The sequence below is a fragment of the Glandiceps talaboti genome, chromosome 10, assembly GCF_964340395.1.
Source record: "Glandiceps talaboti chromosome 10, keGlaTala1.1, whole genome shotgun sequence".
NCBI lineage: Eukaryota > Metazoa > Hemichordata > Enteropneusta > Spengelidae > Glandiceps > Glandiceps talaboti.
Window position 1 is genome coordinate 9,913,428 of NC_135558.1, and position 121,896 is coordinate 10,035,323.

The following is a 121,896-nucleotide window of genomic DNA, read 5'->3' on the forward strand; positions in this document are numbered from 1 at the left end:
AAAATGCTGGCTGTGATACAACAAGCAAAAAATACGGCTGTTGAATAAAAATACGCCTGTATATCTGCAGGGCTCTCGACCGCACCAATCAGAATGCTAGATTCATGACACGTGACCATAACATGCATGTATATCGTGCACTCATATAGAATGTAGCAAAATGTAAAGAACGTATTTCGTGCAGGTTCCCCAAGACGATAGCCAACAATGGGCCTAACTTGGAATGAATTTCCTGTAATGGCAGTTTATACCCGTTCAGAACAATGTCTAAGTAAAACGCACGCATTTGCCCCTGCAATTTTCCCGACTTCAATTGCTGCGCGAAGCCTGCCAACCGTCCTTTAAAAAACTATTGCGTTCCTGTTGACACGTGACACTGAAGAGACAACTGCTGGCTCTGCACTTTCCTGAAAGGCGCAAAGTTCGAAAATGCTGGCAGTACCGGAGTGTCGCAAAGTATGGGTGCTAACACGGTCTACGTGCTTAGTTTGGTGGCCCGTGTTGGCACCCCTCCCCCAACGCCGGGGACCGCCCCGAACTTTGGTGCCAACTTTACCACGCGACACCTGTGGATTCATAGCAAATTTGATCGGAATTTGACACTAAATTCCCAGCACATACCAAGTCCAGGTTTTTTTTTTCTTCAAAATATACATGCAAATTACTGTTGATTTTGGCGCAATTATAATATGTACTTATCTTATTTGCTGCCAGTGTCGCCGGGCATTCCATCTGCCAATGTAACGTTTTTTCCACAGGCAAAACCTGAACCTGGTCTTCTCCCTACGTTGTCAGGTTTTGAAGACGTACTTCTTGACCCTGCTCCTCTCTGCATTTCTTCGATTCTTCTCTTCGCTTTGCCTTGGCTCTCGAAACTGCTTTGTATATTCTTTTATCGTCGTCGGAATCTGATGCAAGTTCATGCGTAAATGTATTCAGCTTTTGGCGATGACTAATTAGTTGTTATACCTTCGACGATGTTTGATTTGGTTGCAGTAAATTAATGTTAGGACGGGTTCCCTTGGATTTCATCCAATTGTCGTGTGGCCTCAGTTAACTTCTCCTATATTTGTATTGCTCCCCGCAGTTCTTCTTTCGGAACGATGGCACGTCCTTCGATTGTTAGTTCTTTCACAGGTGCTAGTTGATTGTTGGACTGTGACGTCATTTTTAAACGAATCGATTCCGTGTACATTCTCATGCCTTAGCCTTGTTTGTGGTCACTTTAAAAAAAATCGTATTCCAGAGAGAAACCAGGTCTTCATAACCATACAATTGTTCATACATCTCCAGAATATATGTGTATGTATGTATGTATGTATGTATGTATGTATGTATGTATGTATGTATGTATGTATGTATATGTGTGTATGTATGTATGTATGTATGTATGTATGTATGTATGTATGTATGTATGTATGTATGTGTGTGTGTTTGGGGGGGGGGGGGTCCGTATAACTACTCATATAAAATTCTGTGTAGCCGTTGGGGAGGGGGCTATGAAAAGTATTAGGCTCATTTCGAGGGGAATGTATTTGTTTCAGAATGCGAAGGAGGGGGACTGCGAAAATAATGTTGACCCAAATACTTTCTCCTCAACTCCCCCCCCCCCCCCGTAAATTCTGCTCGGTCCCTAAGGAAATAATTCGCATCTGTTACGACTCCATTGATTTATAAGAATGAATAAAATAAAAGAAATTTACAAACAGATAATGCTACACGTCGATAAATGCCATCACACAAGCTCATCAATTCAATAATATATGATATCGTTAGTTATGCTTTGTAATATTGATTGCCAAGGATTACAGAAAATCCTATTTAGGTCAGAAAAAAAAAGCTGTTCAACGGCCAACATAATCCGACATATTGGGTAGGTAGGTCGTTTTTTTTTTTACAAAGGATGTAAAAACAAACCACATGTAATGATGGCAAAACATTTGAAGTTGAGTTTACATTGTACTTATTCATTCATTTTGATTTTATCTCTTGCAATTTGTCTGTATGGCAATTGATTTCCATCAGCTCTAGTTAGGAAATGTGCACAATTTACGCTTAAACAAATTTTGTAGCTCCTCTCAAAATATGTTAAGACCCGCTAAATGAAACTCCAGAATTATTTTAGCCACTCCTTCTGTCACCTACACTATAGAGGAGATGTAAAATTATATATGGTAGCGCAGGTACAATGATGCATTAAAAATAAGTGATAATCAACTACAATAACAGTCCAAATGATATTACTTGACAAAGGATGTGCATTTCACATGGATACTTGTAAGTAAGGAGATGTCTCATAATTAGCTCTGACCTATGAAGGGAGGTACTTAGTCAGCCACCTTCCATCTTGTTTTGGGAGAAAGACAATTATTACCGTGATTGCTACTGATTGGAAGGATACATCCTCAAAAATGCAAACTTTTTTGAAAATAAGGCAATATAGGAGGCCATTTAGAGGCATAAAATATCAAACAAAAAACATAATTTAAAGTCTTACAAAGCTTGAATGTGGTTTTAAAATACCAGAATTGAGAGAAAATTATGACATGCAGTACATTTTATCTGGCTATGAAGTGTATTTTGTTGTGGCAAAGCTGAAAGATATTTTGCAGATGTGGTAAATGACTTCTCCTGAACTTTAATTTGATTCCAAAAAAAAACATGAATAAAGAAAGAGTAAAACATTTGAAGACTTTCAGACTATCAGACTTTTGATGGCCCAATGACTGCCCTTCCCATGGTCATAAAGTTTTGCTCATTTCGTTTAGTGAATATTGGATATGCAACAGTTTAATTTTATCTCAATTCATGCTTGTATGCATCATCAGAGCCAAGTAAACCACTGATAGTACATAATTTGGAATTGACTCAAATGTATATTGTTACATGTACTATTCAGAAAATATAAAGAAATTCCCTTAATTTTGAAACAAAGTGTGCATTTCACTGACATGCAAAGCCAGCATGAGGATATTTTGCCCATCACCAAAAAAAAAAAAAAAATTGAAATGCCAAAAATATGGGTAGGTAGGGCCCGTTGAACAGCTTTTTTTTTTTGCCTTACAGTCTGTTATGCAGATTTCGTACAGAAGTAATCGTTTGACGTATTTGGTGAAAGCTTGCCATTAATGTCGAGCCCATTTTCTATGATCAAACGTGGGTCGTATATTAGATTTGATGGCTAGCTGTATCTTCGGACTGTATCACTCAGTCATGCGTATGTTATCTGTAGTTTTGATTTAGTCATGAAGTCGTAGTCTCTAGTCATAGTCTCCGCAGGTACACCATGATCACGAACAATGTCGAATCTCTGCCAGATATTCTAGGGCACCATACTTTGTTTTGTTCTGTAAATGTCCTGACATTTTAGCATTTACTAATATAAATAAGCTGATGGTTATTAGTAAGGCAACAGTATACTGAAACAGTTGACTTGCGATTGTGAAGATAGCATGTGATGCATTTGGTGTCGACTCAAGTCTCCCTAACTTTCTCAGAAAACATTTTTTATACGAGGAACATGTGAAATTAAAATATCAATCCACACCAGGTGACGACGAGTTGCTGTGTACTAAAAATCCAGACATACGGACAAATACAACTACAGTTATACTGAAATTTCTACTCACAGAATCGAAACATGAGATGAGCATTTACTCTCGCGCAAATACAGTCGTAGACCTAAATTATGAGATAGTCTAAATGATGAGATAGTCACCTCATTCTGAATTATACAATTCCTCATTTGTACAGACAATGAGTTGTGTAAGTACCCATTTATGCATGTTGTTATCAGACTTGCAAATTTAATAGTGGCAACAAAAATCCTATGGACAAATAAACCAACATTCACATCTGTCAAGATTTTACTCGTTTGTTTAGTGTTATATGGAATCATCAGCAACTTAACATAATTCTTACGTCACAATAACGGCAATATGACACATTTAATATCAACAATATGATGTATAGACAGTTTGAACATTCGGGATGAGATAATATGTGAGAATAAAGAAAAATCAAAATTCTATTTTTTAAAAATGCTGCACGTATCCCAATTATAAATTTTGGATCGTTGACTGAAATGTTGTGACAATTAGTCAGGCAGATCATCTCAACCTTCAAACCTATAACAGAAACAGATAAATAAATTATGTGCTTGGGAAACTGCAACACAAATTTTAGCAACATTGTATCTATACCCTGGTCGAAACACGGGCTTTTTTTCTAGTGTCCTATGAAGCTTATTATTGATGTCGCGGTCGCTCTTGGTTTGGATGTGTCGTTTGTATAATTAAATAATTTTGTAATTATGCTGTATCTCAAGAATGCAATCTTTATATTTTATATAATTTGGTACACCCATTGATGATGATGATAAAGCAAACGTGTTTGATATGGTTTGGTGATGTAATTTCTAATTGTAACCGTTTGCACGATCTTTATTAATATAATTATACAATATCTAAAGAATGCAAGCTAGCACTTTCATGAAATTGATCGATACATTGACAATAACAAGTGTATGTGTCATATAAAGCTTGCTCATATTTGCATAATGAATGATTTTCGGTAATTAGGCAATATCTTAAGAATGCAAACTTCAAATTTTGATATAGTTTGATATCATTTGCCAATTAAGCTAAGGGGGACATCGTGTCTGATAACTATATCTCAGAATTTTGCAAAAAATTAACTCTAAAAGCTTGCCCTTCAACCGATGGCATTCGGTTTACATCTGGTATATGTTGTCGTCATTCTAGCAAACTGTACTGTGGTATTTCCGAAGTGGACAAGACAATCTCGTCCCCTTGTAGCTCTGGCAAGTTTCCCTGGATCTGGTAACACATGGGTATTGCATCTACTGGAAATGGCGTCAGGGTTATATACGGGAGCTGTTTACAATGATAGATCCCTCTACAATGCAGGTAGGTAATATCGCATAATAGCTATATCGGGAAGCTAACACGGACACAAACTGAACAATGTCGATATAGGCTACCAAAGTACTACATGGGTGGCATCTCTGATAGCAAGTATTTTTCTAAAGTGGCAGCAAATTAATTAAGCCTCGTGTAGTATTTACAACTATAGAAAACAGAGTGATCATGTCTATATAAATAAAGTCATCACTACCAATTGTACAATTTACCATATACAACAAGAGTAATTTTAATCCAGCCTTAGTTTGCCGATTGACCATTTTCCATGGTAGTAAATCATAGCCTCCGAGCTTAGTAAAAATGTGGTTCTGGATGGATTTTTTAAAATTAGTCATTTATTAAAAAACAGTGCTAAATGTACCTATTTACTGGTGCTATTCTTTGGTGTAATATTTGGTACTTGTTAGAGTTACAAATATGGTGTGTGAAGTCATGATGGTCGAATGGTTGACCGGCTGTGACCGGCTTTCAATGTTTAACTCGACCAGTTTAACCCCCCCCCCCTCTTCCCCATAGAATTAATATTTTTAAAAGGAAAGAATGCGAGGCTGATTTCGTCCTAGCTGTTTTAGTTGATGTCCAGTAAGTCACTTTCAACACCTCTGAATTACGTGACTTCTCTAAAAACAAAAAGATACGTAGGTAAGCTTACAGTTTTCCTTCTCACTGGTTTGCAATTCAGTGAGTGGTTGTATAATGTAACAAAATTCAAAAATAAGGACCCTAAATACGCTATGAATCAACTTGTCATTAGTGGTGACAGGTGGAATAATCCCCCTAATTCTAGAAATAACGCACTTAGTATAACACTGCACTACCTGCAGCTGGAACGATTTTAAAACAATTTTCAATAATTTATCGTTATTTGTCTAGGTTTTGATAAACTCGTTATGCATATTAATGATGCATTTGCATAATCAACAATTTCAGATGTTAGGTAATATCTTTTAAATGCATTTGTCGAATTTCATATAATTTGGTGCATACATTTACAATTTCAAGCGTACGCGTCTTCTAAAGGTTGTTGGGTGCGTAGGTTTGGATATTAATGAGTAATTTACATAATTAATGATTTTTGGTAAATAGGCAATATCTCGGGAATGCACACTTCAAATCTCACGTAACATGGTGTATACATTGATGATAACAAAGCATGCGTTCCCTGCATAATTGTTGATGTAGTTTTAATTTCAATGAATAATTTAGTGTGCCCCTTCCAACAATACTCGTGTAACTGTGAATGTTTAGAATTTCGCGTTCTGATAATGTGCGTTGGGAGTATAATAATAATAATAATAATAATAATAATAATAATAATAATTTATTTCGTACTTTGGCCACCGGCCTATGGTACAAATCACTCAATGAAATGAAATCATACAATGACACAGAGGGTGGGTTAAAATGAATCACTATAACAGATGCCTTTCTCTACGTTTACTTTCATAGGAAATATATTTAGCTAGTTGTATAACATTTGAGTTCTCTAGCTGCATAAGGAGAACAAATTTTTGATATGTACAGTTCGTATAAAAGTATGTTGGTAGGTACATTTCACGCAAATCTTTATAAAGTGGGCAAACTAAGCAAAAATGATATTCATCCTCAACTTCCCCAGTCTTACACAGGAGGCAAATTCTGTGTTGTCTAGGTATACCTAATTTACGATCGGATTCTATTCTGAGTTGGTGTCCTGAAGCTCTAAATCTACACAAAGCGAATATCATGGTACTGTCTTCGATATTTGAAAGATAAAACTCACACTTAAAATTGATCTTGAAATCACGATATTTATCCAGTTTAGAATAATTCAACAAGCCAGAACTCCATGACTGGATATAAATATCGCGAGATCTCTGCTTTAAGGCCTCAATAAAACCACCTTCGTCTTCAACACCTTGATTTAGCCAAGCAAAACACACATAAACAAAACGGTTTTCTTTCATTTTCAAATTTTTTAGCCAGTATTTTATAATACGGACGAATCTTTGACAAAAAAGCGGTGTTCTGCCAAGTTCACCATAAATGACTGGGTTTGGTGTGCGTTGGGAGTCATCAAAGACCTTCTTTCTTTACATTCATTTTACAACCCGGTTAATGTTCTTTGTTCAATTTAAATATAGTTTGGAAAATATATAGTATAGGTAGAAAGATTTTAATCAGATAAAATATACTGTTTGTTTGCTGTGTGTATCATAAGCTTATTAAAGTTTTTAATGTATTTAAGTCGATAATAGTGTGCGACGGGTGTCAGCTGACACATCGTGGTTTGTCCCTTTCAACAATACTGGTGTAATTGTGGCAGCCATGTTTTTAGCAAATCCAATTCCGTCTTTCTGTAGACCAACAACGGAAGATTGGACAGTCGCCCAACTTGTGTTGAACTTGAGCAGCCCTAACCTGAAAAAGAATTTTTAGTTTGTTTTTTATATAAGTCAACAATTTGTTAAAGTCTCAGAAATACAGAAATATATGATGACAGACTAATACAAATAAAGTAACATCACTTTCTGTAGCATGATATAAGATTTATGTTCACATTTACCAAAATCTAGTTTGTGTCCTATAAATCAAACAAATAAATCCCAATTTAAATTTTGGTCCGTGTCCATATTGACGTAGCCTAGCCAAAAACAGACCATTAACACGGTTGGCTGATTCAAAGGCAACTCGGGACAGTCTCATCATAGAATGGACACGTTTTCCGCCCCCAACACTTGCCCGATGTTCGTTGTATCGCTTGAAATATTTTAAAATGGGACAACTTTTATCTTGTGTTTTTTTGTTTCCGTTGTGTATCAAGGGATGTGTTTTTGATAATTGACTGAAATGGCCACAATTTCGTATACAGGAAAACATATAGTAATTCTTGTAGTTGGTAATGATTTGTAATTACTCTCTTGTTGATGCTTGTCAGTATTTATTTATTTACTGTTTGCTGTTTTGTTTCTTTATTTATTTTGTATGTTTGTTTATACATAACTAACTAACTAAGCCTGAGTGCCCTGTGGTTGTACTTTGGGTCACCATGGAGGGCGTCATCTGGGACCAGGCCCGGACGAAACGTATTCATACTAGTAACTTTGGTCCGAGACTGTCTTTGGTCCGACTCTAAACCACATCTTTGCTCTGCGACGAAACATTGTCCGAGGCAGGCCCAGATCAAACTTTGACACTTGATTTAATCCTTCACTCAGGCCTGGCCATGGCCTGGTCCTAGCTGAAATTCCCGAGGTGCCCCCCCCCCCCCCACGAAACAAAATACTATAGGGTTTCACACTGCAAAATATAGTCCACTCCTGGGTTTTAGTCCGACCTAAAAGTACTGTGTGAAAGTGTTAGGGCGGTCTAAGAAGTCTGACTTATAATAGTCCGCACCAAAAAGGCTGACTAAGCCCGCACTATAATATAGTCTGGACTAGATTTGTCAATGTGAAGACATTTAGAGTGGACTAGGTCCTAAATCATGCCTAAGTCACTTGCAATTGTGATCTCGCGGGTGACCGCCACAAGCATTGGTCACTGTCAGCTGTAGTAATGGCAGGTTGTGGCATGCGCAGTAAAACAAGGAGATGAAATGCCCGATTTCTGTCATCCGATGTACAGTCATTATCAAAGGTGCACTGGCCACCAATGACAACAGAAATATTTTATTATCACTTTCATCTCGATTATTTTGATCATCAAATAATCCGATTTCTCTAGAAAACATAAACGGCGATTTTACAACCAATAGTTTAACTGTCATGCATTTGGGGACAAATTACCACCGTTGTCAAGCCTATGATAGGCCAACCAACGATAAGCTCTGATAGTTAAAGAAAGAATGTTGGATTTGAATCATAGAAGTAGATACATAAAAATATCGCCGTGTGTCCTTTTTGGTGCTATATATCGGCGCAAAACTTCCTGGCATGCAGGATTACGATCATACTTTAATATCGACAATTTATATGCAAATGCTGTTCTTTAAAAAACGAGGAAGGGTCACAATTTGGAAGGATCACTTTCCCATCTGTTGCTTGGACCATTAACATTGGTTTGACCTAAATTTGTTCACTTTCCTATTATAGGTTTTAAACATGGCATAAACCATAACTCGATCATATACTCAATTATGAGTCAAATCGATTCATATCAGTGGCGACGAATCTGACAAATTCATGTAAAACTGTCACACGAACATAATGCCAATATTTTCTAATACATTCTGTCGAATTGGTAACTATCCTCGGACAAAGCTCCCATTTAGAATTCTAGATAAATAATGGGTAAATTCATTCATTCATTCATTTATTCATTCGTTTGTTTGTTTGTTCGTTCGTTTGTTCATTCATTCTTGCACTTTCTCATTACACATACATACATACATACATACATACATACATACATACATACATACATACATACATACATACATACATGCATTCATACATACATACATACATACATACATACATACATACATACATACATACATACATACATACATACATACATACATACATATATACATACATACATACATATATACATACATACATATGCTGATTGATTTAAAAGTTAATAACTTGGTTAACTATTCAATCAATTGGAAATGCTGTCATTCCACTTATTTTATAGAGTGGCGGCTGTCAGTCCACTTGTTTTACAGTGAAGAGGGTGTCATTCAACTAACTGAATGTAGAAAGGGGTGTTCCACTGTTTACATACTGGAAATGCTGTCATTCGTTTTCCGTCATTCGGGTTGTCATTCGTTTTAGGGTCACCTGTTTTTAGTGATTTAGAGCGGACTATATTTTGCAGTATGAAGCCCTATTATAAAATGTCGGAGTAACAGGTTGTATGTACAAAATGGAGTTTAAACAATATTAAATTGAAATAAGGCAATTGTACTCGAAAAGGATTAATCCTATTACCTCTACCGTTATGGTATTATTTTGTGACAGTTTGTGTGATGTAAAAATGAATGTATGTGTTCAGTAACAACCTTTCCCAGTGTTTTAGTTCACCCGTCTCCCTTTCTACAAATTCAAACTAAAGAGGTGCGCTACTGTGGGAAATAAAGGTATTTCATAGACTACTTAGTGCTGGAGAATCATTTTATGATTTCACTTCACATAAACCGCGCTTGGTTGGTTGGTTGCACAGAAACGCCAAATTGAATTCTTTAAGCTTCACTTGTTCTTTCACTAATACGCCAATTTGAAAGCAAAAATGGGTACTAGATAGAATGCACGACATTAGGTAGACAAATCAAATGGTACATCGATTTGATTTCGTCCTCAGATGTTTAGCGGTACATAAACTGGCCATCTAAAATCAGAATTTGGGTAAGGGATCCAATATAGTAATTACAAGGGGGAGAAATCAGGACCGGGCTGTAACGTAAAATATGACTCTCCCCTGATTCTGTTGTGCTAAAAAGTGTCCATCCCTCACTCTCCTTTATCTAAAATATGACCCTCCTGCTCTGAAAATATTTTTAAAATAGCACCAGTGGCATTATAGCACAACTGTATTTGGCTGTTGCTCCGGGCATGGTCTTGTTGCTCGGCATATTTGCTTACATTTTTGGAATTGTTATTCACTTACATACCCATGCCCCATTTCAACAATAGAGGTGAATTTGGTGTTTCTTGGCACCTGAGAGAAATTTGGGTGATGTGAAATCATGAGATGAAGAAGTGTATGCCTCTATTTTCTGGAGTGGAGTTCCTCATTAATTAATTAATTGAACAGACCACGATGGTCCTCTGTAAACTATATCACCCGCTGCAACCTGACTGAACTTATTATGCAAGTGTGTGAAAATAAGTGATCGTACGGTGCCATTGGGTGATTTTTGAATTTCAAGCATGTTCACTTTTTGATTTTCTCAGTTGATTTTCAAATTCCAGAATTGAACATGTGTAAAATACAAAATCAACCTCGAAATTCAAAATTATTTAAAATCGTATAACATCTATAATCTATTGAAATTCGGTATCACTCATATTTCGCCGTTTTCTCTTTCTTGAACTCAGGTTTTCTTGGAACTTTGGAAGATTATAAAGAGGGTAGAAATCTAGTTATAAAAACACATCGAAATGACACCGATCAATTTGCGTCAGTCATATTGTTAATAAGGAACCCATTTGATGCGATACTCTCCGAGTTTAACAGGCGGCAAAGCCAAAAAAATCACACAGGAGTAGCACCAATAGAGAAATTTCAAAGTGTGGGTAAGTTCACATTATATTGTATTAATACTTAATACTGAACAGCACGTGTCGTCAATAGGCCATTCCAGACTGCAGACAGGAAGCTGATACAGCACCCTCGCTCAAATTGGGGGTAACATCACCTAAGCTTATAGTAGCGTTTCTGAGCTTTGTTCCTTGGTATTTGTAGAAGTGTAATTCAGTGGTGTTTTTCGTATTGTTCAGACATACATCACAAAAAGCAGCAGTGCTCTATGATTAACCAAGTAACATATACCATGTATACCCCCAAGATACACACAGACACACCCACAGGAAGTAGAGCGCCACCATGGCAAATTTTGGAAAGGCCTATTGCTTGCGCAAGATTTCAGAGAGAAACCAGGTCATTTTAGATCATAACAGTACAGTCTGCATAACGTGTTCGTTTACTTAACTTTTAATTGTCTTCATTTACACCTCATCAAACTCTTACGAAAGTATTAGGACTGAAGAGTATCTTATCTTCAAGGGGGTTGAAGAAAAAATTTAAAAAATAAAAATAATATTCCGACCTACCTACCCCAGTTTTCTGAAGTCGTGTTATCGGAAACAACATTTTTTTTGTATTTTGCCTGAACACAAAAATCGTCTCAAATAATAGAGAAAATATTTGGTGCTTGAACATATATGTATCAATATTGGCTCAGAAGTGAACGTTACTCCAGCATAAGAAGACGACACATAAGGTCAACTGTAGATGGTAGTATACATTAACTAAATTTTTTCACGAGAGTTGAAAAATGTCAGTTTCCTTTTGTTAGGTAGTAATAAAACGTGTCCATGGCCGAGGTATATCATATTTTAGATGATTTATAATAGATAACATGAAGGTTTTGAGTAGATTCTAGGGTATATATAGATATGAAAAATTCATAGGAATATAAACGAAAAATCACAGTTTCATCATAATTTCTTTCGACTCCGAACGTGTATACAATAGTTTTCGTAATCTGGTTCATGTTGAATACATAAAAATGCAAAAATCGTCTAAAATAACAGAAAATATTTGTTGCTTGAATGTACATGTATCAGTATTGACTCGGAAGTGAACGTTACTCGAGGATAAACAAGGTCAACTGTAGATGGCAGTATACATCATCGAAGTCAATTTTTTCACAAAGGTGAAAAAAAAACATGAAATTAAAAAAATGTGTGTTTCCAATAACCCTACTTTAAGCCTCTTGACCCTAAACATGAATTTCTTACCCTATTTTCTGAAGTCATGTTACCAGAAACAAATTTTTTTTTTTTAATTTTTGCCTTATTGCATATATATTTTTTTCAGACTGGGTTATAAATTGTAGACGACTTTCTCATCATTGGGCAAATTTCACTAACACCTGGCTGCAAAGTAAACGCCGTACTTTGGTTGTCCACTACGAAGAGCTGAAGGAAAATACATTATTTCAGGTACAGCGTATGATGACATTTCTCAATCTGACACAGACGCGAGAAAGACTCGAGTGTCTTGAAAATAACATAGAAGGGGATTTCCACCGCCCTTCACTCCACAATATATCATTTTTCAATCCATACAATGAAGACATGCGCAAAGATATACTGGGTCATATTGATGAAGTTAACATCATCCTTAAAAGCATGGGCCAAAATACTGTACATGGATCTTCTCAATACTAGGACTGGAGTGTTATGATAGGGTGAGTCTGTAAGGTAGAAAGTGACCGCTTTAGAAACATGAACATATGTCAATCAAGTACATACATACATACATACATACATACATACATACATACATACATACATACATACGTACGTATGTAGGCGTGTTCTATTGGGTTCTATTTGATGCGTGCGAATATACAACTTTTCACACGTATAACCGTTTATCACGCGTGGTTGTCATTCTGTTCCATTACATTCAGATATGTTCAGGTGTTAACCAAACATGTCTGTATCTTGCCGATAATACCTTGAAAAAGAATATTTATTTGAAACGTCGGATTTTACATCTATTTATATGGACTGACTTACAAGTTCCATATGCATTTCTTTCTACATACATACATACATACAAGTGCATAAGGAACGAGCGAAACAGTCCCGATCAATAAATGCAATCTAACATTTCGAATCAATAACCTTTATCATAAGATATCAATTAAAAGAAGTTGCAGTATGTCGTTCTATTCCCTAACATTTAGATATAAAGTCAGGTGATGATCTACTATATATCTTGCCTTGATATCCTATGATATAACTTTGGATTGCATTTATCGATTGAGACTGTTTCATTCGTTCCTTATGCACTTCTTTGTACTAGTCCTAGCACAATTATCTGTTTATTATATATGCATACATGCTTGAACACACATAAACATAAACAAATTAAAAGTCTGACCAACATATTCAATCCTAAATGCATGTAACCAACCACTTACAGTTAGACACAGGAAGTTAAAATCACAAACACACATGTAGTTTCATTTGCAAAATGTTTTACTTTTTCAAAAAAGAAAGAAAACTGTTTTTCCATTGCATGTGGACACACATGTAGGTTGAAGTCTAGAAAAGTAGGAAGGAAATACTGGTTAGGTAAATACAATACAATAAATGAATCACAAATTACCATATTACTCAAACAATGCACACCAACAACACCTGGTAGGCAAAAAGTCAAGCTCTTATTGGCTAACAAACTTGAACCAGGTGTAGTGTTTAAAAATATTACTCTGACGTATTGTGTTGTGCTGAGGTCTTTAGACAGACTAGGATATGGCTAGTTGTACTAGAAGTGACAGGTGGGAAAATACACCTGGTTATTTACTAATATGTATGCTAATGCAGCCTATAAAGGTAATATTTACATACTAATGGTAACCAGGTGCATTCATTGCTGTAAATGTTTTAATAAATTACTATTTGAAGTTCTTTCACTTGTCTGTTGCCTCTGATTGGCCCTTTCCAAAGAAAAGATTTTGGTGAGCCAATCAGCAACCTTTATATTGACAAATATGTGCCAGAGTCCTGTAATTAGTTTTCTCTCCACTGAAAAAAAAAGTGTAAGGGTAAATTGACATTAGCACATATAAAAGGCAACATGTATGGGGTGGCGTTCATAGGGGTTGCTTTTAATTGAAGAGGTTCCACTTGCAACATATCTGTAAACCTATGATTTGAATAATTATGAAAGACACCAATTTGAATAAGTAATTACTGCATGAACTGAAGTTGTCATTTCTGTGAAACACTCAATGGTTTAGTTGTGCAACGGCCATTATATTTTTAAAAAAAAACCTTTTGTGTTGTTTTTTGTTGAAATGACATCGAAAATTAAAACCAAGTTCACATTGCTTAGTCAAATAAATATTTAGAAATGTAATGCCTTAAATTTGTCAAAATGAAAAGATGGTGGTACTTTCAACAGCACACTCTGACCCTTGGTGGTGCCACTAAGAGTTACGATTGCCACCTAGAGTCACAATATATAGATGTCTTTCTCAAATGTTATACTTTCTTGAAACTAATATTTTATCAGTAAATTTAACCTCATGAGGTACACCAAGTGAAAGTCACTACATTTTATCAGTAAATCTAACATCACGAGGTACATCTTAAGTGAAAGTCACTACATTTTATCAGTAAATCTAACCTCGTGAGGTACACCAAGTAAGAGTTTCAAGAGTTGATTTGACCTACAATAGAGAGGTTTAGATGCGTGTGTTTACGTGCGTTCCATAGCATAGCGTCATAGTCACATGAGTCAAAGTAACCCAGGTGTTCGATATCAGGCGATGATACGTCAAAATGGTGGTCTACACGTAACTGTAAATATATCAAAGTTCAGAAGCAGAACTGTAAACTAATAGTTTGGGTTTTTTTCGTCGGAAAAATGGCAAAAATACTGACAAGTTTAGAAAACAAAGTCATGTGTTTGACCTTCTGGACACAAGATGTCCACGTGCGTGTGCACGTTCCAATGTCTTTCTCGTTTGTGTTCTGAACACAACTTTGTGCACGTCATCACGTGTACGCCTGGACGATAATGCTTCCGTACGTGTTCTAACGTGCATCTAAACCTCTCTATTAGTATTAAGGCATCATTCTTATCAAAAATAGGTGACCAAAAAAATGTTTCATCCTAATAGTAAGAAAGTGTTTTCAAACACTTGAATGAAATCATGCAGTATAAATGTATACTATGTAACAAAATTGTGGCTATAATGAATGGTACATTCTGGGTAAATTATGCAAATTATTCAGATATTTGAATGTCAAAATAGTAAACTGGTCATACTGAATGGTGCATGCTGGGTATCAAGTCTGACATTCCTAGACATTTGAATGTCCAAGTAACAACCTCTGCCATATTCAATGGAGCATTCTGGGTAAATCATGCAAATTATTCATAAATATTCAAATACAGTGTAAATGTTAGAATTGAACTATAGCTGTGTGTTGCCTTACATAAAGAGAAAAGAAACACATTTTGTCAAATAAGAAATTTAAGTACAATACAAAAAAGAAAATACATACAAGTGTTGCCACTAGCGTCATAGGCCTGGAATTTATGCGGATTGTGGATTGGAAATTTTCCTTTCCAATCACTGGAAAGCAAAATTTTAAAATCCACAATCTGCATGGATTCCAGGCTACTAGCGTCAACAGCTAACTACAGTACTTTAGCACCAGTTTGAGGGTAAAACTTGGTGATTTGTTTAGAAAAAAGGGTAAGTCAATGTGCCTCAGTGGATTATTTCATTATAAAAATAACAACTGTTTGTTGCAATGGAAAGATCAAATATGGTCATATGTACAGATCATTTCATTTGTTTTCATAGGAGGGGGTTATGTACAATATACATACATATATATATATATTTATAAAAACACTTTTTTTGATATCACATATACATGGAACCATCACAAACAGATTCATCAGATGATCTTTTTTTTCTCTCTCGCAAGGCATTGGGAAGACAGTTTGTTGACTATCTAGTAATAAGTATCTATGGTTACCAAAGTCAACAATCTTGTATCTATGACAACATTGAGAGTTTAAAGGTCAGGATTTGAATCATAATAATGCTGATTACACCACACACAAGTTTGTACGTGTTTACACAAATAATATGGGATTTATAGTATACCATGGGTGTTTTATGTAACAATGTACACTTGTGTCACTCTCTCTGCACTGCATGAAATATTAGTCAAGATGTTCGTTCTCGAGACCGAACATCTTTGACTATAGTGACAAGGAGAATGAAGCAAAGTATGGGGAACAATATCTCATTGTATACTCAACCTGATGTAGCTTTCCCATTGTCTTTTGAGAATGTAGTCAAATTAATGCTTGAGTGAGTAACTTTTTTGTTTGGGAAATCTTGAAAAAAGTACAAAACTTTAGCAAAAGATTACTACTATCTCTCTCTCTCAAAACAATTTATACAATTTTTACCAAACCTGATAATTGATGAATGTGGCAAGGCGATGCTCTACTGGCTTCTAATGTAGCTTATATAAGATACAACACTTGTGATGCATTGGAGGGTAAACCACTATCTAAAAAAATATTGAACTGTTTGGTATTTGAAATTCTCTTACATTGGCAATATACGGCAACAATCAGTACACAGGTATAACAATGGGAAGTCTTCAAATCACACCACGAACAGAAACTTCTCAACATATGTACACAAAAAAGCCATACTTTTTTTTACTTGTTGGCTGTGTTTACATCTTGTACGCCTATAAAACACACAAACCAAACATGCACGCTTTCACTACAATTTTTACACCATCACTGTATAAAAAAAAAACGACGACAAAAAAAGTGAGTCGGTTTCAGAACATTAAAAAATGACAAAAAAAACAAAACATCTGTAAATAGGTTTAAATATTTCCTAAAATTTCTTGACTTCATTACATTGTACATAACCAGTTTAGTATCTAATCAGTATTACATAATTTGTACAAATTTTTTAGGGGAATCTCGTTACAAAAATTGAAATCCCTTTATTACAAATCTAAAGTGTAGGAGTGATTACACTTGTACGCATAATCTAAATATTACAAGGATACAACCTTTGGAGTTTGCGTTTTCTTCTCTCTATGATATGATGAGCTCAATTCTTCCTGTACAAAAATTATTCACAAATATATCATTTGTTGAGTTGATAAAACTACATCCAAGATGAAACAACTGAGTATGTTGCCAGGGTTACGTGACGTCGTCTTCTTTCACAGTAGCTTCTGCTCCCTAGATAAAAAAACAGCGCAAAGTATTTTTATTTTAGTTGTGTTTCTCCTTCGATAAGCTACATTCCACATCATAGATTCAGGATTAACAGAACCGACCTACCCTTTCCTATCCTAAAGATATGATTTGTATGAATGGGTACAAAAGAGAACAGTGTTTTTACTAAGGCTGGGGAACCCCGGTTATGAAAAGGAGAATAGGATAAATGTTGCATAGTTTCCTCTATAATCTATCATAATTTTGTTTAGAAACCCCAGTAGATTTTACCTGCTTACTGCCCTTTATAACAAAACACTGGAGTATATAAACACAATATGCTTCTTATCATAAAGACAAAAGATTGCATAGTTTGAACTCTAGGGGTGCTGTTGACACAAGGATGATAGTTAACCACCATGTGCCTGTCATCACAAAAACAAAAGATTGTATAATTTGAACCAACCCTAATCATTTATAAGTTTCTCGAGTTAACAACTTATAAATGATAGTTTGGTTGGTCGTCTGGTTAAAAAAAAGGTTGCCAGGTTTGATTAAATTTGGATATTACATGTTAGAGAAATGATGTATGACAGAGGGACATACTGACAGACAGAGCCTACTGTAGTAGTTTTTCTTAACAAACCGAGACCTATATTGCCAGAGTAGTAATACATATACATTTCAATTCAACTTACTCTTTCTATCTTCTCATCAAGCATCTTAAAAAATTCGGTTTGGCTCTGTGAAATTTGCCTGAAATCCAAAATGAAAGAAAACATTGGAGTTAAAATAAGTTGTTATCAGGTTTGCTAAACCACAAATTCCTGATTTGTTCTGTATGCTTTCAATATATCATGTTTTCCAGAAATTCTCTACGAGGTACACAGATTTGTTATTTTTCATGAAATTTTTCTTCTATTTTTTAAGATTGAAAACCAAATGTATCACCATGATATAAAATCACATTTACATGTAAGTGTATAAAAATGGCACAGAATGGTAAAAATAAAGTGTATGCCAGGTGACCTATAGGAGTCATTTTTTTTGACAATCAAAGTGTTTGTATGGATGAGGAGTGGGTATTTAGTTTGAATATTTCATTTATACAACAATTTTATCATTGCTTCCTACTTGGAAAAATCAATGTCAAACAACATTGACAAATTGTGTATTTGAAACTACATAAAATCTGTAAAAAAGTTTGTTATTGTACGTACAATAACAAACACTTTACACATTTATTCAACTTTTGCAATTTATTGAGTTACAAACAAGGACTTAGCATCTGCTGGTTTCACATTGATTTTTCAAGTAGGAAACCAATGGTAAAATTGATTTAATTTTATAGATTATAACTCTAAAATAATTACCCAATCCTCATCACTATGGTGACTTGAAGTGAAAGTTGTAGTTTGATGAATTAGTCCTACACAGTACAAGAATTCATTTGTTTAAAGTGCAATGTAGTATAATACAACAAACACACAAGTCAATCACCATAATAAACCATGAAATGGATTTCCAGAACCAAAACTGCCTTATATTTTGTGTGTGTGTGTGTGTGTATGTATGTATGTATGTATGTATGTATGTACGTACGTACGTACGTATGCATGTATGCATGCATGTGTGTGTGTGTCTGTATGTATGTATGTGTGTGTGTGTATGTACGTACGTACGTACGTACGTACGTACGTATGTCTGTCTGTCTGTGTGTATGTATGTATGTATGTATGTATGTACAAGTGGCATTCCCCTTTATGCTGCAAAAGTACAAAATTGAAACACTCCTATTTAACATGTTTATATCCTCACACTAATAATCTGTATACAGTAAAGTATTTTAAGATTTCATAAAGTTAATTCCCTTGGAGTCCAGAGAGGGCCTACCATTCTGGATTCAGTATAGTGCATGATGAACCAGAGTAGCCCAGTAGAGTCAAACTGAATGACACTTTCTTACTTACAGTGTGGCAAATTTAACCAAACGCTGATCACGACTTGACCCTTGACCACAGTGGTAAGCGGCCAGTGGTTTAACCACCTTGGCCATCGATAACACAATGTTAACTAATTTATATCTATCTATACATGGTACGAGTCAATTTTAGTTTTGTGGTGGTCTATTCATAGATGTTAACATGTAAAGTAAAACAATCATTTCATCCTTGTCTATATTACAGCCTACATTTGTTAGACTCTAAGCTCAGATTTCTTCATTTTTTAAACAAACCATTGGCACTAATCATGCAAATAAATTCATGCATTTTTAAACGATCATATATAATGTTTATTTCTATGAAATTTACTACATGCCACGCTAACTATCTACTTTAAAAAGTTTAAACAACATAAAAGGAGAAAAGGAGCAATGAATATTAAGAAGATTTAAGTATGGAAATTGGGGGAGCATTGGTTAGATGAAATGACAGAGTCTTGTGATAATGACCTGAAATGTGCATGTACCTGTGAGTTCCTGTTTTAGTGTTTCTGCAGCAAAGGAAGATGTAATTGAAGGAGAAAAGACATAAGTAAGTAGGACATGACGCAGTGTTACTATTTGATTTCTGTGTGTCTTGATTTTGATTTTTAATATTGGTGTGGTTTAGTTTCATGTATCGTTTTCACAGTGAATGCAACAGAGAGATTGAACAGATCGCGAGATATTGGCAGACAACACACAAATGATTGATTGATTGATCGATTGATTGACAGACAGATACCGATAGACAGACAGGCAGATTGGGTTAATGCTGGGAGACATTCATTCATTCATTCATAGACAGACTGATGGACAAACAAACATATGACGACAGATAGAGAGACAGACAGAGAGATATCGATGGATGTATAGACAGATAGACACTGATGTAAATGGACACAGGTGATCCCAATAGCATAAAGACAGACACTGATGGATAGAGAGACAGAGAGAGATATATCGATGGATGTATAGACAGACAGACAGACAGACAGACAGACAGACAGACACTGATGGATGTATAGACAGATACTGAGATAGACAGACAGAGAGGCACTGATGGATGTATAGACAGACATCCAGGCAGACAGACAGAGACACTGATGAGCATACATACAAAAAATACATTGTATGCTTTCCTGTACTTCTGCAAACAAAACACAGCCAATATCATTATGGCATTACTATTGAGACACTACATTCAGGCAGGTGAGTATATATTTAAGTTTGCAGCCTTACACCCTGCGTGCCCTGTGATTGCATTATAATTAGATCCTAAAGTACAAAGGACAGTGGTTTCACATCCCTTCTAACCTTATTTTGTAATCAAGCATATGCATACTAATAGAGAGAGAAACCTTTCCCTTGGTTTTCAAACATAGAGAATTTTAGCCCTATCACCTACCTATCACATGATAATGATTACACACTGTCACAGGGATAATTACATTCAAGAAAAATCCCTACAGACCCTGGACCACATACACAAGTATTTCAAGTCCCTCCAAATGTCTTCACATTCAAGTCACAAATCAGGATGTGATAAGCTTGATGGTTTGGGAGTTATGTCATCATACTCATTAATATGTTTACATGACCAATCTATAATATGATCTACTATTATCCATATACATGAACTAATATTCTTAGTAACTGCTCGATTACAGTGTGGAAATCCACATCATAGAATACGCACAACACTTGTACGGTATGTGAAAAGTTCATGTCACGTTGAACAGCGCCCTCAGCAGAACTACTGCCACATTATTATCTCTTTTGTTTTTATGAGTTGTACTTCAGGGTGATTCTGGGAGTCTATGGTCTGACTAGATTCAAAGTATTCATACTTACGGAGATGTCACTAGTACTCCTGATGAAGGAGGCTGTGTTTTCATTCTATTGTTGATAGAATTAAATTTTTCCTGCAAATTGAAATAAAAGATAGTGTTAGAATACACTTATCAAAACAAGTCAAACTAACATGAGTAGGTAGTTCATTTTATGCACACATACAAATGATTAAAAGGGGAACAGGCTACAACCTTCTCATCTTCTGATCTTTGGTAGTTACTATTATTCTATATTGAATACTGTTATATTAGTTTACCTCAAAGTTTAACTACATGCAACTTTATGTTTGCAATGTTCTTTTTTTTGTTTAAAATCTATTTTAATCTATGTTCTTTTATTGGTGAGTAGTTTTTCTTTGTAGTAGTATAGATTAACTCAGTTAATGTTTGTTCTTTGTTTCATGTTATTGTACCTTTAATAATCCCCAGGATATATGTGTACTAAATAAATAAATAAACTTATTGTATTAAATCTTGCAAGATTGGCGTAGATTGTGTCTGGCTGAATTTTTTCCATTTTCTCCTGTGAAATATTAGTCAGGATAAGTGTTACCTTTGTGAAGGAATCTAATGGTATAGCTGAATGGTTTTGTTCTCATATGTTGTACAGAAGTGGGGGCGATTATACACACACAATGCTAGTGGTATATCTAGTGACCCACGGGGCACTATTATGTTCTATTTACCCTAGGGCACTATTCATATAGCATGTGAGTTCTACCAGAGATGTGCTTTGACTATGGAGAGAATCAGTGCCTGAGAATGCCATGTGTTATAAAACACTTATTGCCTGGTCTTATTCGGGTACTAGTAGACATCGTATTACCCCTCGTGCTGTTTGTGTTGCGACTATTTCCTTCAGCTTTCTGCATAACAACCCCTGGGGTAATATATATCGACTAGTGCCTCCATAGCCAGGCAATAAGTGTATGATAAAGCCTACGCTATTTTAAACGTCAATAATTTTGATAAAATTCTTGAAAAAGTGTAAAATCTTGACTTACTGTGTCAGAATCACTCCTAAATCTATTATTTTTGGAGTCTTTATTGCTATCTGAGTTGAAATCATTCTGTGATAATTTCTGACTTGTATCGTCGTCCGTTGATAAGTTGTCACTTTCTTGATACTTTCCTCCGCTGTTTTTCTCAATTTCTTGGACTGCTGAAAGATATAAGAAAATGTACATGTCGATTATATATCATACACGACAATCCTTTGTCCAGCCACACAATATGAGTCACCTAAGGAGCCTTGTCACTACGAGTCACTAGAAGAGTAAAGACACAACCTTAAGGTCATGAGTATTTTCTACAAGACTGAAGGAAATATTGAGGAATAATACAATTATAACAACCCCCCCCACCCCCCCCACCCCCCAAGGATAAGTGCAGAATTTTGGAAAAATTGGGGAAAATAAATGATTTGGAGTACCACATAACCAGCAACATATGATATACACCAATCAGGGTATGTAACCCATATTTTCAAGTTCTAAGATGATAACTTGGCTTGTGCATGGTATAATAAGATAATATTCCCCAATATATTTCTTCATTTAGCCAGAGAACAAGATTGACTTAAGGAGCCTTGTCTCTTCAAGTCAAGTCACAAGTATTTTCAGATAAATGAAGAAAAATCTCATGTTTTATTAAATTGGATGCCTACAACTCAGCTTAAGTGTAGCATGAAAGCATTGGTATTTTTTAAATAAAACCGTTTGCTATAATTGAGTAAAAAAGTCCATTAAAATGTTTAATAAAATAAAACATTCTCTCAACTATTGCGAGGTACTCAAACATTGCCAGGTTATGGAGCGGCAAGATCAGAACACGCTGCATAAGAGGTGATAACATGTGACATACCATTTGTTTTGTTAGGTCTGAAGATTGACGGAGGTACAAAAATGTATTAAGGTTAGATTATCACCCTGGAGGTTAGATTATCACCCTGGAGGTTAGATTATCACCCTGGAGTTAAGTTATCAAACTGTAGCTTAAATTATCACCCTGGAGGTTAGGTTATAACCCTGGAGTTAAGTTATCAAAATGTAGCTTAGATTATCACCCTGGAGGTTAGGTTATAACCCTGAGAAGAACTCAGCGTAGGCAGAGGCAGCATGCAAAGTTCTTCAGACAGCCCTTTTGTTACTTTAATCATTCATTCACGCTCTATATTTTTAATGATCAGTTTTACGACTCCTGTAGGTGTCTATGCCAAAGGAATGATGACAAGTTATTAATTCACACTGGGAGGAAAGTGACCTTTAGACTCATCAAATATACTTTTTGTCCATTGTCAAAAATTCACAGATCACAGTCACGTTTCAAAACAACTTGATAATGTCACGTTAAAATATGTTATTTTTTTGGTTCATACCATGTGTTTTTTATTTAAGGTCCATTACTGTTATACATCAGTCCTCTTGGAGATATATCTAATGAGATTGAGCCTTGCTTCTCACACTTTAAAAGCTGTTATTAGAAGCTGATTTATAGACTGATATATTTACAATTTGATTTTGTATCTATGATTTACAATTAAAAAATACAGACAGTTAAAAATTTGATACTGCAAAAATACAGTCAGGTGACAACTACCTGCAGGATGTATATAGAAGACACCCCCCCCCCCCCCCATCGCATACTACATATTAAATTTATAATGTGTGCTAAAACAAAATGAAATATTGAACATGAAATATGGAAATATGGTTATAGGCATAAATGGTTAAATCCCAAGATACAGCAGTACATATCATATGTATTAAGATTGAGATCAAAGCTCTTTCCTGAAGCACCGAGGTGGAATTTTGAATCAGTTTCAAATCAAATCAAAGTCAGTTCTCTTGTTCCCACATGTACTAAAACCAATTTGAACCAATTTTGAATCCGTTTCCAACCACTATAAGAGGATGGTTTCAAAGCGATTCACAGTAAATGTAAATCAGGTCAAAACTCATGCAAAAGCAAAAGCGAAATTGATGGAACTCAAAACTGAGCATCTTTAATTTATTTGGCATGCTAAATTTCATTTCTGACTTTGTTTTCAAACCCCTGAAGACACTGAGGTGAGGTTCATGTACGTAGCACTCGGCTCATCAGAATAGGTGAAATTTGTACATTCATTTATTCATTACAGTTATTCATTACATAGGCTTCCATTTCAAAATGGCTGTCTCCCTTCATAGCAACATATGTAAATCTACGACGTCTCAAAAAATGGTGCTAGTATGAAAGACACATTCTGATCGGTCAAGAAGTTGGACAACAATGTCAGTTTATGGCCATGTGAGGGCGTACTTCATACATGAAAATCACCTCAATGTTTTCAAGGTTTGAAATGAAGCTGGAAATGGAATTCAAGCCAAAAATAACACACAGGTGACTCCTTGACACGTTAGATCAAATTTTCTGTTTGTGAAATTTTGGTTTAATGTTAACTTTGAGATAGAGTAACGGCTACTCAGACTGTGATAACTATTTCATTTAAATCAATCAATGATTGCACTTCAAAGCAAAAAGCTGATAAAATTCAAATCGCACTTTGTTAAAAATAGAAACTTTTCAACCATTGCCATGGATACAAAGTACATAAATGAAGAAAGAGGGACATTCTCCATGGTAACAATATCCCCTGCTGTTCGTACTGATTAATATACTATGTCTGTATATTCCACTGAGCATACCAGCAGAGCAACACTTTCACCTATCGTATGATTATTCACAGTTGCCTTATCTTCACCGGATGCAATCTTATCCCCCACTGTTAGCATTCAAAGCTCCAACAGAAAATGGCAAGGGTGGGTTTCGATTGTGTAAAATGAATCAATCACCTTATACACTCTTACGTTTCACATCTACATCTACATGTATCTGTTACCGTGCTCTGTTAAAACCATCGTAACTGTATCTTCAAACTTTTTTTGGTCAATGGCCAGTGAAATAATCACCCAGCTATATACATTGTACTCTGTTACTCAGCTCAGTTTAGATTAGGATTAAAATGGAGGAGGAAAAACAGTTGTCTGGCAGAATTTTAAAAAAAAAGTCAGTCACAACAAAAACCCCTAATCGTATGTAATCCACTTCACTGATAAGATTACATTAATGAGATAATCTGGGATGTCAATAGCCCTGTTCAGATAAGGATTAAAATGACATGCAAACAGTTGTTTGGTAGAGTTATAGAAAAAGTTATTCCTTAAAACAAAAGAGTGATCCTGTCAGCTTACAGTGACATAGCACTCATATGAAACCCTGGGACTGAAACTCAGGCCTTTAATGTACAAGCTAGCATTCCCCTCCACTGTCTATGATGTCATATATAGTGACATTCATCTGTATTAATTTGACAGGTTGAATTTTAAAGGAGCTTCAATCACAAACGTGTGTGGAATTGACACTAAGACTGATTTGTGAAAAATCAGGTTTACGTTAAGCCCAAATTGGCAGAAAATTAGAAATAAGTCTCCCTCACCATAAAGCTAGATATTCTGGGGGTGTTTCACAAGGATATCCTCAAGGGCAAACATTTCCAATTTTAGCAAAATAAGTAAAGAAATAAGCTTTCTATACTATGACATAAACCATGACTAGTTGTTTCAAAAGGCAATTCACCATTGCAACTTCTTACACATCTGGTGAAATAAGTGTTGAAATACAATTCTCTATTAACAACCCATGAGACTTAATTCGTGCTGTCTGAAAAGGGAATTTTCTCTACGTGACAACAGACAATTAGAAAAATAGACTCAGAAAATAGGTCTTCATAAATGAGTAATGCAATAGGAACTTTTCAAGTTTCAAACAGGGAATTATTGAGTGACAATGTAACTACTTTGTTAAGATAAACTCAGAATAGAAATGGGTCTTCATTCATAAGTGACATATGAGTCAGGACTCGAGTAATAATGATATACAATTTCAACAACATAAGCTCACAAACAGGTCTTCATAAATGACAAACCATAGAAAGTAGATACTTTTATTCACCATCAAAGGGGTAATTTTCTATGAGTAGTACCAACGTTTAATGTGCTACCATGATATTAAGGAAAATGACCTCAAACTGTGAACTTGGGAAGAAACATAATCAAGACTACAATATTATGGTATCTTGAGAAACAGCTTGAATATAATTTTGACCTCAAAGATATAAAGGCGAGATTTAGACTACATTAATTAATTTTAAGTCAGTATCTTTTCAGATAAATTCCAGCTAAGACTGGGGTCATAAACTTCATACAAGAAAGTAAATTCCTGGGTATATTAGGGGAAATGCCAAAATTAATAAGTAACTTATAAAATCAAGTAATGAAAATGTTCATGAAAAGGTAATGATTCTACACAAAAACATGTTCAAGTACATGTATAAATACAGTATATGTTCCATTTCAAATCAAGGTAGATGTTTATCAACAAAGGGAGAAATGACAAAATCCTTTAATATGCAATTTTTCCATTAATATACAGATTGTCATAAACAGCTGAAATGACATCGAGTGAGTGTAAAGTATCTTTGCATGTATTACAAGTTCGATAACAACTAATTAGAAATCCTTTGATATGCAAATTGGGTTCATTAATATGCACAGATTGTCATAAACAGCTAAAATGACATTGAGTGAGTGTATAGTATCTTTGCATGTATTCCAAGTTCGATGACAACTGATTAGAAATCCTTTGATATGCAAATTGGGTTCATTAATATGCACAGATTGTCATAAACAGCTAAAATGACATCGAGTGAGTGTAAAGTATCTTTGCATGTATTCCAAGTTCGATGACAACTGATTAGAAATCCTTAGATATGCAAATTGGGTTCATTAATATGCACATATTGTCATAAACAGCTAAAATGACATTGAGTGAGTGTATAGTATCTTTGTATGTATTACAAGTTCAATGACAACTGATTAGAAATCCTTTGATATGCAAATCACTCAATTAATATGCACAGATTGTCATAAACAGCTAAAATGACATTGAGTGAGTGTATAGTATCTTTGTATGTATTACAAGTTCAATGACAACTGATTAGAAACCCTTTGATATGCAAATTGCTCAATTAATATGCACAGATTGTCATAAACAACTAAAATGACATTGAGTGAGTGTATAGTATCTTTGTATTACAAGTTCAATGACAACTGATTAGAAACCCTTTGATATGCAAATTGCTCAATTAATATGCACATATTGTCATAAACAACTAAAATGACATTGAGTGACTGTATAGTATATTTGTATGCAGTCAAAGTTCAACGACAACTGATTAGAAATTTCATTACTGCTACAATAGTGGCAGTTGTTTAATTAAGGAAAATTTACATACTGGTACATGTCTACTGACATTGGCAGTCTCAAACCTGAAATAATCATCTCAATAAAGATGACTACAGATAAGAGTTCGATACAAGAGTGTCCACAGATGCAATTTTTCCTTTCAAATTAAGAGTCAACATTAGGATTGACATATTGCATGCTTGATGATGTTATATAGTCTGAAATATCCATAGCAGTGGTGTTTGTTGATGGTAGCATTAGGTTTAATAAACATAATATCTACTTTAAAATTCCTCCTTAAACATTTACCACATCTCTCTATCTAAATGACAACTTAATGTACAAGCAACAATGTGAATTTTATCAGAAGTGTTTGAACATTTTTAATGATAATAATCTTTATTGGTTCAAATAAATTCAGAAATGAGCAGCACCTTGGTGAACTAGTGTTAGAGCAGGAGGAAACCGGAGGGAGTACATGTATAGAGAAAAGCTGTGTGCGGTTTGGAAGTGTCAAACTGGACACCACCCTTCTTTTACATACACATACAGACCTGGTTAATGTTTATCAAAGTGTTGGATGGGTTCACACCAAGACTCGAGTAGTAAGAAGCATTCAAGCTAACTGCTGGCTACTGACAACCTTCAGATTAGTATAGACACTATACAATACAAAACTTATGAAGTAAGAAGCTTTGATACATAAATTATAAGGCATTGGATTTGCTGGTTAAATTGGGATTTCCAATTTTCATTGCCTAGTATGAGTTGCTAAGCAATTGAGTCTTACCAGGGACAATTACCTTCAATGTTAGAGAAAATGAGATAATAGCCTTCATGACATTGTAACAGGATAATGAAGGCACCAATAAATGCTGAGAATCTGCCCTTCATTGCATCTATATCTCATTGATGTCAATAACACTATTTCATTTCCTGTCAAAACGCCGAAAATATTCTCTATCAATGAAAAAGTAAATTGTCTCAATACTGAACAGGATGACCAATTATGGTCAAATAGAAAATAAGTGATGAGAATGACACATATAGAAAGAAGATAGAAAACACTTATACATGTAAGTGCTCTCTATCTCTCTTTCTCTCTCACCCCCCCCCCCTCTCTCTCTCTCTCTCTCTCTCTCTCTCTCTCTCTCTCTCTCTCTCTCTCTCTCTCTCTCTCTCTCTCTCTCTCTCTCTCTCTCTCTCTCTCTCTCTCTCTCTCTCTCTCTCTCTCTCTCTCTCTCTCTCTCTCTCTCTCTCTCTCTCTCTCTCTCTCTCTCTCTCTCTCTCTTTTGAATACCAAAATTAAAAGAACTTAGATGTTCAATCAATTTATTTCTCATTATCATGTTTTATCATACAATTTACAACAACCGGATTTATACCTTCCTGCCGCCCCCACAGTTCTTCATTCAACTTAAATATTCCTCTCATCACATTTCATATACATGTACCCATTTTCATACCTTGCTGCCTAAATATTGAGTGCCAAAATGAAAAGATGTTTCATCTCTACCTTATTCCACATTTCTCCCCACACTATTTCAATAAAATGTACTTTTCTATAAATCTGGAACACACCTTAACTTTCTTTTAAACTCTTACGGATATCATGAACTAAACATTTATTACCAAAGTGGTTTCAAATTTGGTTGAAAGGCTGTTGTTACATATACAAATATTTGACTTGGTGTAAAAATGCAACTTTCATATTTTTTTGTCAACATCAAAAGTTGTTCTATAATGACAGATCAAGGAAGAACATTCAACTAAAAATATCCTATATGTATAGAAATCTGAGAGATAACATATTTATGGCCATGTGTCCAGATGATGGAGATTCCTTACCAAATATTGAACCAATCTGCTGGACAATTTTTGAGCAAGCATCATTTGGAGCAAAAATGTCTTAGACTATAAAATGCCCCAATTTTTGACCAATTTTATGAGTAAAGCTGTAAGCAATTTTTGATGAAGACGCCCTATAAGCATCAATTACAGATCGTCTTGTTATATTGATAAAAGTTAACCCAGCAGCTGATCTTAGTTTTCCCTAAAGTGTTGTTTTCCATCTATTTTTACTTGGTGAATTATAGCACTCTGTTTGAAATATACGACATTTCACCTGTACTGACGTACATGTATCTATTTTTACTATCACTTTAAAAGGATTATGACACCTCATTCTGTCCAAATGTGGACCACTACCTGTTATGCCCACTTTAGGAATATATCAGAGATTGATGGGTACTCAGCGTTTCCCGAAAAATGGAGAAACTTGTAACAAACAACTGCAGGGAAAATAGGAATAGGGTGAAATGAATATGTCAATGAGTTCTGAAACTTAGGGATAGCTTTGATACATGTACATGTAGTAAGAATGAATGCAATCCTTTTTTTACGTCACCTGTCAATCATTCATATTTTAAACCTATTTAATATCCCACTCGCTATCTTATTTACATAAAACTGGAAGGCAGTACTGTACATCAATGACATCTAAAATCAGGCCACTTTGATGAAAACAAACATCAAACATCAATCTGATTAAATCCGAAACATATTTATCTTATGTATGATAAGTTGAAATCTTAAATTGAAATTTCGAAGTACATTTATGAGAGATATATTTTATAAGCATTCATTCAACCCTTTCCAAATGCTTTGCAATGTTCAATTTCGCTAGATTCAAAGCGTTTTTGTACTCATTTTGTATTGCAATTCACCTTGAATGGAATTCAAGTGTTTTGAACCACAGATGGCAAAACTGTACTCATTAATTTTTTTTTAAGTGATCACATCAGAGTAAGATTATATAACTAATCAATGCTACATGTACACCATACTGGAAGTATAGCCGTTCTAAAATGGACACCCTGACAACAATCAACAATTTTTTACTTAAGTAGAGCTGGATAAAAAACTCAAAGTGACCTTTATATTTGATGAATTCTGACCACATACATGATTGAATTTAAAAACCTGCATATTAAATCTGCGATGCAATAAAGATGGTTGGCTTACTATAATTCAAGTCATATTACGAATTCGAGATAGAATTGAAATGATCAAATGACTGATTGTCAACCACTTTGTGTATAGCAGTTCCTATGCATTTCTCTGATAAGTTGATAAGATCGTACATACTCAACGATAATCAATCATGCTTGCACCTATATGTGTCATTCAGAAGATGACATTTCAATAAAACCCGTACTTGAAGTAAGGCTGACGTAAAGGTTATTGACCAGACAAAAGCTTTCTTTAAAAGGCAATATGCCAGGAAGTCATCCTTGAGAATCATAATGTTAGACAGTTTACATCTGTCAATGTCATTTACTTGACCTTCTGCAAATTATGCTCCTTGTATTCCTTCAACCGCCCACCCTTTTTTAAAATATAATAATATAATAATGTGATAAGCAATTTCTCATAAATTCATAACAGAGGAAATTCAATCAAAATTGCCTCATTAACTAAAAATGAAGGAAAGATGCACACTGTTTAAGAGTAATGATAATTATTTGTTAACATTGGCCTTCTCCTGCCCACATCATAATTATTAGACATTGAAGTAACCATCTTGATTTGACAGAAATTCTGATAACACACTCACGTTTTTTTTTGTGTGTGTGATGCTGTGTTCTTTCACTATTATCGTACTCATTTCTAGATCAGTCAGTGACATAGATCTGTGTATCAATATTAGCAGAAATGCATCGTACATTTAAGCTCCATCTAAACAATGGATTGTAAAGTCTATTCCATGTGTCCTGAAGTAACTTATCTCATGTTTTCTGGGTTGCTGTGACTGCTTTCACTCTTATCATATTGATTTCTATTTTATATTGATCAGTCAGTTTAAACCAGAAGACATCTGAATCAATTTGTGTACAAAGTATCAATACCGACACAACATGTCTATTTAGCTTCACGTACAGGAAGAGTCATTAAATCTATTCTATTTGTATACCTGCCACCAATTTGTCACATTCTCATTATTTTCTATATTTGACTGTACCTGTGGTTTGTGCCTGTCTGTCTCTATCTGATAAATGTGGATCTGAGACTGACTTGCTTGGTGTACATCCCATCATGCATCTCACCAGATCAACTGGGAACGAGGTAACTGCTGCCCACTTCACTCTCTTGTGTTCTTGTTATTCACTGAAAGAAGAAGAAAAACACAATTTACTGATAATTCAAATGCAAATAATAAACATACTTTACAATAAACTTTTTATGTACTCTTATCAGTAGCGTTCCAGAGAACTGCTGCAGATGTGTACATTTGAAAATTTAAACCTTAATTTTACTTGCTTGATATTTCACTGGTAGTTTCAATTTAGGTGAAGGAAATAAAACTTCCCTTTTGAATAAGAACACAAAAAATAGCAAATTGCTTTGCTCATGTAGTGCAAATGCAAAGGTAGTCATAGCAGAGAAAACAGTGCAGGCAATCATGGTTTTACACTATTGTTGTATTATAGCATTTGATTCTCTCAAATTTTTAAAATTTACTTTTTCATATTACATTTTTTGTGTACACTGTGCAATGCATATCTATGGTGAACATATCCTCTTTTTTTTTTAGAATTCATTCTATGCCCATTTCATGAGAAAATCTCAAGCTTCTGTCTCAGGTGAGGTAAACAAGGTTCCTTGGCACTGATATGTACATGGTGTATGTTACTATACCATGCCAAAGCCAAGTTGAACAAAAACTATAGAATTTATACCGTGGTCATTCTACATCACGACAATGCATGACTACATGTACGTCACTGGTAAGGCTGTGTTTGAAATATGAGTCAAAATATTCAAGATTGCCAAAATTTCATGATTTTTCTTTCATACTACTGGCACTGGTATAATTATGTTATTCTCCAAAATTTTCCTTTTATATTCAGCCGGAAAATACTCGTGACATAAGGGTTTCGCTAGAAGAGTGGTAAGTCCCTTAGGTCACGAGTATTTCCTTTGGCTGAACGACGAAAGAAATTGAGGAATTGGGGAATAACATCTAATTACATTTGTATTTGTTTGCCAAGCTAAATTTAGAATTCACTCAAAGCTAATATGTGCAGACCTAATACTGAAGACAATGACAGTATTTGATTAAGCAGACCTCTTTCAAAATCATGAAGAAAACACGAAATACGTTCACACATTTTGCATTTGTAGCTCTCAGGTTTATATTACTGAATTATATATCTCTGGTTTATATGGTAATTGTGTAACTGTTACTGTACATGTATAGTTAAAGATTTGAACAGCACTGAATTAATGAAAGTGTCACTTTCCATACTAGCCATTAATAGCATAGTTGAGTAATAATAGCACTATTATAACCTCACAAACTATATACTATCAAATGTTATATACATGTATACTTGACACCTAATCAGTCAGCAATGAAATCTGGTGTAAATGGATACTTTACCCAGTCTCTTTTTTATTGTATATTGATTCCTTTAATGTGATATTTATAATCAGAGTTGAAGTGATATATTTTATATATTTATATACAAACGTGTACATGTACTCCTGCATGTCTGATTTGAAAAAAGAACTTAATTTTCTTTTCTCTCTTAATACCCTAGTCTGTAAGATACAACATGTCGTGCAATGGCTATTAGCCAGTACCCACAGAAGACTGATTAGGACTGAATGACACACGATGTATCTTACAGTCAATCTGCATCCTAGTAGAGTTCATCTCAACTGTCATCATATGACTCAACTAATATAAAAACAAGCTGACAAAAGTCTTGTATTTCACGGCAGTAATACCAACAGAGAACACAAATTAATCCTTTTACAAGATGTATATTTATATCAAACTCTACAAATAGCCATGCAAAACTGAAATGTAGTTTGATCTGCAAGCATGCTTTCAATTTCTCATTACAATGACATCCTTTATATCTGGACATCAGTGTGCCATCTAATGATAGCTAAATTTTGTTGTTGTGAGTCAAAATGGGATTTTTTGTATTAAAGTCACCATGTAGTAAGAGATACAGAACACTAAATTTTGGTGCATCACTAGAAATTTTATGCGTCAGTGATGCATCAAATTGGCTTAGAGGGCACACTGCTGGACATATTATGTATATGGTACAGATACAAAGATAACATAATTTCCTTTGCTGAATTTTCATACAAGAAATAATGGCTACATATTTTGAACATGGTTACCCTTTTTAGTTTCTAAGTGTTAACCCCAAAACTCAAATCATCATTGAATTATATCACACTGTCTGCATTTTATAATATTACTCTTTTTAGTTTTTAAGTGTTAACCCCAAACCTCAAATCATCTCTGAATTATATCACATAGTATACACATTTGATAACATCCTTCTCAAATTCTTGTGAAATTGAGTTGTGTTTTTCTCAGAAAATTTGCCGGCACTCACCATATCATACATGTGGGTGTCCATACCCTGTTGTTATTACTTAGATAGATAGAAAACAACCCCCAGTGTTGTTAATTTCTATAGCTTCTAGCAGTACTCTATATTTCAATCAAGTCCTTCTTGGTTAATTGATTTTCCCATTTAACTCACAACTATGTGAAGTCTGCATGTGATTTTCAATTGATCAAACATATACTGTTTTGACATGTTTATGGAAGCCATCCCAAGGTCGTTATCAAAACCACAATGCAGAAGTTATGTTGTTGTTTTTGTAATTCAAGTGTTACCTATACTGTTTACAAATGTGTATCATAACTACACATCTTTCCATTTACAGAAGCTGTCCCAAGGTCATAAACCTAAATGCAGAAGTCATCCTGTTTTTGCAAAATGTAAGGTACTATCGTGTGAGTTTATATCAATCAGAACTATGCATCCCTCCTTTTGTTTCTTTAATCAAAGCATTTGTGCAATGAAGCAATAAACTTTCATTTTTACACTATCATAAAATCTGTTGGCACGCAGGTCATATCAAAATCATATTATGTTCATTTTTGCCATGGGTAATGTATGTATTAAAGCAATATAATTTCAATCAGAAAATTACAACTCTGCAAAGCTGTGGTCGAATGCAGCAAATTTGTTTACGTAGATTTTTGCAGTATCAATAATTGTTATTAAAGGAAGCTGTCAGCAAGTTATTATCATTACTACATACTATGGACCACATCTTTTTACCACTTCCACTGTACACATGTATGTTACAGCAATTTTCAGTTCAATTCTCAATAGCTTTCTACCTCATGCTAAGGGTCAAAATAGAACAAGAAGATCGATTTATTCTCATCCGCGCCTCTAGTAATGTATGTGAAGCATGTGGAGCGGAAATTATGGTTTTAACCAAGAAATCAAATGTACGGTACATTATTATGTGACGTGCCTAAGAAGTATTATTCTATTTCAGCTACTGAGAATTAACTGTGCATTTTTCCTTTGTTTTCTCTCATTAAACCTGTAGTGCAATTTTACCTGCAATTTTTAACATTTTCACAATATCATTTATTTTGTTGCAACTGTCATTTGTTATTATCACCAATAATTGAGCTAAAAATACTCACTCCATATACACTTAAAGTGGGTTTTATAATTTGGTTATTTTTTGTGTCTATAATCTTCACCGATAATTATACAGTGATTTCGAAAACTCAAACCAAATTCTAATGAACAATATCACAAAGGATTGCAGGTGCTCAAAAAATGTATCAATTTCAAGAACTATCAGTAATGGTGTCAATAGCTTTGTTATGACAACTGTGCATCATGTCTTCCATATAAATGCTATCTTCACATCATACATACATGTATATACCAACTATGGTCTACAGTAGTGTGTGCACTGCTGCATATCATCATCTTCAAGCTAATATTACTATTAACTGAATATTTTATCTGGCAAACTAAATGTCCATGTTTTCCTAACAGTAAATTGGTTTTCATTGCTTCATGAAAAGGTTAAGGAGTAGAATAAGCAAACACAGTGTACAAGATGGATGGATAGACAAGAATACTATTTTCATTCATCACTGCCAACAACCGCGGCTTTGGTACTTAGAACAGTTCACAAACACTTGTATGAGACACATCTAGCACTTCACCAGAGATTGATTGGATAAATGGTACATTACTTGGATAATGGGTTTTAATAATAGACAGGATTACAATGATCTTAGTGATGGATTGGATAAATGGTACATTACTTGGATAATGGGTTTACTAGACAGGATTAAAATGATCTTAGTGATGCCTTGGATAAATGGTACATTACTTGGATAATGGGTTTACTAGACAGGATTACAATGATCTTAGTGATGGATTGGATAAATGGTACATTACTTGGATAATGGGTTTACTAGACAGGATTAAAATGATCTTAGTAATGGTTTGGATTACTGGTATATTACTTGGATAATGTGTTTATGAGACAGGATTAATATGATCTTAGTAATGGTTTGGATTACTGGTACAGTACCTAGAATATGTAGATAATGGGATTAACATGCAGGATTAAAACAAACTTCATGGTAAAACCTGCTATGATCATATTACTAAATGTACAAGATAGTCAGTTATGTGTTAATTCATTACAAGAGACTTGCTAAGAAAACCATTTTTTGCAGTTTGACAACCTGCTGGTCTTTATTCAAACAAGGGAACCAGGGGTTGGTTCTTGAGATATTGTCGATACAGACAGATGAAAGACATCAAACAGACAGATGCTTGGTAACTCTAAAGCTCCTTCAGAAGCTAAAAAAAAAAGTTGGAGAATAATATACATTTGTTATGTATATTATATTTTCACCACATACATATTACAATTTCTATAACACAGCTCTGTTGCGAATCAAAGTGTCGTTTGTAGTGTTTTTATGATCTCTAGTTTTATGAATTCTAGGCATGCATAACATGTGGTTCCTACAACTTTCAAGTCATGTACAGGTAAAATCCATCAACCTCACTTACTAGTTTATGCGCATTGACAGACATGAAAGGTATATATAGCCAACAAAGCAACACGCTGAGCGACTTCCTGTTTCATACAGAACCTTAATCCCTTTTGCCCAACTACATTATTTACTGGATTAATAATATTAATCTACATGTCTGGAAAATTACAGTGACCTTGTTACAGCTTTCGCATTTAACAAAATTAGCCCCTGGGATAGTTAGTTTCAATACTATCATATAATCAATCAGTTGACACAAAACACTAAGGACATATCTTTCCAATATGATATAGCTGTAATTGGCTTCAACTGACCCGGAGAAATTTATGTCGCTATGTGGGAGAAAATTCAATCATCACCAAAATACACTAATCAGCAATATTTGACTTTAAGCTAATAGATATGGTTGTTTTTTTATCAGCAATATTCATTTTTGTACAATGACTGTCAGATTTTACATTTGTCAGATTTTACATTTTGTATTCAAAAAAAATATTGAATCTAGGTAAATTTTTAAATTTCATCATAAAAATTTATATAAAGATTTTTGAAATGTATGAATCAAATACTTTCAATTTTACAAATTAAGAGGAATCAACCTACTGAGGCAGTTTACGTCAGTGAAATTTCTCACCAATGTTGACCGCACATAATGTCACGTTCAGCTTGTCAGTTTAACTTACATATACATGTAAGTTAGTAGTCACACTAATAACCTGAAGCTATGTGGTTCAAAAGGTTCAAGTAATACAATGTAAAAACAGGAAAACAGTGTCATTCACGAGGGTAAAAATGTAGGTTATATATAGAATGAGTTTCAAGTCCTCCTTGACACAGCTTCAGTACCGTTGTCATGTCTTACAATGTACATCTACATATACATGTCATTTCAGTCTTAACATTTTGAAATATTCCTTTAATTTATACATGATATATATATTATATAGTTGTTTTTTTCTTTTAATTTGTAATATCTAGGTCTGTAGCACCTTTCTATGTAAAGTATGATAGAAAAGAATTTTAACGATAAGCCCTTGGTTTTTCAAATGTCACGATTATTCTACCCCTAAACTAATGGAATTAGGTAAAAGGGTTCAATGAGCTATTTCTGGGGCAAAATAGACAAAATTTATGATATGTTACTTCTGTGGTGATGTGGAAACCACCATAAATGTGAAATATGTTTGCTGTAAGTGTCCAGCAATTTTTGGGATGCCTATTTTTCAAAACAACAGAACAACACATGTACATTGTATAATGACTGGAGTGCCATCCTTCTACACAGCTTTGAAACAGCCATACCTATTCAAAGTAATTTGAGAGGCAAACCTATCATTTGTCAAAAGTCTAGTAATTGTCAATACTATAAAATAATGTTTTACGATTCACTCAATGTACAAAAGCAATGTAAGTGATAAGTCGTAACATAGTCCTTAAAGTATATTAGTTAAAAGTGATGTTTCAAGCAAGAGCTCCTTGTAGATGTTAACATGGCTGTTATATGTCAGCGATCCAAAATTAGGAACCAAACCTGGAACTATAAATGATCAAAGCAGTGCAGAATATATCAAACTCTTCTTATCAAATATATCAAAAGTGTGTCCTGTCAAGCATGCATGATATTCAGGTGGACTACACTGTAAGATACATGTACATGTACATCATGCTGTTTAGCACTACCAGTGGTGACAGTTGATAGTGTGGTACGAATGTCATATCTTACAGAGTAAGGTGAGATGATGAAAATTGTCTATAGATTCCAAATATGGCTCCAATGTGTAAAAAAAAAAAAAAAAAAAAAAACTCAACAAACTACATTTGTATAAGTGGGGGCATCAAGTCCACAAATTGCTTCATAAAGCAATAAATTAAGACTAGAAACCAATTTGGTTTTAGCAAAGAATCTAATTTTATACACAAAGGGGTAATTTTTAGTCAAGAAGATATGGGGACAATATGGTCTTTGTAGCTGTTGATTGCCTACTAATGTATTAGGTTACATCTACCTGTAAGTCTCACGTTAAAATCAACAGAAATCTTAAAATATGTAGTTAGATTCTTTGAGATCAAGTCACTTTATATTTTCACTAATTATGATGGGATTGCTATAGAAACTCATTAGTAAGAATTACATGTTATGTCACGCATAGCCATTAAACTACACCCAATACACATATCGGCAAACTAATATAGACTTTATCATGTTACTGACTAAATCCTTCAAGCTACTGTCTGGAAAAGACTTGACATTTACAGATTTATCAAAGTAATGAACATTTCTACTCACAGAGTCAAAACATTTCGTGCAAGCGAATCTCAAATTTAATAGCATGAACCAAGAGTCAATGAATATTCATTCTCTTGTAAAGATATATCGGTTGTCTGACATTTATTTTTTGTTTGTCAATATTGATGCTTGTCATTCATTATTACCTAAATAACCTACATTTTTCAAATGGTGAATATGGTACAATTCTATAATTAATACATACATGCAATTATTGATTTGTATTCTGATGGAATAAATATCTGTACATGAACTGTCAAAGTTCAAATGTAAGTTTTATAATACCGACACTGTACATGTACACACAATGTGAATGAAATGACAAAAATACTACCGGGTACTCATCTACATGATATGAACAAGATAAAAAAAAATACATACCTTTGACTTTAGAGATAAGAATGTTATTCATATATACAATGTACTAATTACAAAATACTGGAAAATAGTGGTATCATAATCTAGATACGATGTATGTAACTGATATCAAGTCACGAAGCAGTACATATACATAAACGTCTCCCTTCCTTGTGATCTGGACAGCACTGTACATGTATACTATAATAGACCTCTTCAAAGGATGACTCAAACGTGTAATGAACTCTGACATAAACATGCTGGGGGTAAAATTACACTAATATTCAGTATAAACACTTAATCACCCATGGCAACCCACTATGACCCCAGCTGCGGGACAATACATGAACACCCGGTGATGATAATGATGATGACGAAAATGAACATACATGGATAAGCATTAATTAAATCACTTCATATAATTTCATATATGCTGATGTCATCAACCTATGCTTTGACTCTGTACAGTGGGTCTTATCACAACAAAATGTGTAATCTTCACAGCTGCCAGACTTCTTTGCAATCTGTTGACCCCTGTGAAGAGAAACGCAATTACACACCTGAAGGAGAACTCACTTATATTATAAAGTGTAGACGTAAAATAATACTGCGTGGTATGATTATTTTCTCCCTGTGGTCCCCTTGGTCTGTTTCATTGTACTCTCATCAGGCACCGTTTGAAGTGATAAGAACCCCCACTAGTTTCAATCTATTGCTGACAAATTACTTCAAGGGGTATTTTTCAAATGAAGAAAAGTCCTTATATGGAATTGATGTTCTTTCCTGGTTCTTAGAAATTATAAATAATAGAACGCCAATAAATAAATCAACAGCACAGTATATGTGCATGTATATGTACATGTACAATGTAGCTTAGAATTCAGTCGTGTAGGCATTTTTTCTCACTTTTCCCCTACCCCACCTGGCATTTTTTCTCACTTTTTCCCTACCATGCCTGGCATTTTGTCCTCACTTTTTCCCTACCATGCCTGGCATTTTGTCCTCACTTTTTCCCTACCATGCCTGGCATTTTGTCCTCACTTTTCCCCTACCATGCCTGGCATTTTGTCCTCACTTTTCCCCTACCAATAGTACCACGCCTGGCATTTTGTCCTCACTTTTCCCCTACCACGCCTGGCATTTTGTCCTCACTTTTCCCCTACCCCACCTTGCATTTTGTCCTCACTTTTCCCCTACCATGCCTGGCATTTTGTCCTCACTTTTCCCCTACCACACCTGGCATTTTTTCTCACTTTTTCCCTACCATGCCTGGCATTTTTTCTCACTTTTCCCCTACCACGCCTGGCATTTTGCTATCAACCAATTGGTTCAATGAAGCTATGGCCAGAAAACAGGATGAAATCCCTATTGGGCTTTAAATTCTTCCTGTCCGGTAATGTCAATAGTGCCACCATGTGATTACAACCAACTTGGAAGGTTGAGCTCTGTACGATATGTAAACATGATTACCATATTCTACATCATTGCAGAAAATCATAGTCTTACTATAGGTTTGAATTTATAACTGTTACAGCAAAATGCCAGGCATGGTAGGGGAAATATGCCAGGCATGGTAGGGGAAAAGCGAGAACAAACTCCGCACACATCAAGTTTCTAGGCTAATGTACATGTAGCTGATTGTTATTCACAAATATTATACTTTAAATATCAAAATGATAACAATTTAACAACATATCATGTAAGTTTCGTAAAAAAACAAATATTCCTCTCAGAATTGTGATGGCTTTCAAAAGTCACTCACACATCTGAATGGCAAAATATTTTGCACAGAACTGGTGCACAAAAACCTTTCTTTTTTAATCTTTATTACTATCAAAATGTGATTATTAGTAGATCAAAAAATCACATCTTGTATTGAATACGGTAATGGTCATATATACATATATATATAATTATTATTCTTGAAATTTACAAATTGTATCTATGCCAGACAATCACTGTCATAGATAAAACAGACTAGACACAAAGATGATGTGATTATGACAAAGATCATATACGATGTGACATCCGATATGATTGATGACGGTCATGCACAAATGATGTCAACTGATATGAATCTGGTCTACATCTAAGTATGCCACTATCATTTTGAGCATAAAATGATCATGACCTGTTTGTCATGCAGCTATATGTTCATGACCTGAGGGCTCCGACAGCAAGACATGTATATACAATGTATGTAATGGCTGTTTTGATGCACTGCTGTAAATTTACGCTATCTGACTGGCTGATTATGATAGAAAGTAACATAGTTCAACTATAATAAGACAAACATTTTTTTATAAATATACTATTGTGAAACTCACTGTAGACGCACATGAAGCCAAAGAAATAACATTAACCGGAGGTTTGATTTTGCACTTTTATCGCACCTCCGGTTCACATTATTCCTATGGGAATTCACGCCTATACAATGTACACATGAAGCAATAGAAACAAGCCATTGAGAATGACATAGTCCCCGCTATGATTGGGTTTTAAGGAATTAGCACTACTCTGATCACGCAACAACACTTGTGAACCTAAATCAAACAGACTTAGATATGTCGGACATGGAACATGCCTACAACAAGAAAGGATTGTTCGGGTATGGGGGATCATATCAATATGAAAATGGATATGCAAATGTATGTCATAGAACACTGTCCTAATACCAACTCTGAATGAGATCTGTTCAAGCATGTCTGAGTTATGGCTTTGGACATGGAAAATTCACAAAAACAAAATGGCTGCCAGGCAGCCATATTGGATCGTATCATGACGAAAATGGATATGCACATGTATGTCATAGAACACTGTCCTAATACCAACTTCGAATGAGATCTGTTCAAGCATGTCTGAGTTATGGCTTTGGACATGGAAAATTTGCAAACAAAATGGCTGCCAGGCAGCCATATTGGATCGTATCACAATGAAAATGGATATGCACATGTATGTCATAGAACACTGTCCTAATACCAACTTTGAATGAGATCTGTTCAAGCATGTCTGAGTTATGGCTTTGGACATGGAAAATTTGCAAACAAAATGGCTGCCAGGCAGCCATATTGGATTGTATCACAATGAAAATGGATATGCACATGTATGTCATAGAACACTGTCCTAATACCAACTTTAAATGAGATCTGTTCAAGCATGTCTAAGTTATGGCTTTGGACATGAAAATTCACAAACAAAATGGCTGCCAGGCGGCCATATTGGATCATATCATGACAACAATGAATATGCACATATATGCCATAGAACACTGTCCTAATACCAACTCTGAATGAGATCTGTGTGAGCATGTCTGAGTTATGGCTTTAGACAGGGAAAATTCGCAAACAAAATGGCTGCTAGGCGGCCATATTGGATCGTATCATAAAACAAATTGACGTGCATATGTATGCCATAGCATGTTGCCCCTGTACCAAGTTTGAAAAAAATCGGTACAGGCATCTCCAAGAAACGGCTGCGGACGGACGGACGGACGGACGGACGGACGGACGGACGGACGGACGCACGGACGGAACCCAATCCATAAGTCCCGTTCCGGACTTCGTCCGCGGGGACTAATAACATTAACCAGAAGTTCGATACTACACTTTTACCGCACCTCTGGTTAATTTTATTCCTATGGGAATTCATGCAATATAGCATATACACACATCATGCATGAAACGATAAAATAACATAAGCCAGAAGTTTGATGTGGCTCTTTTACCACTCCGCCATTAAATGTTATTCCTAGGGAATTCATGCATATACACACATGAAGCGATAAAAATGACATTAGCTAGAAGTTCGATAATACACTTTTTAGAGCACCTCTGATTAATATAATTCGTATAGGTATTCAAACATGTACTAAATGCACTAAATGGTATATATAAAACGAAACTTATCGTAGACGAGTATTGTACTCCTGTTACCTTATGTCTTGAAATAAGACTCTTGCAATAATACAAGGACAAAATCACACTCTAGCATTGACAGGTTTATGTGTGCATACAGTTTCCTAATGGTGTACTAATAAATCAGCGACACTATTGGAATACATCTGAAACCCCGTCAGTCAACGAATAGTTCATTAGTTTCCTATACAATGCACGAGCTAGGTTCAACAAAAACTATGGAATATATACTCTGGTCGTTTTACATCATGACAACTTATGTCTATAGTATGACAGTGCATATGCATGTCTATGTCACTGCTTCTGCTGTATTTGAAATATGAGTCAAAATGTTCAAAATTGACATTACTTTCTCCGATTTTTCTTTGATATTACTGTCACTGGTATGATTATGTTATTCTCCAATATTTTCTTCATTTTATAATAGCCAGAAATACTGGTGACTTAAGGATTGTCACTACTTGTCTAGCGACTTGTAGTCCCAAGGCCCCTCATGTCACTCATATTTTCCTTGGTTGAAAGAAGAAAAATATTGGGGGATAACATTTAAATACCTAGTGATGCACAAATATATTTCAGCAAGTTACATGAAGCTGAATAACATATCTAGTTGTAAATATATCGTTCATGATTCCAAGATCAACAGCTAAGTAAACAGTAACATACATGTATAGTTACTTTGCTTTAGAACAGTACATTAGAAATGAATGTCACATCTATTACATGTAGAAAGACCTTAGTTGTTATGTTATGTAATGTAATGTAATGTAATGTAATGTAATGTAATGTAATGTAATGTAATGTTATGTTATGTTATGTTATGTTATGTTATGTTATGTTATGTTATGTTATGTTATTATTTATTGAGGTGTCCTATGTGGACTTATCAAATTATACTAGTAGACAGATCGAAATGTCACATTCATTTCTAATTAACTATTCCAAAGCAAAGCAACTACATTTTTCTGTCAAACATATGAAGTAATTTTTCATTTGAAAAATAACACAGGACAACATTCAGATCTGGAATTTCCCTTTTAACAAACACACAGCTGTTATCAAGTAATGTCCGTGTTCTAGTATCCTGTTAAATAATTCACTATGTTCACCTCCATCACTTGTACTAAAGTTACTGTGTACTATCCTTTTTTGGCATGTCTGAAAACGCTGTGCGCTTGACTGAACCAAGTATCCTGTCCAAGTAGACTGTTTTAAATATTTAACAACTGTCACAATAAATAGTTTACGCATGTATACTGTATACAGTTTGTTGCTTGTACTTGTACATGTAAGTTACAGTGTATTTTTACGTACTGTCCTTTTTTGTGATGTGTTTGGAAATGTGAGTATTTGAAACTTGCATTTTTGACGTGTGTAACTTCGTAAGGTATCACAGTATATAAATGTCATTGAGAATTTTGACAAGCCACATTTGTTCAACCATGTCTGTTTTAATGAATACACATTTCAACTACAGGAGCTGGTATTGTTGCTATGCGACCCTTCCGGTCGCCCTCTAGTGATGAACTGAGCAACAGCGCCAGCTCCTGTGGTTTCACAAAGACATTTACGCATACTGGTATCAAAGTCATTTAGATCCCATTCAGTGCTCTAAACTTAGAGAAAAATATGTGTCTAAAATTGGACTGAAGTCAACAAGCTAACCGTGTAACATAATGATGTCTGACATTTTCCTCTTTGTGACGTCAACAAGTTCATCGTGATGTGCTAAAAGTTATATGTTCAGCTCAAGTCAATCATTTTCACATATTATAATGTGAAACAAAGGTATCATAGAGCAGATTTTGCTTGCCAATTGTGTCCATACCATTGCCTTCAACATGTGAAAGGAGGAAACACTACATGTGCCTGTCAAATGTATAATGCATGTTGTGGATGGCAAGTTAAACTTAAAAGTGGACGACAAGATTGTTAGGTGGGCAGCTCAAATATGGAGAACTCTGTGGTGTTACAATGTATATATGTACATTCATTTTTTGACTCTGAGTTGGTTTAAAGTGTGCAGTGAAACCCCCATCCCCACTCCCAATGTGTTACTTTTTCACCATGTTTTGAAAGCCCGTCATAAAACATTGACGTTTAAAATGCATTGCAAATTGTCAAATGCTGAATGTTTGCAGGACTTCTACAACTCATGCATGCCTCAACATAAATTTGTTTTCATGAACAACTTTTACACATATACATGTATGTGTTTGCTAATCCCTTTTTAAGGTGTTTTCACTTCTGTATCGTATCAAGAAAGTAGGATGTCTACCTCAACAACAAAACTTTCATGCATGATTCTTACAATGTTCTTTGCTAAGCCGTGACAGCATTCACCATTTTTTATTGTTAAGTCATACAAATAACACCTTTTAATAAGTGAAAATCGTCACGCACTGTCACCAAAGTGACAAGTGTTTGCGATAGTTTCCATGCCTGCTTCAATATATAGCTTGTTCTGACTTTTTGTCATGATTTTTACACGTATATAATTGCTGATTTATTACTTTTCCACATTTTTATTGTGTCAAGTATGTTAAACAATATAAATAAGCTTTAGTTCAAAATTATCATAAGTCGTTGGAACAATTTGCAATAGTTTAACTCCACGATGCCAGGAGTGCCTCAAATAATAGCTAGCGGCTCATACGCATGACAATACATACGTGTATAATGATGTATTTGTTTGTTCAAGCTATATATAGTATTTCATGCTCTAATTGTGTCAGGTAACTTTTTGTTACAAAAAGTCACGTTTTGATGTCATATATAGTGTAAAAAATCATGCTATATCTATGCAAGGTATATGTGACCTACAACTTTAGTATCAGTAGAACGCCTCAATGAGTAACCCTGCTCACTATGACTTGTACGTCATACTTTACCTCAACGAACTCAAAACACGACTCCTTCCTGGGGGCTATAAATAAGTAAAGAATGAATCTTTTGGATTACCTTTGGGAACACATGAATACTGTAACGATTTTCAAGAACTCATTTAAAGTAATCAAATTTTGTGATGAATTTTTGGATGGAAACTGATTTCAAAAGGAAAAACAAAATACTGTTACAATGATGATTTCCTGGACCAATAATTCACTTGAAGAGTCAGCAAATTAGTGGTGAATTTTTTTATTCCAGTGGAAAGGTTATTATATATTTCAATAATTCATTTTAAACAGTCAGCAAAGTAGTGATGGATTTTTTGGATGAAATGAATACACAATGGAATATTGTAATGATTTTCAATAATTTAATAGCAGTCAGCATCTTTTAGGTATATTATTTATCTTTATTATTGTGATATATTATACTTCTATACATCTAGGATCTTCGTGAACTTTTATTGTTTCAATATCTACCTTTGGGATTAGTGCATGTAATTCAATAAACCCAGCAGCATTAACCCTACCCTGAGAGTTCTAGTTGAACAAATCAAATTTGAGACTGATGTGAGTACCTTTTTACCAATTTGTTTTCAGGGAGACATGACGTATATCACATCCTGTATATGTTATTTCATTTAACATCATCCTCTTTTATCTTGCTCTTATCATCCATTGACTTTGTTGCCTAGCAACATGTCAAGACAGTTTCATCTTATATGCTGTTTTCATATCTTCATGTCAGTTGTGCTAGAATGAACGAACTGGACTGTAGTGTTAAACTGATCAGGTTCTGGTTGGAAAAATCCACTGAATTTTGTTTCCCTTTTGGAGTTGATGCAAACAGATAAAATATTGCTCATTCATACCAGCTGCCTAGTTAATCTTCACTTATAAAATCCTTCATGAATTTGTTCCCCTTTTCTCTTCTGTTTCCTCTTCCTCAATAATATATGATAAGAAAATTTTATTTTCCCATCCACTGTAATAAGGAACATACATCATTTAAACAGATGTATACAAGTTTGTCTTTTTCTTTTCTGACAAGAGTTCTTTATTTTGCTCAAATATGGCGTGGCTGAAATTGTTAGTTTTTAGTTGCTTGCAAATACATTCGTAACTTTGTTCCCTATTCATCTCTTGTTCCCTTTTCCTCGAGACTTGAACAAAGAAGAACTTTCTGGAAACTATTTTCCCTGTATATAAATTTCCATTTCCTCTTTTTGTTGGTTTACAAGCTCACACATAATTACTAAGTGGATGTTTTCATGTACAACATACATTTTGTCTCGGTAATAAAGTAATGGTCTTCAGACTATATTTAGATACAGTATCCATCTACCTGCACATACAAGCAAGTTCAGTTTGTGACAAGGGTATCAAATAATTAAAGCAACCATCTGATATATGCAAAGTACATTCGACAAGAATCCATTTACTCATTGTAATACATTCCAGACAGAAATCGTGTATTTTAGAATCATGATATTCTTACTCTCCTTTCATTTTACCTTAAATATTTTTGAACGGACTTCTAGATTTGTGAGATTTTTATAACATTTAGCAAAACACAGTTCCCATATCTATTAATGATACATGTTCAGACTCTTCTTCTGGTCTTATAAAATAAGGAGCACTATCTGACACTAGAAATTAGAATGATGGTTACAATAGAACCTAAATATTTCTAAAAGTTAATTTTTAATATTTCATATCCATATCAAATACTGATACTTCATTCTGGACAATGCGATCCTTTCTTTAATACTGGCATTCAGGTATCTTTGTCTACAACAAAGAAGTTATAAGCTCATGTGTAGACACCAGTGTGCCCTCTAAGCCAATTTGACACGCAACTGATGCACACAATTTCTAGTGACGCACCAGCATTTGATGTTCCCCTATCTCTTACTATGTGGTGACTCATAAGAAATGCCAGTTTTCATCATTTTGACTTAGAACAACAAAATTTGGCTATCATTATAGAGGCACACTGGAGACAAAAGTATACAAAATATACCATGCAAACATTTCCCTGGTTGATACGAATGTACATACAATGTAAAGTAGATGTACATCTACAGTCAAATCCCACTATATGTACACTTAATATAAATTTGAAATGTCATACATGTATGTACACTTGTATATCGTAATCGCTTTTTTTCTGCAACTGACATGCCTGTCAATACGGACTAACCATACAAACAAACTATATGTATAGTTGTTCAATGAATGTTTCCAGAACATGAAAATAGATCTTGGCAGGACTCTTTATTAAATTCTAATACCTTTTATCTCTTCTTCTTTTCTGCCTGTCATGTGAATGTCAGTATAGTGGTTCTATACACAGTGCATTTCATTGTTTAATACAATGAATGTTTCCAGAACATGAAACTAGAGCTTGGCAGGATTCTTTATTGAATTCTTAAACTTTTCACTATCTTACTTTAATACAGCCTTGTTTGCCAGTTAATTAAATTATGGGATGGATATAATCCCTTGCACACTTTTACTCCTACACAGTTGATAGATTTCAGTAAAATCTGATACAAAACTGAACTAGACTATGAAGACGGTTGCATTTGTATAGCTTTGAAGCATCATTTGTTTACAAAAGTGGTACTTCAATGATTCATATTCATCTAACCCATCACATTTACATGATGGATAGACTGTTTTACACACTTCTACTCCTACACAGTGGATAGATTTCAATTAACCTATTACCTGATACAAAACTGAACTACATGTAGGGGTTGCCTTTTTTAAAAACTGTTTTTTGGTGGTTTTTTTAACTTTAAAGCATTACTTGCATATATATAAAATGTTCCTTCAATGATTCATATTCATCTAAGCCATCACATTTCCATGATGAATAGACTACTTAACACAGTTTTACTCCTACAGTTAACAGATTCCGGTAAAGTCTGATACAAAACTGAATTACTTTACAATGTCTGTACATAGTTGCATTTTTGTACCTTTGAATGTAACTTGTTTATATAGATGTTTCTTCAAAGATTCATGTTCATCTAACCCATCAAATTTACAGGATTGATAGAATCCTTTACACATTTTTACTCCTACAGTGGATAGATTTTACTAAAAAGACTGATAGAAAACTAAACTACTTTATGGTTTTTTGCTTTGAATGTCACTTATTTGCAATGGTGTTTCTTTAAATGTTCATATTCATCTAACCCATCACATTCATTCTATGATTATGGAATACTCAACATAGCTGAATGACAGTTTATCTTACCATTCACAACTGGTATTATTAACACAAAAATACTTGAAAAATTAGGACAATAGGCAAAACATCATTTTTGAGAAATATCATATCAACATTTATGAGTATGTTACATATCTGAATTCAATACTTATTATAACATTCACTATCAGATCTACTTTGACTAATTTGCAGTAATCTAAGAAAACCTTCCAGATCACTGCCAACGCATGTTTCATGGTTGAATACACAAAATTCAATTCAAGTCATATCAAATCCCTTCAAAAGCTATCTCGCATGTCAACAGCAATCTGTTGTAATTTAACACTTGCAACTATACCCCAACACAGCTATATCTATCAACACACTCAATTTTTCACAAACTGTATAGGAGAACAACCTTCCCCTTTCAACATTACATCAATGAGGACAAACGTAACTTAATCTTGTCCAGTTCTAGTACCACAGTAGCTAGATGGAAATATATGTTTAGGAGACTGTGAGAGATTTTCATCCCACTCCATTATAGTTCTTCCGATAGAGAAACAGCAAAACTATGGAGATGTTTCCTACGCACAGTTTTTGAATGAAAAAACAGCCTAGGTCATTGCTAATGTCTATGATAAAAGTAATTACTTTCTAACAGCAATTCAACCTAAATCTTTGTCTCGTCTGTTGTTTCTTATAATACATGTATGCTGGAGATGGTTAGGATTAACAAATCATCCCTCACACATTTAGATTTAGACTCCAGGATACATGCATACAAGGATTATACATTTGTATATACTTCAAATTACCACAATATATTACTATAGAAATTCCTTTTACACATACGTACCACACATCACGTTTTGTTTCAAAAAGAAGAGTGAATATTCTATTTTCAACATAACAACGATATAACTTACCAGTATTAGCAATAAAAACACAAGATATATGCAATATATCGCCCTTATAACATGTATACTACCACAGGTCTTCAATTATCTAATATTACTATATAAAATTCTTAATATATGTTGCTATTTGAATACATATTTCCTTCTTTTAATATGCTAAATATAGATCACTGGCAAGGGCCTTACCATATGCTTGTACATAACCAATACAACTGATGTAAAAGATGATAACAACCATATACTGTGTATTAAAATCAGTTACTCACTGGTAGAACTGCTATTGAAAAATATCTCCATGCATTATGAAAATCAATATCGAGCATCATTAATACTTTACAAGTCAATTTTCGTTAGAATCTGGGAAATCGACATATGTTTATAGTCCACTTTATATTTGTACAGTTTTGTATAGTATCAACATTGACATATTAATATATATGATATATCACTCTGTATAAGTAATAGTATAATATATTCATATCAAATAAAATCCTGGTACACTATGAACTGTTAATATCGTTAAATTTATCAAATAAGTCTGGCTTTGAATGTCATTTGCTTACTAAAGTGTTTCTTAAACGATTCACATTCATCTAACCCATCAGATACTGAAAAGCATAATTTTTTCAATCTCAAAATAGAATAAATGAAAGGAACTGGAAAGATCGAGTTCTCTTTGCTTCTCATCTGTTTACATCTAGGAGGTAAAGCAAAGACAGCAGGTCCCTGGTTTTATGGTTCACTGCATCTATAACATTACGCTTATATTAACCTGATTATTCAATACATTGTATTTAGCTCTCTTTATTTTGGTCTCAAAAGAGAATGAATGAAAACAAAAGTACCTGAAAAGATGAAGTTTTCTCCAAATCTCTCCTTCAAAATATAAAACCAGGGGCCTGATTTACTGCATCTATATGTTACTACAACTATAATATTATTATTATACATTTGTGTATTAACATGAATATCTAGCATCGACTTTATATTCTCTATGAACAGAAACAAGTCTCTGAAAAGATATCATTCTCTTTGCTTCAAATCTGTTGATGATGCAGTAAATCTGGGAAAACAGGTCCCCGGTTTTATAGATCACACCTACATGTACACATGTATTGTAATATAAACTTAAATATTCAGATTATACATGTACATGTAGAGAACATAACCTTTGTTCCTTGAATATTCACCTGGTTTCCTGACTGCTGATGGCGATTATATAAATTCACAATGCAGAGGATCGATAACACTGCAACCTAAATTGCCCTTTGGAATAAATGGCATTTTACAGTAATAATCAGCATCAAAGTGTCTCATTCCTGGAAGATTTTACGAGATCAAGATCTCATTTCGGCACAAACAAAGGAGAACGGACACTTAATCTACATGTACATACTGATAAGATCATAGGATGGATGAGGATAGGAAAAGCACATTTGGTCTACATTGTATGTTTGGATTGTTCCATTACTACAGTAAGAGGGTTACTTTTATATGTACATACATGTACATGTACATGCAATAAAGATAAAACCATATGGAAGGGGAGGGGAGAAGAAATTTACCTTTAGTCAACATTTGGATTATTACATTACTATGTCAGTGGGTTACTTTATCCAATATTTCTACTATAAAAAGTATAAATACATGCACGCAATTACGGAAAACAATGGATGGGGAAATAAAATTTACATGTACCTTTAGTCTATGTCCATTTAATTTTTATGGTCAGTGAGTGCACCACTGGCTCTGTTATAATGGATACTACATGTTTTTGTTTTGTACTGTTTACATCTATATTCATGATGTACTTCTTCTGCACCATACTAAACTCTCTGATCATGTGTGTGAAGTAAAACAGATGATGGAATGATTGAATGATTGTGTTACTTTATCCAAGCCAAGTACTTTAATACATAAACATACATGCAAATAAATTTGAAAACAATGGATGATAGCTTGTAAATACAGTGTTTATCTGTTTTTAGATTGTTCGATGTTCCATTATTATGACGTGTGGGCGACTTTAACATCTGAGCACATATACATGTAATGGAAAATGACAGGAAATGCACCCTTTGTCTACGTTTGTATCATATAATTGGTACAATGAGTAGGTTACTTAGCCTATACTTTCATAAGTACATGTATGCACTTGTAATAAATTGAAAATAAAACTTATGCCTGATATTAGAGTCAGATAAAAGCATCCTGCATAGATCACTTCTTTAGATACACAATGAAAATGCTACTGTTGCCATGTCGATTGTCAGAAGATAAAAAACTATCAAAACCTTCTGGTTTTGTCTTATCTTTCTGACTTCTAAATTATACAAGTAACATCACATGACATCCCTTGCAATGATAATGTGATAATTTATTACATGCAATGTACGTACCAGAGATTACTTGCACTGGGGCACACACATACTAACGGTATTTTCACTTAATGAATAATACCGAAAACATTATTGCATACCTGAATGGAAATGATATGCAAATGCAGATGTTGTCGTTCACTATACGCGAAATTGCATGATCAAGCTGTATAACTTTTATGATTTTTATGGAAATATCAGATAAACATATGTAGAAATAACAAAACCCCATGCCACATGAGTGCCAGTGTGGGTACTCAGAGGTATTTGCATTCATGTTTGCAGTGTTTTCTGCTGCATGACCACAGAGAACACTGCAGGCACTTGTGCAAAAACCCCAAGTACGCCACATTTGCACTGCGTCATAGCGTTCTGTTATGATTACTGCATTAATTCTCTGTTCAAATCTATAAATACATTATAGTTAGAGTAATCATCTGATGATTATGTATTCATCTATATTTTATGATCAAATTTCAAAAAACATTTGTATAGGCATTCATCTTATCGCCCAAAATAGAGTTAGTAAAAACAAGAAGTTTGTGATCTAGTGATATTAGAAGAACTTCAATTCATGAAAATCGTATATATCAATCTTTTGCCCGAGGTGCATATTACAATATGCAGTTTGATATTTATATATATAGCGTGCAGATGATTTTTTTTCTTCCTTTTAATAGTCAAAGTAAAGAAGATTCTTGTTGAGCACTGTACAAATAACAGAGTGACAGCCTTAGCAAAATAAGCATTGTGTGACAGTGATGTATAACGTTGAGGAACTACCTGCCGTGCAATTTATGAGTGATTGCTACACAAATGTTTTCATAATATGATATCATGCAATATTTATCATCTATCAATCTGTAGTAAATGGTGATAATCATGCTTATTAGCAGTCTTTTTAGCTGATACATGATATTAGACAATAGTTAACTAACAATTCCTTGCAGTAAATATATATCTACACAAGGTATCTTTCCTCATTTAGAACTACACATGCACTGTATGTGGCTGTTTTCTAAGATCTCTCTTCAAAAGGACAAATTCTATCAAAAATCTAACTAAATCTCCTGCTGGGGAAAAGGTGAACAATGCATGTCAGTAGTATATCCATCATACACTGACAGGTGCTTGTAATTGGTTACTTTGTTCAGTTTACTGCAAACTCAACCTCCCACCTTGAAGAAAGTCGCGTGAGAATGCAAGAACATCATCACGTTTCTATAAATGCTCCAATAGCATTAAGTGAACTACCACTGTCAGTAGTAAGAATTAAATGTCATGGTAGAGAAAAACATTTGACTATACAGTGGAGAGAGATCGTAGAAAGTGAGCCCACATATATACATTTACTTGCAAGACTACATCTTTCTGTGATACACATATTACTATCTATTCCTTGTACTACACCATACATGTAACTAGCATTCATACACATATTCTTTTTCTGATAAATGGTATTAATCATCCATTCCTAGTGATAATTAAATATCTATTCTTTTCTGATAAATGGTATTAATCATGCCTTCCTAGTGATAATTAAATATATTCTTTTCTAATACATGGTATTAATCTTCTATTACCTTACTACACAACTACATAGCAATTCTTTTCTATCATACATACAGTAAATCTAGCAAGTGTATATAGAAATATAAATCTACATCTCATACATTTGTAAATGTAGTTTGGAAACTCAATATGTTTGATTTCAAGAATTACTATTTTCCTTGAAGGTACATGTAATAATCAAAGGTAATAAAGTACTCCCTAAGAAAACTAAAATTCCTGACCAACCACTTCTATTTTCTTTCATAGCTGAGAAATACATTTAAACAGTGATAAATGTTTTGATCAATCAACGTTACATGTAAAGCTGCAGTACATGTTAGCTGCAACTGGAATTTTTTTTTTTAAACTTTTGTTAAATATAGTGACATGCCCACCCTGAACAGTATTGAATCATCTATGCATAATTGTATTCGTGTAGCTGTACACATACATGTAGTATGGTGCAATAAAGTCAATAAAAATCAAATTTCTTTTGGTGTCTACACCCCCAAAAGCAGCATCTCAATGCAATCATGATTTCAACCTGTTATTGTAAATACTAATGGATAAAATTGACACCTTATTAACATGTACAATGCCAAACTATTGGTATTTTAATAAATTTTTCTGCAAATATTATTACCATGTTATTTGAAATAAACGTACTGAAAACAGATCTACAATTGGTTTTTACAAAGCATGGGTGACCTGCTGGCAGTTGAAATTGTGATGATCGTATTTGGTCATGTGTTACACAATACACTTGCATGTACAGACAACCTTGTTTGAAATCACAGGTGAAATTGTCACTGCATATATGATGATTTAATGTTACACACATGGATGACCTGTCACGGCTGAAATTAGGATGTCTAGTGATTGGTCTTATAAATGTGACACACATACATGTATAGAAAGAACCTAGTCTGAAATCAAGGGTGGAAATATAATAATCTACGATTAGTTTTACGCTGCATGGGTGATCTGCTGAAAATAACACATAAAATTGATTGGTCTATATTCCATATAATGTACACATGACCTTGTTGGGAATTATGGGCAAAATTACAACCACATTTGTGCATGTATCTGTGATCAGTCTTATGTTACACATAAGGAAGAACAGCCTGTAATCATTATATCTAACCATCCGCTCAATTCCCTGGTTGCTACTAGTCCACTGAGATTACTAAACTCATCAAGGCCATCTACCTAAATGCAGTATTGCCTGTAAGAACAACATCAATTAGACCAGCTGAAAGACGTATTTTATAGTTATTACACATCATAATTCATAAGGGAGGAATTAATTTCAAATTATGATATTAATTCCACACCGGAGGGAATTGTACACCTGTTGATTATGAAAAATTGATACAAATATATATACCCTGTAATTCATCACTTTACATTAAAACTTTGCTAATTAATTATTCATTGATTTGAACATTTGCAAATTTGATTATTGCAGCACCGTAAATGTCAAAGTGGTATATACATGTACAGTCACATATTTTATTAAAGCAGAAAGTTTCCATCTGCCCATTACACCAGAGATTAAGGTAATCATGAAATATCAGCTAAACCTGACTTTCAATGGTTGTTTACTTGTATTAAACCGGCTATCATATTTTCATTCAATGTATCAACACCATATTGTACACCCTACGACTTACTAACCACACACAATTATCAACACCCTTCTCCAAAACAGTATCAAGAGTATAACCCTCTTTGCCTTGGGTGACAAATATGTAAATGAGTACATGAGGAAAAGAGCAATGAATCTTTAAAGGCAAAATGATAGTGGCTTTTTTGTTCATACGGAATGTCACCGGTAACCCCATACTTCTTCCCCCAGCACCAGAGTGACCTTCTTTGTGTATAATACAAAATTTACGGTGATGGGTGATGTAAATGACTAAAATGCAATGAATCTTTAAAAGGCAAAATGTTAGTAAGCTTTAAATTCATCTTGAAAAGGTCATCCATTAGCTAACATATTATAAAAGCAACTACTTACACAACAAGTGTTATCCCCAGTGACTTACAATGTAGTGGGTAGACAGGATTAGATAGATATACAACAATATGTTGATTGGTATACATTATCTACTTTGTCATCGATGGCTGTCTTCAAATAGATCTACATATTATACCCAAGTCAGTCCTACAAACTCAAGGACCGTTTTACAGTGTGCTCCATTATGACCGCTTCTCTCAGATGGTTTCAAGTATGGATACTTCATGGTGTCACCATTAACATCTAAAATCTGTAACTTCGCAAGTCAATTTTGTGGACAGAACTTAATCTGGGATACTTACCGCATGAACTGGTTTCTTACGACGTGAACACTTTTGAAATGTTCAAGGGTACAGTTACATATATACTTGTATGGCTTGGGGGACAATGAATATTCAAAGATATTATGACTAGATTTGCATATGCAATGATACTCATTAATAAACATAAATAAATACACATTGCACTGAGATTGTGTACTATGTACATGCATAGGGAAAGGTTGGCGAACACATATACATTAGACAATGTCACGACATATGTACGTACTGTATTTCTTTAAAAAGCAGATGTGATAAATACACATCTAAATTGATTTGGAGTTTCCTTAAAATTGGGGAAATGAACGTTATGTTAAGAACCACACATTGTAGTTCTTCATTCTCGTTCAAAAAAAAGGAGATGTGAAACAAACATGGCATGTACTAGCAGCTACCCTGAAAAGACATATACACAAAGAAACAAATTTGTAATGCTCTTTGGATATTCCTAGTACCGTCTGGAAACAAACAGATATAAAAAACAACCATAATTTATCCCCCTGAAAACAGGTGAGACACATTATATCAATCATGTTCATGTACTGTAGAAATGTTACCATTTCAAAATCAGAGTCCTGTCATGTTTAAAAGGCTTCAATACATGTACATTACAAAATGTATGTGTAAGACTTTTTTTTAATACCTGCCAAAATAAACAAACATTTACTTCCTTACATATACATCAAACAGCAAAAAGAGGACAATTGCCAACTTTTGCCCAAGAAAAACAGCACACCCAGTTCTTTGAGCAGGCAGGAATACATGTAAATAGGATTGACAGCTTCATGAGAACACATCGCTAGGCACACCTGGAGGCCATTGCTTTCTGTGACAACATTTTTATATTGAATATCAAAAGCCCCTACGAGACTAACAATTACTTTGTTGACACAGCCCATCCCTATAGTTTCACATTTACTTAATTTTGTTTTGGTTACAAAATGGACCACAGTGTACAACATACAATGTACATATTCAGTCTACTAGTCTTGCTATAGTGGGTACTCTAACATCCCTAACCTTATGATGACTTGCATTGTATTTCCTCCATTTTGTTTGCGTCACAAAACTTGCTGTGGTACGCAATACATACGTATTTGGCCTAGAGTTCTTTAGTCTTGCTATGGTGGGTAGTACGTACTCTAACATCTCTCACCCTAATGTTGACTTATTTCGTCCATTCTGTTTGCGTCACAAAAATTGCTCTGGTACACAATACAAATGTACATACATACATGTATTTGGTCTAGAGTTTTTCAGTCTTGCTAAGGTGGGTACTCTAACATCTAAGTCTAACCCAAATGTTGACTTATTTCATCCATTTTATTTGCGTCACAAAACTTGCTTTGGTACACAATACATACATATTTGGCATAGAGGTTTTCAGTCTTGCTAAGGTGGGTACTCTAACATCTCTAACCCTAATGTTGACTTATTTCGTCCATTCTGTTTGCGTCACAAAACTTGCTTTGGTACACAATACATACATATTTGGTCTAGAGTTTTTCAGTCTTGCTATGATGGGTACTCTAACATCTAAGTCTCACCCTAATGTTGACTTATTTCGTCCATTTTGTTTGCGTCACAAAACATGATCAGTACACGTATTTGGCCTATTGTTCTTCAATCTCGCCATGGTGGGTACTTTAACATCCTTATTAATGTTACTTGTCCACATCATTTTCTTTGGTTTACAAAACAGGCAGAGATATAGTCAACTGCTTAAGTTACAGTTTTCTATTGATTTCCATTGCTCTTAGACTAACTTATTACCTTCTCATAAATTTGGTAGTCTTGATGCAATGTCTATTAGTCTGTGTTCCCTACTGCAAATTTTGAACCCTAACATAACACATTTGTAACAGGCCTAGCTGTAACTTTTAAAGTTTTGTCAAACTTAGTCTTGTAACAAGACATCAGATCTGTGCTCGGAAGGTTACTGAACAAAAGAAGAAGATGAGGGTACCTCTGTTTTCAGGAGTAAATGACTTTAATGTGCACCTTCAGTGCAACGCAACCTACACTTACCTATTTCAAAAGAAAACCTGATGTCTAGCAGCTAGACTATACCAAACTCTGAATGTGTTCCCAAAATGGCTGCCACAAGATATGTACCAACACTTGGGTGCTGCTCTTGTGGCGACCATTCAACAAATTTCCAAATTTTTTGGGACGAATAAAGATTATTACCATTATTATTAAAGAGGTCACTCCATATTATTTTCTCATTTCCCTAACTGCAGGAGAAACTATGTGAAAGTTCCAAGACACTTGACTCATTTTGACTTCACGCAAAATCTATCCTCTTTATAATTTCCTTCAATTATGAGAATCGAATTTCATGAAAACCTTAAAAGCACTGCAATTTTCCATTGTTGTTCACTGACAACATCTCAAACAATCACTGCATGTCAAACTGAATGTACATCTTCCAGGACTAGAAAACTATCAATATCATATAATCCATTACCATAGAAACAAGACATTATTATTGCGTCACCTCAAATTTTTACCGAATGCTTGTTGTGTTATGGTAAATTGATGTCGCCATGGTGATTTGATGAGATGATACAAGAATGTCTGGTCCTGTAAGACTGGGAGGCATTCATCAGAGTATTAAAGTATATAGCTACACGCAAGACTCATGCTGTTGCACTCTGTCAAGAGGATAAACGTGGACATAGTTATATTCGATCGCTTTGAATTGAAAGCTTAGAATAATACCTTATGATGATACCTTAAGATTGTCTGCCACGCAAGGAAAGTTGAGCCCAGATGTATTTTCTTTTCAAAGCATCTTAAATTGATGAGTGACTTTGACAGCTGAGTGGCAACTGCATGAAGCAAAATAAGTAAGGAACTCCTTTTACTCTGGGTTTCTTGTCAGTATTCAGACTTGGAAATCAAATTATGTTTGTGAGCGTTAAAATTAGAAAACATGTACTATATTTTTCACATGATTATCTATTTTCTTATAGAAATGTAGAACTGCTCTCCTACAGATGTCAATCACAAATGTATCAAAAAGAATACATTTTGTAGTTCAAAGACCAGTGAAAAATCTGTTATTATACAGGAATATATACTGGGGTGGGTGTGTGTGTGTGTGTGTGTGTGTGTGTGTGTGTGTGTGTGTGTGTGTGTGTGTGCATGTACTTGTACAAATGTATGTACACTGTAAATGTCAATGTTTGTTTAAGAGAAATATGTGCATGTTCCTGTGTAAACTGTATGTGTCCATGTATGTATGTATGTATGTATGTATGTATGTATGTATGTATGTATGTATGTGTCCATGCATGTGTGTATGTGTCTACTGTGTGTACATGTATGTCTGTCTGTGTAACTGTGTGTATGTCTGTGTTTACACATATTTGTAATGATGTCCATGTCTCCATGTCAGCATGTGTCTGTGGAACTGTATCTTTAGTGTACAACATGCATGTGTAACTGCATCTACATGATGTACATGTACCTGTGTATCTATGTATAACTGCACGTATCTCTGTGTAACTGTATTGTATATATGTGTGCAGGGATCTGCCGACGCCGGTCGGCACCGGTCGCTAGCGTCCGGGACTCAGCCTTGCCGACCACCACTCAAAGGTTGCCGACCACCACCTTCAAGTGTCACCGACCCCACGATCACTTTAATAATTACACATTCATTTTCTGCCCACATAGGCGTATTGATTTAAAAGATAATGAAGTATGAAAATGTCTTTGAGAAAAGAACAATGTAGACGACCATTAATTACAATAATGACAAATACTTGACTATTTATAAAGACGAAGTGTGAACTGACAACAGCTGACGCTGCATGTGTACAGTATGTGTGTGTGAATTACAGGGCAAACACGATGCTGCAGACTTTCGACTAGCATTCTTCAGCGTCGTCAAAAAAGTATAACAGCCTCATATACCTTTTATAAAGTGTTGACGTTGTGTCCGATCATTAGTTTTCTGTTCAATTTTACTCTGAAAACACTTTTAGTTAGTAGTTTGCCATCGTACATAGCACGACGATGAAAACACGTAATTTCCAAAATGGCGGGTGGTGACGTCACAAACTATCGCGAGGTCTCATGTATCACGATATTTCGTCTAAACGCGATGCGTATGTGTGGATATACGCAACTTTTTAGAGTTTTGAAACTGCAGTCGTCTTTGGATATTTAGTTTGATTGAAACAACTTTAGCTTTTCAGAAAACTAATCAAAAACTGATTGAAAAAAAATCGATGTGCAAAGACTGAGATTAGAGTTATAAATCAGTAGAGAAAGAAAAGTTGGTTTTATCTTTTTCATTGGCAACTTTGATCATATACTTTGAGTGTACCATTAATTTATTCATGAATATTAATTATGCAAATTGACATGAATATTAATTAGCGACCGGGACTACTCTCAAGCTTGGCAGAACCCTGTGTGTGTATGTGATCTGGAATTGGTAATATTAAATTTCCCAATGTGTAAAAAAAAAACATACCTTGTAGTCACATATTGTGACCAACTCACTACTAATGTATTCACGTCACATCGCGACAACTCTAATCATTGACAAGCAATTGTCTGCAGTGCTGCTAGCAATCAATAATTTACTGAGCCACTCTGTAACACTTAACCTTTCTCAACTCAAATATATAAAGTGGGTTAAAATGAAAATAGAACAATCAAATTATGTCACTTACAGTACGGCATGTAAACGGTTCATGACTAGAATATATAGGCACTATAACTGTAGAAGTTCCATTATTAAAATCTCACAAATTGTCACTTAAAAACGAAATATTGACATGTGGAATGTATCATTTGGTATGGTTACTGTATCAGACCATTTTAATCTTGTATGACTGAAAATATTTATTTCAAAAACACATATAGATGTGTATGCTATTGTATGAACTGAAAAGATAATAAAAAAAACATAAAATAAGTATTAATCCTGGCAATATATTATTTTGTACTGTATCCTGATTGTTATATGAAAAGATTTTAATACGATTACAAGTGGCAGGCAGCAGAAAATTGAGTAAAAATCCACTTTGTACATTAACATCAACAACTAGTACATGTACTTCATTTAGGAACCTTGGCACAAATCAAAGAGAAACCCAGTGTACCGTTATGTTTTGTATTTTCCCTATTATAAAATACTGCAAACTGTTTGTCAGTAATTTATTCCCAGAAACTACATTTTGTGCAATGGTGAATTTGGTTTTATTAAATATATATGATTACAGAATGTGTGTATAAAACTACTTTATATTTCTCATTTCCCACCACCAAATATTTGTTGATATGTCTTCAATTTTTGGATGAAAATAGTTTCAGTTTACAGGACAAAATGTGTAATGTATTGACAAGTGTAGCACATAATTTTGTTTGTCCAAAAAAGACATTGAAGTCAGTATGTGCTTCTGTGTAAATCCATACATTGGAATTGCCACTCATACAAAAGAGTTTCTTCCTAAGTAAATTAGTTTTGCTTGTTCTAAAGAAATTATCTGGTGGAATCTCATACTCCAAAAAGGTATGGGGGAGCACTGGAATCTAATACCCCAAGAAAACACAGACAGAGTTACAGAACATTACAGAGTGGAACTTAGAATTCTATAACAGCCTGGGGAAAACCCTCAAATCTAATACAATACATGTATTTGCCTCAAGAAAATACCAATTAAGCAGAATTGCAAAGCATTTACACATTATGTTAATGCAACATCTAATACAATGCAAGTCTTCCTTGAAGACATTCCCAATATTTCAACTTAATAAGTCATATTACAGAAGGCCACCATTTGGTTAATATTATCACAGAGGTTGTGAAAAATATACATATGTGGACCAGAGTATCTGACATTTGTGCCAGATTTGGTTCAGCCCATGCATGTCAGAGATACAAATGTATACGTGATCACTTTGAACATTTTCAACCATTTGACCTTGAACATAGAGATCAAGGTCAAAGTCTCATTAAAAAGCTCATCATACAAATATAGGTGTACACACTCAAATGAGGTCTCTATCTATCTTCCAAAGTTAGTGAGCAAAATATGAATTTTCACAACAAATAACTGCCACCATTCAGCTATTATCACAAAGGTCTATAATCAAATATCGTGTCTTTGTGGACTATAATATCCGACATTTGAACCATGTCTGTTTGAAACTAGTTCATGCTTGTTCAGAGATACATGTGGACACAGATGCATGAACACATGAACACACAGATTGGCTTCGCACATTGGGGCTAAATATTATTCTCAAGAAACTATAGCACGGAGCTCCTCTATATGCACTATTCTATATGTCTACCACCATGGGGGAGAACCTTTTGCCCTGTAATTGCATTATTGATTATATCACAATTCACTTTTAATTTATCACATACATGTGTAATATGGTACTATTACTTTGGATAAGGTTCAGCAGTTCTCTTTGATGTTTCTGTTCAGATGCAGTAGCCCTGAAAGTTGGCATATCCGTTACATTTGCTTTGAGCTATTAAGTGATGTTTGAATGAATAGAAACAGACTGACAGGGAATACAGAAAATGTAGTGTTAAATCATATTCAGTCTCTAGCTGTACTGAGAATAAGGGATTTTATATTTCCTTGCAGATCTCATGAGATATGCAAATATGCCTAGCAACAACTGTTGTCAAACATGTGATCGTTGTCAAGCTTTTGCTGTGGCGACGGTTAGAACAATAGTGTTGCTAAGCGTTTGACACTTTCAGCTTGACCACCCTCAAGTGGTTGCTATGGATGCAATGGCTCATGCAGGGTCTCGTGAGATCTGCCGCGAGACGAAAAACGGCTCATTGAGATGCAATGAATAGAGTATTTAGTAAAACGACATACAGAAAGGCTGGGACCTTTCCAAGATGCTGAAATATAATAAACAGCATATGAGACTTGAATTGAGTCGTCGTAGTTCAATAAACTTGACAGTGAACTGACAATATGTTGTTTTTTTTATATTTATAGTCAAGAACTACACGTGGGGCTCGCCTACGACCTCTCTCTCTCTGTCCATGTATAGTTAAATGGACAATTCTACTGAACAGCACATGTCAGTAATAATCCATCACACACTGACATGCAGTTGTAATTGGTTACTTTGTTCAATTTACCACTCCACTCTTTAAAGTTACGTGATAATGTCACCACATCAACACTCCAATAGCAACTACATGGTACTGCTGTCAGTGGTAAGAATGGAATGCTGCGCTAAAGAAAGCCATTTGACTATATAGTGGAGAGAATGAGATCGTAGATGAGCATACCCATACAGTTCTAGACTATTCAAATAAGAGACCCATATGTGCATATAATTACATGTACACCTTACATTGTATATTTGACACTTTCCATAAAAGAAAAAACGATTAGCCCTTTTTAAAGTTCAGAATCGACTATAGTTTATAGATCCCTGTATTTAAGCTGTGAGAAATATTGATGTATATTCACGATTTCTTTATAGCATCTGTAACTTTGTAGTTACTGATTACTTTTTTTTATATATATCTATTTTATATCTGTCTGCTGACAATTTATTGATTTTTTCTCTTACAAAATACAAATATCACAGGGTTTAATCTGTAATACAATGACAAAACATTGTTTTTACACCTAGGAAGGTCGATAGACCTATAGGATGGTGGACTGTATTCCCTACATTATCTGTGCCAACCAGGACAATTTTACCTTAGCACACCAGGATTATGCTTTTTTTTACTGCAGGGGATGAGCTGTACTAAGGTACAATGTAGGTACTATAGCCACACATAGTAGTCTATAATTTGACCCCCTAGTTCGAAGCAAAATATCATTCCAAGGACTAGGCAGGGCAATGTCCTATAATATGGACTCCCCAATTCAGTATCATACACCTATTAAGAAGCTTACTGTATGTACATTGTATGGGAAGCCTACAGGAATAACATTAATCACAAGTATGATTCTGCACATTTCTGCACTTTTGGCAAAATAATATTTTTATAGGCTTCTTGCACGTACAGCGGGATCCACAATAGGTTTATTTCAGGTAGGGTAGTGTGATTTATATGTAATTTGACCCCCTAGTTCATGGGAAAGTATATCAGGTATGACATGGCATGTTAATTTCAGGTATTACAGTAGAGGTTCTTTTAAGAAACCACCCAGACGACTTGAGAGTCTGGGGGAAACAAGATTCCAACTACCCTGCGCCGGAATCACACAGTACATTCATTAAGTCATAAAAAACGGACCTGTTTGTTTTTATTAAGATGTATTAGTCCCTTGAAAAGTGATACCTGTTGCAAAGGTACCTAAATCGTGATGTATTCCCGGCATGAACTGTTCCAGGAAAGACATTCGGTGTGGGGTAGTTGGAATCTCATTTCCTCAGACTCTCATCTGGGTGGTCTCATAGAAGAACCCCCAGCAGTGAGAGTCTGGGTAACCAAGACTAGTAATAGTATTAAAGTGGTCTATAAATCTGACACCCCCCCCACCCCCCCCCCACCCCCCGGGTTGAGATGGCATATTAATTTCAGGGGTCTATAATTTGACCCCCTAGGTCTGTGTAAAGTAAAACAAGGCTCTATAATTTGGCGTATTAATTTCGGGTATTACAGTGGTCTACAATTTGAGCCCCCAATTCTAGAGGAAGTAACACAGTGTTCTATAATATGACCCCCCCCCCCCCCCCCCCCCCCCCCCCCCCCCCCCCCCCCCCCCCCCCCCCCGTACATAAAGTTAGACTAAGTGTGCTGTACAATTTCACCCCCTTGAATCTACAGGTACAATAAATTACTACTGATACATTTATTCCACACAGCGAGCGTTGTGTAAACAGCAGCTGATCACTATACATGAATCTTGAATGTTTTCAAATAGTCTTTTATGCAACCATGATTGATAAATATAAGATGAGATGAGACTTCACTATATAAATAGTATCACAAATATTTCATATATTCCATAACATGCAATATTCATTGAAATCAAATATTAAATATATAATCAGTTTCCTTGGCACAGAACCAAGGAGTCTTCTCTCACTTCGCAGACAGTAGTGTATGATATGATACACATGGTCACATAGCAACCAACCTTGCATAATATCTAAAGAGCAAGGCTTTATGTTTTATTATTTGAGTAGCATTCAAATCGTCAGACGTGTCAATTTATTCCTTTATTTGGTAATAATTACTACAAGTTACAACAAGTCTTCCTACATGCAGAAGACACATGTTTCATGACATATGTCACCTTTATGCCAGGTTTGAAACAAATCAGATACTCCAAAATACAGTTGCTTTTAATAATAGAAAGTCAATTAGGCTAGCTGCACTCATTGTTTTCAGCAGCTTAGAATCCAGGCAATATGGGGATTTTGAATTTGATTTCCCCATCTCAACAATAACGAATTCAAAAGCATCATCCAACAAACACATAAACAAACAAACAACAGTGACGGTACATGTACATGTACATTGTACATGCAAATTGAGAAATTGTGACAGTCAAAATATGATTATTTAAACATGAGTATTCTGAATATAGCTTCTATAAGTGTAAGTGGCTGCAGCAGCGATGGTGCACCTTCAGTTGTTCTGTGTGAAACAAAATGTTTTTATTTTACAGTGTTTGTGGTAGCATAAATACGCCCTCTATACCAATTTAATGAACCACTGTGACAGAGACAACCATTTCTAGTGACCCACCACACTTTGATGTTCTCATATACATGTACCTTAATACACTCTTTAAAGACATCAGAGTACCGGTAGGTGCAACATGATCACAAGAGGTTTTCCTGTACACATGTAAATCCCTAAAACAGCCAAACACATGTTAAGTGCAGTCAGGCTTCTTTACATAATTTCAAAAGTGACAAAGTTCCCAAGGTACTATTTAATCACCCAAAACCATAAATTGTAGCAATAGTCAATACAAGTGTACATGTACTGAAGGGCCACACAGAAATAAGTCTGACTGGACATTTCTTTTGTAATGTGCGTGATGACAACCGTTACTGCAGAGGATGCAAAAAAAACCTGTTGCCTACATGTTGCAATAACTTTCTAAAGCATCTATATTTCCGAAGTACAAGCCCTTGCTATCATCCTTTTACTCACGATTCAAATTACATGTATTAATGTATGAACGAGGATGATATACACAATGCAGAAAAAAATATACCTTTTGGGCAGAAACGTATCAGTATTCCTAGCTGAATAGTATGTCGAATATTAGATCTATTATTGGTCTGACGCTGGTGGCTATTTCTCAAAACTCACGAATTGCCCTCACTGATATTTCACGTATGAATAGAAAATGATGCGTAGTTCCAGAGGCCTGAGAACCATGTTACCATATACATTTTACATCATTAAAATTTACAAGTTTCGACACAATGTTAAAATTACTGCCAACCAGATTTCCAATTTTTTTCCAAAGGTTTTCTCCAAATGTCATGGAAATATAAGATGCATTTGCATTGACTGTTGACTAATTCAAAGTAGAGTATGTCGTCATTCAAAATATAGAGAAAGAGTAGAACGCATTATATAAGTGATAGGAATGGCTAAATAGTGGGTTCCAAGCATTTTATGAGTTCTTGAAAATAATGAAATAATCAACATACATGTATTCTATTGTTATGTAGATCACCCATACCTTCTAAATATGATATATCTTATACATTGTACAATGTACACACAGACACTCGCATGCCACTCACACACGCACGCACGCATGCACACACACACGCACATGCATGGACGCATGCACGCGCACGCACGCACACACACACACACACACACACACACACACACACACACACACACACACACACACACACACACACACACACACACACACACACACACACACACACACACACACACACACACACACACACACACACACACACACACACACACACACACACACACACACACACACTGTCCTATGGCTTTAGACTAAACACCAGAGTACTGGCTTCATAACATACATAGGGCTGAAAATACACACACAATAATGCTTGATGTATTTAGTAGAACATCTCAGGGGATTTGTGTTCACCTTTACTTTTCAATTTAATAGGAGAAAGTGAAATTGGATTCCCCTTAGAAAATTGATTTTAAAGTCTTAATCTGCAAATGGCTGCAATTAGACTCAAACTGAGATATCAAATAACATTCAACTATCTATCTTTTACTCTCGCAAAGATACACCACATCAAATGTGGATGTGGTTGCCATGACACCATCAAGTGATCACCTATATTAAAATGAGATGATCACAATTCTATCTTTATACATTCAACACACAAATTTTTCATTGTGCTTCTTTATTTTTTTTGGTCAAAAATGTTAATAATGCTAAGGAGTAAAATGTAAGTTCCCCTGGTGCAATAATACTCCTATCAAATTACAGTATGAGGTACAATGTATCAGATTCCACCTCCATCCATCACCCCCCATCACCATCACCCCCCCCCCCCCCCTCCCGCCCCATCCCGGACTCCATCCTTACCATACTTCAGTAAACAATGTCTGGGTACATACATGAAATATTACAACAGAACTGTTAGTAGTATACTTTATACCTGGAGGGCTGTCAAAGCAGTATGCCGAATTTCCTGGTGGTAAAGTTTTGCATGTTAGATTATAAAGCTATTAAATTGATTGACCTGGGATTTTGAAAACAGTTTTGATAACATTTCGATAATTAATGACCATACATACAAAATAATTGAAAAGCTGAAAAGTGCTTTTGTCAAAGATTGGAAAGTTGGTAAAATCTACAACATTTCACATGGCAATTCCTTAATGTTGTTGTCAAATTTTGAATTTTTCCCAATTACCAGAATTTCAACCCAACCATTCTTTCAAAGATTTGCAGTTTCTGAAAAATATCAGTGCTAACAACAAATTTTAAACAAATGTAAGTTTAATAATATATCATGATAGTGGAAGATCTATCCTACAGAGTATGTACATTGTGATTATTGTTGTTGTCATGACAACATACAACCAAACATAACACTGTTGTGTTATTGTTGTCATGACGACACACTCCAGACGCAACAGTTACCTGATCACAAAGAAGCTGCATTACGCTATAGTTCATGGCGGATTTGTAATGAAATACATCCTGTGAGACGTTTTTGCGTCACAATAAGAAAGTGTTAATCTGGGGGGGACCTTCTTGGCAGGTGTCAAAATAGGGTTGTTATAAAAGTCAACCTCCTACATGTTACCTTAAAAAGAATACATGACGCATGAATAAAGTAAGTCTGTAAAAGTATGACAGATTAAGTACAGATTATTTCCTGTATTTTCAGACATTAATGCCAAGATATCAAATAACTGTATATATGTACACGTATGTACTATTTTAGTTTTACTGTATCTGGACTCTATATCTATCAGTTGTCCTCTCTGAATGCCACAGTACATGCCAGTGATCTGGCTATCTACATCTACAACGGAAATCACAAACCCTGAAACAAAACGTCATCTGGCTCAACAAAAATCTCATTAACAAAGCTACATTCTATCGACTGGCTAGACAAAAATCTTACCAACAGCGTTTCGTCAATTGCAGCAGAAACATGTGCTTTGGCTTGCAAGAATGGTATTGTAACTTGTACTGAGCTACATGTAGACTTGCCCAGTCAAAAGGCAATTTTTCAGCTGTACTGCTACAACCTGCAGTATATATTATTAAGGTACATGTATAACGCGTCAACTCTAGTAGAGTTCCTCTAACATTAAGGTTCAATTGAAGACCATCTTCTCACTTTTAATAAACACAAGTTACAGTCAGTCTTGAAACTAAGCCAGATACATATATCAGGTGGATTTGAACCCCAACCACAGTAAAACATGAAAAACACAACATGGCTTTCAACAACTCTGCACACTACATCTACATGTAGTATAGTTTCACCGGATCCCTTATCCTGTGAAAGTTTATAAAACTTCACAAAAACCACTGCGAGGCAGAGTTTGATTGATTATTGTGTTTTATTAGGATGAGGGCTATGGTTCACAATTTACAATAAAAGTAACACATCCATGTACATGATGTATTGGAGCATGCAGGCTTACATTCAAAGTAATAACTGAACCATGCAGGACTCACACAAACATCCTCCAAATATGTCAGACTCTCAGCCTACAAAATCATCTACATTCCTTTTCCCCTAGTGCACCAGATAAGTCAATAAATAGCTGGACTTTAAAATACAATAGCCAATTCTTGTCAATGAAGTTCACAGGCCATTCGTGTCTTTGAAATTAACAGAGATCTTGAGATTTGATGCCACTTACAGCATCTAGACAAGGGGTGAAGAGAAATCTTGAGATTGAAAGTCAGTGTCTAGACTACTAGTCATGTGGACATACACTGTACATGTACGTGTCTTCACAAAACTCCTACGAAGTATTCATTCATTGAGTATGATATCCATATCATTAGATTCTATCCTTGGCATCAAATCTGAAGATCAAGAGGTGAAGAGATCATTCCAAATCTGATTAAAATCTGATGTAGTGTACACAGTATGATTTCTTTTTGGCTGTTACATTTACTGTCGCTTGCTCTTTTGTGAGCGCCCATTACATACATCTGACACAATACCATAGGTTTTCCCATGCCACACCAGAGCGCTGAGTGAATTTAGTCAACAAATACGAATGTGTGATGTGCCACAAAATACGGTCACAGTACTTCAGAGCGCTCTGTTTGAAAAGAGCATGAGCATAGAGTGCAGACAATGTTATCGTTACTCGTAAGTATGAGCTTGGGTTTGGGGTTTGGGAAAACCTATGGTATAGTGTCAGATATATTTAACAGGCGCTCAAAAAAGAAAAAACGACAGTAAATGTAGCAGCCAAAAAGAAATTGCGCCGTGTACACTACATTGGATTTTAATCAGATTGAGATGATTCCATGCCACAGAAATTTTTCAACATCGAAGTTTAAACTTAGTAAGAATCAGTGAATTTAGGAGAATGTGAGTATCTATATTTGTTACGAGTGAAAATCAGGAGCAATTTTACTTAAATTCTTAGTGAAAAGATTTTCAACCAATGACAAAAAACATTGAGAGAATTTACAAGTACCACCTCTGTTAATATTAAAGTCCAAACATGTTGGCAAAGACACTCTAAATTCATTAAAACTTCACCATCTTGTTCAGGAAAAGATAAGAAATGCACCTTGGAACCATAGACCCTCCCCAGTGGGTGGAGGGTCTACGTTGGAACCAATAAATAGTTTATGTTGCTATAGAAATTAGGAATGGTTTTAATTAGTGCATACATTGTACAATACCAACATTACAGTTTTAAAAATGTGGGCAAACTAGGTAGGTAGGGCTCATTCGAGGGTAGTCAGTCATCCATGACAATGAAGGATATGTGAAGGCAGGTTAAACTTAAAGCCAGGACTCAGACTCTAAATGATAAATTGATCGTACATTATTGGTTTATCATTTGGTAGGGTGGGAAGGGTGAGTTGAAGGACCATTGTTAAAATATCACAAGAGATTGTACTTTATCAAAATTGGCATCAACTGAAGTGAAAACGATTTACAGTAAAGCAGTATACATAAGTTGAACAACAAGTCTGGTATATTTATAGTGTGTTTACTATCAAGGCTGTCACATATCAGAATTAAGTACAGGTTATGATGTTTTTGTAAAGGTGAGGATAGTTAGGGTGGAGACAACTAAAGGGTTTCAGAGTGCTTCCCACTGTGGTTTTGTCCTAATTTATCATGATATTGTGAATGTCATAGTTGTGAATGTTGCACTTTGTATAATCTGACAAGAATGAATAGAAACATTAAATGCAGCTATTCAATTAATCTCAACCGTTCATTTTCAAATTGGCAGTCTTCAATCTCTCTCTCTCTCTCTCTCTCTCTCTCTCTCGCTATTTGTCTTTGTCAGTCAGTCAGTCAGTCTGTCTGTCTGTCTGTCTGTCTGTCTGTCTGTCTGTCTCTCGCTTTGTCTGTCTGTCTGTCTGTCTGTCTGTCTGTCTGTCTGTCTGTCTGTCTGTCTGTCTGTCTGTCTGTCTGTCTGTCTGTCTGTCTCTCTCTCTCTCTCTCTCTCTCTCTCTCTCTCTCTCTCTCTCTCTCTCTCTCTCTCTCTCTTTCTAACACACAGTAACCTTTACAATTAGCAAATGATATATTGATCTATTGGTATCTATGTGACTAGACACAGACAGGTAAAGATGATGATCAATAAATCACAAAGTGTGACATTTCTCATATGTCTGACAACTATACTGCCAAACACTGTAGATAAATCATCTACTTTATGAGTTGCTGACTATTCCCATGTTTACATACTGTTACAGAATTGTTGACAGAACTATAATTACAGCCAGAAATCACAGCTTTCTGTAAATATTGATACTGGCTGTGCTACATGTCAGGTTTTTAAAAACAGGTAAAGTAGGGTAACAGGTGTGCTGTGATCACAGAAATCCTAGTTTTCAGTAAATAGTGACACTGGTTGTGCTACCTGCTAGGTTTTCAAAATAAGCCAAATTAGTGTTAACACTAACAGATGTGTTGTGATCACAGAAATCATAGTTTTCAGTAAATATTGACATTGGCTTTACCAGATTTTTAACAGTGGACAAATTACATGTAGGGTAACAGGTGTGTTGTGACCCAAACAGACCTGAGTGTTGTTACCTTTGTGTTGCCACATGGTGTGAGACCAGAAATGAAATAACTATATACTACTGCTACTGCTAGTATGCTACTGCTACTGCTACTACTACTAACTACCACTACATATGCTACTACTACCAGTACCACTAGTAGTAGTAGTAGTAGTAGTAGTAGTAGTAGTAGTAGTAGTACCATAATAATAGTACTAGTAGTATTGGCACATTCTGAGGCAATTTTATACTTAATACTACGAATCTGAGGTACTTTGATTTGGGAAAAATACAATTTGTATGATCACCTAGTACCTGTACATTGTTTTGTTTTTGGTCAGCAAAAGCATATGTAGGTAAAATCAACCTGAGTTTCTGATGTATTTCAAGGATTTGGAAGATTGGAAGAAGGGAGGGGGGAAGAAGTTCACCACCAAAACTATGATTGATACTACATGTTGGTAAGGCTCAGTATTTAAACAAGTTTTTACAAGATTTCCTTTACAGCATTCAAAATCTTAGCAAAACCACTGACAAATTCATCTCCATTCACTCTATTTCAATAACCTACATGTATCTGAATATTTTTACAGAAAATTTAAATATCATCTTAATAACTAAGGTAGTGGGGTGTATAAGTAAGAAACCATTCACTTTGTTATCATACAAGCATGGAGATTGGCATTTGTACTTCACTGAATGTACTGATTATGGATAGAAAGTTAGCCACATGAAAATCCAATATGGCCACCATTTTTCAAGATGGCCGACAACTGGTATTTCATCAACAAGTTACTCAGACACATAATTGCTTGACATAATTGGTTATAGTAACATTACATAATTGATGGCTTTAATCACGAGCATGCTATGCTTTGCAATGGAACTTGATGAACCATTGTGCTACTAGAAAGCAAATATGCCTGGACACAGACAATTGTGTATGATGATGATGACGATGATGATGATGATGATGATGATGATGATGATGATGATGATGATGATGATGGAGAAAGAATAGTCACTTTGTTTCTTCATCATCACTCTAATATTGATTAAAAGCCATAGCAATTTGTACGATACTACTACTACTACTACTACTACTACTACTACTACTACTACTACTACTACTACTACTACTACTACTACTACTACTACTACTACTGTATGATATTTTAATGTGTACTACAGTATAGCTAAACACACTTTGCTTTCATCATGTCTTCTAACCATCTTTCTCATTACTAAGTCATTACTTCGATAAAAGGATCCAAAGTCTTGCCACACATGTAATTAGTCTACTGCTATCCTTCACCAAATCTTTCAGATTCTTTTGTGTTTAGACCATGTTGGCATCCAGACTACACACACAGTGTACATGTAATTCATCATTTAGTAGTGTGTTTACCAGCCTAACAATTTCCTTTATTTAATTCCCACTGTTGCCTAGGTGAACAAACTGACACTGTACAGTTCAAAGAAGTCTATTAGTCTAATAAAAACTAACATCATTTTATCATCAGGTTTAGTTAATTAAATATTTGCATACATTCATAAAATATTTCCATTTTGATTACTTCCTGTTTTTAATCCAGTCTTTTGAAATTCACATCCACATAAATGTTGGGTAGATATTAACTCAAGTTAGGGGATCAACGATGCAAGTCATATCAAATATTGACAATGGCTTTGCAGTACAACTGACTTCTCTGATATCAATGTTGTTACTTTGCTTCAAACAGTTTTGAAAGAGATAGTTGTATGACTTAAAGGCCAAGGTTTCAATCTCAGGTTCTAACGTTATTATTATCTTATCAGTGACACCAAAAGTAATAATACTAATAGGATCATACGTTTGTTCAGAACCAACTTTTTCTATAGCTTTACCAGGCAACTGTTCTTCTCAACCATCCTAATCTAATTCTAACCCAGACAAGCTGAGAGACTTGGCTATCTATCTGACTACATGTAGGTGCGAGACTTGGCTATCTGACTAGCTGACACCAAGTGACAGACTTGGCTCTCTCACAACATGTACACAGGGCTCGAAATTAACGGTAGCCCCGTGTCATTTGGCTACCAAATGTTGACACGGGGCTACTACTTTTCGTATTTGGTAGCCCACTTGGGCTACCGATGTAAACAGTAAGCTGACGTCATGTCAGGCCTTCGTCGTGTCGCTAATATAACCAACACAATACGTTCCCGCTGAACATCGAACGTCAACGCGTCTTACCAATGTGTACGTACGTGGTCTTAAAAATTATATAAAATGTAACAAAATTGTCAACAATACAACCATGGCAACACAGTCCATGACCTACCACACGCATGCACGGCCGCGTGTGTGTTGTACGGACGAACATACCAGCTGATTACTAGCACGCGTTCACTGTGACAACGTAACTTGCATGAAATGTAACAATAAGTTTTTAATAAAAGTTGCTACATTCAGTGTTCATGTTTGATAAAATTGCTCCTATTTATCACAGCCGTACTGCCCGCCGCTAATATCAAAACTGACGTTTCGTCTGGCACAATGAGTCTCTTAAATTACTTTCGAAAAAAATCAACAACAACCTCATCACCGGATGAGCAGTCGCCCGAAAAGACTGCTGATGGGCTACCAAACGAAAGTCCACAGAAAAAACTGAAAACCAGTCGCACGAGAAAATTTCAACAATCTTGGATGAGGGGACGGGAGGACTGGCTGAAATACGATAACGAAAAAGATGCCATGTTCTGCACGATCTGCCCTGTCGGGACATCCGCTTTTACCAACCAAGTCGGGTGTGTTAACTTTCGCCTTGACCCTTTAAAGAAGCACGAAGTGAGTAGTTTTCATGCCAGATCTGTTGCACGACGTAAGGTGGAAATGAGTGCAAATCCTCGTCCTCTAGTTTCGTCACTTTTGAACATCGATCGAGCACAGTTTGATCGTCTTCAAATTTTATTTCGTACGGCCTACTACATCGCGAAACATGAGAAGCCGTTCACAGATTTTCCTGGACTGTTAACACTACAAGAACTAAATAACGTGACAGTAGGAAATACGTATCGTAATGACAAGCAAGCGGCTTACTTTATTGATATCATCGCAGAAGCTATTCGCCTCGAAACTGTTCGTGTAATAGAGGGTAGTAGTTTCTATTCAGTTTTGAACGATTCTTCTACGGACCGCTCCGTTGTTGAGGAAGAGATCGTGTATGTTAGAATTCTGGAAGATTATCGTCCCGTAACTAAGTTCCTAAGTTTGCAAGCCATGCCTCGTGGAACTGCAGAAGCAATAACAAATGCCATTGACAGGGGATTTCAGACAGAACTTGGTATGAACGAAAATCAATGGAAAGAGAAACTAATCGGTATGGCTTCAGATGGTGCAGCGGTTATGATAGGTACGCGTTCAGGCGTCATGACTCGGGTTCGGAGAGACGTACCTCATCTCGTAAGTGTCCACTGTACCGCACATAGACTGGAGCTCTGTCTGAAGTCATCGTTGAAACAGTCGCGTGGGTTTGCAGATATTGAGGACTTTTTACTTAACATCTACAAATTTTATAATAACTCGCCCCGCAATCTCACTTCATTGAGAGAGGCCGGTCAGGCACACCAAATCGTCACATTGAAACCCACTAATGTATTGGGGACACGATGGGTTGATCACCATAAACGAGCACTGGAAGCTGTCGATCGCAACTGGTTGCCAATGGTTACTCACCTACAAGACGTTACCACACCAGGCAGTGATCATACTGAGGACAGTAAAAATAAGGCTAGAGGCTTCCTCGCGAAATTGACCGATAAGAATTTTCTCAAGTCCATATTTATTCAATTAGACATATATCGAATTTTAAGTCGCTTGTCATTACTATTTCAGAAGAACGACACGTCCATTGAAACTGTGAAATACGGTTTGAAGGTGTGTAGAGATAACCTCATTCTACTTCGAGATGAACCAGGGCCATCCGAAACCATGTATTATCAATCTCTACAGGCCAATTCTTTTCGTGGCGTTGATTTAAATGTACGTCGAATACGCCATAATAATCACGCCGATCCCGATGACAACAAACGTGTTTTAATAAATACGTGCATAGATGAAGTAAACAGCCGATTTCGTTCTTTTCGTGAGAACCCTATCCTAGCTGCAGCAAACGTCTTCGATCCGACAAATTGGCCACAAGACCAAAATGAGCTCCGCCTGTATGGGCGTGATGACATAACTACGCTTGGCAGACACTTCCGCGATATATTAGCTCGACGGACAGAATTTAATGCTGACGAAGTGCTCGGTGAGTGGACAGGCCTTAAAGCTGTTGTGATCGATACATTGGCAGTCAATCCTACGTTGAAATTCCTAGATATTTGGCAACTTATCCTTCGCCAAGAACTGGCAGAATACAGCAATGTTTTATCACTACTCAAAGTGGTATTACTAATACCTATTCACACCAGTGAATGCGAAAGGGGGTTTTCGCTAATGGGTCGTATCAAGACGGATTGGAGAGCGGCGTTAAACACGCAGACGATGTGTCAGTTAATGAGAATCGTGCTCCACGGACCTACAATGGAGGATTTTGATCCTAGGAATGCAATCGAAATGTGGTATAATCGAGGTCAGCGTATGCGTCGTCCAGACATACAGCCGTACGGACAACGGCATCAAGACAATGTTTAAATACTCACTGACCTTCACAGCAGTGTATTGTTGCTTTGCACATTTATTGTTGGATATGTACTGCATTGGTTGATTGTTGGACATAATTATTGCCTTGGTGTTCGAATTTGTATGTACGGACGAGGGGTTAATCATAAAATGTCATTCAGTGTTTCATGTAAGCATAAAATATTGCCTATTTTCTTGTTTCACAACATAGTATTACTAGTACGCAAAAATAATTCGTGCACGTTCCTAGAGCTAATTGCCCTCTTCGGTTGCAACATTCTTTCTAAAATGTGTACGGACAATCACACATATTGCGTACTCGGTGGGACTACAGTAATACCGGATTTGACCTTCTGACCTGAGAACATCGTTATTGCGCTTTCAGTTTGTGGTCGTTCATTCATAAAATGACAAATAAATTTGTTTCTTTTTTAAACAAATAAATGTTCTTTTTAATTTTTCTTCAAATTGAGTACAATGTACGCATAGGTAAAAAAAAATGAATACACTGATACAAATTTCAAATATTTGCGTACTATAAAATAAAAAAAAATAATCTAAGTACAGTAAGATCATTAGATGTGACCTTTCCATAACACTTTAGTCATTCTGTGCTAATATGTTTTAAATCGCCGTAATATCGTGTGTAGTCAACATAAGGCAAAATAAAGTGAAAAGGAAAAATATGTACGTTCTTTACTCGTCGTGTGTGTGTGTGAACGAACTGTCTTGCTTGTTCAATTGCAGGACGCGATATGTTTGACGTCTACATCGCTACATATTATTCTCTCATGAATATTTATATTTGACAACGATGTTATGACGTCACACCCTGGACGCACCATGTGCTGCGATCGCGATGTCAGCTAATTCAGATACTTCCGGGGTACATTTCGTGATAACAATTCCGCAAACATTGATGAAAAACATGCGTTTTAATCCGTGAAGCACTTCCTTACGTTGTTAGTACTTTACACGAAGTTGTTGGTTACTGACAGCAGGACCCGTTCACCCATTTTCGGTACGATGTCAATTTTGTCATTTCCGTAATGCTCGGCTCGAGTGGTGATGGAATCATAGCCGAAGTCGATGCGTTCATTCACATTTCGGATTTTAATGTAAAACATTTTAGGAAATGCATGAACGAATATACAGACTGGGAATTACGAAACTCGAATTTCATGCGACGACAATCAGTACGTAATAGATGAGGCTGATGGTATATGACATCGAAACACGGTCTTTTGATGGACTGGTGTAAAATGGTCAAGCAGTCAAGTAGATGAATGGTCATGGTGTGTTCATAGTTTATGCCATATGAGTAATCATGGATACTTGAGACGTTTGTCCTATCATTACAACAGAAATTCGTAACTTTATTATCAACCATTTTTACATTGTTAAACAGACATTATAGTCCACATTCAGTGTTGGTAAACCACTGTTGTATGATAACTATGTACACAAATATATGGGGCTACCAGTGAAGGTCATGGGGCTACTGACCTTTATGAATGGTAGCCCACAGGGGCTACCAAGGAGAAAAGTTAATTTCGAGCCCTGTGTACATGTAGCTATGAGACTTGGCTATCTGACTAGCTGGGAGACTTGGCTATCTGGCTAGGTGAGAGACTTGACTATCTGACTAGGTGAGAGACTTGGCTATCTGACTAGCTGAGAGACTTAGCTATCTGACTAGGTGAGAGACTTGGCTATCTGACTAGGTGAGAGACTTGGCTATCTGACTAGCTGAGAGACTTGGCTATCTGACTCGGTGAGAGATTTGGCTATCTGACAAGGTGCGAGACTTGGCTATCTGGCTAGGTGAGAGACTTGGCTATCTGACTAGGTGCGAGACTTGGCTATCTGACTAGGTGAGAGACTTGGCTATCTGACTAGCTGAGAGACTTGGCTATCTGACTAAGCTGAGAGACTTGGCTATCTGACTAGGTGAGAGACTTGGCTATCTGACTAGCTGAGAGACTTGGCTATCTGACTAGCTGAGAGACTTGGCTATCAGAATAGCTGAGAGACATAGCCTCTGGACTACAACATACTGACTGACAAATTGTTCTAGCAAATGACTTTGTGAAGCCCAACAGCCAAGACTCTGGGCTAACTCAACATGGCTGATTCAGCGCTGTGGTTTTCAACTTGAAAGCTTTTGACCAAACACAATCATCTCACACGTATAGTATCGTCTAACATGGCCTGAACTAAAAACAGCTTGAACTTTTGATTACATGTACATAGTTCTGTTCCTGTACAGGCTTTTTGAAGAAACTATCAATTCAATATAAACCTGTGCTTATGGTATGTAATAACCTGAAGCTAAAGGTGAAAGATACAGAATTCAAATAAAAAAAAGAATAACAGAGAGATTTTCATCTGGGTTTCATATAAGGCTGACTGATAAAAAGAAATAGAGATGATAAAGAGATTTACAATGTAGATTTTCTTTGTCAAGAGAATGATTCACATCTAAATCATACCTTGATGCCTAGGTTTCCTATAAAATTTTCATTTGCCTACAAACAAATGAGACGCAATAAATACTTCCATTTAGAGAATTAGGCTATTATGTTGAGCTCTAAAGCTATCCTGCACAATAAAACATGTATGATCAAAAGAAGCGATGTGGCTTAAAACGGCAATATATTTCTTATTGATTGCCAATGACAATTTCATTTGCAGGCATCTAAAGTTCATCTGATGTAAAAACTTGACAAAATGATACTACATGATATTTCTAACACTAGAAACTGCATCATCGAGATCTTCGATTTTTGTTGAAGAAATAGGCAAAAGGTCTATCCTGTACTAGCCTGTTTATTGCACTTTTGAGATTGCACATCGCTAGCTGGCCATGCCCTCACATCCTACGCTTGTCGTCAGAACATTTTCAAAGCTGATAGTAATGTATCTAAAATTCTCGCCCAATAGCCTGGCCAATCAGTGTGCAGTTCCTTCAATCATGACTAGTCAGATTATCACTTTCAAATGTACACCACATTTTGCCAAGTGTAGGCAAAACATGAAGTGGACATGTGATAATTTACATATTATTTACATATGGTACTATGTAAATTTAACATATGGGTGTTTGATAATGACTTTTGGGGTGTGCCTCCCTGAATCCTTTGAAAATGTTCTCATGACAAGCAAAGGATGTGAGGGCTAGGAGATACAACCAGCTAACAATTGTATCCCAACAGTGCAGTCCCGACTGCAGTCAACAGGTTACAAAAACAAGGGCTAGGAGGTACAACCAGCTTACAATGCATCTCCACAGCACAGTAAATTTCATAGGCTAATCTTGTATATCTAATCTATGGATATTAGAATCTTCTCTGGATAAACGTGGTAGCTCCTATATGACTCAAGGTCCAGCAATGTCTGTTTACAAGTTGACAAAATATCTTACTTTGTCTTTCATTGGGAACACACCCAGCTCCATATTAAAAAGTACACATACCTTTCTTGCTTTGATTTCAGATAACCCAAACACCAAAAGTACTTGTAGGTTTTGGAATGCATTTGGCCATGCAATTTATCATAATAACATAGAATCCACTAAACTTATAATACAGAACATCATCTGGCTTCACAAAATTTTAACTAAGTTTCACCATTTTATTGTCTGATGCTACAAAAATCTTACTATCATTGCTACATCATCATTGAGTTTGACAAAAATTTAAGTACGAATATATAGTATGAATCCCCTCAATTTAAGATATCTTCCACAAAGAAAATGTAACATATTTTTTTTCATGCTAGAAAATGAAATGTACAATGTACCAATGTCAGTTAAGATTTTTATTGAGCCAGATGATAAAATGGAGCAAAGTTAGCCAATGAATCAGATACCTTTCTGTTTCAGTAACTGTTTTTCTAATGATTCTATTGTAAATAGCAAGGACTGCATTCTCTTGTATTTTATATCAAACATACATTTAATTGTTATTTGGAAGAGCTGGAAATATAAAGACAAATGTACTTGTCACAGCTTTAGTTAGATTTGTAATCTTGTTATCTGATAACATATTTGTTTAAAACTTGTAAATATGGATGTAGGAAGCAACCATGAAGCACTACAAAAGTTTGAAGTGTTTTATTTTTTATGGTGTTCCACTATAACTGTACTAGTCTAGAAACTCTATGTAGGGGCAAGTTTTCTACGATCTCTTGCCCCATGATCATTTGTCTGGATGCCAACATGGTATCGAGACTCTATGAAGGATAGTACAACTGTACTAGACTACATGATCGTAGACGTAGAAAACGAGCCCATATGTTTACAGTTTCCAGACTACTATACCTATAATTCAGCAGCTGTTTACAGCTGATCAACAGGCTGTAGGGTGTGTTAACAGCCATTGGCAAGTAGCTTTTACTGACAAATTCATCAACTGCAATCTCCACAGTACAAGTTATCCATGCGTGACAAACTAGGTAAGTTGAGAAACTAATTAATAACTGCAATCAAAGAGGAGCACTTTTAACTGCATAGATACAATAATTATTCACTTTGCGGGATATGCGTGTCTATACATTTCTGGCAGAACACTTTACCGCACTAAACTGCTATAGTACAATTATTCACTTTTCAGCCTACATGTATCTATGTTTTTGTATCTTAGACGGAAACGATGTCATTTTAAAATTCAATAAATACTACCGCTAGATATAATAATTATCTATTTTATGAATGAGAAATTAAATTAAAATTGTTCACATGTACTGTGGCTATTTGTGCAATGGAGACACCATTCCTGAGGACAATACTCATTTTCTGTTCAATCTAAATAATTAAATTTGCCCTACCCGATTAAATTTGATTAAATTTGACCATTTGGTCAACAGATGATGAACGGCAGTGAGACACAGACATCCTTAGTCTACAGTTTGTTATCTTCTACAAAGTAGATAACAGCAAGACAGGTTTTACAAATATATTGTGAAAATGTGTATAAAATATTATTTTTGTAACAAAATTTCACCATTAGTATGATTTCTATCTAAAATGAAATGGTAAAAAGAAAAAAAATACAAAAATTTTAACTTTTCACTCAAATAGTTTTGAGAGCAAATACTTTATACTAATGAGATTTCCAATTCATGTAGGCCTTAATACATTTACAGACTACCAGCCTGGAGCCAACATTAATATCACTAAATGTAATATAGTGACTGCCATAATTTGCGACAGACTATATTTAGCTAAGAGATTCCAATTAGAATTAATCTTCTTTTACTAAGAATATTATTGTGAATTGCAAACCATATTAGTCTTCCCCTAAATTGTACTTGACTAAAATATCTTGACATCTAAGTTCTACTCAATAAATTGTACTATTCCATTTTAAGCCCCAGTACTTGGCAGTAGCAGTAATTTATCTTTTCTATGTTACATTTTCTCCGTTCAAAATTACATCAAGTCTTTACATTGAAAAGTTTTATCAATTTGATTACCATCTAATACTCATTTATGGTGCTGCGTATACTGGCTTGATGTCCATATGTAAACAGTCATGAAAGAGGCAAGGACACTTTATCTGTTATGAATTGGTGGCATGCTGATAGGATTTGATCACTTTGCTTCAGAAAATACAACAACAAAAAGAACAAAATTTATAGAAAGTATCTTTCCAATTGTAGCTACAGGAGGTAAAATTTCTTAGATACTACAGTGGCAACTGGGGTTTCGGCTTAAAGATAAACATGTCCTAAACTTTGATGCTCAATGTAGTAGATTATACAAGTATGTTATACAATAGCACTTCCTCTGTTGTCCAGATATAGCACCCTTTAATCAAGATAGCATGAACACTTGAAGTCCCCAAAATATACACTGCAAGATCATGGAAGTCATCACAGATACTATTCTACTGTAAGTAAAAATTAAACCAACATCTATTCAATAGCTTATATCAACATGTCACATCAGTGCTTTTAGTTTGTGTCTATCTTAGTAACCCAAAACCTAGATTGCCCCCCCCCCCCCCCCATCTTATCCTACAGAAGTACAGCTACACACCTTAAAATTATCTTAGCAACTAATATGCAGTGTCACGGTCATTTCTCTGGGCCACAGAGGACATGATTTGGAGAAAGAAATGAAACTGAATGCTTGTGAAACAGTCATTGAACACTGGGGCTAACACTTAGATACATTGATAGTATGATACAATGCGTTATTGTTCCACGCCAACAAAAGAACAATGCTGCTGGTAGCAAGGATTGAATTCTGTTATTTGAGTAGAGACTCCCCTGGGATAGTTGCCACAGACACACATATATTAATACAACTTTATCCTGGTGTCGATTTATTACTCTGGGTACTCACAAGTACTCACCTCTCAAGAACAGTTATAAACTGCCCGTACTTACATCATGTTTTTGCAAAGGTTTTAAAACCCAGCAACACAAAGGAGGAAATCATGTAAGACTTGAAACACTTGTACAGTTACCAACGTACAGTGAAAATTGTGTCACCTACGACACTCTGTCGCCTGGCTCAGCAAAAATCTACATAATGTACTCGTTTCATTGTCTGGCTTGACAAAAAAAAATCTTACTAAAATTTGCTACATTTTCTTTATCTGAAGTACTTAGTCTCTTCTGAAGATTTTTTTTAAAAGCCAGCCAGACACTAAAATGTAACATTGTTTAGTGACATTATGTTCAACCCAGACAACACTGGTTCCAATAATTTAATTTTCATTGTACATGTTTAACAATAACTACAAACTCTGGGAGATTATAGAGAATGACAATAACAACCTACTGTACACTATTATAAAAGACATAAAAATTTGTATTTTGAGAAAAATGGCAGCTATTCACAATATAAAAATATTATGTTTATTGCAATAACTCACCACCTAAATGTGTGTATTGTAAGAAGCCAATGAAAGATTGTAAGAAGCCACTGAAAGACTTGACAACCAATTTCCTGAAGGACGTCATTTTGTTGTCATTTTTATCGTTTGCTACACTCTTTGTAAAGTGAAAAAAACTCAACTATGGTAACATTATCACATAATTTTTAAACCATATCCAAGCAAACATACTTACAATATAATAATTACGGAGCAATTTCACTTATTTTCATTTAGTTTTACCATAGTTATTGGAGATACAAAATGTCTATGGTTTTACAAGACTACATGCACTGAACCACTGCAGTACATGTATCTGCCATTTTTGTCATATTTTTTATATGAAGTTCACTGTTAGCTTACATTTTCCAGTACACTGAGTTTTATTTCTGTCAATATGATTTGGCCTGTATAGTCATATCATTTTCTATAATCACTGGAGCACAGTACCACTACATACATAATATAATGTTTTTCGCAGTGCTGCTATAGAAATGCAAAACAAATACTCCGGGGTATGACTCAGAGACAGCCTGTCCGGCTACCAAGAGGCCAATGGCTTCAATTCCTCATGAAATATTATGTATTATACGTTATCATTCTTTAGACTTATAGCACAGCTGTTCAATAAAATATCATTGCAATTTTTTTAGTTCTGATTTGATTGTGATGTGTTGCGTTCAGGTGATAGGATATAACCGTCACCTATTTATTTTAATTATGTAAATTCCAATTGATTTCCATTCTACGCATCACCTACTTGTTACGCTGTAATGCTATTGACTTTGAACTGATAAACTTGTTTTTGGTATGATCATAAACTTGTTATCTCTTGACAGATGCTTCTGTCAACAATGTTCACAGAGATCGCTATCTCCTGGGTTTGTTTACATCAAAACATAATACCTGGATGCATGTTTCAAGTAAAACTTAGCTACCGCAGTCGACCTCGTGCGTGTGTCTCTGCGGTGACCCACTCAAAACAATGCATTCACCCTGCACGTCACCCACCCGTCACGTCTGGCTGCTTGCAGTCTACACAACTAACATATCTGACACTTCGTTTGTTTCATGTTTATCACACATGCTTTCGATTCAAATTAAAGTTAAAACATTAGAATTAGTTTTAGGTTTCCGCTTTTCTAACAAACACATACGGTGAAAACACTCTGTTTTCAGTTAGTTATTTACTACACCTATGTGACATTGAAAATGTGTGTCTACGCACACATGTCTCCGAGTCCGAAGTCAAACGACACGTACTGTGGTGTGTACCGAAGTGTAACGTTACGTTTAGAATTTAGCCAACTCGACCCCGTTTGCTGAAATCAAATACAAAATCGATTGCAGTGTTGTTGTGGTTGTTTTTTTATCTTGTGGCATCGATAGGCAATACATAACTTACCGCATCAAACATCAAAAGCCGGCGAAGCTCAGCTCAACCTTGCGCCATAAGTCCGGGATTTGCCACACGTTCTTCAGATTCTAAAGGCTATGCTGGCACTGACAGTTTCTTCGACTCGTCTTTGCCTTTCAAAATCAGTGTCAAACAGTTTGGTGAACCAGTGTCTCTGTGAGGAAGTAACTTCCGACTCCGTGTGCCCCCGGATATTTCCGTCGACCCGTTGGGCTGTCTGTGAGACAGCAGGAGGGATGTACAAACGTAAACAATCCAGCTGGTTGCTGACGAATCGCGAAATGATCTTGGGAGAGTGCTGAGCAAGTCAGCTGAGTTGGCCCTCGCACAGTCGAAGAGTATTTTTACGACGGCGAGTATGTTGTCAGGAAACAGACTAAAATCACTGTACACAATTAACTGTCGGTTAAGAATGATCCGAAGAACTCTCTCAAGTACTTTAAAATGGTACAAAATGGGCTGAATTCGCACAAAACTATGGTTTTCATATGCCTGTCGTATCGTGATTTACACAGCTAGCAGCCGACTCGACTGGCGGTGAGCGTGAATGAGCCGCGTTCATGACGTCAGAGTATGGTTGCCTGGTGCCAGAGGGAATTGTGGGAAATTACTCTCTCAAGCATACACTGTAAAGTTTGTAAATCTCTCAATAACATGATTTGTTTAGTTTTAAAAAAAAATAATAATAACAGGTTTTGAACATAAATAAATGTTTCCTTGTATCACAGTATTGACATGGAAACATCTGTTGACCTTCAGACAACAAGTTGATACATGGGGTCTGTGCCCTTTAAATCAAAATGATGTTTTTAATTCATTGGTCGTATCTTCCTTACTATAGATGTGCATTCCTTCCTATAACATTGTTTCGTCTATGAATTGATATTAATGTACACAAGCGTTTTCTTAAGTTGGGAAGCGTTTTCTTGAGTTGACGGTGCAAGTTTTTCTTACTAACAGGGGATTAAAGTATTTTCCAATGACAATCCATTGATCGAATCGAATTTGGATCTGATCCAAAGTGGAACTGACACTGTCGATTTCAAATTTATGTCTCGCGTCACAATCACAATGAATCGTGATTGGTTACTTGGAGACTTTTCACTTGGTCACGAGAGGAAGGATCGTGTGTTCATTGGATTTGTCAGTTAACTGGAAACTGTTTTATAAAAAACGAAGTACATTCTGTCTGAAAGTGTCTTGTTGTACGTACGTCATTATAGCCCCCAGCTATTGTTTCAATGTCATCTATCTGTTTTATCGTGATGTTTGTAATAGTCTAATCTGTGTGGTGAAAACGTTCAAATTTGGACGACAATTTCCCCGTAGATTTTCCGGAATGTAGTTTAATATCAGCTCATCAACGCCAACCCACTTCATTTTGTATCTCTTTGTTCGTTGTCAAGGAAACCAGTGAGTTTCACGCTGAGTATAGTAGAATTCGAAAGTGAATCGAAGGCATAGGGGACAGCAATATAGGTGTATACACACGGATATAGAATACGAAAATTAAGATACGCGTATTAAAACCAGTATTTCTGCCGAGGGATTTCAACATGTTGTACTTGTATTGGTAAATACATGTAGTCTAGTTCTAAACTGGTAGAGTATTACGTATTAAAAACGTCATTACTGGTAAAGTAATGAAGTTTTTAATACGTAATACTGTACCAGTTTAGAACTAGACTACATGTAAATGACATTGTCACTTCAACACTGTATAAAGGGCAAGGTCAAAAACAGCAATTTGCCCCTGCTGTATGCCTATCCCGATCCATGCCTGAGGTGACTAACGTGTCTTTTAATCACTGATACAAGCATACGACTTGTGGCATGGAGTACTTCTAAAGGTCCGTTTGTAAAACTTCACCTTTCATTGCTTGATGATTGATGATTCACTTGCAAATTGTTCATCTATATTAGTTTGATACCACAGTGACTTGTGGGCTTGAATACACAATTGAACATTCTTGTAATCAACATGTATGTACAATCAAATTATGCATTTCCTATCAATCGTCGCACTGAGATATATTGATGTCCAAGAGAGATTTATAGGTAGATAATTAAAACTGGAATCGTGTGTGTTATGAGTATACTAATTCTAGGTAGGCCTGTAATAAAACCCAACATATAGCAAAAATATCCCACGCAAAGGTGTTTACACTACAAGCATTGTTGGGCTTAGTCAACCATCTAAGATCTTAGATCGTTTCTTTCAAGACAATGACCCTTTGTTATAATCAATTAAGTTTAAATAAGAAAGTGAACCGGCAGTTGGCCTTGCTGCATGTTTGTTGAGGTTTTTTGACAAACACAGTATTTTTTTTTCATGAATGTGAAAGAAACTGGTCACATTTAAACATTACAAAATATATACAAATAGCACAATATGCAGGAAATTAGTTGATTTTGATACAGACATAAAGGTCAAGGTCTAAAAAGGAAATTTGCACCTAATGTGGGGGGGTGTAGACACTTGAATGGAGTCTATGTATTAGTGATTTAGTATTACAGTTTTTGAGGAATGCAGTAGATACTACAAATATGGCCACCATTTGGTTCAATTTCTATATGTTGCAAAACAAAGTGACATCATATGTAACCTTTGTACCGGGTTTGATTGAAATTAGATAATGCATGTCAGAAATGATATAATATGGATGGACAGATACACAGACAAAAGGAGGGACAGTGACCACCGTAATAGGTGGGGCCCCTAAAAATGACACTCTAATATTTTTCTCCAACTTAAAACACCTCTCTCACACACACATACATATGTATACATACACACACATACATAGACAGACAGACAGACAGACACATACATGCACACATACATACATACATACATACATACATACATACATACATACATACATACATACACGCATACATACATACATACATACATACATACATACATACATACATAAATACATACCGTACATACATACATACAGACAGACAGACAGACAGACATACATAGTCTGTCAGACAGACAGACATACATACATACCGACAGACAGTCTTTCAGACATACAGACAGACAGACAGACAGACAGACAGACAGACAGACAGACAGACAGACTTACATCACAAGTACACTACCTCTCCTTACGAGAGATAAATGTGAAATAATGAACCATGAAAACAACAAACTCAAAAAATATTTATAAAGTGTTCACATTTTCTTTATATATATATATGTACTGTTAGGTTAGGAAGACACTGGGTAGGCTAAAAATGCTACAATAGTGTCAAAAGTGATTTCTTTAATGATGAAAATTTTCACTGGAAATATAATGTTATGCCTGACAACAAAAATAATTACTGTCTTGCTCCTACAAAATAGCCTACTTATGACATATTTCCTTGCAAAGACTTGCATCAAAAAGGAAAAACTAATAGAAACAACAACAAAACATTTGAAACTGGCATGTGGTATACATGATATGTGTGAAATTACCAACAGACATTTTGCACAATGAAAGTGATGATGTCACTTCCTGTATGGTCATGCAATAAGTCTATGGTACTGTGACCACACTTCATGCAGGAATACAATATTCATGAACTCAAATTGACATGTTGCATTTTTACACTTTTTTCAACTTGGCTAAATGGATGCATAAAAGAACACAAAAAACATAAAATAACTCAAAAAACTTGTGAAATTGTTGATAAGAAAAGGGGGTCAAACTGATGTAGGTGAAAAGTCAAGCAGCAGCTTTCATGAACTTTTGGTACATTGTTACAATCTATCTCATCCCATAACATTTTCATCCCCACCTTTCCTGTAAACTAGAACAATCCAAAAAGCACAGCATAGTGCAGGTCACTTCATTCATTCTAATAATAGGGGTGACTTGATAATTTACAACAAGTTTGCAAAATGAGAGTGATGTTATTTAAAGTATCTTAAAAACAGTGTTGTCTTTGTTATACATTTTTGTCCACGTTATAAAGAAAAGTTGAGTATATTGTTGGTGTTTGTATTCCAACATGATACTAGAACAGGTACACGCTTTATGCACCTGGACAACTCAAATGGGCCACAATGATGACAATACTGAACACACCAGTCAGTCACTACACAACAGAATAGTGAGGATCAAGGACACAGAATGTCAGACATGTGCAAACAACACAACTTTTTTGAGGTATGTTAGCAACTTTTTAACAAGGCTAAGTTTTAAGGAGCTATTAACCCTCAAATCATGAAAAATTTAACCCTCAAATCATAATAGATTCACAACATGATTAAAATATCAAATATTGTACTGTGATATGGCAATATTTCATGAAAATGATTACATGTACAGGAACACAAAATGGCCACTATTAAAGCAAGAATAATTGACTTTTCCTTGACCTTCAAATCACCACAACTGGTTTCACACGTTCATTGATGTTAACCTAACATTGTGCCACATTGTATTCAACTAGGGAGTTTACATGTAATAGGAGGAATGGAGAACAGTGGACTGACTGTACAATAGATACATATTTGTAGTCACCTAGGGAGTACTGGTTAGTTTAGGAACAGGGACAGGATAAGAAACCCTTCCATAAACTTGCCATCAGCAAAAATGTAGAGCAGTTGACTGACTGTACAATAGATATACATTTGAAGTCAAGCTAGGGAGTTAGGATAACTGACAGGAATAGGGTTAGACCCCCTAGTGTATACATGATTTATATCATCAGTAAGAACATAGAACAGTGGACTGACTGCAATATATACATATTTGCATCAAAGTTAGGGAGTAAAGTTTATGGTTGGGTAAGAGATAGGAATAAGGTTAGACCCCCTAACATAAACTAAATTTGTATTTTCAACAACAGTGGCCACTGATCTATACCTGGCCTATTCACTACATATACCAGTTCAATTTATCCAATACTATGGGTTTCCATATACTTATTCATTTGCATAAACTAAACATTGTATGCTTGCATTTACTCAATAAACATCTAACTTTTCTGCTTAAAAATAAAGTTTACAGAATTGAAAAAGTTTTTGTATAATGTAAAATCAAAACACAGAGAGGATTGAAAGGATTAACAAAATATATATAAATATAACACTAGAAATAATCTTTAAAACGAAAAAACAAACTTGTAATATACTATTGGACAATATTAATATTGGAACTACTGAAATCTTTGATATTTTAAGGTATTATTTGTAAACCGTTCTCCTATTGGTTAAAATCATATGTGTTGTTTTCTGATAGGCTTAAAAATAAACATTTATCTTTTTTTGTAAGAATCTCCCTGATTGGTTGAATTTACCTCTACAAACTAGCATATGTCCAATCACATTAAATGATGCAGTGTTTTCTGTGAATAGTAACATTAGTGCATTTTCTGTTGACTTTCATTTCAAAATACATGTTCATCTGTGACTTTTACTTTAGTCAGACGTTGTGAGATTTGTATAGCTCTACCAGCAAATATTTACCACACCTCAAAAATAATCACCCCGTCTACACTATCGCTTTAAACCTCAAACGACTGGTTGTCTTGAGTTTAAATGGAGGATAATACAAAATCAACAGCTGACTTCTTACTCCAGTCAAATCATTTGTACACAAATTTACACCAACAATATATAAAGTCAGCATGTAGTTGACGCTGAATACACGTAAAATGACATGGAAATTATTTTAGCCAAAATTTCATCAGATGTACACAAATTTACTTTAAGTAAGACTGTACGTGACTAATGGTAATGATTTGTAAAGTGACTTGGAAATTGTACTAAATGGACTGTGAGTGTTGAAACAGAGACAATGAAATGGCAAAGTTTATGCGAGTCTTTTCAAAGTTGACCCACTAGAATGTTATTAAGGGACTCCTTGACACTTTTACTAAATCCATTAATGCATTAAGTGACTATTTGAATCTACAGTCTGATTTCAGGTAGGTGTGATTACATTCAAACAAGCAATTTGCTGATTTCCTATTGATTTCATAATAAAAACAGCACCACTGGCATTGCAGCACAACTGATTTTACTGAAATAAGTTCAAATTCTAACAAGCCAACTGCTTATTTCCAGTTACAGCAAAAGTGATGTCAATAGCCCAACTGATTTTACTGATTCAGAAATGTATTCAAATTCAAACAAGCAATTGTACTAATTTCCCAGTGATTTACATACCAATGTTGTGATTTACAAACACAACTAACTTGACTGAAATAAGTTCAAATTCAAACAAGCCAACTGCTTATTTCCCAATGGTTTAGGTACAGGAAAAGTGGTGCCAATGGCATTGCAGCCCAACTGATTTTACTGAAATGTGTTCATCTGTGGTAGTCACATGAATACACTTTGGTTTTCCCGATTTCACGTGTCACAAGAACTAAATATCTTGAAATAACATAACAAGGGCACAATGAATATATTTACTTTAAAATTGTTTTAATACTTTCTGGAAAATGCTGACTAAATAGCTTCTTTTTTTTTAATGTACAAATCAATGATGACAATAAATTACAAATCTTGAGAAATGTTATGCTTTTTTTTTCTATAGTGTCAATATCTCACATACTTTTCAAAATAATTTTTTAATGCTGATGTTGCTTTTTGTCATTTGCTTATCTGTATTTATTTCAACCAATCAGAATGCCTCTGACATGAAACTTTTGAACAGCCAATCAGAATGTCTCTAACATGAAGCTTTTGAACACAGTATGTAAAATATATGGAACATGAATTTATAATACTCAAAAAAATAGTGATAACAAGAAAACAAAAAGATTAACCTAAATCTATGTAGATAGCAAGTAAAACAGACAGCATGGCCATAAAAATAAAATAATATGTAACATGTACATTCAAATTTCAAAATCAACTTAGCACCATTGCCTTGTTGTAAAATATACTTATGTCAAAAATATCCTTAAAATAATATTTTTATCAAATTCCATGATTACATCATTAGTTTCAGTTTAGCCTATATTATCTGTTTAAACATTTGACATCAAATGCTTTTTGGAAGTCTGCCACCTGAGGGCGCTATAACAACTGACATGATAGTACAACACACTGTATATAGATTTTTCAATGTGAAACCCTGAATAATATTCGTTCTTGAATCAACTCTTAAAATCACTTTTTCTGTATATTGCTATATGTACAGCTGAATAAAAAAATGAGATACACACTACAAATTGCACATGTTAATCAATACCTACGTATTCCATGAGTAGCTTTTCACATCCCAACTCCAATCTGATTAAAATTCGATGTAGTGTACACGGTGCGATTTCTTTTTGGCTGTTACGTTTACTGTCACTTCTCCTTTTGTGAACACTCGTTACAGACATCTGACACAGTACCATAGGTTTTCCCCGAATGCCATGAGAATACTGAATGAATTCACTCAACCAATGAAAATGTGTAATGTGCCAAAATAGACAGGTACAGTTCTTAAGAGCACTTCGATACGAGCACGAGCATAGTGCAGACAATGATGATATCGTTATTGTTTGGTGGTTCTCTTTCTTTCAATTTCGAACGTTGAGTGTCATATTGTAAGATGGATTCTGATTGGCTACTCATAAGTACAAGATTGGGTTCAGGGAAAACCTGTGGTATTGTGTCAGATGTATGTAAAGAGCGTGCTCACAAAAGAACAAATGACAGTTAACGTAACAGCCAAAAAGAAATTGCGCCGTGTGTACTACATCGGATTTTAATCACATTGATCCCAGCCCCTAAACCATCAAAATATCATAGTATGGTGAGTATCTTTACTTTGAATAATATCAGCATATATATATTGAACAGTGGTGACATAATAGTGGGTAGGTGAAAGAGTAAAGACCTATTTTGAAATTCAAACAAGTCATGAAAAAGTTTACTATACATATCACTGTGTGCACAAGGACACAGGCACACTCGTCACATCTAAACACACATATACTTACCACACACATGTACACACTCACGTACGCACACGCACACGCACACACACACACACACACACACACACACACACACACACACACACACACACACACACACACACACACACACACACACACAAATAGTAGCCATACTTCAAACACAGCTTTTCTTTTTGATAGAAAACAGTAACACAGCTAGAGATGACCGGACTACAAAATACACTGGTTGATGGCGCTCTCTGTCTATGCTACACTATCACGAGAGTCCCCATTAACTGTATTTTAGTCAATGAAAAGTTGATGGCGCTCTCTGTCTGTACTACACTATCAGAGCGCCACCAATGACTGCATTTTGTCAGTGGATTGACAACCATATCATATGTACCAAAATATGTCCTAATATTAAAATAAACATCAAGTGTACAATGTTACGAGTACATGTACAAATTATAAACTATTAAAACATTTTTTGAAACACAAAGAGTTATGAATATTTTTGGTGGAGTTGTATTTCAGATACAAATTATCAGCATTTTGATCATAAATATATAACAATTTCTCTCAAATTTGCTAATAATACTGATTTTTCATAATCAAACTTCTACCAGTCATTAAAAAATTGTTCTCCGTCCATTTAGGAAGAACGTATACACTAGCCTCTTGAAAGACTGGTCTGTTAAAACAATGCAACAAATGACATATACAGCTAGTGCCTCAGGAAGTGTTTGGGAAGTATGTTGTTACCATGGCAACTGTTCCCATGTCAACCCAATCAAATATATTATGGATATCAAAGTTATATCTAGTCATGATAACTTTGAACAGTGCATCAGTTCTTCTTATATATTTCAACTCTTATTAGTTTTATATTTTCTACATCTCTCAAAAATTTGGAAGTTAAAATCTCATAATTGTATTGATTCTGACATAAAGAAATGGTTTATAAATGTCTTCTTTTATTTTTGGACAAAAATGGGACAAGAACCAGCTATCATCAAAGCTCATCTTTCTTATCAATTTTTTGTTGATTGTCCTGCTGCTGTAAATGTTGCTGCTCTTGCTGCATCTTTAAATTGTCCTGCATCTGTTGCTGCAACTCAATTTGTCGTTCCTGATGAAACTTGAGGTGCTCCTGCACTCTTTTTTCCTGCTGCTGACGTTGATGTTCGTATCGCTCATCCTTTTTTTGATCTTGTTGCTGTTGTTGCTGCTGTAGTATTGGTTGCTGTTGATTATTTTGCTGCTGTTGTTCTTGTTGGACTGCTTGTTTTTGAAGTTGCTGATGACGTTGTATGTGCTGTTGATGGAGTTGTCGCTGCAAATCTAGGTGTTGTTTCTGTTCACGCTGTTTCTGTTCCTGATGCCACTCAGAACTATGTGCTGAATCCTGATGCAGATCAGGTTGTTGTGTATGTTGCTGCTGAAGATGACTTTGTGAAGTTCTCTTATTTTGATGTTGCAGCATCCCATCATGGTGTGGATGAGACTCAACAAAATGCTCTTCCTGATGCTGTCCTTGCTGTTGATGCATTTGTTGATGTTGCTGTTTCTGCTGCAGAGTCTGCTGCACTTGGTCTGTATCTCCTTCAGGTTTACTAACCCCAGTCGACCTGTGTTGCTGCTCCTGTCCAATACTCGATTCCTGCTGCAACTGTATTGCATCACCTAACTGCTCCTCTTGCTGCGGCTCCTCCTCACCATCTGCTGCAACAATCGACTTCACAGATCCCTCAGCTTGTTGTCTCAGCAACTGTATACTATCCCATATTTCCTCCTCCTCCATATTTTTCCTTCCGGTTAAATCTATTGCTAGTTCTAAGGAATTAGGATCCGCCTTGTTGTCCCCATCGTTAGTTTCGTCACCGTACTGAAGTTCGAGTTCCACTTTAACGCCCGCATTTGTCAACTCCCTCTGTGTTTCTTCCAACTGTTTGATGTAATCAGCCATTCCACCTTTACTCTCCACCATCTTCTGTACTTCTTGCATTATGACATCCACAAGTTCATCTGGAAGCTCTGGTGTTGATGGTTTCCTCACGGTGACGGTTTGACTGTTCTTGTCTTGCTTCTTGATTTCATCCTCCATTTCCAAGTCATAGGTGTCATCATCTTCTTCATCATCATCATCATCATCGCCTTCTTCTCTCTTTCTCAAGATCTCTTCTGTGAAGATAATCAGTAAAATCAATAAAACAAGATCTGTTATAAGTGAAAATTTTCTGCTACTTTTCTAGTCACAATTTTTGTGCAAGTAATTCCCAAACTTTCAGTGATGCCTTGTCAGGATTTTCAGGGTTCAATAACACCTATGGACCCAGAAAGTTCATGAACATTCATCCTCACAAGTTCTGTTTACATATTTGTTAGATCTTCTTGGTGCAACAACAAAGTGATATATGAACATGGAAAAAAAATGTAAGAGAAACTCATTCCAGACAATGAGTATCTGATTGCTAGGTATATAGGCATTTTCTGGTTCCAAGATGCAAAGTTTTAGATGATGTCATGGATGTGGTTACTTTTAAGATAGTCTATCAGCTAGCCCTCGGATGTTCTTCCGATAAAATACGACACACCGCCGAACAACGCTATCGAGGATGGAACATCCGAGGTCTAGCGAATGTCATCAGGATATAAATAACTGCCAATCAGAGAACCGTATTAGTGACAAGCACAAACAGAGGACAATAGCTAAATTTTCATGCATATTCATCTTAAGGAGGGGCTTGTATAAATAACCACCAATGCGTTAACTGAAATGTGTAAACCGATAAGCCATAGTAATGACGTAAATGTGTTTGTCAACACTTGCATGCAGAGATTCCCCGAGGTCATAGGTTATTGAATATATTAAAGTATATATATATGCATAGATGGCCCAACCCACCACTCAATGTAATCTCAATGGAATGTCCGGTCTGAAAATGACATTCGCTAGACTGTTCGGGCAGGCCCTCACATGCGAACTTCGTTCGCTTATAGTTATAGCATCGAAAGAAAGCCCGAACGTCTAGCAGCAAGACTACTTTTAAGATTGTTTAGTCTTTATTATATTTGAAATAACATCTTCATCATCAAACAATAGAAAGACATATTGACCTCTGACCTCTTTGTCAGTGATTTTTAGAGAACAAAGACTAGACACAGTCAATGACAGAGAGGGATTTTAATCCAAAATCAAGGGTATGGTCAGGTGACGACATCCCCGAGTAGCATGTGTGAAACCCTATGCACATACAAAATATATGACATTTTATGGGGAGGTGTGCAATGCATCATGGAACCAACAACAGATCTATAGCAAACTTCAAAGAGGCACAAAAAATTTGACTTAGTGTGCCAATGTAATCTAGAATATGTTCAGAAACTGTCCTAACCTAGACATTCCAGGGGGTCATATGAAAACTCTTCACAAAGCGTCTTAAACTTGGTCAGTAATGTACATGAGAGTGGGCAATTCTCATGCTTTTACTATTTATACTATAGACCAACAGGAGACAGTGTCTTGCAAGCCGTGGAGGACTCTTTAAGAATTTTACGTGCAACAAAATAAAACTCACCCACTGTTTTAGCCTTGTCCACCAGCATAACTTCCAAGTAGTCATCCTGTTCTTTGATTGCATTCAGGAGAATATTTCCTTCCTTCCAGAAGAGAAAGATGGCCGCCAGGGTGACATCAGTTGTACCGTCACCAGACATAGCAAAGATTGGTGACATATCACTACTTGAACCTTCATTGTTGTCAATGATTATAGCACCACGACCTCCGGCTTTCTGGATAATCCTAGCCTGAGGGTTGAAAAGTGAACACATATGATCAGTGTTGAAAGTCATAATTACAGGGTCATGGGTTGAAAGGTCAACATATGTGGTCAAGGGTGAAAGATCAAGCTACAAGGTTGAAAGTGAATTGTTGGGTCAGGGGTTAAAAGACAAAGCTACATAGTTAGAGTTGAAAGGTCTAGTTACAGGGACGTGGGTTGAAAGGTCGAGTTACAGGGATGGTGGTTCAAAGGTCAACAAATAGGATCAGGGGTGAAAGGTCAAGCTACAAGGTTAGGGTTGAAAAGGAAATTGTTAGGTCAGGGATTGAAAGACAAAGCTACATGGTTTGATTCGCAAGGTCTAATTATAGTGATGGGTTGAAAGGTCAACTTACAAGTCAGAGGTCAAGGGTCAAGCTACAAGGTTAGCGTTGAAAGGTCAACTTGTGTGAGCAGCAATAGCCATCATATTTTTAACTACTTAAAACTGTCAGTAAGAACATTTCGTTTCTGGCTCAACTTTTTAGGTCACAGTTAATTAAGAGGTTAACTTACTTAGAACTACAAACTAGTACACCAGAGGTCTCAACATCAATCAGCACTGACATATGTACAAAGGTTTTTCAGAGTACCAGCAGACTTTAAGGTCTTGGAACCTTGACTTAACTGACCATAGACTTACCTTGTCTATAAACATGCAATCACCCCTTTCTACCACCAGAATTCTACCAGCTGCTTCGTCAGCATTATTCAATTCTGTACATGCCCTGTACGGATCAGCAACAACTACTTCAGCAAAAATCTGAAATGACGGAAAGATTTATAATAGTTTTGTTAGTGAAGGAGTGTCTAAGATTGCACCATGAGTAATGAACTGTTCACTTTGATTACACCATCAACTTTTTAATATCTACACACACACACACACACACATGCACACACGCACATACATGCACACACACTATACACACTTTTGAAACAGACATGTCCTCACACATATGTACATGTGACAAAGATGCACAAAACACAAACACTCATACAGTTTCCCATTTAGGTACTCCTCCTAATGTGCATTCAGCAGTGCTAAAATAACGATGCCAAATACATCACTTAGAATTTGTATGCAAAACACTGTACAGCAACTATAGACTACTTACGCCAGGATGGCCATGTAACTCTTGTCCAAACTGTGCTGGTCCTGCTGTTAACACTATATTACCGTTATATGGTGCAGACACAAACTGTACAGCTCTTGGCTGATACTCTAGAGTAAAGAAACACAAACACAATCCACATAAAACCAAATTTTCCAAGTACAAACCAGCTTGGCAGTTCTGTACATGTTTTGTTACCTGAAATAAACGACATGATTAAAGACAGACTATTAGTGTACTGTAAGAAGTACATGTTGCCAAATTATTGTAAACGTTGCATTTTCAAATGATTGAAACTTGATTTCTCGTACTTGGAAAAGACATCACTGTTTTGATGTGGAAGAACAGACAAAGTTTGTTGACGATGGTATTAATTACTTACTTTGAAATAATCATGCAACACTGATAATTATTTTTACATAAGATCATCTTTAGTAATGATAAGCAAAACAACTGCAATAGATTTCCAAAAGGAAACTAACACTGTCAATTTCTACCATGACACTGTGCGGTCAATTTGTAACATAAAATTACATGTTGTCAATTTTCAGCACAAGATCTGAACTATCCCACTCTAGCAAGAAACTGCACATTGTAAATTCCAGCTAAAAGCTATAATTCCAGTGTTAATGTATTTACCATCCTGAGATTGTACTTTAGATAATTCAATCATTTCCTGCATAAATAACATCCCTTCCTCTGCATCTTCTGGAGTTGCAGCCTAACAAATCAGACACACAGAGGAAAATATTAGAACAGTAGCTATCTATGGGAATACATCCTTGCAAACAATTAAATACAAATACAAACGTTACCAATAGATACAAAAATACAATCAAAATTATCATTGGCCAATCACAATGCTTCATTTTCATGGTAATTACCATATCATCCTTGGCAGATCACAATATTTCATTTTCATGGCAAAATTACCATGTCATCCTTGGCCAATCACTATACTAGTATTTCATTTTCCTGGCAAAATTATCATAACATTCTTGACCAACCAAGTTCTTGGAAATCACTCAAGACATTGTGACCTGGTGTATATTGGTAAGACGTTGCTCATAATCTAGAATAAAGAAAACTTATGGAATATAGATCAAGATATGAAACTAACCTGCGATGCTGTATGTAACAGCTGTACTCTACCATCTCTCATAGTAACCAATCTGATACCCATCTTCTTCAGTATGTTTTCATGATCTTTATTACCAGGTATAAACTCAGCAGCTCGAAGACTACCAGGTTTGGATGGCCTACCGATACAAGGAGTGGAATTTACAATGCTATAGTTCTCCCTATGATCAATCTAAAATCACATGCAACATTGTTTCAAATTACGTACAATACTTTTCCTATTCAAAACGTGAGTGAAGTGAATCTACTTTGGAAAGTTTTGTTATCATAGCACTTATTCATACACTTGTATCTGATTATGACCTATCTTTGTATTTTCATTCTCTTCTTTCTCTCTGTATTTCATTTTTTTCTGTGAATTTAGAACCAAGACCATATAGAGCAGTCAGTAAAATTCGCTGAGTTTCCAAAACAACCTGAAGTTTATCAGTATTGAATGTGTGAATCTGTACAAAACAGTCTCTGTAGTTATTAGTCAATACAGACATTTTGAGTACAACTCTATCAATACATTACAACCCATAACACCAAAGTAAAGCATTTTCTGTATATACCACAATCATTTATAGCAGCCATATCAAGTGTAAAAGTATACTGTTTCATTTGCTAATTGACTGAATTAGAAAGGCCACATGCTAGGCTTGTAAAGAAACCAATTGAAATAGTATACTTTTACACTTGATATGAATGCTATAAATGAGTGAAGCACATAGAGAAAGTGCTTTACTTCAGTGTTGCTCTTTGTAATATGAATGCTATAAATGAGTGCAGCACATACAGAAAGTGCTTTACTTCAGTGTTACTAGTTGTAAAGGTTTGATGATAAAACAATGAAAGAATCTTCGGAACTAAATGGTCAGCGCAGTGACATTAAGATCTAACACCCCACATGCAATCACCAAATGTTTTCAAAACCTGGGAAATGGGAAGAGAACAAAGGCAAAAAGCTTACTTTACCATCCTAACACAATTAAAACATTTAGCTTCAAACAACAGCCAATAATTTTATATTTACCTTCTTGAGGTTGAAGCACCAGATTTTTTAGTAGGTGGACAAACATCATCTAAAAATGTCTGCTGTTGTATCGGTTTTCTTACCAATTCAGCAAAGTGTGCAATGTTTTGTTCATAATTATGATTAGGACATGTACGATCATAACTCATTAAGTCATTATGTACTGATGGTTGTGGTTCCTGTAACCAAGTGAGATAAAACAAATAAGTACAAATATCGCCATGTTTTTCAATGTCATAACGTCAAAGAGAATATTTTGGATCACGACATGGGTGATGTTGTAGTACATGTACAACTGGTGATGTTCTTGTAAGAGCATAGGTTTGTCAAATGGTCTTGATAAATGTCATGATGTTGACTTTTTTGAGACACTTTCAGTAATTGTCCCCAACCCCGAGTCATTACTCAAAAAGTTCCCCATCTCCACAAATTCACACGTTTTGCGAGTGAAACACAGCTGAGTGAAAGTTGTTAATCCTCTTTCTCCAAAGGAATATTTGTTTGTACACAAGTAACTACCAGTTGAGAAAAAACAGAATTTTAACCAATTAGGTCTGTAGAGCATTCAAACTGGGTTTGTGTGGCAATCATATGCACAGCAAATCATCTGGTCTACAAGGTACGCCATGACAGTGCGCCCTCACACATCAGTCAACTCCTCCCATGGAAAAATACAACGTATCTTAGTCTACAAATCCTCTGACTACAGTAAGACTTTATCCTCTTGATTTTTTCAAGTCCTGGGTGTTTTAAAAACCACTGGGAGCCACTTTAAATCTACACTTACCGTGTTGTTGGCAGCAGCTGATTTATTTCTCATATTACCGATGTACAAAGGCAGTAAATGTGCTTCTGTTGTAAATAAATAATCATCTAGTTCTATAATCAAGTCTTCTGGTTCAGCAAACAATAAATATAGATACTTAAATGTCTCAGCTAAAACAAAGGAATCCATTCTGAAATAGACATGATAACTTGTAAATGTAAGGACAGTGTAGGTGAACATCACAGGAGTTCAACTTCACTCAAGTTCAAAATCTGCATTCTATACACAATCTGATTAAATTTTTGATATTGAAGATGACACACTGTACAATTTGGTTTTTTACCTTTATTTGGTTTGAATTATTCTTTGTATGATATGTTAACAAAGTTGTCTTGGTTACTACTTTAAGATGAAAATATAAACATGTAGTCAATCGTCTGCTGTTGAAAAGTACACTTGCTGAAATGACCAGAATAATATACCAGGTACTGTGATATTTCAAAATCATATATTGCAGTATTTACCTGGTATTTTCACATTTCATCCTAGACAGACCAGTTCAACAAACTTACCTGTCCTCATGACTCCCTGTACGTACATCTTTCATTCCAGCAAACCCACAAGGCACCCTAGCATGGTGATTTAAGTTATCTAGTATGTTCTGACCCACCTCCAGGTAGTAGGGATCATTGGTTGCCTGGAAGTTGGATAGAAATACAATGTTTGAAAATGAACAGAATCACATATATTAATATTGTTATGCTGTGGTCACAAGTGACGATGTTTGCTTTATTGTAAATATACACTGATAAGACCAGGAATACAAAGATATATTTCAATTTGATGTGGATGTTGGTCTGACAAAATATTAGCCCTTGCCTATAGACACTGCCCTCTTGAGTCGTCTTTGAGAAATGTTATCCTTCAATAGATGCCATAGAGGTGTTTTGTGCAACTGTTGGCTTAAGATTGGTATCTCTTTAACAGAGACATCCATTAATGCATACATTAATCTGATCATTTCTAAATATCAAACATAACATTGTTTAAAGGAGTGAATATTTACCTTGTAGAGGAAGTATGTACTTTCCACAAACTCAGGTCTGAGAGGATGTTGACCCCAGTACACATTGTGATCCACTGTAAATGCCTGCATTCAATGTAAATACAAACATTCAATATTTAATACTTTGCAGCAATTGTAATGTACTATGTGGGGGATAGAAATGTCTACTATCAAACATCAATGTTGGGGATGCTAGGTCTGGTTTCCAGGGGTAAGTCAGAAGGTGTGAGATATAATTAATTGTCAGGGAAACATTACAGGAAAGGATATCTTGTGAATTCACTATGTTTGATAAAACTTGGATGTTAAATGATATAAAATACTTTGGTTTCATTCACTTTTACTTATCAGTACAGAGTTGGCATTGATCTGAACTTATGCTGAAGTTATGTACAGACCTTGCTTGGCAACTTTTGTTCAATTTGTTTTCAACTGTTTCTTGATATTATAATTGTATAACAATACAACCATGGAACAATTATACATTTAATGTAAGTTGCCTAATGTTAACAAGGCCCACATGTCACTTTCATCTACATTTTGATCAATGCTAACTCATCTTAATAACTGAAAGTGAAGAAACCAACACATTTTCTCTCATTTAACATCCATGTTTTTATTACAAATAGTGAATTGACAAGGTATCCATTCCCTTTCTGTTCAATAATATTTTTTTAGAATTCACCACATTTCATGAAGTGTTGCGGAGCAAAGTTTGGAAAGTTACAACAGAATCTATGAACAGAATGAAAGTACAGATGACTACATACCTCTGGAAGAAAGTTATGTTTTTTAGTAACCTGATATAACATTTCATGTGTTTCTATGGCTGGTTTGATGTCTCCTACAAGAACCTGAAATGGACAATAATATAACAACTCTGAATACAATATTGTTAACATCAAAATGTAGACACATACATACATCTCACTATATTAATTAAAATAATTAACATTATCACCATTATTATCATCATTAACATCTTTTCTATTATCATCGCTGTCGTCATCGACATCATCATCATCGCCACCATCACCACCACCACCACCACCACCACCACCACCACCACCAACATCATCATAGTAACCACCACCACCACCACCATTATTATTGTCATCATCATCACCACCGTCAGTAACATCATTTTTATCATCATTATCACCACCACCACCACCATTATTGTCATTGTCATCATCATCATCATTGCCATCACCACCACGATCATCACCATCACCACCACCGCAACCACCACCATCATCATCATCACCACCACAATCATTATCACCTCAACTTATAATTTCATACTGTAACACTAAACAAAAGAGTACCCCTACAAGCCCACCTACCTGTAAGCCAGGCCAGAATGCTAACAATGCGTCCATAAAGTTCCTAGATTTAGTCAATGGTTTATGCATGTGTACATCTATGAGTAGTGGTCCATTGCTGACATATCTCATAATAGCATCATAATGCTGGAATGACAAATACAGAAAACACAAGTCAAAGGTCAGGGATCAAAGGTCACATAACCACACTTTCTAAAAATATCCCTGGTAATAATCTAACCAGACACAAAACTCATAAATTGAAATGACTGAAAAAATTCAACAACATATTCAAATTTTGGCATGCACAAATACTAATCTTTATTCAGTATATTTACTGGTAAATGAATAACCCCCTCTCCCCATACGAGGAGACATTGATAGGTATTGTGGCTACAAATTGATCAATTCTTTATTACATAATCTTCAAACCAACTAGTATACATAATATACAATCAATGTACAGGTAGTGTCTCAGTCACCACACAATGTCTGTTCTATCTCTCATCTCATCTTCCATGTTTGACTTTACAACTTCATAGAATAAGACACTGAAAACTACAAGATTGTTTATCAAAACTCACTTTGTTAAATCTTTCTAGGTAGATTTCTTCACCGAGTAGAATATAGGCTTTCAGACAGTACTCATAGTAGGAATCTATACCAGCACCCACACCACTCTCTGGAGTAGAGAAATAACAGACATGGGTTAGACATTTCCTGAAAACTTGCACAAGATGTTAATCATATTTTATGAACAACAATGGTGAACGTTACTGTTAATGGATGGCATCATCAATGTTACAATCAAGTACTGACGGCAGTATATCATGATCATCGTCATCGTTGTCGTATCATTCTCACTGTCATCATCATCATCGTCATACATTGCCAGTTGGCTGAAAGACACCTGCTATGAAGGTCTTCAACTTGCATGATAAGTTAGAACAGTTAATACTTAATTGATATACCTACCTCTCCTAACCCAATCCCCATTGTGTATATTAATAGTAGTACCAACTAAATTATTACTTCTATGTCTCTTCTCCCATATATACTGCATTGCACGGTGTGCTTTTTCCTGTAAAATAGGACAAAATGTATCATATATTTCATTCGTGTCATATTCCAACAGCTAAGTTCACCTTCAAATCCATATTGATAATTTACGTGCAAATCCATATTGATAATTTACCTTCAAATTCATATTGATAATTTACCTTCAAATCCATATTGATAATTTGGTTATCAATGCATACAATTCTAAATTTGTTTGAAAATATCACTAAATTACACTTTTCACAAAAAGATATACGTTTGAAATATTTCATCACATATCCAAACCAAATAATGTCTGGCAGACCTCATTATGTAGCATAATACACCTAGCCAGTAACTCATAAAAGAATCTGTGACAAACTTCCTGTCATATACCAGGAATATATTTCAAATACACGTTTTCATTGTAACAAATACTTCATACTAACAAACATTTTGCTCATTTTTCAAGTTTGTTAAAAAGAGGTTACTGTATTTTGATTGGTCAAAATCATTTCTCACCTCAAATATACTTTCTCCTGTTAGCCTACTGAGGGCAGCAAACTCCAGAATCATAGTACCGGCACATGCAGTACATGTATCTCTCTCTGTTCCTGTCCTAGACTTACCACTCTGTACACCATACCTAAGATTCACCTGGTAATACAACAAATATATATATAAATTTTGCAGCGAAACTGTAAACCATCAGTTTTGTGTACTCCACATAAAGAAATTTAAAACAAATTTTGTAAAAAAAAGCCTTACTTTATTTTCAATTGCTTCATACATCAAACAGACACAAATAAAGCAGATCGTGTTTATTGTTACAGTTTCAGTTGACTTACTCTTGGGTATGGCATCCCTGTGGTTGTATTAAATGCTGGAAGTAACCTTTGACCCATGTCTTTAGCCATATTTAATAATTCATCATTGTACCATTGCATTCTGTTTGTTTGATCCTTTATGGCTAGGGCCATCACATGACCACCTAGAAGACCCCTGTAGAATTAAATATACAACAGTCAATCATCTGGATAGATAGATATCATGTCAGTCAGAACATACAGACACAGACTGAAACACACACATACAGTACACTGTATACGTAAGTACGTACACACACACACACACACACACGCACACGCACACACACACACACACACATACACACACATGTACATGCATACACAGACAGACAGACAGACATGGTAAGATAATTGACCGTTTTCTACAATAAAGCTCTGGAAGATCCTTTTTAAATTGCACATATTAATATTCATAGCAATTCTGGGATAGGATATGTAAATAATGTTTTTTCCCAAATATCAAAATGATAATTACTGGAAAAGAAATTCAGTTTTCTGTATCAAAATATTAGTGGGACCATATATCCAGCAATCCTATTTGTTAATATACATGTATAATACAACACATGGAATATATACAATGATATATAAACTCTGTATACATACCCTAACACCCGTATATTGGTTTCAAACACTGACACAACAATATCAGTGTCAAAGGTCACATCTCTTGATACAAGTCTGACAGCTTCATCAAACTTATCTAACTCTCCTACAACAGCTAAAGTATCTAATGTGTCTATTAAAGTCAGAGAAAATCTGAAAATAATCAAAAATAAATGAAATCAGGTGAAATTCATCATACTTTTACAGAGCGAATTTTGAACAATTAACTTATGCAACACACTGATACATTTCTGAAGAAGTTTTGTATCTATCGACAAAATCAGAGAAAATTTGAAGAAAAAAAAACGAATACAAAAATGTAAATGATTTTTGGTAAAATTCATGATACTTTTATTATATATGTACATGTAGTCTGTAATGTATGCCATGACGGGGCGCCCTCACACATCGATCAACCCCTCCCTAATGACACGACATATCTTACAGTCTAATACACATATAAATGTTCCCTCTATGTAATCCAAGACACCAAGAAGAAATTTTTGATAAAACTTGCACATTCATAATTTAACCAATAATTTTGGATAAAGTTTTAGAAACCCAGGTATATCACCTCTGCTGCATAACTTGACATAAATACAAATTTTAAAATATCACAACCGGATGAAAATAGTGATATTTGAATTTGCATATATTGTAATAAAAAAAATATGATCTTATCAAGCAAATGAAATCTATTAAATTTTGACATATTGTGCCAAGTGTACTTGCTGATTGTAAGAAGTTCAACTTGTTTGTGCTTGTTTGTCACTGGCTGTACAACCATAAGAGTGATGCCCATAAATTTGTAGTGTTCTACTATATTTGCATGACATAAAAAGACTCATACAATGAAGGTATTTGAAAATGCAGCATGTTGAATTTGCCATAAAATGAAAATCGTCTGACAAACTAATCTATTTAATGACACCTTTTACACTAAAAGATTCGCTCACCAACATCAAAATCTACAGATTACCATGGCGATGTGGAGATGATACAGATTACCATGGCAATGTGGAGATGAAGTTAAACGATCCCTTTGTGTAACAGACACCATATGCGTGTCGAATAAAAATATCAAGTCTCTGAATGGTTTGAAATTCTATGCTGTTAACGAGGTCTGACTGATATACACAAACCATGGATGGTATGAACTGACATTATTAGGATGTATACATATTGTTGATATAATTATGTCATGCCTGCACGATAATTTAATGATAACAACACTCGTGAATAGAGTATGGAATATTCATTATGTGTAAAAGTTTGGAAGATGATTTATCTTGACAGAACACAGTTACAGAACTATATATGTACATCGTAAAATTTCATGACACAGAAACACAATGTGGAACTCCATGATTTTGGAAAGAAACAGTGCCAATGACACTGAAACACAAATGAGTGTACTTGAATAATAATATTAATAGAGATACTAAAACAGACTGACTAAAGGACTACCCAAAAAATACCATTTCAGTCACAATCACAGCTGTTTGTTTATATAAACCAAAATGTAAATTTCTCAGTTTATATCTTTAATTATTTCATTTCTTAGAATAGTTGTCGAGAAGAAGAAAAGCCGGCCAAGACAGGGACTCAAACCCAGGAACCTTTGATTACTAGATGTGTACTTTACCAACAATGCTACCACACCATAATAGCATGTTTCTACATAAATATATGACCATCAAACTAAAATACAACATTTAAAACAGAGCTTGCTCTGTGGTGAAAAATTCGCGAGACAAAGATGAAACCATCTATTCTGGTTGCTCCACTGTAACATGTAGATACTTGCAAAATAGCAATACCGATGTATAGGTATGAAACTACAATTTTAATGACGAAATATTCCTAAATGATAAAAATTTACTAAATTGTGAAAAAAATTATATATTGTGGGAAATACAGATGGTAGGTACAAACCACTATACTACTACAAATTATATACATGTATATTGTGTAAATACACAGGGTTTTTTTCAGAGAGAAAAATACACAAATGGACTCACTTTCCTAAAGCATCATCTATATCTCCCCGACTGGTTTCTTCACCACGTACACGACCCCTACAACTCAATGGCATCAGTTCGTCTGCTGGATATGCATACGTCTATAGAAAATAAAATTATTGAAAATAAAATATTAGTTTAGGGGACATAGAATCACGAATCAATAAACACCAAGATATGTAGCTATAGAAAATGAAACAAGGGGAATCAGTATGAATGCATGTAAGCTGGAAAGTGAAAATTGGAGATGGTACTCATGGATGTTTAGAATGAACACCATTGAGATTTAGAACAGGAAACGCAGGAAAACAGAAATTCATTTCCTCAAAGGTTTTCAAAATGTTAATATAGCAGTCAGATACTAGTTAAAGTGAATACATTTATAAAAGCCTAGAAGTCTGGGTCTTGTGTACCCATTCCACTACTTTGACAGGTTGATAACACAACCATCCACCTCCCTCATCAAAACAGACTTCAATTTTTCAACATTAACATGTTTTTTTATAGAAAGGTGGCTCAACCATATTGTAGCCTTTAAAGTTAAAAAAAGTCAATCTTTTGTAATTTGAATACCATATTTATTAATACCAGTATACCCATATACTTGATGTACTCTCAAATTTAATAAACACAAAAAAGTTGCCATACTCTATCTAGCACCAAGTATTTGGTTAGATTCTCACTGTAATAATACATATTTATTTCCATTACGCATTAATTTAAATTTTAAAATGTTGCGATGTCACTTAAAACAAACAATTTACAATTTACCATTTTACAAATGTGAGTTACATGTATGTTATCACAATGGTAGTTTTAATAGTGCTTTCCTTCATCGAATCTTAAGATTAGAGATGATTTGGTACAAATTAGCTTTTTATAATACATTACAACAATGTACTCAATAAAGGATATAAAGTGGGTACAATCTACCTTCGTTCCCCTGTCTGTCATTTTACAAGGGTTCCTCACAAAATGTATAGAATAGTAAAAACTGTGTTGTTTATTGAAGATATTTTACCATTTCAAAACTATGAATTTAATTAACATTTAACAATCGGAATACAAAGTACATTCTGACACGTCTACACTGTAAGCAGACATCTTTGAAAACATTTCATGTTTGGAATATTGGGACTGTTAAATTAAAATGGCCATCTGGATGACGATTTTGGATTTATTTTGGATTTTTAATTTATAAAATAATTATATCATGGCTTATGCCAAGTCCTTGTTTGTAACTCAATACAATGGGAGAGATTAATAAATGTGTAAAATATCTGTTACTGCAAGTACAATAATATACTTTTTACACATGTTTTAGCTTTTTGCAATGCATTGAGTTACGAATCACAGACTTAGTCAATGTTGTTTTACATTGATTTTTCAAGTACATTTTTTGTAAGAAGCCATGATAAAATTGTTTTATACATTAAAAATACAAAACAATATCCAATCCTCATCCATATGGTCACTTTAATAAAATATGACAATTGGAATGTTACAGTAGATTCACATCTATAATCTAAGCAATATTAATTAAGAATGTTTCCATCATTACAAATTAGATAAAATTAATTAATCAGGAAATTAAAGTACACCCTGTAATGACAATCCTACAAAAAAAGATATATCATATTTGACAATCCGATTAATATCAATATTAATATCAAAGCACTGAACAGGGCTTGAAATTAACTTTTTTTTTCCTGGTAGTCCAACTGGGCTACCAGTTTTTAATTTTGGTAGTCCCATTAGCTCGACTGGTAGTTCCCCCCCCCCCCCCCCCCCTCCAACACATGCATCAGAGACACATATACAAATGTAAGCAATTGTAGCAGTTTTCTTGACAGGATTTTGCCAGAATGGGATGTTTTTGTCCAATTATATCAGAAAACATGGGATATTTTCAGTCAATATGGGACAAAATAATAAGGAAGCAATCTGATTTCCTTACTAAGTAATAACAAATTGTTGACCACACAATAGATGAATAATTCATACAGCATAAATTGATATATTATATTAATATCTATTGCAAACTTCTTACGGCACAAAATGATTTTCTTGAATCCCTCAACTAATAATCATTTTTTTCATTAAATCAACACTTTATTACACTCCTTCTGGCGGTAATAACTGTTAACATAATTGCATGATTCTTCATTTTTACGTACAAATTGATATCACACTAATAAAATCATTTAATATGCTGAAATTGGATATAGTTACAGAATTAGGTTAATTATAGAAATTGTAACAAATAAGATGAAACTAAGATATATGGATAATTCAAAATTTCCTCTATATGTGATCATCAGTTAATTCAATTAAAACATTCCCAAATGTATTTACCAATATACATGTACATAACACACACACACACACACACACACACCCACACACAGAGTACAGTGACACATTCAATACACATACATACAAAATATTGCATACATACATACATACATTATACATACATACATACATACATACATACCATACGTACATGTGACATACATACATACATACATGCATACATACATACATACATACATACATACATACATACATACATACATACATACATACACACACACATACATACATACATACATATGTACGTACGTACGTACGTACATATATACTTGTACATACATACATACATACATACATACATATACACATACATACATATTTGAAATATTACACATTTCTAAAGATAGTGATATGGATATGTGATACATGTACAAAAAATTGTACATATTTGAGGCGATTTTCTCAGCATGAGTGCATTTCCTAATACATGTAGCTTTGTTCTTTTGATGTTGACTTGAATAATACTTACACTGTAGGTATTTTCCTGTTAACTAATTCAAGTAATCAAATGATTAACGAGCCGCATCACAAGGACATTATTATTTACATATTAGTTAATAAGCTGAGTTTCATATCAAGAACATGAAATGATAATTCATAGACCTATCCAGTGGTGGAAGGGCTATGGATAATTACTATTATTAAATTTCATCACAGACTTGCTAATAACTTGTAATATTGTAGAAAGTGAAATGTTATATTAAGCTGCCACGTAACTCTAAAATATGAAAATGTTTTCTATGAAAATGAGATTGGTATTCAAATAATTCCACAGTATGATGCAATGCATGTGTGCCACTCTATAATAGTAAAAGTATGCGTTATAGTTTACACAGCTGTGGTTTTGTTAATACATGTAGTTATGACATTTTTGCCATTATTTCTTGGTATTTTTATTCAAACAAAAACACAGCTTGCTTTCATTCTCTTCTCTTCATATTTTTTTTCACAACACATCTGTTTGAACTAGAACAATATATTCATTGGAAATACTCTAAATCTTTGCTTCCAATTACATTTGTAATGTCTGCTATTTTTGTATGTTTATTTTTCCATGAAAATGAATCTCCAGTGAATATACTTTTTGTACTCATAGTGACCATTTAAATTAGTGAAAATTAGATCCAGGCATAACAGCCATGTTTTTTTTTTGTAAAATTGAAATCCCTTGAAAACATCTATTGCTATAATAATATGGCAGCAGAAGATAGTGAACAGACATCACCATCACAAACCAACACATAACTAGCACAAACCAACTTATAACCAGTACAAACCAACACATTACCAGCACATAACTAGTACAAACCAACTTATAACCAGTACAAACCAACACATTACCAGCACATAACTAGTACAAACCAACTTATAACCAGCACAAACCAACACATAACCAGCACAAACCAGTACAAACCAACACATAACCAGTACAAACCAACACATAACCAGCACAAACCAACACATAACCAGCACAAACCTATTTCAACCGTATCACCTTATATCAGTTAACAGATTCTATACTTTTCACTTGTCTTCAAGAAGCATTACAATTAGAAAATTTGTGGAATCAGAAAATCAGATTATTTTATTCATTTTGTTTTTCAATGCTGTGGGAAGTTTATGTTTTAATCATCTCTAGTCCTGACTGGAATTCAGTTCAGTACCGACTTTGAGTGACTGCAATCACAACATAACTAGTGAAGTGTGGAAAGCCAAATAAACAGTTTGCAATATCAAGGCCCCAATTCATGATACATGTATTATACATACATTTTGTATATACAGACAAACTTGTAGACAAACATGTAGCAGCCACCCAGGGGACTGACATAAAGTGGTCGTTATAGGGAGGTGGCCATTCTGTCGAGGGTTATGATTATGATATTAACTCATGCTAGAGAGTCAAAATAGAACATGGTCGACTTTCATACTGTTGTGTATCTCGACCAAGAAATTTTACAATTATTGTTAATATAATGCGACCTGATAAAATTCTATTTCAGATACATGTATGATTTATATCATTAATAATACAAGTACTTGTCAGAATGAAAAGTGTGAGTTTAAAATGTCAGTGAAGTGATCATTTGTGACAAATCTTGTGAAAACTGAAGACAGTTTGACTTACCATGTAGGAGTCATATGCATGGTTGAACATTTCCACTACCTGCCTCCTGGTAATGAAGAGAAAAAATAGTAAATTTTAGGTCAGTTTTCCAAACATGATAGTCTGGGCATGCTGTTTTTTATTTATGTATTTTTAGCAATACAATACTGCTATAGAGTACAACACAACAACAACCCACATTTCATTTTGTGTATTTTATTCATGTACATTCGTTACATGGGCAAGGATAAATCAGTCAACTGTTTCAATATTTGCCTAGGGAGGTACATTTTTGTAAGGTAAAGTCTACTTGAGTATAGTTACTTTACCTGGATTCCCATCATTAATTTATGGTAGATACAGACATATGGAAAAATTATGTCACCGCTTTCTCCTATTCTTATCCAGGGTTCCAAACCTGAGCAAAAATTATATAACTGCACACCATTGCGTAATCTAACCGACATGCCACTATGCAATTTCTTGTAACCCAGCACAAGCTGATGTTCCCCTAATATCCCTTTATGTGGTGACCAGTATTGCCATTTATGCCAACTTGACAGTGATGAACAACAATGTCTTTGTATCAGATCAAAATATGATGTATCCCTATCCCTAGGCTACAAGAAAACCTACAAAATTATTTGTCTTTTAATTACTAAAGATCGCTGCTTTCAAGCTGGAATGATATCTGTTGGCTTGTATAGTAATTTTATTTGCTATACTACTACATTATATCACAGTCCCTCTATCACTGTGAGTATATAAAACTCTACATATTGTACAAAGCATCAGCCTCTGTGAACTATAAGATATCTGTGTTGTTCGAGTGATACTTGATATAGTGTGGCATGAATGTTGTATCTTAAAGACTACAGCCGCTGACATACATTTTTTGTAGGACAGATTGTCACGCTCTTTTACCATTTATACCATTCCAAGTACATACCATGATACATGTACAGGTAGAGATAAGTATTTTATTTCCTGACTATGTACAGAAAATGATGTACAATCATACCCTGGCTGAATGCTATCATATCTATCATAAACAAAAATAATTTTCTTATCAATACTCTATACTACCATATGTTTGTACATTTATATATATAAATGTATCATAATAAGTTATGGTTTTATGCATACAATTATGTAAAATAAAGTACTCGATACATATATGCATACAATGTATGTACATGTATGCCTGTTGGATGATGTAACCATTTTAATGTGTTGACCGTAAAAATATTTTGGATGTCCACTACTGATACACAAAATGTTTATGTAAGAAATACCAAATAAATTATTGCCAAACAGACGTGACAAATAACACACTTTGACAGAAAATCTAGAATAGAAATTTTACTTTTTAGATTCTACATTGAGTGGAATTTTTAAAGTAGAGTGTGACTTCTCCTTGCAAGTATTTGTTTATTTTTAAAACATACATACACAAAACAACTGTCATGCATCCTGACAGCAAGAATTAGGAGAGCTGCAAATTCCATCCTTGAGAACTTAAACAGCTGACTCCCAAGGTATCAAAAGTTGTGAGTCAAAGTCTACTGATATACTAGTTTAATACAGGATGTCAAAATGCATTATAATTAATTACTATTCCTCAATATTTGTCTTCATTCACCCAAGGAAAATACTCATGACCTAAGGGGCCTTGTCACTACGAGTTGCTAGTTGCTAGACTCGTAGTGACAAGGCCCCTTAGGATCGGTCACGAGTAATTTCTGGCTGAATAGCATGGCCAGTAATTTTTTTTTTTAAATCAGGAAATGTAATGGCAATTTTAAGTGCTTTGACAGTACAACCAATGACATATGGTAGACACACATTGTTGTAACATAGATGCATGTTGTGTTGTCATGATGTAGAACGACCAGGGTACGTATTCCATATTTTTTGTTTAACCTGGTTCGTGCATGGTATAATGGTTGTTATAATGAAGTGTTCAATACAGTGTCAAACTATGCACATGTACACACACATGATGTGGGGAAATAATGATCTTGGGGACCAGTAAGGTATTTTGAAACATCATCCACTGGAATTGATGCACTGGATGGAATGTAATAGATCATTTCCAATCACAATCTGACAACCATATGACTCAGCAATAACTGTTGTGTCTGACTAAATCTACTAAAACATTACAGCCATGCACTTTTCAATCATACACATTTCAAATATTGGAGATGGTGTTAGGAAATTGTAGTATTTTTTGTTTTGTCTTTGCATTTGTTGTTTGTTGCAACCTAGCCAATGTTACTATTCTAAATAAGACTTACAACATTTTTAACCTTTAATTATGACTTTTATCTCTAGTCTTTTTGAAGTTTTTTAAGTTTAATACTTTATTTTGAACTGGACATAAGGTAGAAATTATTATTACCACAGTACTAGAAGAATAGCAACATTTTGGGTCATCAGGGATACAACTTGTATTTATATTTCAAATTCCTCTGAGCAAAATGTTGTGTTCAGAATATGTTCCCAAAACAACATAAACACAGCTTCTAACATATTAGGTAAATAAGTTGTTTGGAGGGGAAGGAGAAAATCACTCACTAATGGGAGGGGGGGGGGGTTTACAATGTATAAGCTAACCGGGCAAGAAAGTACAATATTGGACTGACTGTAAGCTAGGGAGTTAGGGTTAGAGTTTTGTTGAGGATAAGAATAGACCCCCTAGCAAAAATCTGGTTTGCATCATCAGTAAGAATGTAGAACAGTGGACTGACTATATATAAATTTATGTATTTATATAAAACTAGGGAGTTAGAATTAGGGTTGTAAGAAGGATACGAAGTGTTAGACTCCCTAACTTAAACACAACCCTTATTTTTTAATACCTTCTGTAATACATTAGCCTGGAATCCATGCAAATGGAGGTTTTGAATTTTTATTTCCCCATCACAATCCAAAATCCCCATTCACCTGTATTCTAGGCTAATAATACATGGACACTGTTCTACATGTTCCCTGCCCTCCCTTCAATTTTTGCGTATGAAACTTTTGTACCAATCTAGAGGTCTGCCATGCTAAGTAGAATAATTATTCTAGAAATAGACTGTACCTTTTTGTCCCAGGTTACAAATGCACAACATTGACACTGCCTGCACAAATAATACAATATGGCATTTCCTATTGAACTTTTAAATTATGACAAAAAGTGATATTCCTGGGTCCAATTTGAAAACAAATGTGTGACCTTCTACAATAACATACACATACAATATTACGATGTATATACATGTAGGATAGTTTGTCTGAAAATAAATTATTCAAAATTATGAACTTAAATGCGTACATGTTTAATTTATGGATTACTGAAGATTTTGTGGTCAATTTTGATGTTGGCAAAATTTCTTCAAGATGATGTGCCAAACAATGGGTGTATTTAGTGAATATATTCAGTATTCATAGCCTGCTTACCAGTCATAACGTCCCCGGGTCAAAACGTCCCCGGGTCAAAACGTCCCCGGGTATGACCAAAACGTCCCCGGGTCAAAACGTCCCCGGGTCAAAAACGTCCCCGGGTCAAAACGTCCTCGGGTATGACCAAAATTTAACCAAGACACTTGACTGTGTAACAGTTTCCGTTCCTTCCCTAAAACACGGTCAAGTATCGATGCCCATATTCCGAACCATTTTCTGTTCGTGATTTACCGTGAAAGATACAATTTAGTTTTCACCGACTTGCCAGTGCATACTACTTTCGTTCATCACGATTAACTATATTTGCATGATGTGCTAAATACATTGATCAATCGCAACATTCAAGTATTTGAAGCGTCGCCACGCGTGACTTCAAACCTTACCGCCCTCTTCATTTGTGTCGCTAATTAGCACTTGTGTTAGCCGATCCATGGGAGCCGCATAAACGTATTTTGGGCACCTGAGGTGGGTACGCAGTCACATTACTGTATTGTGATGTAAGAAATAGTAAGAAATAAGGATATAATGTAACACACACACACACACACACACACTCACTCACACAAATAGTTTGGGTCGAGGAAAATGGAAAGACGGGGACGTTTTGACCTGGGGACGTTTTGACTTATGGAAACCGGGGACGTTTTGACCCGGGGACGTTTTGACTGGATACCCATAGCCTAACCCATGTACACATCAGTGGGTATGTATATGGGTCAATGCTGTTGTTGCACAGTCACTTGTCCGCTAATATGCTATTCAAGGATGGTCATAATACTATAATGACATTATTAGGTATTTCCGAATAGTCAAAAAATACCGTCATCGGCGTCTAGCACGTTTATATGGGCATCTTCGAATAGCATATTATTACCTCACAAGCGATTGTGTTTTTGTTTGTGCCAACTTTTCTCTTTTTTGCATGTGACTCAGTCACTGAAATATTGAATATCTTGTGGGAACTGGAGATGTCGTACAAGGAAAATTATGGTGACCATGGATTAGATTAGGGGATTATTTAAATTTTAAATAAATTATCTCTAGTCCAGATCCTCAAAAATGAAGATAGCAACACAGAACTCTAAACACACAACCGAACGTACTTTTCCAAACTACATACGTGGCCGGCGTAATTCAGTATTTCCTAGAACGATATCCATATCACATAGTTGTTAGAATACGTAAACACAGTGCCGTGTATCAAGCAAACGTTCTCGCCGTAGGATTCTGGAGCAAAACAAAATCACTTCCTGCCTCTGACTCTTGGCACGACGACACCGTATTAGACTAATATATATGTACTTACTTGAGGGTTGTCTTATCGATTGCTTTTCCATGACAAAGACCAGTGTGGCTCACGAAAAACGCCACTGATATACAAAGCAAGTTCTTGAGTATGTTCGACAACCCCATGATCTCTCCCCTTCTCCTTCCTTCTGTAGTTTTACCGGCAATTTTAACGCATCGTCAGGACATCTTTACATACGTTCTCATGTAACTTCTGCCATATTGTTCATAAGATCTCGCCAGTTCACGCGTGACTTGATAGTGACGCGTGGCAGCAATAGTGGCATTGTCGATGTTCTTTTGTTTGAGCAATGTTCCGCGAGAGCCTGAGCATGCTGAGTGCAGACGATCATGTTACGGTTTAAAGTTTTTGAATTCTATTTTTTATATTTCTAATTTGCGCTTAGTTGTTAGTAATAAGATATTTGGAATTTATAGTTTAATTTTGTTTATATTTGTTCTTTTTCATTTTATAGTACCTTTTATCCCCTGGAATAAATTATGTGTGATAAATAAATGAGAGGCCGGAGTTTGAATCATATGTTCTCACACTAATATTTATTTTATTCAAACACTGAATATCACCTGCGCTATATCAGATTAAATAGAACCACCATTCATCTTTTCTAGCCCAACTTTTCTGTCATACAACTGGTGGGTTTTTTCACACACCACTTATCCGAACTAACAGGGGCACGTATTATTGCGTAGATTGTTATTTTCCCCGAGGAAAATATCACTCGAATCCTGCTACTACAAATGTATCAATATACGCACGTTGTCACTGATATTTAGCCTGTGTAGACAAGGAAAACGACAATCTACGAAATACTACTCGCCCCTGTGTCCGAACTGGGTCTTTTTCGGAAAACGTATCCGTTTCAAGTTCACACAGTTACAAATACGCTTCTGAGTTCACATTATCACACTGTCACGATCGATTCATTGAGTCATGCTCACTTTTGCCAGGTGGAGGGTCTATGCTTTTGCTCACCTTTTTTGACTCACTCACCCACTCACCCACTCCTACACAGTTAACAGTTCGTCATGAAAGTGAGCATTCAATCGTGACAATTTGTTTATGTTTCAACCACTGAGTAGAACTGAATACAAATACCACGAATGTGCTTTTAATATTTGTTATGTGAATAATCCATGCGGCATAATTAAAGTACAATATCCCTGTGTTTTGCCAAAAACTACTTTCATCATATTTTCTATACGTAAAGTGTGGCTTGTGGTTCAATAAAATGTACATGTATTATTTATAGTCTTCGTCATGTGGTTATCTAGATCTCAGACCATCACAGAAAATACACTGAATAGTCATCTGAACCCAAAGCTCACTAACTTTAGCCATCTCCGGCAGCAGTAGTCTCGGTTACCCAGACACTAGCCGCAGGGGCTCGGCCTATGAGACCTCCCCAAGGCAGAGCCCCCAGTAGCGAGAGTTTGGGTAACCGAGACTACACAGCAGCAGACATGAAGTGAGCCATCAGCGGCGGGGCTGGTATCAACACTATTGTCATCATTCTACTGAGTATCGACCGTGCGTGCGCCTGTGAGGGCGGGCTTGTCCCAACAACGAAATACTAAGAGTAATGTGAACCATAGATCATGTGACTTTTCAAAACAAATTATGTTCATGAATAAATTATGGTGCAAACTATGTGTTGTATTGCATGTTGGTGAAATGTCAAATTATACAGTATATCTATATGGCCATCAATAGATCTATTATCCACGTGCTTTTATCTGTTTGTTAAAAAATGTGATACAATCTGGTCTGATTTTGATTAGAGAGGGCAGTTCCAATAACTTACAAGAATATTGACATTTCACCTAATGAAATGGTTTCGGAAAATAAGCTAAGGATAACACAAATTTGCATGTTCAGACACATACATACATACATACATACATACATACATACATACATACATACATACATACGTACGTACATACATACATACATACATACATACATACATACATACATACATACATACATACATACATACATACATACATACATACATACATACATACATACATACATACATACATACATACATACATACATACATACATACATACATGCATGCATGCATGCATGCATGCATACATACATACATACATATATACATACATACATACACACACACACACACACACACACACATACATACATACATACATACATACATACATACATACATACATACATACATACATACATACATACATACATACATACATACATACATACATACATACATACATACATACATACATACATACATACATACATACATACATACATACATACATAAAGATGAAATACTCTAAATGTGGTATGTATAAAAGTTAAAGTGTGTGGAACGTGTTGAGAAAATCTTATTATTAGACTACAGGGAGATGACGGAATAATGGAAATGATGGAAACTTTGAGTTTGGGAAAGAGAATCCACATTGAGTAGGATTTGCATGTTCAGACACATACATACATACATACATACATACATACATACATACATACATACATACATACATACGTACATACGTACATACATACATACATACATACATACATACATACATACATACATACATACATACATACATACATACATACATACATACATACATACATACATACATACATACATACATACATACATACATACATACATGCATGCATGCATACATACATACATACATACATATATACATACATACACACACACACACACACACACACACACACATACATACATACATACATACATACATACATACATACATACATACATACATACATACATACATACATACATACATACATACATACATACATACATACATACATACATACATACATACATACATAAAGATGAAATACTCTAAATGTGGTATGTATAAAAGTTAAAGTGTGTGGAACGTGTTGAGAAAATCTTATTATTAGACTACAGGGAGATGACGGAATAATGGAAATGATGGAAACTTTGAGTTTGGGAAAGAGAATCCACATTGAGTAGGAAGCTATGTTGTTCTGTTCTACAGAGAAAGACTTGAAAAGTGAGACCGGCGAATTGCTAAACAGCATTTATCTCGACTACCACTAGATGGCGCTATTTACGACACGACTCGTCTCACATTTCAGTAATTCATGTATGCTCAGATCAACTGGGACATGAAGAATCAATGCCATCGTTCACGTCACGCTTACCCAACGTTGCTATAGTAATCATTTAAGGTGCAAATAAGGAGGAAATCGGCTGATAACTTGGATTGGTTCAACATATGGCTAATGAATACAAAGTGTGTGTGTGAAGGTACGAACTAAATTATAGATGGTATTGTTAAATCATTGGATGAAATCGGGTCCCAAGTTTGTCGCCATGGAAACATAAATTTCCCAGGTTATTATCAGCTGTACTACAGACTGAGTTAAGAATTGCTAGGCAGAGAATGGAATTAAATGCTTTTAAATGTCTTCTTTTCTGTCTATTTTAAAAATTCCAATGCATTTCTTGTTCTTCATTATGATGTTGGTTCTACTATGATCTTGATTTGAAAGTGAATGAAATAAGGCATAATTCTTTTCTCATTTTCTGTGAAATATAGTGACTTTATTCGATTGCTTTCATACCTAGAAGCGAGACACAATACTAATTTATTAATCGATTGATAGTGTTAAATTCACACAAGACAACGATCGATGGCACATTCACACTTCTCAACAAACATCTCTCCATCAACAAATAGAAAACCACTTTCACGTTTCCATTCATTATTTTCGCCGACTAAGACATTTATGAATTTCCTTCGAGAACTAGGTCACCTGGAGAGTGAAATTCTGGGAAACTGAGACATAGAGTAATTGGAGAAGAATACACCATGATTTTCTGTGAAAAATTTGTACCACGCCGTGAAAATATACCTTTTAAAAAGGTATTAACCTTTATCAACGGGATAGGTTTGAAATAGCATTCATTATATTTTATATTCTCTGTGAAATATTGTAATTTGATGTTTAGTTGCTTTATGTCTTGGCCATGGTGTTGATATACACTGGTCTGCAAATATCACGAGCACATGTTGATGACATTCGACAGGTTGCGAACAGTAATATTCTCGTATGTACGTATGTACGTATGTACGTATGTACGTATGTACGTATGTATGTATGTATGTATGTATGTATGTATGTATGTATGTATGTATGTATGTATGACTATGTATGTGTCATTTATAACAGCTTCACTATTTAAATCGGATGATCTCTGATAAAATACTAGTATATAAATTTATACAAAGTCTGATTCTCTAAACAAAATAATGTACAAGAAATAATTTGCAAAGTATCCTCCACAAATTTAAGGTCACGTTTTTGTCAAGTTCTCCCCAGATTTGCTGACGTCATAAGCGGTAAAGATGAAAGGTAACGCCCTCAGGTTTGACATATCAAGTTGAGAGACAGTCGGCGCTGAAGTAATCTCATTGTCTAATGAACCTATCCATTCGATCCAACCCTTCAGGTGTTGGTGCTATTTTTATCGTCGTTTTGATGGTAAAATCACGAGGGTCCCGACATTCTATACGTTCTCACTTGCATATCTTGAAGCACTGAATCTGAGTGAGTTCATAGATTAACGATCAAATCGTGATTACGTGGCCTTAAATGTAGAGAATGAAGAATGACGGCTCATGATAGACCAGATTTTGTAGGATAATTTCGGTTAATGGGTCACCTAATGAAGTACCACATTGAAAGTGATAAATACCCTCAAATATTGTAGGTTGACCGACTTGAACGTGTTGACTATCACCGTTTACGTTTCACATCATGTTTAACACCCAAATCGTCCTATTACTAGCATGTAAGACTCGACGTATGTATGAATTTATGCAATTTTCTTGTCTCCAACACACAGGCTGAATGTATGTATGTAAATTAGCTGTCATTGACGAATGTATGTAAATTAGCTGTCGCTGACGTACAGGGTGAAATTACCCAAATTCATTTAGGGTTTCACACTTGGAGTC

General features: G+C 35.2%; 3 protein-coding genes across 5 annotated transcripts; 1 reads left to right on the forward strand and 2 right to left on the reverse strand.

Moving 5' to 3' along the window:
• Positions 1–14,271: 14,271 nt before the first annotated feature.
• Positions 14,272–85,472, reverse strand: LOC144440854 (uncharacterized). 3 transcript variants are annotated; one of them, XM_078130286.1, is made up of 7 exons: positions 84,929–85,472; positions 31,525–31,670; positions 22,223–22,377; positions 21,220–21,290; positions 19,854–19,877; positions 18,083–18,140; positions 14,272–17,408 (listed from the first exon to the last, which is right to left on the reverse strand). In XM_078130286.1, the coding sequence occupies exons 2-7, from the start codon at positions 31,598–31,600 to the stop codon at positions 17,370–17,372; spliced, it is 423 nt and encodes a 140-aa protein (XP_077986412.1). In that variant the 5' UTR covers positions 31,601–31,670; positions 84,929–85,472; the 3' UTR covers positions 14,272–17,369. The 3 variants fall into 3 exon arrangements, with proteins under 3 accessions (XP_077986412.1, XP_077986411.1, XP_077986410.1); XM_078130285.1 differs by lacking the exon at positions 19,854–19,877; XM_078130284.1 differs by lacking the exon at positions 19,854–19,877 and having other exon boundaries at positions 22,223–22,380.
• On the forward strand, positions 74,513–76,651 carry LOC144441372 (zinc finger protein 862-like). The gene has a single exon (XM_078130928.1). It carries the CDS (start codon positions 74,513–74,515, stop codon positions 76,649–76,651), a length of 2,139 nt encoding a protein of 712 aa, XP_077987054.1.
• A 7,514-nt stretch (positions 85,473–92,986) lies between the features above and the next one.
• LOC144441509 (ER degradation-enhancing alpha-mannosidase-like protein 3) lies at positions 92,987–117,060 on the reverse strand. The gene is made up of 20 exons (XM_078131094.1): positions 116,867–117,060; positions 112,132–112,177; positions 107,628–107,728; positions 105,607–105,759; positions 104,980–105,133; positions 104,654–104,788; positions 104,069–104,174; positions 103,678–103,775; positions 103,115–103,240; positions 102,539–102,622; positions 101,769–101,852; positions 101,275–101,399; positions 100,724–100,892; positions 99,937–100,115; positions 98,902–99,040; positions 98,421–98,502; positions 97,785–97,891; positions 97,310–97,429; positions 96,424–96,652; positions 92,987–95,026 (listed from the first exon to the last, which is right to left on the reverse strand). Exons 1-20 carry the CDS (start codon positions 116,971–116,973, stop codon positions 93,858–93,860), a joined length of 3,513 nt encoding a protein of 1,170 aa, XP_077987220.1. The 5' UTR covers positions 116,974–117,060; the 3' UTR covers positions 92,987–93,857.
• Positions 117,061–121,896: the final 4,836 nt, after the last annotated feature.

Bases quoted from the DNA above. Each gene is read 5' to 3' on its own strand.
- LOC144440854 (XM_078130286.1), bottom strand. From the start codon at position 31,600: ATGATGGGATGTACACCAAGCAAGTCAGTCTCAGATCCACATTTATCA. The intron at 22,378-31,524 runs GTACAGTCAAAT...ATCTTTCAGCAG, and splicing joins CAGACAGGCACAAACCACAG to TCCAAGAAATTGAGAAAAAC. The intron at 18,141-19,853 runs GTACATGCACAT...TTTGGATTTCAG, and splicing joins ACTAAAACAGGAACTCACAG to GCAAATTTCACAGAGCCAAA.
- LOC144441372 (XM_078130928.1), top strand. From the start codon at position 74,513: ATGAGTCTCTTAAATTACTTTCGAAAAAAATCAACAACAACCTCATCA.
- LOC144441509 (XM_078131094.1), bottom strand. From the start codon at position 116,973: ATGGGGTTGTCGAACATACTCAAGAACTTGCTTTGTATATCAGTGGCG. The intron at 97,892-98,420 runs GTAAATACATTA...TCTTTACTCTAG, and splicing joins TAAAGTACAATCTCAGGATG to AGTATCAGCCAAGAGCTGTA. The intron at 95,027-96,423 runs GTGAGTTTTATT...TTATCTTCACAG, and splicing joins GGACAAGGCTAAAACAGTGG to AAGAGATCTTGAGAAAGAGA.